At 43.6% G+C, this 144,179-nt stretch overlaps 2 protein-coding genes across 3 annotated transcripts; both read right to left on the bottom strand.

Moving 5' to 3' along the window:
* Nucleotides 1-42,108: 42,108 nt before the first annotated feature.
* LOC103757651 (neuronal acetylcholine receptor subunit alpha-7-like) lies at nt 42,109-100,473 on the bottom strand. Of its 2 annotated transcripts, none has more exons than XM_018085901.2 (10): nt 100,238-100,473; nt 81,072-81,211; nt 68,127-68,171; nt 66,395-66,504; nt 63,999-64,078; nt 62,683-62,850; nt 60,775-60,969; nt 59,388-59,474; nt 48,571-48,680; nt 42,109-43,120 (listed from the first exon to the last, which is right to left on the bottom strand). In XM_018085901.2, the coding sequence occupies exons 1-10, from the start codon at nt 100,362-100,364 to the stop codon at nt 42,599-42,601; spliced, it is 1,584 nt and encodes a 527-aa protein (XP_017941390.1). In that variant the 5' UTR covers nt 100,365-100,473; the 3' UTR covers nt 42,109-42,598. The 2 variants fall into 2 exon arrangements, with proteins under 2 accessions (XP_017941390.1, XP_008922059.2); XM_008923811.2 differs by lacking the exon at nt 100,238-100,473 and adding an exon at nt 97,875-98,407.
* A 15,569-nt stretch (nt 100,474-116,042) lies between these two features.
* SLC49A3 (solute carrier family 49 member 3) lies at nt 116,043-132,304 on the bottom strand. The gene is made up of 9 exons (XM_018086210.2): nt 132,086-132,304; nt 130,986-131,205; nt 125,098-125,174; nt 124,841-124,978; nt 124,181-124,297; nt 122,477-122,629; nt 120,490-120,647; nt 119,303-119,415; nt 116,043-117,979 (listed from the first exon to the last, which is right to left on the bottom strand). Exons 1-9 carry the CDS (start codon nt 132,302-132,304, stop codon nt 117,825-117,827), a joined length of 1,350 nt encoding a protein of 449 aa, XP_017941699.1. The 3' UTR covers nt 116,043-117,824.
* Between the last annotated feature and the right edge of the window lie 11,875 nt (nt 132,305-144,179).

Genomic DNA, 144,179 nt, shown 5'->3' with positions numbered 1-144,179 from the left:
CTTCTGTGCTTGTCAGGCCACATGAAACAACAATCTGTCTTGGGGACTTAATGTTTCTCAGGACTTTGGTGCTGTGCAAGCACCCCACCCATTCAGAAGAACTTCATCACTGAGTAGAGAACCCATATCCAGGCTCCTGTGATACATGCATGTACACAGGCTGCTTTCCCCACACTAGACTTGGGATGAACTGCTAGCTTCTTGAATGCCACACAGTGCTACTTGGCTTTCTGTAGCATTGTGTACTTTGTCTTGCAGCTTATGTTGCTCCCTATGGAACCAGAATATAATAATGACAATAGTGTTTTACAGAGGAAATTGTTCTCTAGAAGGTGACTTGGGACCAGTATCACTCTGGTGAAGTTTGCTCAATTAACAGAAATACAAGAAAATATGAAGTGTTTTTCAACAGAAATCACCAAACATTGCCCAGGATCTGTTCATATTTTGTTGAAGGACCACGGGCTGGTAGGAGAGCCTCTTCAAGCTTGCTCAAGCTTTTTCAAGCTTGGTGCTTGAGTTGTCTGGACGTGTGGAAGTTTAAACAGAATAAAAGTACTACACTCAGCTGAATTCACAGCATTGTTTATTTATTGATTATTGTGGCTGTAGTTGTCCATTATCTGCTCGGGAAGTAGAGCTGTAATGTTGGAGTTGTATTCTGTGGTAAGACTCAAATTTGAGGAAAATCAGTTGTGCTGAGAATTCTGAAAACATCACTTGTGGTTAACCCAAGAACTCAACAGCTATAAAGGAAATTAGGCAAGTAAAGCAGTTTTCAGAAGGGCTGACAACCACTGTCTCAACAGGTCATCACCTAGACAGCAGGAATGGAAACTCATAATCCCTGAAACATTTATGTGTACCACTGTGAACAAACACACAATAATTTGCCCAGGAATCATGATGTCAGTGATGAAATACAGTACAGAGATTGGTTTACAGCCCGAAAAAAAGACAAAAATACGCTTTCCAAAATTTCAGTGGCAGATGCTAATAAGAAACTGAATATTCTTCACATATCCAATGCTTTCCTGAATTTCTTATCTGTTTAATCTCAATAACTTCCTCTGGTGACGTGTTCAAGATCTATATGGAATATCCTGCACCTGAATTTCATCAAAACTCAAATTCGTTTTCAAATCTCTTCATGCTTGCAATTTGGCCACTGCATTTCTTGATGCATTAGTTCTGATTTATTTTTTTTTAAATTCAGAGTAAGTGTGTTGTAGAACCTAATGTTTATGTCTGTTCTTTATGTGGAAAAACATAGTGCATTAGAAGTCTTAGTAGTACCTCTGCCTTGCTGCACATATCCTGCCAGACCTCTCTGGGGAATCTCTTACTGCATAACCCCTCATATCCAAAAGAACTAGAGTTCAATCCAGAGTTCAGTGACTGGTGGACTAGCAAATAAGGATGAAAGAGGTTTCAGTGAATTTTATATCCTCTGATATGATGAGGCCAGCCTTCAAATTGGGAGATCAAAAGGTGAGTTAAAATTTGGTCTTGAAATGCTTAGACACCCCTTAAGCAGTATTATAAGTGGTCATCCTCTCTAGCAGCTCCAGGTCCTGGGGGTTCCTCCTGCGTGGCAGCTGGAGCCTTGTCCAGGGACCCAGAGGTCTGTCTAGAGGCCTGGGTCTCAGACTGATGGATGTGGCTGCTGCTTTCCCACTTGAGAATCAACTGGTAGCAAAGCTGAGCATGTACCCCAGAGACAGACAGACAGACAGACAGGCAAATGCAGACAGAGGACACTGACACGGCCAGCCACACACATGAGGGGCTGCTCTCAACAGCACCCACATACAGGACTCACATAAAACATCAGCACAGACAGCAAAGTCCCCTCCTCCTCTTCAGCTGGTGAAGACATTCATTATCAAAGGATATGCACTCCTGCACTCCACCTCAATTCATAAGAACAGACACAGTCATGGCTTGTACTGGAATGGCCCACCCCTCTGTCTACCCACTACTCCCCCTTAGATCCTGAATCCTCTTCCAGGCTTCAGGTCTCCTACTCACTGTCTCATCCGGTTAACAGATCCAGAACCACACACTGAACTCAGGTCCCCTACACTCACAGGTCCCCTCAGTTATCATCTCTGCCCTTCTACCTGCTTAGCCTCTCTGCTCAGACCCAGCATCTCCGATTGCGGGCTGGTACCGCTTGTGGTTTGCAAGTGAAGTACACCCCACATCTGCACAGCAGGTTGGCAGAAGGTACAGACCCTCTTCTGCCCCACAACAACCAGCACAGCCACTGGTGCTGGGCACATGTGCCTGTGACTTGCAGTCCCAATTCAGCCAATGCAGCTGAGCCCCTCACCTGCTTTGTTCTCCCTCGCTGTTTTTCAGGATACTCACTATTGTCATATTGGCTGGTGGCTAAGACCATCATGCACTGTATTTAAGAAAAGATTTGATAAGAGGACAGGACCAACTTCAGTGATCAGGCATTGGGTGTATTCAGGCAAGTGTACTGACCAGGAAAACAGTTCCTTTTATACCGGTTCCTGTCTACTCCCTCTCTGTGTTCCTACCCAACCCATTCTGCTAAACATTCTTTTGTAAATTTTGGGTATTCCCTCAGACCCTGCCTTGAACATTTCAAATCCTCACAATCCTCTTTTCCCCCTTTATCAGTCACAAAGTCCAGGTGTCTATCTCCAAAGCTGGACCTGATAGTTTCCTTTAATCATCAGTTAGTAACTAGAAACTTTTAGTCCTTGGCATTGTGTCTCTTATCTGTTGTCCATCAGGTTTGTGTCTGTATGTGTTCTTGCTTGTCACTTCCCCTTTCATTTATTTTTCCCTTTGTCATGAAAAGATTCATTGATCAAATAACCTTAATTAGGCAGATGCTCTTACCTTTCACATAACAGCACAAGACATTTTCTAAGCAGAATGAAAAAAAGGCAAGTGATTTTTTCTTGTTGGCAACTTGGATTTATGTCACAGCAAGAGTACAGGCCAGGGAACAAAATATATCAAACTAACTCACACCTTAAAGCTTCCTTTGCTGAAACCAACTCCATGTTGCTAAACCCAAGAAGCAGAACTATAGCCCTGTCTTTGATAATCCAGCATGGAAGAAAAAACTGAAGGTGATACTATAAAGACAGGTAGCATGACACTTGAAGACATTTACTCATTTGCTCCTGATGCAGCGGTAGCCACCAGCACCTTGCACTAAGCCATGTGGAAGCCAATGACAGCATCTCAAGATGACTATTTTCAGCTTAATCGGAGCTTGTGAACCACATATGGCTTGCTGGAAGCATGGCTGCTGGCTGGCTCCCAGAGCAGATACAGGGGTAAGTCTCTCCAGGGACAGGGAGACTTCTGATCCTGTCAAAAAAAAGCTGAGGATTTTTCCCCAGCAGCTCATACAGCTATAGTTTGCCAAGCAAGCAATTGCTGCTTTGGTCTGAAGGCACTACATGAGCTGCACGTGGAATGGGTCTGCTGGAGACGGGTGTCTGTATATCTTGGACTCTGGGACCTGTAGGGCCATAACGACACGTTTTGTAGCCTGGGGAAATAATACCTGCTGAGCACATCCTACTTTCCCCCTCCACATCAATTTTTATCTTGGAAAAAAATGACAAGAAAAACAACAAACAACAATAATATCGTGTTCTTCTCCTAATTGTATACAGCACTGTGATGTAGAATTTGTGAATATGGTGTTTGGCCTGACCAGATTGTCGGACTTCAGCAGACAAGTGTTGTTAGTACAATGAGCTGCTGAGAGAACACATTCTAGTCTGGTAGTGAGACCTGGATAAATATTATGGAGTCAGCCTAGACAACAGATTTTCTTGAGCACTGGGGGACAGCTGGACTCATACAGTAAAATAAATAAATATCCTTTTCAGCCACATCTTGTGTCTGATTGTGATCTGGCTGTCACTAAAACTCTTCCAGGAAGTTTGTAGACATTTTCTGGTCCTAGGGCATTTCTGTCACACTATGGAAGAGAAACTGGGTCACATATGATGAGGGAGGAAAGGCTGAGAAAATGGGCTGAATGGTACCTAAGCAAATGGGGCAAAAGCTCCTGTGATAGCAGGAGGGTCTGAGTTGTGTTGACCTCTGCATACCATCATCTGGTGTCTTTGGAATGGTCTCCTCTGCAACACAACTTTCTCCCATTCTCCATCATCCTAAAAAGCATATCTGAAGCATGCAGATCATCTCGTATGATCTCTTCATTCCCTACTTGAAGCTCTGAGCACTCTCTATGCAGCAGCTTTTTCACATTCCTGATATTTAATCAAGTCTATTTCTATTCACTAATAGCCTTATTCTTCAGGGCAGTAATTCTCTTCCTCTCTGACAGGATCCACATATTTCTGGCTTTTTGAACTGTGGTTATCATCATAGATTGATACTGGAGAAAGAAACTCCTAATGCCTCCATGTAGTCTTTCTAGCAATTGCAGGTTAAGTAATGGTGGGATCTTTGTTATTCATTTTATCTGCTGCAACATAACATTATTCATGTGGATAAGAAACTTGTTTGTTACTAGGTCTAAATGGACACCAACAGAACTGCTCACTAACAGCATTCAGGCGTTGAGGAAAAAGGAAGAAAATACGTGATGTGTGACTTCTGTAGTAGTGCCTGCTTGATCTACGGGATACATCATCTTGACCTGAAGTAAGAAGAGTCGGTTCTCATAGAAACTCCTGATTTAGATGTTTGGCAGTTCACGGAGATGCTGGAATATGCAGTATCCCTCAGCTAACACTAGATGTTGCCCGTGTGCTTTAGAAGCTGATACTCAACACACGAAAGGGAACAGTTTGTTTGAGGCTTTAGAAAAGCTAACCTAGGTACAAGGCTATGTGCTTGCTATTTCAGAATTATTTCAGTCAGCAGTGCAAATACGTTTCTGCCTGACTTTATCTGACAGTTATTTCTTTTTTTCTCCCCACTCTTTAGGCCTGGCTAGTCCTATCTGAACGATAATTTGGAGGGAAACTCTTATCTGCCTTCTTAAAATTTCCACTGTTTTTTTGCTACCTCTGTAGGAAGCAGTGCTAGCCAGGGTGGAAATATGCATTCATTTCAAGTGAATATGGCAAAGTTGTTACTAAGCCTCTGAAACATCCTCACCAGTTTCTATACCATAGAGAGAATCTTTGTGCACTCTGTCTTGTTCTGTTTGCCATGACGTTCTCTCTTGAACAATTAAAAGTATATGGTTAAACCACTGAAGTGGGAGTTGCAGTACTTTGTTCAGATCCTTGTTCAGGTTGGCATTTTGGATGAGTAGTTTTGCTCTATTTGTGCCTTGCTCTCTCTTTTCTTAAGAAGGCACTTAGTGGTGCTTCCTTCCCATGTAGGGAGGATACATTCTTAAATATAAATCCAAGTGCTTGAGTGGCACTGATAAAATCATGTGGGAGAAAAGTACTCCTAGAGAATAGAATTAGAGTCATCATCTGTATTAAAGATGAGAAGTCTACCTCAAAATATTCAGCTCTCCAGAGTATTGTGTATTTGGGGGAATTAATGGCCAGTTTACAGTCCTAGCAGCCAATTCCTCTGAAACTCTGGCCAGACCACTGCTCTTGTTCTTTTGAGGGATACCTTGAAGTTTTAGCCATCTGTAATTCCTTCAACGTGCTTTAAGCATATCTCTTCCAGAGAAAATTAAACCACAGGAGCTCTGAATTCCATCCTCACAGTAAGTAAGCATCAGGCTGACTGTATACCTGTCACCCTGCTTTGAGAGGAGACCCCATGCTATTCCTACCTCTCCCCTTTTGAGAGAAAGCCACTTTCACTCCCAGCCCTACTGCTCTTGAAGAAAATCACTTTCTTTCTGGTGCGCCGACAAAAAGTGTCAACTGTGTTTCTTCGGTTTTACTGCTCTTCTCCTTGGATTTTATATCACTCCTGGTTTTTATATCATTTATTCTCCCAGTGGAATCATACGCTGCATCTTGATTCTTTATGTTATGCAGCATTTCAAACACAGGCATGTCTGGATGATAAATCCATGTACCCTGTCAGAAATGCTCAAAGTCTGAATGGCTGGCAATTAACAAGCAAAACATGCCTGCAAAAGTGCATGTCCTTCTGTATGATGCTTTCTTTCTGATTGGTGTGCCTTCTCTGGGCCCTTTAAATTTCAGAGCTCTGGGACCCAGAGGAGTTCTGCCTTCCAGATACGGGGTTAAAAATTTTCCTCCATCTCAAAGCAAAAGGCAAGGATCAACTATTTGAGTGCACAAATACCACCTTCAGCACACTTCTGATAGGCCCACATTAGCTACCCTGAAGCCACTGAAGGTGAAAAGCTCTTTTCAGTTTTTAGAATCTTTCTTTACCTTTAAATCCCCACCAGCTTACTATTTTGATTCACATTGCCCACAGAAAGAGGTCCTTAGGAAAGTAAAGGCATATTTATCAAGGACCTCTGACTTCACAGAAATCTTTCCAGGTCATTCTGTTCCTCTGGATTGGGCTGTGAGGGGCTTCTCTGTAGTCAGAAGAGACCAAATTAGAAAAATCTAGAGCATAAACTTCATTTGCTTGAAGAGAGAAAACAGAAGATTTGCCATTTAACTGCTGCAAAATTAAACAGCAGAAGTATTTGTCTTGTTGTGGGTTAGTCCTGGCAGGGAGCTCAGCCAGACAGCCACTTGCTCAGTCCCCCACAGGGGGATGAGGGAGAGAGTTGGAAAGGTAAAAGTGACAAAACTTGTGGGTTGACATAAAGACAGTTTGAGAGGCAAAGCAAAAACTGTATACGCAAACAAAGCATCACCAGGCAGATGTTCAACCCTCCCCGGGAAAGCAGGGCTTCATCACATGTAATGATTACTTGGGAAGACAAATGCTCTAGGTCCAAGTGCCCCTGCCCCTTCTCTTTTTTTTTCTGTTCAGCTTTATCTGCTGAGCATGATGCCAAACAGTATGGAATATTGCTTTGGTCAGCTGGGGTTGGCTGTCCAGCCGCATCCCCTCCCAACCTTTTGTGGACTCCCTTCCTGCTCACTTGCATGAGAAACAGAGTAGGGCTTGATGTTGTTCAAGCACTGCTCAGCAGTAACTAAAACACATATATGTCATCAAGTCTATTTTCAGCACAGATCCAAAACACAGAACCATACAAGCTACCATGAGGAAAATTAATGCTATTGGGCAAAACCCAGTACCACAATGGAGTAAGGTACTATACAGATATTTAAAGTTTTACAGATTAGATTTGAAGTTACCAAATCTTCATTATTTTTTCTTTAACAAATAATGTATATTTCATTTGTAAATAATTATATAATGTCTAAGAAGTCAACTAATGCCTAAGAAGCTCTCTCTGGCAACCTTCTGTGAGTAAGAACAGCATAAGTTATAGATACTCAAATAAGGAGCTACATAGTACTGTCAATAATACTAGTAAGCCAGGGGAAGTTCTGGTTTATATGTTTTCCAAACACACAAACCCAGGTGCTTCAAGGTTTGTGCATAACACAGAACCACAAGACAGAACAAGGAAGGGATAGCAAGCTGTAAGTGTGGAAACCTTGAATTTTAAAAGTTCTAATATGGCTTCGAAGATATGCAGTTGGATCCACTTCATTTATAGACTGAAAAGTTTAGGACAAATGTTGTCCAAATGGTTCTATTAAAACAGCTAATGATTCACTTGAGGAATATTCCCTGTCATGGCCTGAGTGCCGATGACCTGGTGCTGCCTGCTGGGAGCTTTTCTGTAGTTGCTACCATAGGTCAGATGATTAAAGATCTGGAGCATCTCTGTTACAAGGAAAGGCTGAGAGAGCTGGGCCTGTTCAGTCTCAGCAGGACCTCATCAGTGAGGGGACCTCATCAATGTGTACAAGTATCTAAAGGGAGGGTGACAAGATGATGGATGAGACCATCTCCTCAGTGATGCTGAGCAATAGGACAAGAGGCAATGGGCAGAAACTGATGCACAGGAAGTCGCACCTGAACATGAGGAAGAACTTGTTTACTGTGCAAGTGGTGGAGCGCTGGAACAGGTTGTCCAAAGAGGTTGTGGAGTCTCCCTCACTGGAGATACTCAAGAACCATCTGGATGCAATCCTGTGCCATGTGTTCTAGGATGACCTGTGTGAGCAGGGAGGTTGGACCAGATGACCCACTGTGGTCTCTTGCAACCTGACCCATTCTGTGATTCTGTGATTCTGTATATAATTACAGTGTTCAGAACTGGAAATCTCAGTTCCCAAAGTAGTTCTCTCTGGAGCAGAGACTTATACAATAATTGAGCATATTCTTTTTATTATGAGAGTTATTATGAATAATTAAAAGTCTGCAATACTGTAGACCCCCTCCAGGGTCTATTTCTTGCTGCTGACACCTTGAACTTTTTTATCTGTGTTCAGGGATTGAGTGGATAGAGCAACCTGCTTGGAAATTTGCAGCACCTGCCTGTGTGTAGGGCACTGAAGGGGAAATATCACCAAAGTACTGTGTAAGAAGTAGAAAGGACAGGAAACAGACTGTTCTGCTCTTGTTATCCTTATGTGGTGCAGACACCTGGAAAACTTCTGCAGCTAGTCCCAAAGCTGCTCTTATGGTAAGGACATTGAACACACAGAAGCACAGGGCAGGCCTGAGTTTGTATACTTTCTCAGCTGCCAGCAGTTCTTGGCTTGGGCACTTTTTTCTGAACCAGATGTCACTTCAGTGTACTTAGCAACCTCTTACAGATTTGTCTTTCGTAAACTTGTTCAATTGCCCCTTGAACCCATTTAATGTCAGCATCTGCAATATGTTTTGGCAATTTTTTTCTGCAGATTTACTTGTTCCTATGTGAAGAACTATATCCTCATTCCTTTTCAACCAGGCTCTTGCTAACTTTGTATGTCCTTGGTAATAGCTGAACTGTTTTCAAATGAAAATTTTCCCGAGTAGTATCACCTTGGGCAAGGACATAATGCAGTATGTGTTCCGGCAGCAATATATTGTATCAGCTTTGGAAACATTTGAACATAGGCTTCTTCATCCTGTTCTAAAAACACATATTTCTAGCAGTGTAGCTTTATCACGATAAATTGTACTTATTGACTGGCAGCCCTTCTAACTAGCACGGCTTGACATTTGAAACATGTGATACCAAATCGGTGACATGAGATTTTGTCACGTTGCAAAAGGTTACATATGCAACTTGGAGGAACGGGGAGGTTCCCAGCTCAGGCAGATGGAGGAGGTAATTGGTTGTCACTGTCTCGAAGCTCTGGCATTTTCTCTTTGTTCTGCTAGAGTTTTGGTATCACAGTTCTTAGTTTCAGTACTGCTTTCATGTCACAGTCTACCTACTTGAATCCAGAGAGCTTGCAAAAGAGTTGGAAGGGATCCACCTGCAGTTCTTGAAGAACCCCAGACCAGAGCAGGTGGATGCCCTAATCAGTCTGTAGCTCCTTGGGAAGGCCATGCTGGATGGCAAGAGTTTGAGAGTGCATCTTCTCCAGCAGCAATGATGTCTGAACATGTCCCAGCTTCCTGTCAGCTCCAAGTTATTCTGACATATACCAGTTCTTCCTTAGTACCTGTTTGTGGAGCTGCACAGTAAGCTTGTTCAGCCCTTTCCCATGAAAACAATAACAAAAAACCATAAAGATTCCCAATTTTTCCATCTTTTGGTGTTTTGTTTTTTTCAAATTTGCTTGTTTCTCGATTCGGTTCCTAACACGGTGCACAAAAAATCTTGAGGGTAGGAAGGAGGGAGGGCAAGACTGGGGAACATCACAAATTGAACTAAAATGCTGACATGGCAATACTGCCTGCCCACCCACAGCCTAAGGATGTAAAAGAGGAAGAGTTTACAGCAGAAGGTCATGACTTCTGTTACATCAGTTAGTGTTCTGCTTAAAACCCACAGATACACTTCTGGACATGCAGGCAAAGCCCAAAATCAGATTCCTACCCCTGAAAGCTTGCTGATTTTTTCAATTTCATTTTTTTTCTTTTAATATTGTTTTTCCTTATGGTGCTTTACTGGTGACTAGAGAAGTGCTGAGATACTGAAAAAGGCACAATTTACATCTTAATTATAGAATAGATTTATTCCCCCTTCAGTAAGGTTTCTTGGATGGACAAGTAATGTCCCAGGGTAGTTCAAGACTTAGCAGATATACATGGATGATTTCTATAAGAGGGAGCACTAATTATACTTTCTGTCTCTTTGCATATCCCATAGGAGGGTAAATTACACACAACATTTTGATCATTCAACTCCAAGGGAACAAACAGGAAAGGAATCAGTCACTGACACCACTTGTTTTACACTAGAGATAGACTCCAGCCCTGAAAGAATTTTTTTTAAAAGTCAACTTCTGCAAAACAATTATGCTGAAAAAGAATTTAAGGAATAAAAAGGAATTTAAGATAGATAATTGTCATTACTAGATAAGGTCACGTAACTATTTATCAGAGGAGGTTTCAGAGACAACCTTTCACAAAAGTAAGTGTTTCTACAGTTTTCTTTTCTCTGTAGAGGTGAAGGTTTTATTTTGCTTTGTTTGACTGCTGTAAGTGGAAACTCAGGAATTCCTTTCTACCTAGACCCAGAAAATACCTCATTATAGAGGTAGTCAGTTAGGAAGAATTAATTTGGCATGCAAGTAAGGATGTATAGGTACGAGCTAAGAGGCACAATAGCTGAAATATTTCAGCTGTATTGTGAGAGTGATTTGACTGAAAAAGAGGTATGAAACACAATTTAATTGCAATTGGAGTGAGTTGATTTCTTATATTAGCCTATATTGAAAGATCTGGAGATAATGGTGTAAACACACTGGAAAAAATAAGCATGTATTTTAATCATGAGGTTTTGGCACAAAAAAATTATCATATTTGTAAGTGTGTTGCTGTATTTCCAGTTTTGAAAATGTGAACCGGTAAACTGTGGAATGTTTTGGCACTGTGCTTCTTTATATAGTTTTTTTCACAGTTTTGTTTTGTTTTATTCAGGCAATTTACACTCAGTTTGGAACAGAAAAAGCTGGTAGACTTTATGAAGTTCTGGCTGACACCAAAACAAACAAATGATGCTAGTCCTGACACTGAAGATAACCTGTGGTAACCTAGAATTGAAGGAGACTGCTGTGCTTCTCTGAAAACAGTAACATCCCACACTGAGCTCTGGGATCAAGAGCTGAAGCAGCTCTACAGGCAGCCACTGGACAGCTTGACTTGGATGCAACTGCAGCCTAAGCGTGGATGATGCCTAGCTGTGTATCCACGGCTTGCAATGCAGAGCACACATCCTTCCCAGGAGCTGTGCTTTGTTAAAAAAAACCCAAAACCAAAACAGCAACGGCAAACTTACCCATACAATTATTTTTATACCGTTCAGTTATCTGTGGTGATTGTTTGTATCAAAGTCAGTAGGTTTTTTTCAGCTTCTCTACTCTTTCGTACAATCAGCAATGTTTTAGTGACCATCCTTCTATTCGAGTCTTTTGGAATTTCTTTTCACTTTCAGTCTAATTTTCCTCTGAAGGCCATTTTAAAGCTCCCACATCTTTCTGTCTTTGGCTTCTATCAGTATTTTTGCATGCTGGAGGTGATTAATGAACAATACTCTCTTAATATGAAAGCTACATTAAGAGTCTTTCTGACTCTGTGATTTATGGACATGAAAACAAAACTGTGAAGAATGTGTTTGGGGTTTCTTTGTGGCTTTGGATGGGTGATGTTTGGGGTTTTTTAATCCCTTTTAATAGTACAAAATGCCTTTCAAAATATTTTTTTAATTTATCTGCCATAGGTTTTATAATGTGAGTATTTATGCCATTAATACTAATTTTTGTGACCAGTGTCAGTTTCAATTGTTGCAAGTGGTAATCAAATGTATTTACAATCTTGACTGTGGATAGCAATAGAAGAGTTCTTGAAAGATATAAACATTCTTCATTCTGTGAAATTTCCTAATATACTTAAAAAGGATGACTTAGATGGGCAGCTGTAAAGAAAAAGAAATAAAAATTCCCATTTGGATTTTAGCAGACAGCATTTTGCACAGAAATCAAGATACTTATTTTGAAGGAAGGAAGGGTAAAATTCTAATAATTTTGCTTTTATTAATCTTTTATTTATCTTATTTGAACAGAGGAGGATATTATTTTTGCTCTATAACCAAAAAGATCACTGTCTAGGATTTTTGATGAATAGGGCGATCTGTCAGGTCTGAACAAAATATTTATATCCTGCTTTTAGTGAGAGTTCAGCAGGTAAATAAGTAGTATTTCATGAAGGTCACCTAGGTTTATGGTCAAAATTGAATTATTTTCTGGCATCATCAAAGGAATGATGGCTAGTCAGTTGGAAAGTCTGAAATTTAATGGTGCAGCCTGTTTAACTTGCTCTACCTTGTAAAAACCAGTGTACTGGTTCTTCTAAAGAAGAAAAAGGAACAGTAAGGTCCAAGTATGCACCTCTTCACACGTCAGTTCACAAAGGGATAAAATGAAAAATAAAGACAAAAAATCAAAGAAGTGCCCTTAAAATCAAGATACGTTTTTATACATCTGTGTGTACATTTTTATATATATGTGTTTATGTGTATATATGTGAGTGCATGTGTATATAAATGTAGGCAAATTAAGAATGCACAGACAAAACAAGCTGCTGTTTAGGTGAGCAATGTGTCATTCAAAACAGAAAGAATACTGAAACTAGAAAGTCATGATCTTGATCCCTAATGCACTATAGCCAATGTTTTACTTTTTTAATGATTCTTCTCCAGGGCCTAATCTTGCGAGAGAACAGCATAGGTCTCATCCTTAAAATGCTCTAAATTCTTAAAAAATACTGGCTACTGTCAACAGCTTAACCAAATGTGAAGTTCAGGGACTTTCAAGCTTTTCTCAGTGGCACTCTGGGAACAAACTGTACTAGTCACACATAGTGTAACAGACGATTTCGATGTGCTTTAGTCATCACTGAATGACCAGAGATGCTACGTAAAAAAGTTGGAGAGAAAAAAAACCCAAAAACTGATAACTGCTTTTCACACAGAACAGCTCCCAGCTGGTGAGATAATGTGAAACGAGGAACTCAGGAAAATTATCTCTGTCTAATAAACATAAAGAGAATGTTCACTTTACTAATCCAGAACATATATCTTGATTTTCTGGACCCAAAATTGCGACTTGCGGAATATGCTTTATTTTAGAAATAAAGAATCTGAAAGACTTACACATGACTTATAAGACAAGCATCTACAGAAAGGTCCAATACTGAAGGGAAAATACAGATTAAGGGCCTTATCAACATGGAGGTAGCTGCCACCTGAAGCAACAAAATAAGCAGCAGGGAAGGGTACTGGGAAAAAAGCCCAAAGACTGCTACTTTATCAAACATATAATGGGGTAATCATGAGAAAACGACAGAGCTTAGAACTGTGATTCCAGAAACTGTCTTGGTGGAAGGAGATTAGTTTTAAGATAACACAGCAGTGAAGTATGTTTTTAATTACTGATGGAAACCAACAGAGGCAAGACTAGGGTGAGAGAAAAAGTTGATAAAGACTCTTGAAACATTCTGAGAAGGACAAAGAGGCAGAGAAAGAGAAACTACAGAAGTTAAAGGTATGAGAGCCAAAGAAAGAAAAACTTGTGGAAGAAGTAGCAAGGGAACTGACTGTATTTGGTGAGAAACAGTATACGATGGTCCCCCTTCCCTGGTGTTGTTTATTGGACAGGCTGCAGAAAATTCATGCTCTTTCCTTGCCTGCCCAGCAGGTGGCATCGGGTAGACACAAATCGCATCCTCCTTTCTTTTCGATTTCTGATTTCTTTTTCTAAACCGTAACTAAGAAACTGCTTCTTCTGTTCTTTGTCTTCACCTACTCGCCCGGGCAGAGATGAAAACCGTCTTGTAACTGAACCTTTTGACTGTCTACTGTGTGACATCGCCCTGTATACCACAGCAGTCATCAAGAAGAAAAACAGAAAAAAATGCTCTCTGGACTAAGACTGGCACTGTATAAATGAGCATTCTAACCGAGTAACTTGAACTGATGAAGGTGTAGCGGTATAGCAGAAAAGCACTTCCTCCTAAAACATTGTCGGTGTCAAAAATGTAGAGTATTCCCCAGAGACTTCAAATGCATCATAAATGGTGTAGGGTGCGAGAAGACTTTGTTATGGTCACCCAGGATAATTCATCTTTCCTGTCCAAGTAGAGTCCCAAGCACCTGTTTTCTTGTTGTTACGGTAGCCTGGGACAGTACATTTCTTTGCATCTCCAGTTTGAGTTTGTAGAGTCCCAAGCATGTTTTGTCTCGTCGCCTTGGCAAACCAGGAAAGTTCACCCCCCTATCTGCACGTGCCTTTGCACAGGTGTTGGAGGTCAGCTGTGGATCTGGGAACCTGGACAGCAGCACCTGCACTACGTCAGCCAGTTCCATAGTGAGCAAAACAGGACACTGCATACACATCATATGTGAACCAGCACAAGTTTTATCATCCACTCCTGCTGTGCTTTCCCCCCAGCTTCCCTCCCCACCAGCTCCTCATTTGATCAGCACTGGTGTCCCAGGGCTTGCACTGTGGTGACATTTGGCTTTCATGAAAGCCAAAACTGTCACTTGCTCGGTGCAGATCCCTCAATCTTGCTTCATCCCTGAGGGATCTGCACCTGCTCTTCACTCGTAACAAATGGCCACACAGTTTTTGTCCTTTTCCTGTAATTGCCCTGTGAACTGACAAATTTTAAATCAGCAGGAAATAATTTGTATACTCAGAGGAATTTCTCTTTGGTAATTACTAACTTTTTAATGAAGACATGCAGTTTGTAACAATGCGTGTATTTGCCGTTTCAGAAACTAGAGTGGAATTATGTCCCAGTGAAGATTAACCAACTACTTTAAATTATCTATATATCTAATCATAGAATCAGCTGGGCTGGAAGGGACCTTCAAGATCATCAAGTCCAACCCTTGATCCACTACTGCAGGGGAGAAAACAGGTTCAGCAAAATGAAAGTAAATAAGTTTGTTGAAAATAATAAAATTTCAAAAGAATAATTTCTGTTCCTTTGGAAACATGTCAGAAAGTTCTAAGTCAACCAGGCTATTGATGTTTCATTAGGTAATTTCAGTACATAAGTATCATGATTCCCTATTTACTCCATTAAATTTCTTTTACTCAGAAAATTAAAACCTACTGGAAAGCAGTTTCTGTCTTAAGGTCTTAAGAACTCTTTGAAGTTCTTTCTGTGTGAAGATTTAAAGCCCATTTATGTCTAACCATTGTCCATAAATCACCTGTTATTTTCTAACTCTGAGAAATGTTGCACATTGGTTGCTCATATGCCATTGCTATAAATGATTCTCAGTGGAATTATAATAACTTTTTAATTTTTCTGCTAATGCTGTGTCATTTTTAGTAAAACTGACATATATTTTGTATGCATGTGGAGGATGTAGTTCACAGAAGTGCTGCTTGCCAGGCCATTGTTTAGTTGAGATACTTTATACAAATGGTGGTAAGAGAGGCCAGCCAACAGAGAAAGAGCTGAGAGGCAGCCAGCAAACATGGAACTTTGCACAGCAGGCTGTACAAAACGGGGGTCAGCAACTTGGCTTAGAAAAGCACACGTGTCCTTAGCAATGGTACCACTGCACCACACACCAAGGCCCTCAAGAGCTGCTGGACCAACTGTCCCGGCAGCCTCTGAGCTGCCATCCAGTCAGAGCTCGGGAGGGTGGATGCTGCCTAGCAGGAGAGGCCTTTTGCTGGGACTGGGGCAGTGTGGGAAGGCTTCCTGTGCTGCAGGAAGTGTGCCTGTGTTGAAAAATGGTGTTGCCAAATAAAGAAGCTGTGGGAAGACTGTGCAGCAGCAGAGATGATGGAAAAGATGTTGAATAGGTCTTCTCCAAGACTCTGGCTTCAAGAACTTGAACCTAAAAGCACTGAATGCAGTGCAGGTAGTCTGTACTTACAGGTTTGGAAGACATTGTGGCAAGGTTTGGATGTTTATGAGTTCAGGCATCAGGGGGATGGCTTCTGCTCCATCTGTAGAATTGGTCATAGCAAGTAGGTGCAGTGCTTTTTTAGCTGTCAAGCGTTGCTAGCTCTGTCAAATGAAACCTCTCACTGGGCTGAGCTTGAATCCTGCAGCAGCCCCAGGATGAAGCAGCAAGTTACAGAGGTGTGAGACTCCCTGCTGTGATACCTTTAAGACACTTAAGAGGTGCATAAAGAGAAAAGAATTTGTTTTAGTTTCATTGGGGAAAAGTGAGAATTGCTGGAGCTCTGAACTGAAGAAAAGGGAAGCAAGGATCACAAGTGTCAGAGCAGCCAACAGAAATACAAATCTTCCCTAATGATGTTGTGCATCTGTAGAAACCAGAGCCTGAAGATCAAAGAACTGAAATCATTGTGTGCACCAATGCTGACAAAAAAAAAAAAAAAAAGGACAAAAATCAAGGCCATTGAAGACAAAATTCTCAGAAAAATTCTTGGGGAAACACTCTGGGCAATGAAGAACTCATCAATCCACTGCAGCAATCAAGCGCAGGAGACATGCTTGCAGTTCCTGGACAGAAATCAGAATAAATGACTGATGTGCTGATATTTGATTTAATGTTTCTCCTGGGTAGGATTATTTATACAGAGGAAGTGTTACCCTCTTTTCTGTTCCATGGACCTGCTGGAGTGGATGGAGCTCTTCCCAGGGATGGATGAGGAACCAACTGAGAGCATATGGATCCAGAATAAAGGGAAGGCAGGGACACGTGACAATTACAGCGGAGGTCTGCTACAGTCTGCCTGACCAGGAAGACCAAAGAGATGATTCTGGCTACAAGCAGACAGGAGCAGCCTCACATTCCCAAGTCCTGGTCCTCATGAGAGGCTCCAACCACCCCGATAGCTGTTGGAGGGAAAACACAGCAGGGCATAAGCACCTGGAGGTTCCTGGAATACATTTATGATAATTTCCTTCTCCAAGTGATAAAGAAGCCAACAAGGACAGGTGCTATAAAGGATCTCATTCTCACCAATAAGGAAAGGCTGGAACCCAAGAGCAGCATGGGCTGCAGTGACCATGAAATGGTGCAGTTCTAGACCCTTAGGGGAGCGAGGAAGGTGTACAGTAAGCTCACTACCCTCGGCTTCAGGAGACCAGACCTGCTTGTTTTAGTACCATGGGATAAATCTCTGCAGGGAAGAGGGCCAGAGGAAGATGGTTGATACTCAAAGATCACCTTCTCCAAACTCAGGAGTGATACATCCCAGCAAAGAGGAAGTCAGGCAAAAATGCCAGGAGGCCTTCATGGATGAACAAGGAACCCCTGGAAAAACTCAAACACAGCAAGGGTGCACACAGAGTGGAAACAATGACAGGTAACCTGGGGGGCATACAAAGGTACTCTCCGAGCAACCATCTCTAAGTTAGGAAAGCCAAAGCCCTGATATAATTAATTCTGGCCAAGGGCATGAAAGGCAACAAGAAAATGTTCTACAGGCACATTGGTGATTAAAGGAAGACTTGGGAAAATATGGACCCTCTCTGGAAGGAAACAGTACACCTGATTACCAGGAACATGGAGAAGGCTGAGGTACTCAGTGCCTTTTTTTCCCCAGTCTTCACCATTGAGCGCTCCAGCCACAATGCCTGAGTTGAAGTTGCAGAAGGCAAAGTCAGGGACTGGAAGAATGAAGAACCACCCACTGTAGAAGAAGATCAGTTTTAATCTAAGGTACATGAAAGGTGTACAAGTCCAGGAGACATGAGGAGTTACATCCTTGGGTCCTGAAGGAACTGGCAGGGGAAATAACTAAGCACTATCCAGCATATTTGAGAAACTGTGTCAGTCTGGTGATGCTCCAATGGACTGAAAAAGGAAAATATAATCCCCATTTTAGAAAAGGTACCTAAGGAAGAAATGGGGAACTACAGGCCAGGCAGTCTCACCTCTGTTTCTGGGTAGATCATGGATCAGATGCTCCTGGAAACTATGGAAATGTACAATGACATGATTGGTGATGGCCAAAGTGGCTTTACTGAAGGTGGACAAAATTGGTGGCCTTCTACAATGGGGTTACAGCATTATTTGATGAGGGAAGAGTGACTGACATCACCTACCCGGATTTGTGCAAAGCATTTACACTGTCCCACATGACATCTTGTCCTAAACTGAAGAGACATGGATTTGGCAGACAGACTGCTCGGTGGATAAAGAATTGGCTGGATGGTCACATTCAAAGAACTGTGATCGACAGTCCAAGTGAAGCCTAGTGACAAGTGGCATTCCTCAGAGTTGGTACTGGGACCAGTGCTGTTCATCATCTCTGTCAGTGACAGGGGCAGTGGGACCGAGGGCACCCTCACCAAGTCTGCTGACAACACCGAGCTGTGTGGGGCAGTTGATGTGCTGGAGGGAGGAGATGCCATCTGGAGGGACCTTGACAGGCTCAAAAGGTGGGCCTGTGCAAACCTCATGAAGTTCAACAAATCCAAGTGCAAGGTCCTACACCTGCATTGGGACAATCCCAAGCAGGGATTGGACAATTGGGACAATCCAGTCAGGCTAGATGGAGAATGCATTGAAAGCAACCGTGAGGAGAAGGATTTGGGAGTTTTAGTGGACGAGGAGCTTGATGTGACCTGTCAATGTGCACTTGCAACCTAGAAAGCCAAGTGCATCCTGGGCTGCATCCAAAGAAGTGTAGCCAGCAGGTTGAGGGAAGTCATTCTGCCCCTCTACTTGGCTCTTGTGAGACCCCATCTGGAGTTCTGCATCCAGATCTGCCCCCAAAATAAGAAGGATGTGAACCTGCTGGAGCGAGGCCACGAAGATGATCAGAGGGCTGCAGCACCTCTCTTATGGGGACAGGCTGCAAGGGCTGAGTTTGTTCAGTCTGGAGAAGAGAAGGCTCCGGGGAGACCTTAGAGCACCTTCCAATACCTGAATGAAGTCTACAGGAGAGCTGGAGAGGGACTTTTTACAAGGCCATGCTGCAACAGGGCAAGGAGTGATGACTTTAAACTGAAAGAGAGTGGATTTAGCTTAGATACTAGGAAGAAACTCTTTACTGTGAGGGTGGTGAGGCACTGACACAGGCTGCCTGGAGAAACTCTGGATGTCCCATCCCTGGAAGTTGCCCTCCCAAGGCCAGGTTGGATGGGGCTTTGGTCAGCCTGGTCTAGTGGAAGGTATTCCTGACCATGGCAGATGATTGGAACTAGATGATCTAACAGTCCCTTATAACCCAGGCCATTCTATGATCCTATAAATAAGGGTGCCTTAAGGAATGTTTCTCTTTCTCAGAAAATGGCTTACACTTGCACCTGGTTTAGTGTAGATTTCTCCATAGAAGGCATTTCTCAGCTTCTGTGATCTGGCATAATATAACAGACATATTTGAGAATTTAGGCTGTCCCTCCACAGTTAAAAAGAACTTGGAGATCTCCACACCACTGAGAAAACAGGGTTGAGAAGTTACTTTGCTTGAGTAAGTGTGATCAACTGATTACTTTTAAAACCTTCTGAATACATATTCTTTTGTCTTCTCATCAGAATTTTTGATCAGAAAGTCAGTTTTTGTGATCTACTGGCATAGCACCCGTGGAATAAATACTAACTATGCCCTTTTCTTGGTATTAACTCCTGCAGCTCTGAAGCCACAAAATTCTGCAGAGTCTTTTTGGGTTTAAGTTTACTTTGTTATTTTGTAATAGAAGTCCACCATGCCCAAGTCCACCATGAATATCCCTTCACCTTGAACTTCTGCCTGTGAACAGAGAAGGGAGAGAGAATTTTAGGTGGAGTGAGGTGTCCTTCAGCATGAGTTAACATTTACAGACCAGGTGTGCTCTGACGAGCTGTCCCTGTGACCAACACCAAGAGGAAAAATTTTTCTCCAGTATTTGGTTCCTAGTTACAAAAAACCTGCAAAAATACTGTGAAAAAATGTACTTCTTCTGCAGTACACCAGGGGCCACTACTGCAGGACCGCAAGAGGTAAAAGGAATGTAACAGAAAATAAGTGCTACCCATGAGAAATATTGGGTTGTCACTGCTCAAGGATCTGTCATGTGTTTTGTAATTGGAAGTCTACCAGAGACACTATGGTATCAGTTTTCCTTTGAAGTATTTTTAGCAGGTTATTTTAATGTATCTTATAAGAATATAGAAAATTTAAAATGCCTTAAAATAGTGTCTTATTAAATTGCACTAAAATTTACACACTTGCAAACTAGAATATTTGCAGAAAAATAGCTAAAAGTATTTCCCAAAAAATGGGATTAGTATGGATCTTAGGAATTTACACTAAAATGTAGGCCAAGCTTCTTTGTTCCATATCTCATGTGAGCATTCATTCTATTTGTCAGTATATCACAAGAAACTAATAAACCCATCTAAGTTATAAAAACGTTCATTCTTTATTCCAAGTGCAGAATCTGTATTGAGTCTCACTTTAGATGACAGATAGAAATTCCTTTATTTTCAAAGCATATTTATCTATCCATCTACCTGCAAATTACTTTTCAAGGTCAAGATGCTCAAAGTAATCTTAGAAAATGCTCTTGGACCTTGAGTGCCCATCCTTTCCTATTCCAAAGCTGAGCATGATATGCCTAGATCTCTCCCTACAGGCATTTACTTAAGCTGTTATTAGCAAACTTCACTGACAGAAATTCTCCAAGTTCCTCACGCCATCTCTTGTCGTGCCTGATTATTATTCATCACCTTTTGAAATCAGGTCATTTTACTGTCAGGTGGATGAATTTAAGCTAAGTATCAAGCAACATTTGACTAAAGCAACTTTCTTCAAGGTCACATAAGAACTGTCCAGAAAGGATCAGATTCTTCTGCTCCTGTTTTCCTCAATATTTCACTTTTTTTCTTCTCAGGTGGGGTAGTGATTTCTCACCATCAAAACACAAATAAGAACATGTAAACTTCCAGCTGTCCCCATTTTAAAACAAGCTTATTTTCTTATCTTGCCTCTCTAGTGAGCTTGTATGAATTTAGCATCTTCTAGGGAAAAAGTAATGGATTCACTACTGAGAACTGAGAACCTATGACATCTTTAGTTTAAACTGTGATCTAGCACATGAAATCAAGTAAGAAGAATGGTTTCAGATAGTCTAGTGAAAGACTCTAGGATCTGGCTATAATTAAGTTAGATAACTTAGATAACTCAAGTTATCTAAAACTAATCTGTTCTTCTTTCAGCTATTTAGTAAAACTGCTAAGACCTTTGAAAAAACCCCAGTAATCTGAAACAGCTTTTTCTAAAACAGCTTAGTCTGACTCTCCACAGAACTTACATCAGTGTTTCTTGAGGTCTTCTGAGCTTCTGACAAAGTCCTGTCTAGCTTTGTGCTGTACCTTAAAACCCCACAGCAAACAGAAGTTAGATGTATGGGAACGTGTTACAACCTGCCTCAGAAAGGAGGGGGTAACCCAGGTTCTTATTAATAAATCCCTTGGAGTGGATTAGAGTGAAATGACACTGAATAATCGGTGTTCAAAAACATATATGTGTGGGGTTTATTTTAGAACAATTTTGCTTCAAAGGTAAACAGGCACGTTAGCATTTTGGGTGTTATCATCTATATCTATCATCTATAGTAACATGGCATAAAGATAACCTTTAGGGAAAATGCATAAGGGAGAGAAAGGAAAACCAGGATGAGGGTAAGGGAGAGTAAGGGAAAGAAAAGATGAGAGTGGAAAAATATGTACAGTCACTGCCCATGGAGTCCAATGATGAAACTTGGTAGTTGCAGCTTCCATATCTGTCAGTTGAAATGATGGCCTCGATCTGTTTGGGATGAAGGAGGGAATTCCACACACTCAAAGAAGTTATGAGTTATTATATCCATGGATAGTGTCCCGGGCCATGCCACGAGCCTCCAGGGTCTCCTGGGCTTGCGCGGAGTTCCTGTGAGGGACCTGGTAAAAGGGTTTTTCCCTCCTTTCAGGATTGGCAGGGGAATGGGCTTTGACACGTTCAGCAGCACCAAAGCCTGCAAAAGTCTCCTGGCAATCCTAGAAAGTATAAATCATTAACCATTTCAGTCTCTGACAGAATGGAATTCTGCCTCCAGGGGCCTGCTGACTTGGGTTAGGATACCCTGCAACAGGCTTGGGTTAAAGACAACTGTTGGAGTGTAGTGATAGTTTTCAAGAGTTTAGCCTTAAAAATATTGATATGTAGGACCGCAACTAATATTTTTCCAAGATAAGGTATCCTCTAAGCCGTACGTGATTTTAAGCTTCTTGCCATTTGCTGACCTGAGTCCGGGAAGGTATGCTCAGATTAGTAGTTCAGCATGTGAGTGGAACCTAAGAACATATTTCTAGACATACTTAAATGGTATCTTCAGTTTTGCAGTTAATTTGAGAATGTATTTAAATCCCTTTTGGATATAGAATGTTGTTCATAATGCTGTTTGTTTTATAGACTTGTAGTTTGCCTATTGAAAGTCATACACTTCCAAACTTTTTCTTTGCTATTTCCTTTATTATATTTCACTGACTATTCTCTCTACTCAAGAGCAATGCCTCTGTTAAACTGGATGTGCCATGGCTTGAGGACATCATGTGATTTATGCGTGGTGTACAGGAATTCCCTTTTGTAAAGTGAAGTCAGGCCTCACAAATCAATTACAGGTCTTCGAAAGAGTTAAAGGTGCAAACCAGTTGGATTCTAGGACCCTTGACATTCAAAATATTCGGCAACACCTCCAAGGAAAGAGCGGTAAAGCAAATAATCTACCACTGAATAAGGACTGTCTGTAATTGGTTAAAAAACGGAAACCAAGGACAGAAATAATATTATTAATAGAGATGCAAGTAGTTGGCAAAATCGCATGAATCCCTCTGCTGAGATAACTTCTGTTCTTTATGTTTGCAGCTGCCCCGCAAAAGGGGGTGATCAACGAGGTGGTATCATCGAACACACACAGAGAAGTAAAAACAAAAGCAAACTGAAGAGCTGTTGAAGAATCTCATGCAGTAAAGTGGCCAATAAAGTGGCAGATGTACAGGTAAACTTAATGCATGTGGGAAAAATCCTAGCTCTGCCTATAGAGCAACCTGAGAACTTGTGACACACAGTTCTGTGAAGACTTAAGAGCACCAGCCAGGAAATGGAAAAGAAGACAATGGAAAATCATGGGGAGGAATAGATATTTATACCATGCCTCTGTATAGAGAGCATCAAATTAAGCCATTAGATAGCAAATTGAAAAAAAAACAAAAGAGTTCAGTGGTACTCTAGCTGAAAACTTACAGCAAAGGCTGAAAGCTTACATGGTTTCGAAAAGCAATTGGGCATATTTCCAGAGAAAAATGTCCATTTATAACTAAACTAAAAATAAAGAAAACAACCCTAACTTATGAAAACATGCACCAAAAATCAAGGGTACCTAGGGGAGGTTATGAGGAACAAACATTGTGTGATCTCTCTGGTTGTGTATTCTCTCTTCATACTTACTGAACTTGCTTACCTTTGCAATCCTCATGTTTTGAATCAAGATGCTGGCTCTCCTGCCTGGCCATTCTTTCTGCCGAGTAGGAGAGGCAACTGCTGCTTGAAAGTGGGATAATATGATAGTTAAACAAAAACATTAAATTGGAATAGTATGTACTCACTCAACTTTCAGCTAATTTATTGCATGGTTATACCCATTTCTGCAAGACCATTTATTTTACATCTTTTTCTGCTCTAAATCTTTTCCGTGTTTAAATTTCCCAAAATTTTAGTCCCACTTGTTATATAAGAAGCATGTTCATCCAACTAAAACTAAAACCTATTGTAGATAAATCTACTCCATTCAGAAAATGGGAGTTCAGTTTTGATATTGCTAGAGCCCCTCTGTTAACTTCACAGCACCGCTGTAAAAAACAGAAAGAAAGTTTAAAAACGTAGTTACTGCTTTTTCTTTTAATTCAGATAGCCAATGAACCTGCAAAAGGACTTCATGCAGACATAAGGTCAGCATTCACAGAAATGACAGCTACATTTTTTTAAGAAAATGTCTTTGGTGAAACATAGAGAAAAAAAACTTTTGGCATTTGGGGTTTTTTTCATGCTGTTAGCCAGGTATGTCTGAAAGTACTGAAGCACACAGGAAGAGGCAGTCACTAAAAAAGTTATTCTGCCTGTTTTACATATTTAGGATATTTTTAAGGAGTGTTTTACAATTGTAATAGCATTTTCTGCAGATTTTATATAGTCACTAGTTTAAAAGAATCAGTACAGTATTTATTTTGCTGCTATGAAGCCTCTCATCAATTGTATTAATTTTGATTGAACAGAAAGGTCCACACAAAGCTTGTTACTACTTGAAGCTAACTTATAAAAATACAACATGAAGGAAGAAAACACTAAGAACAAGTCATGTCTGTGTTTCCAAGCAGGTCAATTAATAACCACATATTTGAATTATAAGATCACAGATTGTGAGTGGAGATATGGATGTATTTGCTTTCATAGTTAGTCTCTTTTTATCCCTGTGAAAGTGTTTTTAAATAAGAATACTATAATGTTCCTTTACTGATTTTGCAGAAAGTCACTATTTTTAACATTTTCCACTAAAACCAGTAGGAATTTACTCATAAAATATCCAGTGTAATTTTATTAAGCTTCATCCCTAAAAGGACTTTCTCTCTTATTAATTCTCACAGTTACAAAATCATATTTTTTCCAGTGATACAATGAAAACTTGCCAAATTATGTGTTTTAAGACAGAAAATAGATACTAAAAAGTCCTTGGTTTCAGCTTATATCCTGATTTCAAAACATTTCCCATTGCTTATTTCACTGTGCACTAAAGGTTTCAGAAGCTGTGAGCAAAAACCTGCTTTCTTTTTAGATTTTTAAAGTATTTTCTGGAGAAAGTTGCTGCTGTAGTGTTATGAATGATCATTTTCATTCACCCCACCCAGGAAAAAAAAATCTTGAAGAATCTCTCTATTTTTTTTAAATATTATATATGTGTAAAGAAAATTTTCAGCAAAGACAATTAGAAAAAAAAAATTAAAACTCCAGAAAACTTATTTCAGGATGCCATCCAAGTGCTCAGTATTCCAGTAAGGGCTGAGGGGTTCCAGAGTTCCATGGGCCATTTAAACCAATTTTGTAGTGCTGAACTGATAGCTTCAGCTTTTTCAAGAATAAATGCGGTTGCAATTCAAAGGAGTTTTCCTGAACACTGATGTTTTCAGCCAAAGCACATAAAGAGATGATCAGATACACCTCTTTCTGCCTTAGGGGAAGAGGTGTGACACTTCGGCCGTTACACGTGTTTAGAGCTGCATGAAAACTGTTCCCCAGAATGACTTAATGCATTTTGCTTTAAACGTGGAACGAGAGGGAAAACATTTGCATCTCCTGTTTGGAACATCTGGCGTGAATCTAATGACGGTGACACTTAACTGAAACCTCGGTTGTCGGGGGCAGGAAGATGCCACGGGATAACCTCACTTAGATAACAAGCACAGCACTTGCACTGCGGTGTCCTGGCTGTCTGCTTCTGGCATTTCTCGGAAAAGAAGAGCTCTGCAGAAGGCAAGTTATGTAACGTGACCCAGAATCTGCATGACCAACTGGCTGCCAGCTGAAGCTGTAAAGCCAGTTGCAGAAGCCAAAGATTTTTATTTTTTTTTTTGTCTTCTGAACGTGGCTTGTCGTGGCAGTCTAAACGTTAGTTCCTGACAGGCAGGAGTACTTCACTTAAACGTGGGGAAAGCTGAGAGACCTATTCTCTGAGCTGTGCCTCTAGTATCCATGATAAAAGCAAGGAGAGGGATGTGAAGGGGGAAAGAAAGGTATTGTGTAGGCACAGTATAGTCCATCTGTTTAACATGTTTATTCCATCTGTTTTAGATATTCTTCCTGTTTTATTATGACCTTGGTGAAGTGCCCTTTTCACTCCATTGACTGGGGAAGATTCAAAATGGCAGGCTAACAGAAAGACACCATACTTTCTGAAGGCTAAAATTAGGTAAGCTGGATTCCACACACCCCCTAAAACTGAAGCCCTCAGTGAAACAAAGGATGTAGTAAGTGAAGTCTAGGGTCTGTGATCACTAGTGATCCCAGACTCATACATTATTGAGTAAAGATTGGGTACCTTTTAGAATACTCTTAATATCGCTGAAAGTTTTTGATTTTTTAAACCTCTTTTTCTCAGAAAGATGAAGAACTTTCTAAGTTAAAAACTCCACTGAATGTAGACATGTAGACCCTGTGCACAGAGCAGTTAAAGAGTCTTACATTCTGCTTATCAACTCAAAGGTAATCTTCTTGAAGTCTCCTATCCAAAAATAAGTATATAAAAAAATCAAGCTTCTGATATTAGGAGAGAGCATTTCTTCGTATTTTATTCCATACATCCCTTTTCCAAGATGAAAAACAAATTTCCAGTTTTTATCTTCTAACACAAAATGCAATGTCTTTTCTTCCTCACAGTAAGGAGCTTTCACAGCCACAGTCCATACTGCTGTCCTCTTTGAACTCTGCCATTATCTTGTCTATTGAGCGTGTTACCCATTACCCAGCTGATTATCTCCTTCTTGCTTGCACAGAAAGAGCCACCATAAGGAGAAACTTCTTGCAGAGCAGACAGTAGCCATATAACTCTCACCCTCTGCAGTTGGAGCAACCCACAATTGCTCGACTTCATACCTTCACTGCATTTGCAAAGAAATATTGTCTGATTATTTGTATGCCTGTGTCTGACCAAGCCTCTGTTCCATATATTGAGGGGGTCAATGAACAGATTGAGAAAATTTACTTCTGGCGGCACAAGTTACTGAAGAAGGCACTGACAGTACTGCAGTCACTTCTGCAAGGTTGTTATAGTTTTTGACTCTTACAAACACCCCTCTTACATTCTGCTCTAGAATTGGTGTTGTATTACTCACTTCAATAATCATAGTGTTCATGACTGTCACCACTGATGCTAAATTCAGGGTGCTCAAGACTGCGTCGTTACTGCTCAAAATTCGACTGAGTTCGTGGCTTCTGTGGTTAGGGAACCAAGATAACTGTGTGTACTATAACAGATAAAAAAGGCTGCAAAAGTAAGGCACAGTTTCTATTTGAATGTCTCCTCTATTTCTGTTAGATATGAAAGTGCTTAGTCTAGAACTACTTTGTTGTGGTTTATACGTATTTTTGTATAATCTCATCTTTATCAGAAGTCTGTGATTTGTCTGTATTTCCCTTGCACCAAAATAGCTTTTTTCAAACATCAAATACTTTAAAAGATAGATACCTAAATATGACACTTAAATTTCTATTTCTGTCCAGTCTTACATATTTTATATAGTTACCTTCCTCATATACTGAGACATACAAACCAAAACCAGACATACTGTTCTGAACTCTTTTGCAAACCTGAAGATAAAGACCCTTACATATCTGTTGAAATGAGAGTAGGCATTTTCAAACATCCCTTCTAAACATGATCCTTTTTGATCTGCCCACTGTAACCAAATATGAGTTGCAAAAGGTTTGTTCTTAGACACCAGATAGTAAATATTCATTTACAGATGACTGATTTTGTTTGGACATCAACACTACAATCTTATAATCACAGAGAGGTTTGAGTTGGAAGGGACTATAAAGATCATCTGTTTCCAACTCCCCCAGCACTAGTCAAGGACACTTTTTACTAGACCAGGTTGCTCAGAGCGCCATCCAACCTGGCCTTAAATGCTTACAGGGATGGGGCATCCACAGCTTACTGGGAAAACCTGTGCCAGTGCTTTGCCACCATCACAACAAGGATCTCTTCCTGATTTCTAGTCTAAACTGACCCTCTTTCAGTTCAAAGCCATCACTACATGTCACTGCATGTCTTGTAGGCCCCCTCTAGGTAGTGAAAGATGCTCTAAGGTCTTTCCAGAGCCTTCTATCTCAGCCTGGAACACCACAGGAGAGGTGCTCCAACCCTATGATCATCTTAGTAGATCTCCTGTGGATTTGCTCCAGCAGGTCCACATCCTTCCTCTGCTGGGGGCCCCAGAGCTGGACACAGCTCTCCAGGTAAGGTCTCACAAGAGCCAAGCAGAGGGGCAGAATGACTTCCCTCGACCTGCTGGCTACACTTCTTTGGATGCAGCCCAGGGTGCACTTGGCTTTCTGGGTTGCAAGTGCACACTGACAGGTCACATCAAGCTCCTCGTCCACCAAAACTCCCAAATCCTTCTCCTCATGGTTGCTTTCAATGCATTCTCCATCTAGCCTGATTTTGTGCTTGGGATTGTCCCAGTGCAGGTGCAGGACCTTGCACTTGGATTTGTTGAACTTCACAAGGTTTGCACAGGCCCACCTCTCAAGCCTGTTCTGGTTCCTCTGGATGGCATCCCTTCCTAAAGGCCACATTGTCTTTGAAAATATTTTTATTATGTTACAGAGAGCATATACATGATAATTCACCCTGCTCAAAAAATATAATTAGAAGAATAAAATAGTCTCCTTGGTTCAAATCCTAAAATATTGTTGGGGGGTTTTTTTGTTTTGTTTTGTTTCCTTTTATTTTGTCCCTTTCCCTTTTAAAATACGACAATCCAAGAGGATTATTTTGGTATTCTGTAGTACTGACTCCTAAACTAGCTTAGAGAAAAAAGATAGATTTTATTCCTAGGTTTTACCCAAGGATTTTAAAGAAAAAGGGCATCCATGAGAATATCAACTCTGTTAATCTGGTTTTTCATTAACCGCCATACCCTTAAAAATGGAAAATGATGGGGGGAAAAAGAAAGTGTGGAAAAGTAAAAAAAACAGGTAACGCAGAATTAAATTCTTAGAAGCAGATGTATCAGCCCTTGAGACAAACTCTGCAAAGCATCTGTGTGTTCATTCACTACAAACCATATATAAAGATTCCTATTTTCTTTCTGCTTCTAGCACTCGTCTTGAAAACAGTTTAATTCTATCAAATTTAGGAGATAAAACATTTCTTTAGGCTTCTCATATTCACTTCTTTATTAAACTTTACTTCTTGTTTACTGTATCAGAGATATTTTCCCCCTGAGATGAAAGTCAAAGCACATAATAAAACCTTTTTTCATTTTCCATGGTCCCTTGTTCTCACTTTTAATTTGACAAGCTAAATGAAAATACTTTCTGGTATCTTTGAGGGAGACTCTTTGTGTACACATATGCAATTAAACAGTGCTGATATAAACTAGTTTTAGAAGGTTTGCACATCTAGGAAGTTTTATTTATCTCTTATTAAGAAACTAGTATTTCCATTTAGAATTTGAAACCCTTGCAATCATTACCTGAAGTTAAGACGTAAGTAGTTCAAGAATGTTGATGATCACATTAAAGACCATAATTTGAAGTTGCAGGTGAAAAAAAGTGAAAACAAGTGTTTGTTTTGCACATGCACTGATTCTGTTTATATAGAAAATTGGGCACATATACAACTAGATTACCAAAATTAGTTGTTTGTTCTCGTGGGTAATGAGACAAAAAAAGTTATAAAGCATACATATCCAACTGCAGCAGTGACCATATTCAAATCAGGTATGCAATTTCTTCTGTATGATGTCAAATTTTCAATATTTACATCATTTTTATTGCTTGACACAGATATTTGCCTAGTACTACTAGTACTGATTTACACTTTAACAACCGAAACTGATTATGATATAAAAGCACTTCCACTTCCGTGTCCATGACATAAAAAAAAAAAATCTCTCCTTGATTCAATAAAGCAGAATATTCAGAGTATTTGAATATATAAAATAGTGTCTCTTTGTGCACAGTCTGTAAGTATAATGCATACAGTTCTGACACAACAGATAGGACAGCAGCCTGTGCTACTGGAGGACAGAGGAAAAAGGAAAAAATAAGCAATGACAGATGGCCAAGGAGGGAACTCCTTTATCTGGTAGACTGCTAAATATCATATCTTCTGAGCTCATGAAGTTATCCAGGATGTCTGAGATGGAACAGTTTTAGATCTTCCAGTATTTAGACAGGTTTCCTACACTTCCATATCCATCCCTCAGAAACTTCCCTATCCATCCCATACCTGCTGTATTTAGCTGATCTGAGGGCAAAGCAGAGGAATGATCAAGGTATATAAGCTGTTTTATTTTCTGTCAGGCTTTTGGCCCAACCAGACATTGGAAAGCTGTATTGTTTCTTATTTTGTGCTTGATTTCTTTTCATATCTTGCTCGCAGCTATTATTTCTACAATGTTCCATGAAGGAGCACTTTGGTGTTCTGTTCCAAAGTGAAAATTTAGGTAAGAAAATGTTCTGTTTTAGGATCTTTTTCCTTAAATCATAATACTTGTAAACATACCACATGTGAATGTTAAACTTTTTAGAATATTTTTTAAAATAGTTCTTATATTAGCTTGAGGAGGTCAAAAGCTGATATTGATCTATCTCTGCCTATGAAAATGTTTGCCATCCATGTGCAGTTGCAAGTGCCTTGCTACAGATACTTTCTTATGGTGAATTATATATATCTTCAGGTACTTGAAAGACAGTCCTTGGTTTATTTTGATAATATGTGATATGTGTAGCCTGACACTTAATTTTACCTATTTAAATCACAAGAAAATATTTTATAATGTATGTATCATATATATATATATTTATGTAAGTTTGTATTTCTGCAGCAAGAGTGTATTTTGCTCATGTGGATGGCAGTTTCCAAGACTTTAAGCAATGCATTGAAACCTTCTGACTGTTGATGCAGAATTCCTTAGAATGCATAGGAAGACCAATTTAATGTTTCGGGTTTGTAGGTTTTTCTTAAATACATTTTTAAACTACTTATGTTAAATGAATTATATTTTGTAGATTAAAGAGCAAATTTGATTTAACCATCACAGTTTGTTAAGCAGAAATAATAAGGAGGAATGGCTGTACTACTTGTTAGATCTTGTTTCTCTTACATAACAGAGGATTATTGGATATTCTCTTCAGCCCATTTCTTATCAACTCAAATTGTAATAAATTGTTTCTTGTTATTTATACATTTAATGTTCTATACTAGCATATATGTTATCTATGACTTTGCACAAATCAATCACTTTTCATGTGCTAGTGGTTTTATACTTTTTGATTTTAAAAAGGAACACTTTAATGGAATACTAAGAAGCTGTCCAGATCCGAATTCTCAATATTATATTTGTTAAATCTTATTCATTTTTCCTACGGGGACTCTAGTAATCCTCTAAAATCTGCTTAAGCAGGACATTTATAGCAGCTGAATCAAAGTAATATTATATGTTTAGAAACACTCAGGGTAAGAATTTTGAGACTTTATATACAAACTAACGGATGCATAAACAAGAAGGAAAAAAATGTCAGTTTATGCTTAAGGTTTTTGGGTAGAACTGAAGTGATTTTGTGCAGTTCTTGATTGTACCACAGATCCCCTGAGTATGTCTTTCCATATCTTTTTATCTTTCCCTCTGCTAATCAGAATAGATGATGAGATATACTTTCTTCCTATACCTGTTGTATTTAGTTTGAAAGCTCTCCATATTGATGGTAGACAGTCAAGCACATAAGAAACTAATTTTGACTGTTTTCTTGGAGTGCATCTGTGTCTTGATAATGGCCACCCCTGAGTTTAGAAACACTATTTCATTATCCCTGTGTCATTCAGAGTAACCTGACCTGCAAGTCATAGTTCTACCATGTATCTGCTGGTTTCTACAAGATTTCTAATTGTTTAAATTTCTATTCTAAATCCACTGTGCAGCCAAACACACACCAGCCTTTTTGCAAAGATGGTGTCAGCTTCAGCTTTTAGAAGGAGTTTTTGAACCAAATCAGTTTACTGGTCTCATAGCCCTCTATTCGGGGAAAAAAAAAGCGTCCCAGTGCATGTTCATAACAATATTAATTATAAAAGCTAGCATTAAGCTACAGCAATAAGCTGAAGTACTAGCAAAATAAAGGTGATCCCTTCCCGGAGAAAATAGGGAGGATAAATAACACAATATTTAATAAACTTTGTTCCTCTGGGCTTGCAAAAGGAATTTAATAACATCTAGTACTAAGGTAGTGAAGTAAAATCATTAAAATTTTGACTCATTTCCTCATTTTTAAGGTCTCATTCAGCAATAAACATAAGGAGTTTAATGGCAAAATTAGAAACACACTAAGAAGAATAAGCTTCTTTATGTAGAAATCAGTGAAAATTGTCTTTAGAACGATCAGCATGAAATATTAATAAACACTTTAATCTGATTTTAAGCATCTATTTTGAATTTAAATCGTATTCATAGTCTGCAATTCAGTGGAATAGCTACAACACAGAATTAAAAAAATATACTGTATATTCCTGGGAATGAAATTTAGGAAATATATTTTTCCAGTGTGGTTATTCTTTTACTGAGTAGCCCAGAGCAACTAGAAAGTTGGTGCAGAATAGGAGAACTAGATTTTGGATTGAGCCACATAAATAAGATGATAATCCCAAATATTCCATGGAAGTATTTCCAGTGAACAAAGAAAAAAAGAAGAAATACAGGATGAGGCTTATGAAAAGTACTCTGAAGGATGCATATTTTTCATTTTCTCCCCTCTATATGGTGTAAAGAGATAAATACCATAATTATATTAATCCTTGAAGTTGCAGCTGTGAACAACAACACAAGGATCAGGAAAACACAGGGATGAAATTGTTCATAGCACCACCTTGTCCAAACTTCCTGGTATGGCAGGTTCACTTTCATCCTTCTTGGTGCTGCTGTTCTATATTGTGAAGATTCTTGGCTAAAAAGAGTGAAAATTTGTTCTCTCTTTAAAAAACTCACTTCTAATAAAACTGCACTTGTGGTGAATCCAGTCTCAGTCTCACCTAATGAAATAGTAAGTATACATACAACATAAAAAGCCAAAGCTTCTAATACTCATGAATTTTTTTTTTTGTACTTCGAATGTGAAAAAGGGGGAGAAAAACCCTGATCATGATTCGTGGTTAACCCAGGGAAGTTGTTGTATAAAGTATTATTGAGCATCAAATTCTCATTTGTACTTTGAACATCTTCACAAAGGAATTTTGAACAGTGAATATAAAACACCTAAGATTAATCAAAACACTTTTTTTTTTTTCTTTTTAAGTGAAGTGTTCTTTTGCTTAGTAAGTGCAAACAAGTGCTACACGGCACAAACTTTTGGGAGTAATAACTCAAATACTTAAAGTAAGACTCCTAAGCAGTAATCATCGTTAAGAATGATGCTTAAAAACATACTACTGGGACAATTATAGTGTTTACAGCCTCTTTCAAGGTGCCCCATGCTGGCCAGTGCTGCAAACAGTGTATCTGGCTAGAGGTCAAAATACGTGGGTGGGATAAACCATTGCATTGGCTCCTGCTGCCCTTGCAGGCACAACAGGGAACGCCACGACCACAATTCAAAAACGCAGCAGGAGAGGATTTCAGTGCATGGTAAATTCGGTTTGTCAAGCACCCACTTTTAGGATTTCCTCAGTTTCCCAAATCAGAAAAAAAATTCTTGCATTTGAGAAGATGTTTCTTAGGAAAATGAAGTGTGGGAAAAAATGAGATTAACTTGGGTTCAATGCCTTCTTCACCTGCGCTCTTTCCATCTCTTCTGTTTTCCATAAGCTACTCTTTGATGGGCCCGTCAACTGTATGGAAAGAGGGAAGGGAGAACACATTCCTGGGGCCAGAGTAAGCACTGGACACCTTATGGTAAAATAGTGAAAAATCTCACTCCTGGACTGAGGCAAGCCAGTGGAACAATTCTCACCAAATTCTGTGAGACTGGATGCTGGCAAACACCAAGCCTTTTCTACACGTCAGTGTAAATCAAAGCAAGCAAAACATTTCACCAGCACAGTTTTCTTTTGTGAGTGATCACATAGATCACATAGTGTGAGATTTGTTCATTTTTGGTGACGTGAGTGTTAAAATTTTCTTTTAGGAAATGAATGACAATAACCTCTAAGGAATGTGCAATACAAGCTGTTTTCCAGAAAAAGTGATATTTTCTCTAGCGGAACAAAAGTTTCATATTGCTGCTACGATACCTCATCATGAAAATTTATTTGAGCAATAGAGATGATTTTTCTAATCACTTAAGACTTCCAAATCCATTTAGAAATACTGTTTATGTTCCCAGACAGGCACTGCAGTCAATATTTTGCAGTTGATACATAAGGAAAACTGATACAGTCACTCTCATGTTATGTTTTTGTCAAGAACACTTGCCCCTGTTTGCCTGTAAGAATACTATTGACTTTACCACAATTTTGAAGGCATTTAATTCATTTCTGTTTTGTAATATGTTTGAAAGAATGTAATCTAAACAGTTCAGTGTTCTCTGCTCAGGACATGATGAAAAGCGTTGCTTTTAGAAAACCTTGAGGAAACCTCCTTCAGGCTTATCTTTTATTTAGAGAATAAATTTTTAAAGCCTGTTCTCTCTTCACTGTGTAATTTGTGAAGTGTTATATGCAATTCAAGAGTGAATATAAATAAATTTGTATGACTGCATGAGTTTCTGTTTGGCTGGATACAGCATGAGAGATTTAGTTTGAGTGTTTTTTTGTCTTACTGAACATGATGTGAGGGAGATCAATATCTCTCAGCAGAGATTGTTCATCCCTGCAACAAGATAGCTTTTGACAACCACATCAGAAACATGTCCCTGCTGCATGCTGGGGTTCTGCACACAGATACTGAGCAGACATTCAGAGGCAGAGTGAGGCTGGGAGGTGGACAGCTTGGTGTTCCATCAGCTGTTCTCCTTGTGGGTTGGAAAGGAGGGTCCTGTGAGCTGCCAGCCACTGTGCTTGGGCACGAGGTGGATACAGCCACCAATCTACATGAAGTGTTAAAAGTACAGCAATCAAGTAGATTATTCTGCACTGGGTGACAGCTGCTATAGGTGTCATACCCTGGAGTTAAATCTGTAAATTCTGGGTTTGAATTGCAAATAATGATTATTAGATTGGATTATTCCCAGATACCCTTAATCATACAGTTAATAATTTTCATTAAATTCTTGTTTTAGAAATGTTTACTAGATTATAGCCAAAACCTGAATTGCCCTCAAGTGTATTATATTTTTTTTCCTTTAAGAGAAGTCTCTGAATATTTAGGACATCTTTTACTTTTACAATAGCTCTGAAAGAGCTGAAAAGCAAAACAGAAAATGGAAGTTACTTTTGTGTTACTCTGCCCTTACACAAATCTTTCTGCTGCTTGTAGTCATTAGAAATAATTATCTTAGCAACTTATATGGCCGTCATACATCAAGAGTAACGACAAAAGTATTTTTACATCAAAACCTGTCTAAACTGACAAAGTTATTGCTGTCTAATTATCAAGAGTGCCTCTGTTCCCATTTTCTAACAACAACTGAAGAAAAACATGGACAAGTGTACGGATGATTTTTTGTCTTAACCGATTTTGGAAGATCTGTTAGTCTTTATGTCTGATGTGCATCCCCAGGAACTGTCAAAAAGGCATTTCTCCTTACGAACAAGTCTCCCACACTCTCACTATTGAATTGCAAGTTCATAGGAATCTTCAGTGCTTTGCAGATGCTTATCGTCAGCCCTTAGTTTTCCAAAAGCCCTTTTTGACTGCTTTTTGATATTGACAAGCTCTCACAAGTACAAAAATATCAAAAGCTCAGTTGTTTTTTTTTAATAAAAAGCGCATTATTCTTACCCTATGGAGGCAACCATTACCAAAACACAGCTATGAACAAGGAGTAAGTGATTCAATTGTGATTTTTTGACAATGCTTTTAAGTTGTTTTTTTTAGAGCTCTATGGAAACCCTCAAAAAAGCTATTGCTGTTTTTTTGAGTATGTCAGAAGAAGTGGAGAACATCTACAGTAGATTTCTAAACAATCAGGTTCCTGCTCTGTAGGCCGGTGCAGCAAATTCTCTGAAGTCCTTAGGAAGCTTCGTGCAAGATCTTGTCCTCAAGGTAGCCATTACAGATGGTATAGGAATGTCATGATGAACTTGACCTTTCTCAGCTCTGAGACCTGTGCAGAGACATGAAATAAGAGGCTGGCCCAAAATTGCTGTGTAGCCCTTTCTCCAAAGGTAATTTGGAATTAAAATCTAAAACTCACATGGCTGATTGAAAAGTCTGTTAAGTCGAGTCTGTTTCTGGACACTTGATTGCAATCTGCAGCGTTTCTTCAAGACAAAGACTTCTGGGAAGAGGGAAGAATGTGCTGAAGCACAGCCCTTATGGATCTTGTGGTAGTCAGCACCTCCACAGCTTGAGCTTTCCAGGTCATTGCACTGCATCAATCTCTGAGATAGGGTCATTCCATTCATCTGTCTGATCTCTCTGGAGCTATTGCTTCCCATTTCACTTTGAATATCATGTGTTTAAGGCCACTTTCCCGGGTGTGTGGTCTAGGTGGTTTCTGGCAGCTGTATTCAATTTACACTGAGGACATTTTAAGATAATTAGAGAAAACTAAGTCTCTAGGTGTCCTCCTCATTACCACAAACACTGCTTGCCTTTCAAAAATCCCCTGCTCACAACCTGAAACTCTGGCAGTCTTTTCTGCTGATGTTAGGTCTGTTTGTGGGGGAGTGTGCTGGGTCACTTAGTCTCAGGGCATGTTCATTTTAAATTCAGCAGCCGCAGGAGTTTAGTGGAGAGATTTGCTAGACTGATAGCATGCAGTGGACACTTCTTCAAAGAACACCCAAGGGACTTTAACAAACAGGGCATGTCAAATGTTGTGTTTGGAGCTGGGGCTGGTGCTTGAGATTGTGTATGCTAAACAGTCCTAAATCTTTGACTTCTCCTGTTCAGAATCTTATCCACCCAATGACTAATGCAGAAACTTCCCTTTTGTCTTTCACCTCCTTCTGCTCATTCATAGCCTGTGCTGTGTAAGATTCACACACTTTTGCAATGGGAGTTTGACATTTGGTTGCACGTAATTATAAAATTGGAAACTTTCAGAACTGGCAAAAAACTTGGTGCTTCGAATTCCTTGTGAAGTCGAAGTGTCTTGTGATTCACAGTGCTGAGAAAGTGCATTACTAAAATACTCTGGTCATAGGCAGAGACGTTCACATTAATGATAAACATGTATCATATTCTCAGTTCTTCTCAACACATACCATGTGGCCTGTTAATTTATTGAGTGCTGTTAGCTGCAAAGATGTAGAAAACAACTTTCAAGCTAGGAAGGTGTAGTCAGATCATAGAAATTGTTGGTCCTCTTAGAAGCTGGATACTGGGATAGAAGGATCTGTCATCACCACACTGTGGATATTTTAAATGTGCTTCAGATGGGCTGAACTTAGCCATGGAGTTCTAAGTTTAGCAAGTACAATTTAAGTATCCAGTGTTAAACTTTGTGAATAACACTAACTAAAATACTCAGGGTTTGTAGTGTTCTGGTCAAAAAAAAAAATGTTTTCCAAAGTCTTCCTGTTCTGTGGTTTTTGTTTTCCATGAGGATTTTTGACAGGTAAAAAAACCCGACAACAGCAACAACTCAAAACAAAAATAAGGAAAAAACACCCCCCCCCAACAACAACAACAACAACAAAACCAAACCAAACCAACCAACAAACAGAATACCAAAGCTCTATGTGGAAATACATCTTTTTGCCACAGAGTTCTGAATCATGGATGATTGTTGCTCTTCTGTCAAGATGCCTCCTTTTCATTGCCCCTAGATAAGAGGGAAAAAAAAGGAGCTAGCTATCTGCAGTTTTGGATAGTCCTCATGGCCTGACCCTCCAGAGAGGTAAAGATTCTTATGCACCACTCTTCTATTGATTATAAAATGAAAAATCTTGGCTTTTGGATGGAAATTAGAGGAGCTTTTTCTCAGGAAAAATAGGCATCTGCAGCTTTTGGAGGTGCTTTTTGCACTTGTTAGCGGAGTTATCAAGCAGTAATTTTTCTTAATACAATGAAACTGACAGTGGAACTCAATTAAAAATGAATTCTTAATTATAGTTCATAAGCCTTCTTAATTGCTCACAAAAACTAGTGACAGTTTTTCACCAGAATTGTTTCTAACTAAAAGGAAATTCAGAATAATTTTGGTAAATCTATCTTTAAGAGCTCCTGTGACTTTGACTTTATCTTTTCGTTCATGAACTTCAGTACTTTATGCTGAGTGGATTTGGGGTTTCTTGGTTGTTGTGGTTTGTATTTTGGCTTTTTGGCTTTGGGTTTTTTTGTTTGTTGGTTTGGTTGGTTTGTTGTTGTTGTTTGGTTGGTTTGGTTTGGTTTGGTTTTGTGTGATACTGAATCAGCTAACAATCCTGACATTTTGCTTCAGAAGGTGTTTTTTGTAAGTGATGAGTCTACTAGATTCATTTATGTGCTAGAAATTAACAAGCAGTGATAAATACGTCAATACTAGGGAAACCAAATTCTCTGTTAATGGATGTTAAGATTAAACACCTGCTGAAAGCACTTGAGACACAACTGACTGCTCTTGCTCCCATACTGGACAGGTGAAAAATGATGTGAATTATTGGCATGATCCAGCAGACTTGACAAGGAGTTGGAGATCTGAAGACCATCTGAAATGGTGGTAGAGAACAGTTGTGATGAAGGGTCTAGTTTTAACAGCTGTGGTATCAAATATAAACCCAAGATGCACTTCTACTCTCACCTGTGTAAAGCTTGTATAAGTAGGCCCTAAGTATATTCTAGCTTATTCAAAAGGGAAGAAAAAGGATCCAGCTTTCTGAGCACATGCTTTCTTTACCTACATTGAAACTTGGAGTTTCCTGTGCTTCATGTCCTTTCTCCCTTAGTCTGATTGTCATAAAGAAAAAAAAAAAAGGCAAGAAACCATTGTTTTGCATATAATTCCAAACTGGATGTATAATTCTGGGAAGAGGAAGGAGGAAGTCTTTCAGCCGAATGATCATCGCTCAGCCCAATCCCTTAACCCGGAGGTAACCTCACCAAGAGTTTTACAGAGTTTCAAATTTTTCTTCCAAATACTGCCAAGAGGAGCCTCACAAAAGGAAAGGGATTTCAGCTGATTTTGGCTCTATTTATTTCTGTGGGCATTTCACAGTATGTGGGAATTTCACAGTATTTGACACTCTTATTGTCTAAAATCCCAGATTAGTCCTGTTCTTCATTAACATTCTTCTGATTTATACTACCCCCTTTTCCTAGGCACATGGTAATTTAGAATAATGGGTTTAGATCATGATCCTTTACTTCTTTGTTATAGTCAATACTGAAAAGTTAACATTGAATGAAAGAACTATGTAGCTTCACTGTAGTATGTCAATATTTTATATTCACTGTTAGAAGTTATACAGCTGTATCTCTCAGGCTGGCAGATAAAATAGCAAACGTTCAAGACAAAAATGTTCTAACAAAAACAAAGAATCCACATTGTCTTGGGAATATCCAGATACCAAAGTTAAGGTAACTCATGAGTAAAAGTTAAGATTATGTTTGATTGTATCTACAGTTCTTTATGTTTGATGAATAAACAAGGGTAGATTCTCATCTTCTTATGCTGAATAACTTCATAGCAGAAGTCTACCAAGCCTTCTGGGAAAAAGGCTCTCCTCAGCAAGAAAAAGTGAACAAGGACCTTTACTATCATGTTCCTCTGTTGCCGGTGGACAGTAAGATCAACACTCCTTGTGTAATGTTTCTGTAAGATCTTGGATTTTAAGGATATTACGGATTAGTTTCTTGCTGCCATTTAATCTTTGTAATAAGTTTGGGAGTTTTTCCTTCTTTTGGAAATAAGTACACCATGACACCAACTGGTGATGCCATGAAGAGCTGTGAATCAGGATGTACCAATATTTCCAAGTGTGCTGCATCTCTCAGGAAAATGTTACATTCATTCACACTTTATTCTGCAATGTTCTCTATGTACAGTAACCATTTTTCTGTGCTATTTTGCACTAGGTCATTCTACAAATTTTGTGGTTTATTATCTTTCAAAAGGCCAAGTGACAAGTGAATATCAAAAGTATCTGACTTATATGTGTAATCAGCGAGCAGTTTCAGTCCAGTGTAAAGAGCTGTAAAATGCATAGCACTCATACAATTTGAGTTTTAGGACATTTCTACTAGAGACAATCCAACCTTGGCAATCTAACACTAGGAGGTAGTAATCTATACATGGAATTTTTTTTATTTACATCAGCTTTTATGAATTAAAAAAGTGATTTCAATTGATTTTCCGCTGTCGTTTTCAAATAGTTTCCATCCTCCATCTGATCCTAAGATGTATGAATTCAGTTAAAAATATTCTTATACAAGAACTTCTTTTTTCATGCAAGGAAGCATGCTTTGCATTAGGAGGCTAAGTTATTGTGACTGTGTTCTTTAACATTAGCTTTTACCTTTTTATCCTGTCACTGGAGATTATTTTCAAAAATGCTTTTCAAGCAAAAATATTAGTGATCCTTGAACAAGTGCTCTAAAGTTCATTAACCACCCTGCAACACAAGTTGCAGAAGTAATTGGATATTTAGGCTTTTTATTGATTGGTTGTTCACATAACTAAAGGAATAAATGAAATGAGCATTTCAGCTGTTGTCCAAGAGAGAAGCCAGGTACAACTAATGCCCAGACTAATTCTGCTGTTCATTGAGATATTTCTATTAGGCAAAGCCCCCTTGAATTACATTTGGTACCTCAGCAAGGACAATTCTGTAAGCAGAAGCAACAAAATAGGCAGGAGAAACAATCATATATCATGAGAGTTTTCTCCTGCAGGCTTGGAAAGAGCTACTTAGAGCACTGATGCCCCTATGAAGAAAAAGATCTCTCTGAAACCTGGACAGAATTTTCAGTAGAGGCTTTTAGCATAAGCCATTTTTACCACAAGCCATTTTTACCACTTGGACCTGCACCTAAAATTGAACCATAAAAGTTAAGTGAAATATAAAACAGGTCACTGTAGTCAGGACCTTCTCAGGTAAACCTCCTTAGGTGCTTTTCTGAACATAACTCCAAGCAGTGCAACAAATTCACTGGTGTGATGATCTAATCTTACAGTTACAGAGGTAACATTCATTACGGTGAAGTCTCTGTTCCAGGTGAGTTGTCACCACCTAATGAAGGCCACAGAGGAAAAATTCAGGTACCTTATCCTTAAAGAAATAGTAGAAATAGAACTACCAGCTTCACCATCACCTTTTAGATGGAAGCACTCTCTTTGACTAATAGCATCATGATCTTCTTCTTTCCCTCTGACACTGACAGTGGGAAGGATCCCATCACGCAGAGAGGGGAAAAGTTAGTTCTTTACTGTAACACTGGGAGAATAGGAAGTTGAAAGGCAGACAGAGAAGACAACAGCTTGTTATTTTCTTCTAGTGAACATTCAGAGAAGTGCTGTGTTACCCCAAGAGGAAAGGTGTCTGCATCAGATCATGTACTTGTGCAGCTCTGCCGTGGTCAGTAGGGAAAATAAAATCACACCAACAGAGGTGTCATTCCCACCCACAGTAGTGAGTGGAAAGAAGCTGCTGCTGAGAATAGTGCTTTTTTTCTCCTTATATTCCAGGAAGTGGCATGATTCAATTATGTTTTATTAATATATGTATTATTATTAGAGAGTACCCAGGGACAGCAAATAGATAATAAAAATTGATACATTGTAGTTTAGGAAAATAAAATCAGTCTTTTATACACTCCTTTTAACAAAGTCTACCAACCAAATTGGAAAGGATACTGTACTAATAGAATTTTCAGAAAATACTACTTTGGTAGTGTAGACTCGATATGAAATCTGAGCCCAATTAAATCAGTGGGCAGTTTCCTACATATTATGCAGACCCAAGATTTTGCCCTAATTGCGCATAGGTAGTCAATATTAGGTTGCCAACTGTCTTCCAAGAGATCAGAGATATTTTAAATAAAGTAGAGTTTCAAGGTGAAACAAACAATTCAGCAGTGAGACAGCTAAGAAGGTACTGTTAATGATATAAATTATTGTCAGCATGGAGAACAAATTTTCTTTCCAATGTCTTTCCAACCAGTATTCCCTAATTAAAAAAAAAAAATGTTATTTTTTTGGGAAAGATACATTCTGCTAATGTTTTTACCAGGAAAACATTCCAGTCACTCTGCTAGGATGAGCTAATATGATGATGGTTTATTTTCATGTACAATATACAGCATCATGAGACAGTGGAGATAGGTCTTTCAAATCTGATAAGTGCATGTCACAACCACACCAAACAAAAATGATAAAACACGAATATCCTGAAAACAACAAAATTCTGCAAAACTTGTAGTCATCAATGAACATTTAAGTTAATTTAACGATATCTAAAAGTTCAAAAATTCATAGTAACACATTGATACGAGTGTTAGCTTGTAACAAATATATTGTAGATTTGAATTTTTGTCTACCACTTGTCACAGATCATGACATAATTATATGTGGCACTAATCTATGAAATGAGTAACAGAGTTCAATATGATTACTATTCAGTAACTACAATCACTAACATCAGGAATAATTATGTCCTGAAATTATTTTCATCCCCTTCAGTGTATTTTAGCACATATAAGTACACTTCTCTATTTGATTTAAATTATCGAGCAAAATTACTGGCAATATTCGCTTTCAAATTATCACGCTCATCTTTGAAAACCTTATGCAAAATCCTTTGAAACAGCCTCTATAAAATTTGGAGCGGACATGAGTATTGTAAATGTGCAAATGATGGCGAAAAGGGTAAATGCAACCAGGCACAACCTGTCTATCACGGCCGCTGCAAACTTCCACTCGCTGCAGATCTCCTCACCCTCGTCCTGTTTCCTGAATCGCGTTGCTATGAACTGAACTTCCTCCAGGATCTTCACGATCACCGGGATAGTATCCATTAGAGCTTTCTTTTGAATGAGCTCGATGTCTTCTGCTGAGGGGCAAGTAATCTTGCCGGTCTTGCTGCCGAGGTCGTTCTTCTGGGGGCAGCACGGGCTGTCCATCGCGTGGTAGCTGTAGATGGAGTTGCCATTGCTGGACTGGTGCCCGGGCAGGACGTTCACCTCCATGCTGTTCACACTCAGGTTGTGCTTGGAATAGCTGTATTTGCAAGAGAGGGGCTTTATGTTTTCCCCGGGTTTTTTCATTCGTAGAAACCAAGCACACCAGTTCAGCAGGACGACACGGACCTGAAAGAGAGTTACCAGGGCAGAAACACAGGGGACTTTTCAGCATTTTAGAAGTTTTCAAAACATTTTGTGACTATCATGGCTAGTCTGTACTGTCTTTTAGAAACACTGATGGATTTCTGCTGTTTTTTGAGGGTCTAGCTTCTTACCAAGGATGGCCTTTTTCTGGATCTGTTTTGAGCATAGAGGTGTTCAACACCCAATTACATTATAGAGTAAGAGAGATGTAAAATCTTACTTTACAGAATGGTTCTTGAAGTCTCATCTTTAGCAAACAATCCCAGATCTCTGCAATTGAGCAGCGAGTACAAAATTGGCTGTATAGTTTTGAAGCATTTCTCAGATTGTAAGGAAAGAGATACACTTAAATATTTTGGGGGGCCAATATTTAGATTCTGCTGAAAAAAAATTCCTTTACAGCAGAGTAACAACTAATTCTAGCACATTCACTGCCCCCATTTCTGTTGTTTATTCTAAATAAAAAAGCTTTGATTGGCTTTTGTTTTTATTTTTGTTTTTGTTTTTTTTTGGGGGGGAGAAAGCCATTTATACCCCTTTGAAGAGTTCAACCACGTAATACAGGAGGTGTTTTTAAAAAAGAGTAAGAGTAAATCAATTAAATTTAGCAGTTCCAAATCTGAATGCTGCTGTTAATTTCTGTCATTTCCCTGTGCACTGGTGCATCACGAGACTGCCCTAACCTGTACATGGCAGATTGTGCCTCATATGTTTCTTGTCAAGGTCATCAAACGAGCTAACTCTGGAGAGTGCATCCAGAATTTTTTCCCAGTGAAATGATCTTCAGGTGTTTTGTCTGAAATCTAAGCCCGCTAGAATTCCCGTTGGTAACATTGTTAACTGTGAAAGGCAGTAAAAAGGATGTGGAACCAGTAACACCTTATGTGAAGAGCAACAAACTAAATCTGCAAAATCTTGTAATTAGAAAGTCCTCCTGGTGTTATGTGTACAACGTGGACATTTGCAATGTGCTTGTGAAAGACCCTCCATGCAGCCAGGCCTCTTTAATGACTTTATCATCCTGGTTGCAAGTCAAATAATCTGATGTCCAGGAGAGAACAGAAGTGGTCTCTGGTTTCACTTCAGAGCCTTGGCCCAGGACTCCCTGTGTAATCCTGCTCCAGTTACTTTGGTCATATTTGACCTGGGACCACAATTTGCCTCCGAAATCGTTGGACATGCAGGATAAGATGACTCCTACGTTTTCACAGTACAGACACAGGAATGGGAAAATTAGAGTTAGCACTTTCAGTTGCTGCTGTGATGACAAGCATAATTTCAGAAAGGAGGAAGCATTAATAAACACAAATGGGAAAAATAATAGTAGCAAAAGCCAAAACCAATGACTGGTGGAAGGCAGTTACACCTTTTTTTTTTTTTAATTCTGCAGTGCGAGCTGTTCTGTGTCACAGCCCTGTGCCATTCCCTGTGAACCATTCTGCTCGTCTCCCTCTAATGAATCTTTTATTCTTCATCGCTATCCTCGTTTTGGCTGGAATAGAATTAATTTTTTTCCTAGTAACTGGTACAATGTCGTGTTTTGAATTCAGTATGAGAATAATGTTGATAGCACACCGATATTTTAGTTGTTGGTGAGTAGTGCTTAGCCTGAGTCAAGGACTTTTCAGTTTCCTGTGTTCTGCCAGTGAGCAGATGCACATGATGCCATGAGGGAGCAATGGCTTGGACTGCTGACCTGAACCAACCAAAGGGATATTCCAAAGGGATATGAACTGTGGGAAGTTGGTTGGGAGCTGTTGATTGCTGCTCAGAGACAGGCTAGGCATCAGCCAGCAAGTGTTGAGCAATTGTATGGGGCATTTTATTACTCTCTTTCTCTTCCTTCCTTGATGTTTTCACTACTATTATTATTATTAGTAGTAGTAGTAGTAGTAATATCAGTAATATTATTACATCTTATTCTGTTTCAATTATTAAACTGTTCTTATCTCAACCCATGAAGTGTTGGTTTTTTCCCGATTTTCCTCCCCACCAGGAAGGGAAGGTGAAGTATGAGCAAGTGGCTGCGTGGTACTTAGTTGCCGGCTGGGTTCAAACTACGACAGTCCTGAAAGACTATTTTCCTGTTATTCATATTATTTTGTTTTCACTGAGGTCTTTAAATAGTTTATTATTTCCTCTGTAGTCACCACTGACAAATAGAAACCTATAGTGTTGCAGCTTAAAAAAGCTGATCCTGCGTTTAACTGAACTTACCTAATTACAATGTACTCTGACTACTCATGGAAACAAAACGGGACAAAATGGAACAAGATAAAGGTCTTAATTGCTAGCAATATGTCAGCAGTGCCAGTGCCAAAGGGAAGAGAGAAATTAATTCTCCAGGACTGTGTAATTCCAAAATACAATGTCAGACAACTTTCTTATTAGAAAATGTGAATGTGTCTGCCTTAGCTCTGGAAGGAGATATGAGCTGAAAAAAAGAATTCCTCTGATACAGGAATACTGCTTTTTCTTCAGAGTTTTTACTCCTTAGGGAAATTACATTTATAACTACAGTCAAACACATTTTCCACAGAAAAATAAATACTCAGAAGACAGCAACACAGCTTTTAATATGCTTGGATTTTCAAATGCTCTATTTCCTTGAAAACAGACATTTAGGCACAATCTGTTCTTGTCGTACCAATTAACTGAGGAGACAGCTGCAGCACACGGGTTGCTGGAGAACAGACTGGATATGATGATATGAATTTATACTCTCACCTGCACTGTCATATCTGGGTTTCTATGAAGGAAGGACACAGATACAGCTGCCTTCAGGGGTCAGCAGCCTAACAGGGCTGTAAGCTTCTCCACTACAGTCCTCCTTTAACCAAAATACAGATGCACTGGTGGTTCCCATCAGTCACCTTCCTGGCCTGGTCCAGAGGAGACAGTCTCCAATTAAAGCTCTCTTGATAAGGGATATCAGCACCTCAACAAACCTGAACATGTCCAGGTTTGAAGCATATCAAAAGGAAAGTCCAAAGCCTAGTGAACCTGACTTAGGCACAGCAAAGAGCCAGAGTGCTCTTGCTTTTTCCCTCAAAACTCGTTCTTCTCTCAGTTCTTGGTCTCTCCATCTCTCTTTCCTATGCAACAGTCTTGGTTGTCAGCAGAGGAAGGTCAGTTGGGCTGATGTTATTCACTTCCAAACTGCTCAGTAGCTGGGCCTTCTTCAGTGCTCTTTTCCATGTTATCTCAGCAGACATTCTCAAAAGTGTCAATCGGCCAGCAGCTCTCACTTCTCAGCTGAGTGGCCAACAAATGCCTTGACTGAACACCTTGGATTTGAACTCCTGTCTTGGAAAAAGCTGGTTTTAGTAAGTCACCAAAAATTAATAGAAAGGAAGGCACAATTCTCAGCAGCAAAATAAGGGAAGAAGTGAACACCTACAGGGAGGCTAAACACTAACAGGCACTCTCCTCCCTCTTCTGGTGCAAAGGCCAAGCACAGAGACCTTGAAAGGCGGGCAGGGAAAAGAAGATGCTCAACTGTAAATACTTTAGAAAGCGGGTGTTTAGGTAACTTGTCCAGTCAAATCTTCTGGGTCTGCAGCTTCTCCCACGAAAGCCCAAAGATCCAATGCCTTCTCTTGCAACTTACTCCAGTAGCTAAATCCATTTAAGCAGCAGGTGAGAACAATCTTGTAACAATATCCAATTAATCAGGGTTAGAGTTTTGCCATAAGCTGGTGTTTGGCTCTGTCAGGATGAGGATATTGTGGGGAGTACATAGATGGTAAAGATAGCTGCTGGTACTGAAAATGGAGAAAACAGGTTTTACGTAAAAAATTTTCTTTTTTCTGAAGTTGGCTATCTTAGATTCCTGGGTTTTATGAGGCAAAAGTCTTTCAAGGTGTCTCTGTAAGAAACACCTTACACAGGCAGATGGGGGAAACTAAAAAGGAAAAAAAAGGAGACTTTGCCATGAATCCCAACGACTGAGCCTTGTCTGTATCTCACAGAGGACAAATACCTACTGTTGTGGGGTCAGCCTCTTCCCTACACACTTGGAATTCACCCTTTTCTTCTTGAGATCCCTCAGTCCTGTCAACTTGTCTGGTCTACAGCTTTTACAGTCTATCATCTGTGCTTCCCAGTAATGCTTTCCACAGTCTTGGCTTCCTGATGGCATGTTTTGTAATGTGTGCCAGTTCAGCTGTGAGGCCACTGAACAAGGTTCCTCCAGAGTGAGAATTTGTTGTACGCTGTGTTTCAAGGTGAGAAACTAAGAAACTGGTAGAGAGAAGGAGCTGACTTGCAGGGCCTGTGAGACACATGAGCCATTGTGTCTACGTTCTTCAAAAAGCAGACAAACCAAAAAAATTTTCTATGGGGGCTCTTACACTGCTGCATACCCTGAACATTTAGACATCTGAAGCATGTTTGCCCAGATTTGTGCCCTCAGATTTTGCTTACATGCAGGTTCTTCCAGAATTCACACGCTCTGATGTCTTGAAACTAAAGAGGATTTTAAATAATACAGCACTTTGAGAAATAATTGTGAGCATGCTTCATTGTTATTGGACTTTAAAAAAAATGCATTGAAGCAACAGTTTATTTTAAGAGAGGCTAAATTAGAAAGCTGTTCTGTGCTTGGACCGACATTGGTAACCATGTGATGCTCATCATCATGTCAGGATAATTGTCTAGCATGACAAATGTGGTGAATGAGATACCAGAGGATGCTGTACAACCAGACCTCAGTGAAACCAGGGTGGTAGATAGCTGACTGTGACTCTACTTTCATTCTTTTACATTTTATAATTACAAAGCACAACTTGCCTATTCTAAAATCAATTAGGAAAAGAAGAGGGGAGAAAAAAAGCATCATTTTCCTCTAACTTGAAAATCTGAAGGAAACATTCCTTTTGAAAGCCAGCTGGTGTTGGTGCCAGACCTCACTGGGCTAACAAAGTCTGCTGCTGTCTGTAGAGAAGTCTGTAGAGAAAAGAGGGTCCACATGCTAATGCACTGAGAGTGGATCAGATGGCAGCAGACAAACTGCCCAGTAGAGACTGGTGTTTGTTTAGCACGTTGAAATGTCACATTTTTTGTCAGTACTGGATATTTCTTATCCAGTGTCTGCTGGATAAGAAATCAAAGGTGGTGCCCACGGGATTAGCACTTGCAAAGTGGGTGCTGAGCAAAATTACTTTGTCACGACTCAACCACTATGTTGTAAATGTAAACAGAAAACCCAAATAAGAAAGACTGGTTTTAATGGAAAAGTAAATTTAGTACGTTTTTGTTCTTTAACTCCATTAGGAAACGTAAGTATCAAATATGCTTTCTATAGCTTACTGTTCATATTAGTGGAGAACAAATGCCGTCCCTCACCTATAAAAAATTTACTACAGCTTTTAGATTTTATTTTTTTTCTTTCAGTAAGAGCCTGTTGAATATTTACCACCAAAGCTGCTTACCCATTTGGGCATCTTTCCCGCCTGGGGGTCGTGATGGTGAAACTGCAGAACCAGCACTGTTACCACCACAGACAGACCAACGATGACCATGATGCTAGCAAAATACTGAGCTGCAAGGAAAAGGAGGACCTGGTTAAGGAGAGAAAAATCCAAGCAAAGAGCAAATAGCATTCCTTGGCCATGCCTTGAGATCTATATTTAAGAAGCGCTGCATCACGTCCGAACACCCACCCTCTTCTCTGAACTGCTACACTGGAGCATTTGAGGCCTTTGAGGTTTCCAGTGTATCTGCTCAGCTCCCTCCTCTCCAGGGAGGGAAGAGGGAAAACTACTTGGTTTTTGCCCCATGCCTGCTGCTGAGGCAGTGAGAATTTTAGCTGACAACACCTCCTGAACAGCAGCATTCCCAGTCCTGGATCTCCCATTCTACAAGCAGAGGTGCTGGAGGGAGATGCTGTCCTCGTGGTGCCACTGGATCCCTTCAGAAGGTGTCACCAGTTCTCCACCTTTGTCCCACTACTATTCACAAGTGGTTAGGCATATTTTTCGTTACTCCTCTTTGCCCTCAAGACCACTTCTTCTGGTTCCTATGAAAGCACACCACACCTTTCTTGAGCACTAAATTCAAATTTGCTCTGCAGGAAAGAAATCAGGATCTTGAATGCCAGAACTGAGACTTGAAGCCATGTCTCCTAAGTGGCAGTACGGCTTTGTTGTGCCAGGAGTGAGGTTGATGTACTGGAGTGTAAAGAAGAATTACCCACAGGGAAAATGACATTTGAAGGTTTCAGTGGCAAAATACCAGGGAGCATTACTGTTGGCTGATAGGATGGTACATTGTGGGAGAGAATGTCACACTGCCCCAGACTACAGCCTCTTCCCACTCCCAGCCCTCCCTTCTGAAGTTTGCAGGAAAAGTCAAACATTCAGTACAAGCTCCAAGGCAAGTTTTGTTCTGTCTGTATTTCTGAATACCAAATCTCACTGCTTCAGCAGCAAAAAGCTTGTTCATAATAATGACGTTCTCGGGCCTTCCTGAAACCAATGCTGCAATTGCTTCAAGAGGAAGACATGGCTTTTCCATGGCAAAATGAATTATGTATCTAGATTAGAAGAATACTCCCAAGGGTGAGTTGAATTTAAAGGTCTCTGTTGCGCTTATTCATGAGAGAAGAGAGTCAACAAGCAGGCAGAAGCAGAGCAGAGCAGGAACTCAGGTTTCAGGGAAGCTATTACATGCCCCATGCAACAGAAACACAGTAGTGTTGATATCATTGGTTTAATTACTGCTGTGAGTCACTAAATAACTTCCTTATACTCTATGCATTTTGATGCCACCAGACTTCAATGGCCTGAAGTGGTCCGTTTAAAATGTCTTTGGCTAGGATTTTTCACATGTCCTTGGAAAATTAGTCACCTGGTTAAACTTGGAAACAACCTGTTATCTGACTCAAGATCCCAGCCAATGATCAGCAGAGGAATTGACACTCCTGTTTGGTTTTTTTTTTATGCTGTAAACCTAGGAGCAGAGGTCAGTGAACTGCTGTGTAGACCCACTAGTAAATGGAAAACAGTTCTCTGAGGAATAGAGTGGGAACCACAGGGGAGCTGTGGACCCATAAAGAAAGATGTGTTATGTTTTTGCCTGGTAATAATCAAGAGTCTGGGTGTGCATCATGTGCATTTTGAGGGGGTGAGGTGGGGTGCTTCTCCTCAAGGTGCAGTGAAGTTTTCAGTTGGAAAGTAAGGATGGAGGACATAGGGCATAGTAATTCAGCCCTGTATGTTACTGTCAGGCAATCAAATGTCACGAGATATCTGTGAAATCCAGCAGAAAGATTTATGGCCACCAAGTAAGTGCAGGTGCTGTATTCATTTCAGAGAGACAAATCACAACGTCCTGGAAATGCCCAGGCCTACTCTAAGACTGGATTTTGCCAGCCCTGAAGAACCAACAGGGAAAGGGGAGGAAGAAGGTAGCAATGACAGGCAGAGTTGTTAGTCTTTCACATCTCTGGCTGGAGATACAATGAAGGCTGTTGTCTTCTTTTCTGTGACAAGAGGATGTAGACCAAATCGCCTTTGGTCAAAAAGGAATTGCTAAGTCATGTGTCCATGGGTCTCTGATTGAAAACATAACTGTCCTTAGAACATACAGCCAGGTAGGGATGATCAAGACCCTGAGTCTGGACTCAGTGGCTGTTCCCTTGTAAGGAAAGGAAAGGCCCCAGAACTGAGGGGGTATGTCCACCAGGCAAAATGTTCCTGGCTCTGAAATGGTATCCATACCTACTCAGCATTTTCTGATCTTTTCTTTCAGGGTTTAATCCTACATCCTTTCTTTCCTGGGAGCACGAAAACATGGTCTTCCTGCAGCAGTGAGGAGAACTGCTGAGGAAGACTCCTGTGCTGTCTTCCATGCACCTAAAATCATGGGTTAATCTTTCTCCACTCTGCTGGCTTGGCATCTCTGTTCCTGGCAGTCTCTAGCCCCCACACCAGCAAGGTCAAACTCATCACCTGGTGACAGCTAAAAGGGCTGCTGCCCCTGTTCACCTCTAGCACCCCCTCCGATATGACCATGACCCAAACTTCTCCAGCAACCCTGTGAGCAGAGAAATCCTGCTGCTGAAAGGATCAAGCTGGAATGTTCACGGATAACACTCCTCCTTGGAGCCAAAGGACTGCACTCTTCACTCACTCTGCCCTAGCACCCCACAGCCATGAATTAATGAACTCTATTTCTGGGTCTCCCCTGATGTTGCTGAGCAAAGAAATAGAATGCTATCCTGTTAGATGTTGCAAGGGGAGATAAGTAATAGAGGAAAAGCTGTGCTTAGGTCTCCCAAGCAGCAGCTCTTGCCTAGTCACCAGACTTTTATTGACAGTATTTTAGAGTCCATCGTAAGTCCTATAGCACTTATCCATTTGGGGCTTTGAAGTCGTTGTTCTCAAAAAATCCTATCCCCATGTGCGTCTGTTGGCAGGGATAAATGCAAATCTGATTTTGCAAAGAAGCCGTTTCATTTAAACTGCAGGGGGGAAATGGTCAGCAACTCTCACTAACAATGTCTCTGCGTCCTACTTGTTGCTCCTGGTTACTGGGTCAACTTGGAGTCTTTAACAAATTATTTCACTCTGGGAAGTGTGTCAGGAACAGCCATGCTGGACTGGAGTGCATTTGAAAGACCAGGGACCTGGCTACTGTTAAGTCAGATGCTCTGAGGTACAGCTGGCAAGTGATGGACACATTCTGGAGGGGAAGTAGCTCATTTGCACTCTGCCTTAGAAAGCTTCCAGAGGCCAGGAAAATGGACCAGAAGACCTGTGTTTGAAGCCCCTTGATATCCCTGACTTACACAGCACCATTCCTCAGGGATACTGAAGTGTGTACTGGTCACTTCTAGCTGCTCTTCATTTGTTTTAAAATGTGTTTGATGCTTTCTTCAGCAGTTGTACATGAACAGAAAAGCTGTTTTGGATGCTTGATTCATCTCCTTAAAACAGTATGAAATATTTGCTCTTTCACAATTGATCTTCTTCCCTTTATTTGGCAAAGGAGGAATGATATAAGATAATATATGGACAGCTGTTTAACATTTGGGAGTTGTCAGCCTCTGTCTCAGCACTATCATAAGATGATACTGTTGTCTTAGCAAATATAGATTTAATACAAGCACAGATAATCAGTAAGGTCTTCTAAAAAGTCAGCAAGAACAGCTATTTGTTCTTGCAGGCATATTCTGACGTCACCTATATCAAAAGGATAACAATGACTCGCAATTTATACCTTGAAGGGCATTCAGCACCATTCTTTGATGTTTTTGAAGACACACTGCTGAAGTGGAACTGGATTAACTTCAAGGACTAATTAGGAACAAGGTAAATAAAACAGAATCTTGAGGAGGGGCAAGATGATTCCAGATGGATGCTTTGCCTTGTTGATTTTATCACTGAACACTAACTGAGAAATCAGTTATCATATCCTTGTGAACGTCGACCACAGGAAAGGCAGAGCATCTCCACTGTGACCAGTTGCAGTCTTGTTCCTGGGAAATAGCAGGGGAAGGAGGAGAGTGTTGTGTGCAGTTATCCACATTGCTCAAGTTGGACTCCTCCCACTGGTGTTCTTGTTTCCATCCTGTCTTTGCAGGAAATGCCAGGTATTGCCTGTGAAATGATGGACTAGTTTAGAGCTGCACTAAGTCAAGTAATTTCAGCCTTTCCGAGTGCTTTGTGCTTCTTGTGACCTCAGAACGAAATATTCATTGCTCTTCCTTCTGGAAACGGTCCAGGTTAATGAACTGAAGCCTGTGGAGGATACTGGGGGGCTTCCAAGTACTCTTCTGTGCTCCTATGGCAGGGATCAGGCCTGGTGCTGGGCAGCTGCTGTGGCAGTCTACAATTGGCAATGGCAGAGTTACTCAGAGACCAAGAAAGTTAAAAGATAGAGGACAAATTCTGTTGTGGAGTTACTGTTGTACACAAACAGCAAAGAATGACAGAGGAGAACATAGGCAGGAAAACAATTTCCTGCATTGTTGAGATTAGTTGTGGCAGACACACCTTGTGCCCCATGAGCTCCCTACGACAGGAGAAAGTGAAAAGCATCATCCCAGTCTAGATGGTCCCTCATGAGATGTCTTAAAAGAGTGAGAGATTTCAGGATTGGACTCTGTGTCTGCCTGTTGATTATGGTACTTGTAGAGGGAACAGAGGCAGTGTTTTCACAGTGTTTTCAAACTCTCCTCCTCCCATATGTTTTCAAAGAATAGAACTGTGTATTTGAAAAGTAAAACTCTTCTTTTTTCCTTTCCTTCCCCCCCTACCGCCCCCCCTCCCTCCCCCCTAATTAAAAAGGCATCCAAAATTCTTGGCTTTGGGAAAAGCACCACTGATCATGGGACATGAAACTGTAAGAGCTGCTGAGAATGAGAATTTGTGTTTTGTGGAAGAGATTGAGCAGGGTCCTGACACCAGCAAGGTACCAGGCAGAACCATGTAAGGGAGGGGAGGGGAAATATTCCAAAAACTCAAAAAGAGACAGGGTAAAGTGAAATGGCATCAGCTGAGAACATATAGGAAGATGACAGAAAGTGTAACAGGAGATTAATTTAATTTTCTCTCTCTAGTTAGAACCACTAATGCCTTATGTTTGTAACTTAAAACAATCTGTGACTCCTGGAGGTGGCAAAGCACCCCATTGTTTCCCTGTTTCAGTAATTTGCAATCTCATTTGCTGTATGACTAAATGCGAGAAATCACCTGAAGCATCTGCTGCCAACTTGGTTATTCACAGTGTAAAACCTTCAAGCTTATTGAAATAATGTAGGCACGATGAGGAATGGCAAGGAGAGGATACAGCTGAAAAATGTCATCATAACAAAGCCCTAAGCAGCAAGTAAATGTTGTGTCTTTTAAAGACGCAAGCAGAAGAGCTCAGCAAAATAAGACAGAGAGAAATGCAGTTTCTTTAAGTGGAGATGAAGATATTATTGTGCATTATTTGATATGTCCTGCCAAAACGTCAAGCATCGTGTGGATGTTAATCATAGGAAGTGACAGCTCCTCATATTCATGAGCCTCATGTTCCCCTTTCAAACACTATCCAGGACCATCTTCCAGGTGTTCCACACTTTCTGCCATCAACTCCTCTTAAAGCAAAATACAGATTTTTGATCCCAAACCAGTGGTGTTATTTTGGAAAGAGCTGGTAGGAAATAAAGATTTGCAGCACTTTGAAGTTATTTAGGTGTGGAAACCAATCAGAAATTATTAACCAATTCTCCTGTGGAAGGGGATGCCTTGAATTGACAGATGGGAAGAGTGTTTATGGAAGAAACAAATCATCTGACTGGCCTGAGAGGTCTGAGTATTTCATGTCAAGATTTGACTTTTAAGCATAAGTATGCCCTATCTACTTTGACAAAGTATTTTGAAAGTGATACCTCTTCAGAGCACTGGCTAGGATGGATGAAGAGCAGCCAGTTCGGAGCCTATTGCAGCCTCGGTCTCAAGCTCAAGGAGTCCTGCTGTAGGTGCTCCTGGTTGTTTCTGTGTGTGACTGTACTTTGTGCTGCCTGGGGCCTGAACTCAAAGTCTGCAGAGTTTTGGACCAATACAAGTGTAAAGACCTGGGTGGGATGTTCAAAGCAAGTATTTTAGGGTCTGTGACTACATGCTGTCACTCTGTTCCCACAGCGGTGGGACTGCAGCACAGTAAACCAGAGGTGAAAGCAAAGATGGACATGGGTGGGTGAAGGAGGTTCCCCACAGCCTGTATCTCACTGCAGAATGGAACAAGTGGGGCTTACTAGTGGGGGCTGATGTTTTCTTAAAAACAAAACACCTGGTGCTGGAAGAAGGCAGGATCACAGCAGGATGGGGAAGTATGGACAGCTACAAACTTTACTGCGCCATGTGGCCCCAAAGGTTTTCCCCTTCTGGAAGTGCTACTGCAAGCAGGTAGAAAGAAGATGTGTTGGTTAGGCTCCTAACTAGGTTCATCTCAATATTCCAAAGCAATGGGGTTTGGCCATGTCTGACTTTAACATGGGCTGTGGATTGTTCTGTCTTTCTGAAAAACTGGCTGGTTTTGGTAGGAACTAAACATGACATTAGGAGATGAATTTTTTTAAGTTTATGAGCCCAAACTAGCAGCTTATCCTGAGACAGTTTTTAAGACATTACTACAGCAGTGCATGATAAATTTGATTCTGTTCACTGCTCTATTTGGTGCCACTGAATGTGGGACCACAGGATCACCAACTGTGCAATCTTAAGCAGGCTCCTGTCAAAGGATAGTCATGAATAGGAAAAGTTATAGATAGGAATCTCTATTGACTTAGGGGAATTTGTTCCTTAGTAACTTCTTAATGCATGATTTCCTTGCCGTAACTACAAGGTTGCTTTTCAACAGAAAACAAAGTTTAATGAAAAAGATCAGGGATATGAAGACTTCAAAGGAATTCAGGCGTATGTCTTTTGCCTAAGGAAGGAATTCATCCTTTCTCCAGAGATGGTCACATAACCATTACCAAACCCAGATCTGATTATCCACAGCTATTTACATAGAATCATAGAATCATTTAGGTTTGAAAATACCTCTAACATCATTGAGTTCAATCGTTCACCTAACATGGATCACATCGTCTTCATAGAAATAAAATAGTCCTTACAGTTCAGATCTAAATGCCTCGAATGTAGTTCTCAGATGAATTACCTAAGCCTTTAGTTTCAAGGGGCAGGGCCTGAGTTTGCACAAAAGCTCTAATAAAAATAACAGTATTTGTTAATAACAGTATTCGTTTAATTTTGGTTTGGTCATTGAAGCAGGAAATCAACACAGTGGGACACGGATATCCTTTCTTACGTAATGCACTGGACTGGGTGCAATAGTGGGGATGGGAAGGTGCATGAAATTCCTGTGAAATTACTGGTATGTACAGTACAAGAAAAAATTGTGCATAATTGCATAGGTTTTTAGAAACAGAAAAAATGATTGTCATACACCTGAGCTGTGTCACACAGATTTCACGATTTTACCCAGTGATTAGTGCACTCAGACCAGTAATTAAGGTGTGTATCACATCTGGAGTTCTCTGTATTTCTGCGTATACTTTCCTCAAGTAATGAACTCCAGCTGTCTACTTACATAGACTCTTGGTAAAAGTAATTTTAAAGAGAAAAATTAGAAGTGAGTAAAATTACAAGTGCGTTCCCGTGAGGCATGATTAAGCTATAGTAGGAAGGGTAAGTTTAGGACACAGCTGCTGCTATGTAGCCATGTTCTGAAAGTCTTTTAGGAGCTACACTGGAGTTTTTAAGTGCTAGGAGGGACTTCCAGGATGCTTTAGAGAAAGAAGCCTTATTCATAAAATTGACTTCTGAATTCTGTGTTGGACTCTGACTAAAATGTTCTGTTTGCAGATTTCATAGGACCTTAATGCTTTTGATTCAAATGGTTGAGCTGACTGCTGTGCTATGGGATGGTTAATGTTTTAAACAGAAACAGAAGCATTTTTCTCTGGTTCAACCTTCTCCTTTCTTTGGCATCTCTGCAAAAGGGTAGGATTTGACTTTTGAAATATTGTGGTGCCCTGCTTCACATAGATATGTGCTGTTGAAAACATCTTTCAAAATATCTAGTTTCCCAAAAAGAGAGGATGTGCTGAAGAAGGATGGGAGCAGACACACGCTGCTGGGCAAGGAGCAGCTACCTGCTGATGCAAATGCAAATCCCAAAAAGCTGAGTGAGAACGAGGGGTCAGCCTGTCCAGCTGGAGCATTTCTTGGCACAGAAAGTGGGTGGCTAAACTAGTCTGAGAGGTGCTTCCTTTATTGTTAACGTAATTTGAGGCCAGGGGAGAGTGGCCTTGACTAAGATGAACTGAGGGGTGATTTCCACATTTCTTTGTAAAAATGTTCCAAAGTGCAGAAGCTGGTACTTTTTTTAAGTATTGTATTAGACCAGTTCTCCTTTGCTCCCTCAAAGACACTCCAAACAGCAGCTGTGAGAATTTCCCGTGCTATTACAGTTCAGTAGTTAAAGCTAGGGTCAGAAGGAGGAGAAAATAAGAAGTACAACCTGTTAGGCATTAGTGGTTTTGAAATAGCAAAGGCTGCAGGGGTTCATGCAGGTTCAGGTAGGTGTGGATGCTTGTTTATTGTTAAAAATTCAGATCCTAAGAATATAACGCAGATTAATTTTAAAGTGTGTTTTCAAAGTATCTCTGCTCCCACAGTCACGAAGACAAGCAACAGTGACTTTTCTGGTGACCAGCAATGAATCTTTCTACTTCAAGATCAAATTACCTGCATTCTTCACTAACTACATGCTGTAGAAGATTTGTTTATTCCTGTGACCTCCTGCTAGGCATACTGATTCTCCAAAAATTGAATGAGCTGTCCAAATGTACTCCTTTTCCTCACGTTAATTTCTGGGGAGATAACACTGGAAAACTGTGATCATGACCTGATATATTCAGTTCAGCAGCTAAAATATCCCATTTGGGAATACCTGTAAGATCACTGTGGAGAGATTATGCTATATCATCCTGTTAGAGTAAGGATGAGGTTTTCAGAACTCGAGATCATGTAAAACCACACAGCCCAGCTTTGAGCACTGGCTGAACAAGGGCTGTTTGGGTGCAGTGGATGAGGGAGTCAGGGATTTATTGTAAGATCTGAACATGCCCAAATCCACAAGATCACACAGGTGTCACCAAGAGTCCTAACAGTATCACTGCAAGACAATGGAGATGGGGTAAGTTCCCTGATAACTGGAGAAAGATAGATGTTACGTCCATCTCCAAAAAGCCCAAAAGGACAATCCAGAGAACTACAGCTCTGTCATTGTAACTTCTGTCCCTGGGTAAATCAGGGAGCAAGTCCTTAAGGAACATTTCTAGGCATTTAACAAGGATAAATCTTGTCTGACCAACATGATTGCCTTTTATAATAAATTACAATATTTGCATATATGAGAGAGCAGTGGATGTCATTTACATCCACTTTAGCAATGCTATAATAAATAGAAATTGGTCTGTTATTACAGCATCAAAGTCTGTAATAATACATAACTGTTCATAGCTTTTTTGGTTTAAATCGTACATTCTTTGATAGCAGACTGTATTAATAGAAACTGTTCTGGTTAAAGCTAGTGGACTGGGCATAGGCAAGTGTACTTGTTTATTAATTCTAAATGGTTTTTGTTAGGTATTACACAAAACAAAAATACATGAACAGTGGTTCAAGACGCCTTGTGTCTCCCCACTACACACAAAGTTTCTCTTAGAATTGTATCTGTCTCCATTGTGCCATAGGTATATGTTCAGAAGGGTGTTTTGTTAGTCTTTTGGAAGCTCCTGTATGACTCAGAGTCAAGAGTCCTGCTGATTTTCTCTAAGATGTGTAATTTATTTGGAGGTTTTCAGAAACCCTTGCCTATGGGTGTCATTGTCCTAACTGTGGCACGCTCATCCTCCTTCCCCAAAGTTAGGTCTAGATTTAAATCCTTGAAGAGAGATAATAAGCTTGGCTGAGTAAATGCTCTTTCATACTATTCATGTTATAACTTCTGTGAGGCTTTCATTGTACAATGGTGAGGCCCATCTTCCATCAGCACCCAGATGTATTGTTGAGTATTGTGTTAATTTCTGCTGTCCGAAATGTGTACTTGAGTCATGATTTGTACTCACAGGTTTTCCTGTGGTGTTCATTCATCTTTATTTTGTAAAATAGAACAGGTTTATTTTCTCTACCCTGCAATGGTTCCTCAAGTTCTCTTCTCAGCTGAGAAACTGAGGCCCCATGAGATCAAGGGAAAGGGATAATCCTATAAAAACAGAGGATGCAATAATGCCTATCTGGCCCATGTTCCCAAGATGATGATCTGTCCCATTGTTTTCAGTATATATGAAAAATGTTCCAGCAATATATTTGAATTTTGACTATTGTATTCTGAGTTGCTCTTCGGATAGAGAGAAGAGGAGGAGAAGGGGGAAGGTGGGGAAGAGTTGCATAACAGCAGGGAGGCAGGGCAATGCAGAAGGAGAAAGATGAATTTTCCCCAGAGTTGTTTCTGTGTTCTCTCAATCCTTGCAGTTAGCAGCTTATCTGATATTTCCAGTGCCCTTTTGTGTCCCTCGTGTAGGTTCTTTTCATACATGAGAAATGATAAAGTCCAGACTGACATTCAGTCCTGGCATTGCTGAATGCAAAACCAGAGTAACAGAAAGAGTCAGTCCTCAAATTGGCTTTGAACTGCTCTTGAGAGGCATCATACACTATGCACAAAGCAGAGAAAATCAACTTACCTATTAGTGGGACTGAGTCAGAAGTTGCAGGCATGATCTCAGCCACAAGCAGCATGAATACAGTCAAGGAAAGAAGGACAGTGATACCTGCAGGGAATGAACATGTTGGGGAAGAATGAGGCACATGAACTCTGCAGCTGCTCCTCTGAGGTCTTTGCTGTTAAATATAGCTTTGTCCTGATCTACAGAAAAGCCAAACCCACGACTTCACGCCTGTCAGTGCAGATGAGAACTTCCACAAAGTGAGAGAATTTTTGGATGCAACTCTATCTGCTGTCTTTTTGCTTTTTCCTAATACACACAAACCCTTACTCCTCTTAAAGTAATGGAGAAATCTTTCCTGCTGAGAGAAACGAAGCTTGCAGAACTGCTGAACTACATTGCTTTTCCAAAACATAGCACAAACAAAGGCCAGATGGTTGTTAAGGGCTGGGAGAGGCTTGCACAGACAGAAGTCTAGGTTTTGCTATTGCATATTATATAACATCCCCCAAAGAGATACAGCCTGTTTTAAAAGAAGAACTTTATTCTATCTGGAAAGGCTGTTGCTAAAGCTAACTGTCCTGGTACTGAGAAATCACAAGGTCAGTGCATGAACATTAGATCCTATTTTTGTGTCAACATTCTACTTCAGCTCAGATTAGTCTTTTCTTTGTCTCCATCCTGTATTTCATAGATAGCAATTGTAGCATCCATAGCCTGTGTTTTACCTCTTGTAAGACAGGCTGCTCAGATACTTCTTTTTCTTACTAACTCTAAGGATACTTCATATGATCTAAAAGGCTCTGCCCTGAAACAGAATCATGCACAATTAACCCTTAAGGTCTCATCTGTTGTATTTCCAGCTCTCCTCTGTCTTGTCTTGGAAGAACTCTTCCTGTTTTTATCAACACAAACACAACAGTAAATATAATTTATCCCTTTCTTGGCTGTCACTGCTTTGCATTCAAAGGGGATTCGTGGCTAGTTGGTTTGGGAGCTGAACTTTAAAGGCAAAAAACCAGTGCCCAGCTGCTGCTGCTCAAAACCCTTCAATCTTTGTATCTTGGTAGGTCCTGTCTGAAAAACAAAGTTAATCAACTACGAAATGCATTGAGATGTAGTAAAGAACATAACAATGAGCATGACAGAATACCATCACTTCTGCCTGTGCCAACAGCTTATTTTTCAGCCTTCTCCCATGTTAAAGTCCAAAAGATTTTAGGATTGTTTAGAACGGGAAGTGTGAATACCATACAGAAAGCTGTTGTCCCTTTTCTGCAGCCAAACAAGTACTTCTATTGCTCTCCTAGTGAAAATTTAATCCATCAAGCACCACATCACCATGAGGTATTTATTTTCTGTTTTATAGGATGCTTATGAAATAAATGAATACTTTAGCACTCACCTAAAGAGATCTTCTCCCCTGAATCAGCTGGCAAAAGGAATACGAGCAGTGCCAAGCCAGATATGAGAACACAAGGAATGAGTAGATTCAAGCCATAGTAGAGGGTGCGTCGGCGCATGGTGATCGTGTACGTCACGTCTGGGTATGGTTCTTTGCAGCATTCATAGTACATCTCGTTCCTCTTTCCTGGGACACCTACAGAGAGGGAGATAAGAGCAGTGGGGAGAGGTGCAAGACTCCTAGTTATCCCCCTGGACTGGGCCAGGAGCTGATGGTTTATGAGCCAATGTGTGTCACCTCCATCTGCTGTTCCCAGTCTTCCTTTTGTGTTTTCTAGGCTTTCTGAGTCACTTGAATCCAGCTTAGCCAAGAGAGCTCATCTGGGCCAGAGCAAAACAGTGCTGAGCATCCCAACATCAACATGAAAAATGTGCATTCTGCCTTCCTACATTCTGTGAGTGTTGACATACTGCTGATGTCATATTCACTAGCACACACAGCAGATTTTCTGTGTGACAAGTGCCACTGCTTCTTATTTTTCTGTCACTCTTTGATACACATTTGCTTTTTTTGTCAAGAAAAACACACAGGATATGGGTTAATTTTCAAAAAAGGATGTTATGTTAAGTTTAAAGCCTGTGATACCTGAAGGTTAAGAGACATAGTTTTCCAATATAGCTGTGCTGCAGGGTTGGCCATGGTGACCCTGCTGCAGTAGATTGCCTGACATGCTGCATGATGGGGACTACAGCAGCACAGAGAATGTCAGGGGAGCTGGAAGACTTCAGCACCTTGTATCTTTCATGCCAAAAATTTCTCACTTTTTTCGTTTCTGTGGACAGGACAGAAGATGTGATGATGTGCATATTTTGGCAGGAGCCTAGCAAAGTCTTCACAAAGGATATGGCTGTGGCTTGCCTGAGGTGCTACTTACTGCTTTTACTGTACGAGCTAGATAAGTCCCTGTTTTGTTCTCCCCTGTTCAGGGTTGAAGGCAGATAAACCACAGACTCTTAATCGGACATGCAAAGTTATTGGACAGAAATAAGCACTATAAAGGAACACTAGATAGTCAGGAGTGCTCTGAAATAAGCACTAAGTTGCACTTTATGAGGACTTCACTATGGAGTCCTCTGGCTTCTCATCAAGCTGAATATAATTTTTCAGAATCCCTGAACAGTAAAACTAATGCATGCAGTTGGTCAGGGCAGTTATTTCCTTGTCTATATAGCAAGACTGGAAGATAAAATGTCTTCTTTGCAGCCTCTCCTTAGAGTTGTCAAGTTCCATCAATTTCCGTAGCGTTGCTTCTGACTTATAACTGCACAAATGAGTTCAAAATAACCCACTAGAAACTCACACTGAATGCCTGGTTCTTATTTTGAAAATGCAGGTGTCTTCCAAAGCACAGAAGAGAAGAGAGACATACTAATCTGCAGTTATTATGAACACTTCTGTACACTGGTACACACTTCGATCGTTTTCTGGGTAAGAGACATTCATTTATGTAAAAGTTTTGCTGAAGTATTTTTTGCTGAAGTATTTTTTACACTGATCAGTTTTGCTGATGTGTTAGAATAAATGTGACAGTAGTGTTCCGTGCACCTACATGAGGCACATCCAAGTTTGGTACTGACAAACTGCTCAGATGCATCAAGACTAGTAGCTTTCATTTATATACTCAGTGGCAGGCACTTGCATCAGAACACAGTGTTTTCAGACACAGTTCAATGAATGTGGCTGAAAGGCTGCCTCTGATCTGATTTTTTTTTCTCCCTTTTTGCTTCTTCCTACATATAAATTTTTAATATCTGTATTTCATGTCCCAGTGTGATTGATCATTTCTATATATTCGGGGGTTGCCTTTGAAAATTAGGCCATTGAAAATTTTCAGGCTGGCCAATTTACCCACTAAATCCCATTCTCCATTTGAGATGTAGTTGGACATATCAGCCTCGAGCATCTGCAGGTCAATCAACCAGCCACTGTGAGTCCAGGAGCCAAACTTCAGATCACACTTCTGCACATCAAAGGGGAACCAGCGGACATCAATATAACAGGTGCTCTTCAAAATGCCTGTGGATAGAAATCAGTCACGATCAAGCATGTGCAGGATGCATTTAATCTCACCCTTATCTGCCTGATTGATTGTGAGCAAGTTTCCTCTCCAGAAAGTATGTGTGATACAGTCATGGGGTAACGAAACAAGTATTGAGGTGGAAGGTGCTGACACGAGTGGAATAACCTCCCTTCTTCTGCCAGTGAAGACCCACCTCTCACTGCATCCTTGAGGTAGTTTGCCCAGGAGCAGCCCAGCCTGTCTCCCAGTGCTGGCTGGCCTCAGCAGACTACAGGTAGTGCTGACAGGACAGAGTACACAAATGTGCACTAACAGAGGCTGTAGTTCCTGTAGGAACTACTTCTGAAAGGAGTTCCTAGTTAGGCTCTGTCCTAGACCCACCATACCATGAAAACACATTATGATGCTAAACCTTGCTCAGTGCTGGCCTTTATACACTTGTGTTAACCTGAGCCTTGAATTTTACTCTGGGTGTGTCTAGTCCAGTTTAAGGGGTCTCAGAGGTAGGGAACAACAGTGGACCAGCCATCAGGGAAGTCCCTGTTGGGCCCTGTGGACATGCCTGGGGGCTATACTGTGCTATGACACAAAGTTTGGGCGTTTTTTTGTCCACCACAGCGAGCAACTGTGAAACAGCCCGTGTGTTTGCTGGTGGGTCCTGGCTGCTGGACCCTGCAGGCATGGAATCAGCAGTACAGATGGAAAAGAGGCTGAGACTTGGGTCCAGCTGGCTGAGACCAATCCCAGTTTGTCTTTTCACTTGGACTTGTAGCCTCAGCCTGGCAGGAGGACTTCAATGCAGAGTGAATGCTGCTCTCAGGACCTCATCTGGTCACACACCTCCCCGCTCAACAAAGACCTAACTGGACTGCATATGTGATGGTGCACACCACCTTGCTTTGGATCACATCTCAGGTGGGCCTCTGGAAGTTCTAAGCAAACTGCTCAGGAGAATGTTTTATTGATTTGTGAAGTGGAAATACACTACTGATAATGGATGTAAATTATCTCAGTGGGTCTGTCCCATAACTACCCAGCTTGCAAAATTTCCACAGACTGCTTTAAAACATCTTGGTTTCATTCATGAAGGAAAACTGCTTGTATTAATTTGATTTAAAGCAAACAGACGTTCTCTGTGTCCTACCTGGAGGAATATACTGGCAGGATCCAGAGTAATTCACCAGCACATTTGTGTGAAATGTCGCATCAAACCTTTCATCTGCACTGTAACACAATATAAACAAAACATAACAAAACAGAAAAAGAGCAAGCTGATGTTTGAGAACAGTGTAGCAACTGTCAACATGGAAATAATATTTTGTCTGAATTGAACCCACAGAAAGTCTAATATTAGTTCCTACACCTGGGCGAAGAGTCTACCCTTGACCTGCATTTCAGTTTCTCATAGACACTGTTGGCCTGCACCTGGGCAGGTTGGTTGTATGCTGTTATGTCATCAAAGAAGTGAAAGGCAGAGCACTGGATGTCTCAGAGTACAGGTAGAAGGGAAAGGATCAAAAGTGTCATATTAGCTGTATCCAAAAACCGGGCAGTTGGTACAGTGAGGTTTTTCTAGGGCAGCTGTCAGAATGAGGCAGCTCACTGTATAAATCAAGTTATCTGCTACCCAAATATCTGTTGTAACAGCAATGATGGCCTGACTTAGCAATTCTGCAGTCTCTTGGGATGCAGAGGGCTGAGGGTTTGCTTCTAATATTGGAGGAAGGCACTGGGGAGAAGCTGTTTTAGGGGCCTTGTACGAGGAGATTCATTGAGACTCTAAGAGCAAACACCAGGTGGAAGGGACCAAGAAAATAGAATTTCCTTACTGTTCCAAGCAATTCAGTGAAAATGAAGGGAGTAATGAGCCAGACCATGACGAGAATTGTCCAAAGGAGCAAGGTCTGGGAGCTTCTTCCGGAAGGTCTCTTGGGAACAGATTAACCACAGAGGATTCCCTGGGCTTGTGGAGCCTTGCCTGTGGTGGCTGTGTGCAGGTCTATATTACATCACTACACCACCTTACATACCCTATCTCTCAACCAGGTGTAGAAAATTCAGGCCCTCCATTCCTCTTCTGATCTGCTCTATATCCATGTCTTGAGTCCTCAGTTCTCATTATTGCCCCCAGAACCAAACAAGGCAGATAAAACTGAAAAGGCTAGCTGCGGAATGAGTGGTAATTATCAAAGACATAAAAGGCGACAAGAAAGAGCTTTATAAATACAAGCAAACAAGGAGAAGACAAAGATAGATTCATCACTTGCTGTGAAAGGAAAGAAAACCACAGGATGCAGAGAGTTCCAGTATCCTGCACCCTCTGAGCTTCACTCTTTACAATTAATTCTCGCACAGTGGCAGGAGTTCATGGCAGAATACGGGAGGAACAGGTTAAAGAAGTGTAGATAAGACAGATTCTACTCAGCAGAGCTGATGAAATTTACTCTTGAGAACTGAAAGGACTGGCCGAAATACCCTCTGAAGCATTAACAATTATCTGTGAGGACTTGTGGAGAACAGGGAACGGCACAGTGAATTAGGAAGATCAAAGAAAATTCTGACATTTTTTAAAGGTGAAATTATAGACACATCATTCTAACTTCAAAGAAAATGAGGTGAAAACAGCTGGCACAGAATTGTGAAGAGCCAACTGCATCAAATCAATCTAATTTTCTTACTGACTAAAAGGAGGTAGGTGATATATCTGAACTTCAGCATGTTCTTATAAAGTACAGTAATATGGACCAGGCTGTATGCTTCCTTTTTTAGAGACTGACAAGGAATAAAGAGACAATAAGGACCAAAGTTGGAGTAAAGAAGAACACTGAAACAATCCAGGTGTCTCCAAGCATCCTTTGGATATTTTGCTGTGAGTGCTTGGAATGGAAGATGAGTCTTGGTGAACTAGGGAAACTAGCAGAATTAATTTAATCTGGATAATTAGAAAGTATTACCCTGAAAACTCTCAGAGAAAGACATAGCAGGGCTGAGATGCAACATCTGTGGTTTGCAGTACATCGAAAAATAAGTCCAAAACTAAGATGCAAACTCAAAGCCCTCTCCTCCTGGAAAGCATTAAGGAAACAGCTGTCTAGAGAGCTTCCACTCCATTCAGGAAGAGGTACTGGCTAGAGAGCTAGATTCAGCTCTGGAGGAGGAAAAACAGACTAGAGAGTGTTCAGAGTGGAAGAGGAATGACGGAAAGATTTATGAAATATATGATGAGTAAAGTGAGAAGAAAATCTATTTGTTTACTTCAATCAGGAATACTATGATAGATACATGATAGTATGAAGAGAGTATGGGTAGTTTTCACTCTGCGTTCACTGAGAAGAAGTTAAAGAAGACATCTGCAGAAGTACAGCAAGGAAGACTTAGATATTAGAAAAATCTGTTAGCTGGTGCTTGTTTGGTTTTGTGACTCTTTCAAGCGTAAGAACCAAACCCACATATGGCAAAAGGCCGAGAATATCAGTGAAGCACAGCTGATTTTCAGCACCCAGTTCTATTCTCCCACCAGCCATTGCACATCTTGCTTACCTGTTATACAGCAGAATGTCTGGTACCCAAATCTGGTCAGCGGGAAATCGCAAGTTCTGCACCCCTGGATATTCATATTGATCCCAAGACAGGTAAACATCAACCCAAGACTGTTGGCAAACACATACATCAGATTATATGAGCTTGTAAAACTCTTCTAAGTTGTCTGGAGTATTATGGGAACAGAATGGATTTTGCCAGCAGCAATAGCAAGAGTATGATAACAGTTTAATGCTCGGCTTTAATTATTAAGAAAGGTTGGCATAAATACATAGGAAATAACAGTCTGACTAATGAAGCTGTGAGCCATACATTAGTGTCTAGTTCTGCACTCTGTGGCCTGAAGCCAGGCATCCCAAACCTTTCCTGGTGGGCTGGCAGGCACACTGGTTCTGAGGTGAGGTGGTTTAAATGATTTGGGTACTGTCACTGGTAGGTGGACCATGGTTGGGTGACTCTTTCAATAACAAATTGCTATGAGAGGTAGGCAAGTGAACTTTGTATGCCAAGGGTTGTTTCTGATTTCCACCTCAACACAAGCAGTTAATTCAAGAAAGGAACAACTTTTGGGCTGAACCTTGTGACTTAAAGCAAACCTCAGTGGTGGGGCTGCAAGGGAAAGGGAAACCCTTATCGGTGCTGATATCTTTATAACTATATATCCATATATCTAAATAGATATAGACATACTGTTGCAAGGGACAGGACACCCAGGGGTCTGTCCTAACAATTCTGTACTCGGATAGGTTTGTCTGGGTTTGTTTTTGCGATGGAAAACCACTCACTCCTGCTGCAAATCCCAGCAGGTAACTGAGGAAGAAACAGCCTGTTCCGTTGAGCACATTAATATGAGATAGCGTTTGGCTGCGGAAATCAAAAACGAATTAGTTCAATCATTCATGTCTCCCACTGGTTTTTTCCTCAAGAACTGCAACTTTATTGAGCACAAGCTGTTAAGGAGATCTGTTTATGCACCATAAAAACACTGTATCCCTCACCATAGGCAGCCGGCAGCAGACCAGATGGGAAACTCCCTTCCCCAAAGTCCTGAGTGAAGATCGATTTTGCTTATCCTACATGACCTGTGGAGGTCAATCCTCAGCTGGAGCAGGTTGCAGAATGGGGAGAAGGAATGTTTATGGATGAGGTTTGTAAAGCACAAGGGAAGGCAATGTTCCCAGTGATGTGCCAGGGCACTGCCAGCAGTGCAGCAGGGAGCTGTCTGTGGTCCCCGGCCATCCCACCACCCAGTCGGAGCACTCTGCATGTAGTCCAGTGTGGCTGGGTCACTTTTGTGATCAGAGGAAAGGGATGGGAATTTCGTGACTTGGCTCTCTCTTTCAGATAGGGGTGGGGACTTTCCCAGAAGTAGCAAGTACAGGGAGCCTGCGTCATACAGGTGTCTGGCTGCTTCCCGAGTCCCCATCACTGGTTATGAAGAGGGCCTTCAGACCCTTGAAGAAACTCTTCTTAGTCATAATGGGACCCTAACACTGGGCTCTTTGTCACTAGATCCCTACATCCACTGGCCTAACAATACAGTTGGTTTCATTCTCCAAGGGTCAACAGGTGTCCCCAAAGGGTTATGTTGACTCCTGAATTTAATTTTCAAAGCTGAAAGGAGCACTAGGGAAATTTTAAAGGACTTAAAATGCCTACTTTTATCACATTATAGACAAGTTAATAGATAGCAATCTTGCTTTTCAACTAAGAAATCACACAGGCTACTCACCATCTGCAGCCAAGCATTTGTGATCAACACCTGATTCTTCTCATCCTTTGAACAAAAGCGGGAAGGAAAGAGAAAAGAAGAGAAAAAAGGATGATACTCAAAGTACAGTTTGATTACAGGTGGAAGAGTTTCTAATTCTTTTAGAAAACCCAGACTCTCGGGGTACATAAGCCAAACTTTATGGAGTAGATTGTGAGCTCAGTTGAAAACCACTGAAATGCATTATTTGGTCCAGACAATAGTGATTCTTTGCTATCCTTTAAACCTACAGACCTCCTGTGTTTATCAGAACTAATCACCAACAGAAGAGAAAATAATAGATTATTTTTCTTATTTTCCTGGGGACAAGCAAACTCCTTACCAAAAGTAACACTTTTGCCTTTTAGCTACTTTGTCAAAACAAGATGATTTCCAGTACCACACAGCATGAAAGTAAGTAGTCAGAGAGATTTTATATTGTATTTGCTGTCACTGCAAAACAATGGTGAAATAGTGCTGGAAGTGCTGTTCTTTTGGAGGGTCAGCACTGCGTAGCTCAGCTCAGGCTGAAAGGAAAGGAAGGGCTGGCCTTGGGAAGAAGCTAGCATGTGGCAAAAAGGACACAAGTGCTGCCTGAGAGGGAGCTTTCATGGCATCTGCACAGAGTAGCAGTCTGTAAATGCAGAGGCCGTGGGGAAGCAGCTGTGACTCACAACAGAAGCAAAGATGCCCCTACCACTGAGTTGGAGCCCAAATGCTTTGAGACACACAAGGTGCCCAGCTTGCTGCAGCTAGCCTTCAGGTGCAGGACCCTGCAGTGCTGCTGCCACAGTGTCCCATGCAGGAATTGCAGACTCCCAAACTAATGCATGAAGGAAAACTGCTCAGAGAAGCCTCCTTATTATTGATTCCCCAGCACATAGGACACTGGGCCACTGGTACCGCTGAATTCCTTAGCATGAACCCTGTCTGTGTCATGATCTACTCTCTTCACTCATTTGGGTTGTTGAAGCTGCTGAAACACCACAACCTAGAAAGGGAGACATCATTGATCTGGACGATTCCTGTTGTTTTGGCACTGCGGCCCCAGTTACCTGCTGCACTCAGGCTCCTGTCCCCACAAAAAGTGCATTTCAAGTATGAAACAGGTCTTTGCCATAGTGATCCATGCAAAACTGTCTATCACACTACCTGCTCTTGAGTCCCCTTGCAACCTGCCTAAACTGCTTCTGCTGCTGTGATATGGCACTCAAAATTCAGATGCGATTTTACATCATTATACTGTTCATGTTTTTCCCTTTCTCCTCTCTGCTGCTCCCGAAATTGTGACAGAAAATGTGTGCCTCTCTGTGCAAACCACAACCTGCCTCCAGAGGCCCTGTCCATCTGCTGCTCCTTTTGTTCCCTGGGTTGCTATGGCTGAAGTAATTGTAAGTCAGTCCACAGAAAAACAAGAAAAGAAAAATCCCACACAGGACTAAACCTGTTAAGACACATTTTTTAGATGCTGAAGCATTCAAAGGAATAAACACTAACTTTGAAAAATATAAAATCCTAAAGTGAAAAAAAAAAAACCCAGAGCTGGTAATTGACAGGGTCATCAGAGCTAACTGTATCCCCTGGTGTGGGAAATGAAAGTAACACAGGTTGTGTGTCCCAAGGATCCTCAGAGGCCAGCCATCACCCATCTGACTGATGCATTCCTAGCCACCAGTGACTCCTAACGTCTCTTTTAAGGATGGCAAGCATGATGCTTGTCTGTATTGCACATCAAATCCTAGCAATATTTTGTGTTGCTATCCAATCCATAAATTCTTTACGCTTATAAGCTGCACGTGTTCTTCTTACAAAGACTTTCCGTGTACTGCTAAAGAAACCTGAACACCATGACTAAATTGAGGGTCAGCAACAGTCAGCCCATGCTTTTCCTGTGCAAAATTAAGGGTTGTCCCCATCTACATTGAACCCTATAGGGAAGGGGAGGAGGGGAATCTTCCTCATTTTGCTGGCTACCTGAGTAAGCCACAGGGAGATGCACTGAAGTGCAGTGTAGATCTGGGAGGTTATGGGTTTCCAGCATGTGGAGCTGCCTTCCCCCAGGAGCCTTTCATATTTGGCTCTGGATTTACAAGGAAATCCTTTTTGCCTAGCATAGTAAGTTTATACTCAGCAGCTTGCAAAGGATGACATCTCAGGCTGACTTCGGTATTTCACAAAACGGTCTGTTGCCCTAACCTGTTTCTCTGTTGCACCATTGTGTGTCAGATATTAATGACCTGGCTAATCAGATCTGACTACAAACAATTCATCAGCCATGTATTTTATTTAGCATTACATTTACTGTCTTGGGCATGATTTGCCTCCTTTTCACAGGGCTAGTCCGCTCGCCATGTTTGTCCTCCTTCTTAGATTTGCTTTTTAGTCAAAGGAAAACTTGTCTTTTAGAGTTCTCACAACTTTATCTACAGATTAAGCATGGTCTTCCTTGTCTTGTGTTTTTGGTAGCACCAGTCTGCAAAAGCACAAAGTCTAAACAGAGCTTTGGACTGCTTATGTCTCAGCTTGAGTGAAAAAAAATGTCATTTCAGGATGTTTTCATGGCCATTCAGAGTCTGTTCTTGCCCTTGCCTTCAGGCTGCTGAGCTTTCAAATGGTGTTTGGCTTTCTGAACAGCAAAAGACAGAAAATGTTGTTTCAACATTCAGCACTGATCAACAAACGCAGTCCGATGGGTCCTTCTTGTTGCAGGACAGAACAGAATATTTTCCGAACAAGGATGGGAGTTTGCCAGAAGTGCCTCATTTGCAGAAGCAGCAAAGCTTGTTTTACACTGGGCAGGCACTCGTCCATGTGTAGCTCTCTTGCTAAGCCCCTTCTAGAGAAGGACCCTGAGGCACCTGGCCAAGGAAAAAGTGCCTGCTGGGGCTGCCCAGGAAATGAGGACTGTGGGAATCTTGAGTCTGAATCCATTCCCTGTTAGAGCAAGAAGCATTTAAGAGCTATTTATGGAACTTTCCATCTGTGCAGATGTGGTGGTTTACTGAGCCACGTAGCTTTGCATCCTCTAAAGAAATCATTTGGCCTTTGGAGTGGGCTGGTTGCCTTGCCTTTCTAGAGTTGAAGAATTACAGCTCCTGCCGTCTTTATCATGACCTCTGTATACATTGACACAGGAGGGACCTATTTTTCTGTTACAAAGATACTTACAACCAACCATGAGAGTGTGTGTACTTTACTCTGTCTCAAGAGATCACTGGTCACCTAGATCTGCCTAAGTAAAAGCTAATTATGGAGCTTAGGGAGTGCTGGAGACGGTTCCTTCGCTATGTGTCATTAGTTTGTGCAGAGTGGTTGAAGATTAGTTGAGAGGATGCCTTCCCTCCCAGGAGAAAACTTGCATAATCCATCATACTGCTTTTCCTGTGCAAGATTTCTGTCTCACTTGGCACTGGCAGCCTTGGCAATGACTTTCCCTCTGCATTGGGTAGGCTCTCAGCTCCCATCTCTCCCTGCAGCAAGGCACCCAAAGCAGCCCTGCAAAGATCCCGGATGAGGTTGGAGATGACTAGATCCCAGAGGTGCTTCTCCATCATTCCCCTGTCAGTTCTTCTGGTTTGAAAATATTCAGCTCAGAAAAATCACTTTGCTTCTGGTATTCAAAAATGCTGGAAAAGCTGTGGTCACTAGCTAGTGCAACAGTTGTTCTCTAAATCCTTCCTGTCGTTATCTGGGTCACTTTCTCCCCTTTATATCTCCAGCCTGACGCCAGTTAATCCTCTGCCCTCGATATCTGCTTATTCCTACAGCCACCTTTGACCCATGGAGAGTGACAGAATTAGTTTGGTTTGTTCTAGTGCACATGCTGCAGCATGTGAATATTTTAGTTTGGTTTTCTTTTCCTTGCTCTCAATCCAAACGTTGTATGTACATCTGCCTGTGTTGTGCACCCCTGCCTGTCAGCAGATCCTCCCTTGTCAGCTCAACGTCTGTAGCTGCCCTCAGTAACATAATTACCTGAATCATATCACATGGACAGAAAAAGGCAAAGCCTTTCCTGGTTCAGTAGCCACATCATATGGCAACGTGTTATCTCTGTAGCAAGGCACTTGTTACCAGGTGGCTGGTAGGAGTCATTAATCTCCTTGCCCTCTCACAGAGCCACAACACTGGGAGTCGAATCAGCCATCGATTTACTGCAAGACAGTGATCAGAAATATCCCAGACTGAACAGGTGACTCTCAGAGGTCATGTGTGACTACTTTGGTACTATGGTTAATTTTTAGAGTTCTTTTTTCCCCACTGTTTTTGTGCCTGGAGACCTGAAGACAAAGAGGGAAGTGGTCAAGTGACTTGGAGACATTGACAGTGAGACCTGGAAAATTTAGTTAACAGAGGCATTGGTCTTTGCGTGGGATTTTATTAAAAATATCCAAAGGAATTGGTGAGGTTTTCAAGGGCTTGTATGCTCACTCTGTGACAGCAGCAGGCACTCCTTTCCATTGATAAACCACCTACCTGCCCCCAATCTTTAGCTGATTAACCAAAACTCAGCTTAGATGCATTGAATGGTTGAAGGCTCATAAATCCAGTCATTCTGAGAAATGCAGAGGTTGCCTTGGCAACATTCCAGTAAATATCACTAGACAGCCTTTATATTTCAGTGGTCTCATTAAAAAGCTGGAATAAATGTTGCCATGGTAACATCAACTTTGTAGAGATACCTGAAGTTTGAGTACTTCATCCCAATCCCTTTAAGAAAACACCCTCAGAAGGAAAATGGGAATCAGAGGGGAGGGCCCAGAGTAAAGGTGAAAGACTGAGAGAGAGACAGAAATACAAAGGAAAAGCAAAATTTGAACAAACATCCACAAACACATGCTGAGTATTTTGTTGCCCATCAGGATGAAGATGTGTCTAGGCCAGTGTTGTCAAGCCAAAGAAGATATAGCTAAGAACTTATAGTTGAACACCTTTGCTGCATGAGCTTTTTCTCCTATGAATAGTTTGAGGTGTTTTTCATCTGAGGTTGAACCACATTTTCATCTGATGCCGCTGGCTTCTTCTTGAGGTTATGCCTTTCTTGATCCCCTGCCTGTCTTGGAGAGGTGTGTGCTCTTTCACTGTGGGTAAGAAGTGCAATTTGCTTTGGGTCTTTCCATTGTGTAGCAGCTTCTACACAGGCAGTGCAGTAGCCTGTGTAGGCTGTGTGGTCACACTGCCTTTAACCACCTGCACTCTTCTGTCCCCAGAAGGGCAGTCTGGGGGGAATATGATTTCATCTGTATCTGCTGCTTACAGCAGTCCTATGCACACTTGCTTTCAAGACAGGAACTTTATATATTGGAGGTTTTAGCCTCTGTCAGATCACACTCCTCTCCTTGCAAACCACTGAGTCAGGAGCAACCACTTGCCATGAGAGTGGAGAGTTTAAGAGAACCTTGTACTGGGAGGAGCACAGCAGTCAGAGGGACTGTGCCACAACAGCCTGCAAGTGCAGGGATGCCAGCTGTATTTCTCAGGCTGCATAATGTATGGCCAACAAAGTCCTCAAAAAGGTATTCCTCGTGAAAAGCTTGTCTCCCCAAGCTCTGTTATGTCAGAGACCAAACAGTTGCTTTAACATGGATGTTAAATGTGAAGGCCTGGATGCAAAAGCTACTGCAGCAAGTACTGAATCTGTGATTTCCTCAAAGGTGAGAGTGGGAGGAAGAAATAAGGGAAAAAAGGCCAGTTTCTGCTGCCAGTCACGGTGTCAGAGTAGGCAGCCCTCCCACTCACTCACATAACTGGTGACTGAGAGTCTCCCAAGCCTACATGATCTGTAGGCCTTACTTGCCTTTTCCCCCCACACTTTCCAATTTACACTGCCATTGTGGTGGAAAAGGCAGAGTTGTTCTTGCCCTGCACATGTGGCATGACTTCTAACTATTGCCTGGGGCTCTAGGTACTTGCCTTAGGAAACTAATTTTGCTCTCATAAGTTGCAGCTTTTGCAAGCTGTAGCTTTTGCACTAGTGCCTGAAGATCAGGACTCCAGTGAACTGTGACAGAATGTAGACTCCAGCGCTGGTCTTGAGACTGTTTCCACAAACGCTTGCAAATTGCAGAGACTCTGTGTCCCCACACTTCTATAGGATCCTAGGGAGAGCCGTTTTGTCCCACTGTTTCAAAGATGCGTCTCATGGAAACCCCAGAATCTGGGTCAGAAGGCTTTCCAGCCTTCTCACATGGCTTTCCAGCACAGTGCTGCTCTCTGACTGCTTGGATAAACTGACATACATGCTTAGTTCCTGGGGGAAAGGATGTTATGTCACCATCCAAAAGCAGTCAGTCCTGCATTAAAATCCCTAATCATCCACACATAACATGTAGGTGGTTTTTATATTCTCCAGGGTAGATACCTTACCCTGAAATAGCCCTCCATGGGTTTTGTGCACAGTTGGCAGGTGTTTCAATAAACAGGACTAGACACAAATCATCATTTCAAGCTATTAATTATTCATTGTTTTTTTTCAGCATTTGAGATCATAAGGAAAAGAGTGGGAGGATTATTGAGAAAGGTCTCAAACAGGCCAACCCTGAGTGCTTAACAGAGACTCATGCTCAGGCTATTTGCAAGACTGCCTTTGGTTTTTCTTCCTATATTTGCATGCTGCTGTCACAGCAAGAAATAAGGGGATGTAGGAGTGTTCCAAAACTCAAATGAGCTCTTAAAGCTTGCGATCAGGGATAGAAAAGGGGGGAAAGGTTTTTGCTGATGAGTCAAAGTCAGTGTCTCTTAGGACTTACTCTCAGACAATACAGAGAACCTGAGAAATACTAGGTTCAAGGCCACTTCAACAGCTTTGGCTTAACTGCTTTATTGCAAGTCCTTGATGCCTCAAATTAGTAACCCAAGATTAAGGATACCCATGGGCTCAAGATTCATATTCCTCCATTTACAGAGTGCAGACTTTTCACCAGGCAGAGAGAAAATTGTTTAATTATTGCTAAATGCCCAAGCAGGATGACCACCATAGAAAAGCTCAGAAGGAAATCAGCCATTCTTTTGTTGGTGCCACTGCCACTAAATACGGCTTAGGGAACCACGCTGAAAGAAAACAAACTTTGGAATTGCTGCTCACTAAGTGAGCTGCCTCCACTCTTTGTGCCGAGTGGGGCAGAAGCCAAATTAAAAATAGCTGCCAGTAAAATTCAGGTAATTAAGGCTCCATCATAAGGTTTCATGCAAGCATGTGCGAGTAGTATCGGACAGGAAGCCGTAATACCCGTGGCGCTTTACTTCATTGTGTTAGCAAATTCACACGTTACATGTTTAACTGGTTTAGTGAGACTGATATTTTGATAATGCCTGGCACGTAGAAGACAGCCAAAATAATAATACGTGGCTCAATCAGCCCTGAATTCCTCACTTTTCAAGATCCTCCCATTCTAATGAAGAGGGCAACGTATTTACTTTTTCTTCGCAGAGTTGAACATCGGTCACGCTGCTCTGGTCTCATTGAATTGGCCCTTGCAAGATGAGAGAGAAAAGAAACCTCCCAGAAAGATACGTCTTTTAAGGAGAAACAGAGTAAACATGGCTCACAAAGGCTGTACAGGAAGCTCCCAAATAAATGCAAAGGCATTATTAAGAGAGAAAAAAAAGATACTTTAATCTAGAAGGGCTGAAAGAGTCAGTTGAGCGGTCAAGCTTACGTTGTTGAAGTTATCTGTCTGTAAAAGATTTGTAGGGGATGTACTATAAGGCTTATGGTTTAATCTACTGAATTCTGATACTATATTGGGAATAACATATGAACAGGTGCTTATGTGCACTGCATGTTTTTATTCGTTTCCTCAAACCACTTGTCTGTTGATCCGGGTTTGCTGCATAACACTCAGCATAGATTTTTGTACATTTTGTGCTGGAATGAAAGGTAGAAGGGATGACCTAGCTGCTCTAAGGTCAGTTTAAGAAGAAAGAGGTGAATTAGAGCTAGGAAATAAACCCTTGAACTTTCTGGCCTTTCAATTCACCTGCAGAATTGCATAGCCTGGGAAGCTTATGAAACAAAATCATTCAAGAGTAAGGAAATCAACTGTTAAAAGTTGATTCAGATCAATGTTAAAAGTCATTCAGATCTGACAGAGATTTTGTGAAAAAGCCAACTGTATCAGGGCTGTGTCAAACAGGAGGTATACAGGGCTAGGCATTGCCTTGCTCCTGCCTTCTCACCTTTACTTTATGGTACAGTATACTGACAGGTAGCCTTCAGCTTTGGCATCTCTCACTCAAATAAAGAATTCTCCAGCAAAGAGGTCATTGCACAACATCTCCTGTGGACTGAATTTGACCATCCTATTATTTGAGGAGCAGATCACCCGGGAACTGAGCAGCCTGGTGAGGGCATCTCCAATGTCAAGAGCAGCTTACACTAAATGCTGTTCTCTTACCAAATATTTCCTCAAAAAAAAAATCAAAAAGCAAACCAACCCAAACCAAAAAACTCCCAGTTCCTTCAGGGCTGCAGTCTCTGATTTAAGGGAAACTAGTGCAAGCTTAAGTTTGAATCCAACATTTTGATAAGTCCCTGGTAGAGAAGACAAAAACAAGTATGCTGCTAACCTAGTATGCTGCTTATAGCTGTAGTGAATGCATCTGAGTGCTCAGGGAATGTATGTGAGGATTTTTTCTCTTGCTTTCCCTGCACAGCAAGGCACAGACACAGTTTTCAGAAACAAAACCCAAATTGAATATTTGTTCCTTGTTATCTTACTAAACTCTTCCGTTGACCTATCTTCCTGCTTTGCAAACATGTCAGGAGCTTTGACACACCATAGCAACAATATCTGAAGTTTAAAAGTGAGATTGTTTGCAAGCATGTGATCAGGTTTGAGAGGAACCTGCAGTCCCTAGGATGTACAATCATTTTACACACTATTCAGTTGAATCAGAACAGTCCATAATAAATATTTCCAGATAGAGCATTCGTTTTGGGTTTTCAGCCCAAAATACAGTAAAAGATGTTTTTGGTTTTTTTTCTTCTGAAAGTGTGAAATGACTCATGTATGGCTGGTGATTTTTTGTATTTTTATGGCTTCCCATTGGTCACTCGCAGCCCCTTTTTCTAGTCATTATGGCCTCTGAAACAGGAGGAAATTTCCAGAAAAGCACCTGAACAATCACTTGGCATTATGTACTTGGGCAACCTGTAATCTGCTGAGTTGATTTTCTGGGTCACTGGCAGCTGGAAGGGTGAACATGGAAGAGAAAAATACTGCAGAACTTCACCATATGCAGGGAGCAGAGCACTAGTTTTTTGTTTGTTTGTTTGTTTTAAGTAACTCAACAGTGCTGCAACATGTACACACCCCTTCAGATAAGGTCTCCTGCAAATGCCAACAGGAGCAATGAAAACCATCATTCATGATGACAAATGGTTTCTACTTAGCAGGTTCCTTTCACATGGTGCCAAAGGAAAATGCTTGCATTTCCTCTGCTGTGGAAAATGTCATGCCTCATTTCTTAATTGCTCTAGCCTGACCAACTGGCTGGGCTCTTAGACGAAGAGAATTCTTGTTCCAAGTACTCTTGGGTGTCTACCCATGCTTGGGCTGGCAGGGGTTGGCAGTGCCATCTCTCTGTGGGAGAGATCACCAGCCAAATGCCCTTCTGATGCACAGGGAGTGACTGGAGGGCAGGCTCCTGGCAAGAGTGACCCTCAGAAACTGCATACAGAGGAGATAGCTCAGCATGAAGTTGTCCTCACACATAGAGGACAAGACAAACAGCACTGAACACTGCTGCTAAACAGGGGCTGCAACTGTCCCTCATTCTGCTCATCTGTTTCCTGGGTGTAAGAGGCCTGTGGTGGCTGTAGCTGTGAATTCATGTAATTTTGGGGAAAATCCGAACTGTACAGTACTTCATTTGCATTTGTCTACCACAGCTGTGACAAGCAGAGAACATGTTCTTCACAGCTTTGAGTGTGATGCCTGGCTTTGATTGCTAAAAACCACAGATATCCTGTGTAGGCAAATACACACAGGTAGAAGCAGAAAACCTAATCCAAAGTAGTCATGCTTTGAAATTTTCTTTGAATGGATGTAAGAAGAAGAGGTGAGATTTTAAATAGTCACTTGTCACTACTGTTTGGAAAACCTCAGTGACAAGCAGTCAAAACCTCCAAGCAGTCTTTACTCTCTGTGTAGCAAAGTGAAATTATATTGTCACCAATGTTGTTCTCAGCAGGCTGGCTGCAGAAAATGAATTTAGGATTCATTACATTGTAATACAGTATGTGTAGGAAACAGACTTATAGAGGTATGTCATGGAACCTGTCCTAGATCAAAGTGTATTAGACGTGATGCCAGGTCTTGGCATCTGTAAGGCCTGAGTTTCTCTGAGTATCAGTGGCAGACTCTTTCTTATTTTCATGCAAAAATAAAACAGGAGACTTTTTTTGTCTTCTCTATATTGTTTTCTCCTGCAGGAAAACCAGAACAGGGTCCACAGTCTCATGCCCATAGCAGTGACTACTTGCAAAGCACCTCAGTGAGTCTAACAATACTGTAGTATTTCTTGGCACACCACACTCCCCTGACTGTGGAGTGCTTGTTTGCTCCCCAGTGACCATGGTGTATGAAGTGCACTCAGCCTGGGACCTTGCCTAACACCCTACTGTTTTAAGAGACACACAAGTCCTCAGAAAGTGCAGCTTTTCACTTTGTTAGTGCATACACCTTTGCCAAGGCTGTGATGCTGTTTATCCCATTCCTGTGTCCTATTCCTGTTCCCCCGAGTGAAGAACTGTGCACCAGCTGCTTTGTCTGGTGCCAGGCAGGGCAGCTGAGGAGACAGAGTTTACTCACCCCCTCCCCACCATCTGAGCGAACAGTGAGTTTTCCACTTGGTTTGCTTTATGGCGTCACAGCTAATAGAGATTACCTCTCCTCTGTAGCTTGCCTGCTGCTCTTTACATCACTGTGGCTATAACGAGTCTCCTTTAGAACAGACATTTACCTTAGCAGCTGGGGCACACACATGCTGCAATCTGTCCAGCCAGCAATGGAGGCTCACAAGTACAATGCTTGTTGCTGGCATATTCCTGCATTGATTCCTGATGTAGGAACCCATGGGATCAGTATTTTGTGCATTTTCAGGCTGGCTGGTCTAGGCATTTGTTGATGGCACCTTTTTACTACAGGGACTCCACTGCCAAGTGATTTTCTGTGTCTTCACAGAGGAGACAAGAACCTTTTTACATCATCCAAGATTAATACTTCAGGTGACTCTGGATGTTTTTTAAAACATCATGAGTGCAGTTTGCAAGACCATGAGCCTAGAACAGGCCATTAATTCTCTGAACTGATTAACATCTAGCTTCTGTACTGTGTGCAGAGATCTAAGGAAGAAAAGCTTTTTTTCTGATAGGAATGAACATTTAGAATACTACTTTTCTATCGTGGACAATCAAAAGAGAAGACTGGAACTAAATTTTTTGTAATGGAAATTGATATAATGTAGATAAAGTACTTTAAAAATGCCAATTTCCTGAATTTCACATTCATATGTAAAAATGAAACCCAAATGAAAAATGGTTTTATATAACTCCTCATGACTGACTGACTTTGAATATGTACAGTCACAGCCATAAGGCTAGAGAGTCCCCTTTATCACCCCCAACCTTCAAAATGCTGAAAGAAAATACCATCAGAAAAAGAAGGGCTGAAGCAAGATCTTTGGAGCTGAGACACCTCAGCTAAACCCAGAATTGCTTCCTGAAATTTATTTGAAATTAGCTGCAGGAAATCTCTGCTCTTTCATTCGTGTAGAGGACTTTGAGAATATTGATCTCCTTCCAGTTCAATGAAGTTGGTAACATTTCAAAACAGAAAGCTGCTTAGCCTGTCTGAGTGGCTGCTGCCTGCTTGCAGGAGCATCACAACTGACTGGACATGCCACTTGTATGGCATGAGCTGAGGGATCACACTTTCAGGATCCTACTTACCTCTACAGGGAGAGCACCTACTACTACAAATACTACATATTTTCAGAAAGATTGTGAGAGATTTAAAAGCTTTGAGCATTTGAGGTCTCTGTCAAATTACTTTGCAACTGCACAAATGTTTCCACCTCTCTCTCTCTCTCTGTCATTCCCTGCATGACAGTGACAGTGTATCAGAAACCAGCCCATAATATGGTTTATGGAAAAGGTAGGATGAAGAAAGGTGTACATGTGTGTTTACCTGTTTGCTGTGTTGACGGGGGGAAGGTGGTCAAATTTTTCTCCTGGCTTGTTTTTACCATGTAGATGAAAGAAATCCTGTCTATATATATATCATGGTTTATCATAGAGAATCCTCCTCATGATGAAAAAAAGGATTTGGATTATTGTGTTAAAATTTTCCATGGGTCAAATCTCCAATTCTATAAAAGCATGTTGCAGTCAAGACAATTAGAGGTCTGTGCCTCCAGGTTTTGCTTTTATGTATTTCTAAGCTCATCTCAGGCAGACTCTTTCAACTGCAGTGCATGGTAAAAATATGATGGGAGAAAAGGCCAATGCCATTATAATTTCTAATGAAAAAGTGTAAGTGCAGTGATGGTAGCTTTGAATGCTGCACATGGTCTTGAGTTATCACAAACCACATAGCTCTGAGAAGAATGTATCATTAATAATTTGTAGTAACACATGGCTTCTAATTGATTGAATTCTTTTTTCTGTTTAAAACAAATGTGAAAAAAATACATAATTAATCTCCTTGCAGCTCATGTTGTGTCAGAGATGGCTGTGCTTTTAGGAGGATATTCACTCCTCCAAAGTGTCAAAGCATGTTCTCCTGTAAGGAGGATGCTTAGCCCTAGACAGACTGCTTTCATCTCTGATAGCCTGATTAAGAGGAAAAGCATGTCTCCTAGATGAGAGATCAGATTTGTTATGCTGAATGGGTGCCAAAGAGAAGAGGACAGCAGGTAACTTACCACGTCAATTATCTGCAGCAAAGAAAGCTGGAGCTCAACTACCAGGGGCTGGGAGTCGTTCACTACCGGTCGTTCCAGGCGATTGTAGTTCCTCAGCAGCTCTCTGTACAAGCGTCTCTGGCCTTCACCCTGCTGAGAGACTAGAGGAAAACAAAGAAGGTTGGTCACACTGTCACAATGGTTTTTCTGTTTTGTTGAAAAACCTCTCTTAATAGCCTTGCAATTTGAAAGCAGTTCCTAAAAATACGCCCTGAATTCTGCACATGGATGTGACGTATGCTTTGCTGCACATGTGAATGATGAACTCTTAAAAAAATTAACTACTAACACTCTAACTTGTCACTAACATTCAGAAACTACTGAACAAAATTTGGGGCAGTGAGTGAATGTCTCCTTTCCTTGGAATCCCTCCTGCTGGTGGTCAGTAAAATTGTGGCTCCAAAACCACTAGATAATATTTTGCTTTTATTTGCTTGTTCTTTTTTCCTAGAGAAATAAGAAGCCAGTATAAGCCAGCACTGATATTACTTAGACATACTGTGCATTTACCCAGCAGGTGTAACAGGTGTTCTTATTTCTTGGAGCTGATGTATCAGGCCTTTTTTGATGCTCAAGAGACAGTAACAACCCTCCTTCAAACCCCTTTCAGTTCTGTGTAGCAGTCTTTCCAGGCTTTGGAAACCAGTCTTTCCCTTGGCTATTTTCCTTCTGATGGCAGCACACTTTGTTAACATCTAAGGAGGTGGGGGTATGAAGGCTAGAGTATTTGATGGCTGTGTACAGTGACACTGAATTTCTGGTACTACACGCTTAACTCAGTTTCCACCGGGAACAGACTCAACACAGAAGCTGTCATACAAACACCTGAGCATGTTAAAGACTAGCAGAATTGCAGTCTATACTTTAATTCCAAGATGCTCTTGTTCCCCAGCTGGAACTCTTGTTCCAGAGTGGATGTGGAGAGCACCCATCTAGCCTGCATGACCAGGACGTAGATGGTGAAGGTTTGGATGTCTTCCCTTAGGAAGGAAAGCGGTTTGCTGCAACATGCTGCTCAGGACCCTGGTTCCCCCAGAACTGTGTAGGTGTTGGTGCTACGGCTAGTAGCAGCCTGAGCTCTACCTAAGAGCTGCACATAGCAGAATGAGGGTCATGGACTGCAGGTTCCCTGCAGTCAAACCAGTCCTGTCAGCATGAATGCTTCTTCCCTGAACTATACAGATTCAATCTCTGGCAGAGAATCTGCATTCTAAATCATTATTACTTTGGACTGAAGCATTTTTTATCCACTGCAGCTCCCGGTCTCTGTGTGTGACTTTTTTTAACTCTTGAGCAAAGCTCTGCACATTGAGAACATAACTTCTCTAACAGAGGTTATGATGATTATCTTCTTGATGACGCAAAAACCCCATAACAACCAGTTCTGCCTTTCCCAGACTCTTACTGTGCTCACCAAACCTTGCAAGACTGAAACAAGCTGCCCTCCAACACAGCACCCATGTCTTTTAAAGCTAGTAATAAATTCAATTTAAAAACACTTCATAAGTCTGTTTCACTTGTGTTCTCTTCAGTTTTCCTGATACTCAAGGAAGCCTTGTGGCAATGCTCAGTAAAGAAGGAAGAAGAGGATTTTTGTTTACTTTGGTAAGATACACCAACACATCAACTTCCTGAGCCCTCTCTCCTCTTTTGTCATTTACTACATGATCATGGGCATCCAGAGGAGCAGATACTGTAAACACTGTCTCAAGAGCCCTTGCTGGCACATCAGTATTGTATGCTATGTTTTCACCAATGGCAAAGACAAGCTCTGGGCACAGTATCTCTCCTTCAGCACCTAAAGTAAGCTTCCCTCCTTACTTAAATAGTGACTTAATTACTCTGTTATGGCCTTAATACTTTCCTCAGCAGGCCTGGACTCCACTATAAGAGCTGTCTGTGGAAAGGAAACCCATGAAAATCTCTGCACATGGTTCTTGGAAAAGAGGTTCTGTGTTTGGAGCAAATTTGATGTCTTTTCACTCACATACCCACCCATGTTCCTGTGCTTTAGGGAAGAAATGTCTTCCTGAACTATTGCTCTCGTCTTCAGTACTTACATAATATGTGCCTTTAACCTTCCTTTTAAACTGGCTGTCTCAGCTTTTACAAGGGAAAAATACCCTTCACCAGTCTCTGGACTCAACTGGGCTGCTAGAGTGCCCTGATACTGTCGCTGTCATGGTGCATTGAAGCAGCCTCCCAAGGGAGGTCTGACTTGGAGAAATCTGTGCATAACCCTTTGCTGTATGCTTTGGAAAGCTGTCTTTGCACTGTGTGCTTCAGTCACCCCTTTTCCTGTTATACTTGGTGAGGCAAAGTAGCCCAGAACTGAATCTGGTTTTCCATCCTTTCTTCAACTCTCCCCTCTGTAATGTGATCCTAATACTTCTAAATCTCTTGTATGCAGCATTGTTAACATTGTCTTAGCTGATCTATCCTAAGCCTGCTGAATTGGCATTGGTGACCACATAATAGTGTGCTGTATGGTTTTGCTTACAAAATGACATAGATTCAGAAGCAATGGAGCCTTGGGGTGTCCTGGCAAATAGCCATAGCAGCTGTTGGTACCACAAAGACCTGGCTTGTGTAATAACTGCCATCTCTGTGCTACAGCTGCTCTGGAGAAGGAACCGAGGTGGAGGTCTATTCTGACTTGTATGTTCATAGACTTTTTCTTTAAACTGCGATCTTCAAATACTTAGTGTTTCATACTCCAGAGAGATTTCTGCTTTTTTTCCCCTATAATGCTTGTGCTAATGCATTGTGACACAACATCTCTGTGTGCTAAATGGAGTGTTTGCTGGTGATGGGGAAGTCTGAATCTCTCAGGAATAGTGGTAGAATAAGCTTTACCACTGACTACCCCTTAGTCACAGAAATTTAACCATAAGCAATGGCACTGTTTTAAGGCTAGAAGATGGATGCCAATGTTCAAGGTTGCCAAGATAGTCTCCCAAAACCAATGCCAGACTTACTTGCCTATGTGTGCTACTGGGAAGTAAAAGTAACTGGCAAAGGGCATGATGCTTTCTAGATAAGGGATCTTTGAGCAACAGAGAGCCTTTATGTCCCACTGCCTCAGACAGTGTCCCCCTGTTTCTGAAATACCTTTGAAGCAGTAGGAAAACATAGAATCTCATTAAAACATGAGGGAAAAGCAGTGTATGATGTTTACCTCAAGTTTAGCAGGACTTTTGACACTGTCTCTGAAAAATCCTCATAGATGTTTGTCTGTGCCTTACAGGCTCAATGAGTGAGCAGTGAGGAGGACAGAAAAGTGGCTGAACTGTCAGGGTTAGAGGGTTGCAGGCAGTAGTACAAAGTTCAGCTGAAGGCCAGCCAGTGGTAGAGTACTCCAGGGGTGGATATTGGGGCCTATGCTATTTAACATCGTTACAAATAAGGGGACAGAGTACACCCTCAGCTAGTTTTCAGAGAGCACGAAGCTGGAAGGAGTGGCTGATGCAGCACATTGTTTTGCTGCCACTCAGAAGGATCTTAAAAAACTGAAGAAATGGTTGACAGGAACCTCACGAATATCAATGAAATAAAGTGTAAACTCCTGCACCTGAGGAGGAGTAACCCCAGGTACCAGAATAGGCTGGGGGCTCAGTGGCTACCGAGCAGGTTAGCAGAAAAGCCCTGAGGAACCTTATAGATACCAAGTTGACCATAAGCCAGCAATGCACCCTTGTAGCAAAGGTCATCAGCATCCTGAATTGCAACAGGAAAATCCACACAAGCAAGTAAAGAGAGGTGATCCTTTCTCTCTACTCAGCACCAGGGAGAAACACCTGGAGTGCTGGGCCCAGTGCTGGGCTCATCAGTACAAACAAGACATGGAATTACTAGACAAAGGGCTGGATTGTGTCTCAAGATTTGTTCTCTAAATAACCTGAAATGGCTCCCTAAACTGCTCCTGGAGTTTGCAGACAACTGGGAGGCACAAGCCAACCAAGTCCCTGACGGTTCTGTGAAGAGCTCTATGGGAAACAGTTATTCATGGAGCACATTAAACTTTTAAACACCTTTCTGAATTCCCTCTTGTGCTTCTGCATGTGCAAAGAAGTATGTAAGAAGCCCACTGTTTGAATGACATGACCTATAAACTGTTACCAGTCTTTTGGGAATACATGCTATAGTTGCATTTCATCCTTCTTTCCAGGACACAATTGCTTAGAATTGTACAGCAAGGGAACCTGCAGCTAGGTTCTGGCCAGATTACCCATATGGCATCCCCAGGAAGCACAGATGCTCTCTCCTTTCTTAGGAGCTCTGCTGTCATGCCTGGTCTTAGCTGGTTGATGCTCCTTCTTTGCTTTGCATGCCAAGGTCCCTGAGCTATGAGGCAAGAGTCCAGCCCTTCCAGTTCCCCAGGCCAGATCAAAAAGTGGTCAGCTCCCTGACTGAGAATCCCTGGTGCCGGACACATTCTGGCTTGCTGTGCACAGTTAAGAATAAATAATGAAATATTAACAAGAGGACAGGTGGAATAACATGGATTTTCATTAGATTTTGAGCAACGGTACCTCTCTTAATCAACCATTCCACCTCTGTTTCATACTGTTCCCTGGTACTCTTTTCATAATCTTCCAACTATTTTGTGGGGGGCAGCTGCTAGTTGTTTCCTAGGTGTTGCTCATCTCTTTTGGCAGAGACCTGAGCCTTACACATAAGTTGTTATTTTATTCATACAAGACTATTGTCACCTAAAGGACCTGTGGTTTTCAGGTGAAATATCATATTCTTCCTGTATCATTTTATATTTATATATATGCATGCCAACATGTCTATGAATTAGAAATTGTCTCTGTTTTTTTCTTCCCTTCTCAAAAACAGTTCTAGAATAATTTTCATATATACAATCCTTTTGCAGAACGTAGTAAGTTACAATCACAGTATATTCCTTGTCCATCTGTGGTGGGGGAAAAAATGTTTTCCCCCTGATGTTACAAAATGGTAACCCCCCAGGGGGTGGTGACCCTTGGGGTTGAGCCAATGAGCACTTCTGCAAAATATAAACATATTACCCAGACTGGAAAAGGAGAGTTGTTGTTGTAGTTGTTGTGGGAGAGGTGGCCATGTTCTAAGCCACGAGAAAGGGGCGCAGAGCTGGGAGGCTACAGGGACTTGGAACAGTGCTAGTCTGGGCTAAGTATCTGTAGCTGAGAAGCTGGGAGTTTTTCTCCACCGTGAGCAGCAGCAGGAGCAGCGTACGGAGAACAGTGGTAGAGAGCCAAGAGATAAGAACTGAAGAAGCAGCAAAGCAAGCACACAGCTAATCAGAGAGACACAGAGTTGTCTGAAGAGAGAGAGAGTTTGGGTAAGAACTGAAACAAACTCCCCAAACTCCTCTGAGACCTCCTAGAGAGGAGGAGGAGGATGGACTCTTACTTGAGAAGAGTCTTGGAGTGCTACAGCACTGCAGAGAGGAGCTGAGAAGCTCAAGGCATCCCAGAGCTGGACCGGGATGGCCAAAGGAATGCAGAGGAGGGCTTTGCTCCCCGCTGCTGCCAGGCTAAGCTAGCAGTCTGAGGTCAGAGCACAGAAGCTCTGTAAGGGAATTTGAATCCCCTGAAGATGGGGACCGTCACGAGGCCCCCTGCACTTTGCGATATGACGTGGTGAAGTGACCCTTGTCCCGGTGAACACAGTCCATGGAAGAGAAAGACCCTCGCCAGGAGTCAAAGGGCCGAGAGGGGCTTGGAAATCTCCCTCGTGTGTAATGACAAGTGATCCAGCTACAGCTGGAGATAGAGAGATAGACTGCTACCCTGGAGAGACTGCTGCTCTGAGAGTGAAAAGGATCTCTTCCTTCTTCGCTCCTAGACTTTTATTTGGAGGAAGAAGATATTTGATCCATTGCAAATACTGCTTTATCATGGTAGAGGTAGTAGAGATTGTATGTGTATTTATTTGTACAGTCATTGTAATATAATCCTTTCCCCCCATTTTGAGTCTTGTGTGGTGTCTGGAAAGCCCATCTCACACTGAGTTGTGGGAGGGGGCCTTGGACTCGAGAACTGGATTTTGAGCCTCTCAAGCCATGACACCATCACATTGTTACTTTTAAATATTTTGTCCCCCAATACTTCATAAAAGGTCTAAACTGCAGTAATACTGTGGCTGTGGCATTTATTCACTCCCCTTGTACCTTCTGGTGGTATTTCACTGCACCTATGTAAGTTTTTTCTCTCTGCACTGTTACTTTGAAACTTTCCCTTTGTTTTGGTTTATTTGTTTGTTTTACAGTTTCCTAAAAGAAATTGAGTTAAGTTCTGGCCTTTTTTTAAAAAAATAACAGTGTCATTATACTGTGAGGTATTGTTATATTTTGTTAGGTAATGATTGTATACAATTCTGTTATAACTGGAATACTTACAGAGAAAAAATCCATTAAAACTTATGGGTATCAAAGATCTAAATCCTAGAACTTCCGATTATTTTCCTAGCAACCTTCAGACTTCTCTGCCACAGCTCATCTTCTATTATTTATTTTCTTTTTAGTTTGTCACTGTACTTTTACAGGGATTTTTAGCTATTGCTTTCAGGATCCAAATAGAATGATCATGGGAAGACATACGCACACACACCTTATGCACTTATGAATTATGGGGGAAGTAACAGAAACCTTATGCACTTATGAATTATGGGGGAAGTAACAGAAGTAGTATCAGAAAAAAAGCAGGTTATTTCATAGACAACTTCCTTGGTATAAAGAATTGCAAAGGCAACAGCACTTACAAAATGTGGCATGTTCTAATGATTTGGTAGCTATAAAAAACACCTTATTTTGAATATTTTGCAGATTTTTGAGAATGTAAAGCATCTCACTGCCACATGTCATTTAATCCCCAGAGACACAGATGAATCCCATCTGCTTTTGTTCTTATGTGCAGCATTGTTACTTTTATCTGTGGCTGCAAATGCATTATTCCTTTCAATGCCCTTTGATTTAAAATGCATGCCATCACGCCTTCGGGGAAGACTACTCACACAAGAAACAATGGAATCACATCAGCTACCTCCACTCTGTGTGTATGTGTCTGTGTGTGTCTGTGTGTGTTTGCGTGTTGTGTATTTGAATATCTCTTTCATTTAAAACCTCTTTTTAATCTACTTCCCTTCTGGGTAATCTTTGACTCTAATCTTTATTTCTCGCTATGCAGATTGTTTCTGCCTCTTCAACACAAAACTTATTAGATACCCAGAGGAATGTGAGAAATGACATGATTTCCTAGGCAAAAAGGACCTAATATTCCTGAAACTGGTCATTTCTGTTCTTTCATAGCAGATAAAGAGCTCCCAGCAGTGATGGGTATTAAAAAGGTGTGCTAGGAAAGGTTTCATCTCAAAGACTCCAGCTACATGACAATATATTAAAAAGAGAATATAGGCCACTATATAACGAAAGATGGGATTATATTTTTGGTCCTACTGGTTTGGTGTAGATGTTTTAAAGGCTGAGATATGTGTCTAAGGTGGAGAGACACACATTAAGGTATTAACAGTGGGATACCTCTCCAATGTATTATAGTTATCTAAACTGCCTCATTACTCAGGTTAGAAACATAACTGGCTACAGCCAGAAAAGTAAAAAAAGAGTGGTTTTAGTGTAATGGTAGTTTACATTAAGTCTGTGCAATATAACTGTAATTACTACATCACTAGATGAAGAGGGAACACAGGAGGAAGAAGTTGGAGCAGTGATGAAGAGAGGGACTTGCCTTGCAGAATGCTGTCTGAAGGTGACTCTTGTCAGCTATCCTGGTGTTTGTGGAGAGGTGTAGTAGCGGAAGCCAAAGGAATTATGACATATGAAAGAACCATATGACAAAAGTGAGATATCAGTGATATATGGTCATCAGTTTACTGGAGCAGACTTCTGGACTCCCTGCTCCCACTGTCTCACAGAGCATCTTGAGAAAGCACTACAAACTCCATCAACTCATTGCCATCAATGAGGCAGCTGTGGCAATATGTAAAGCATTCACAGATGGCTCTGAAAGGGTTGAGTCAATCTGCACCTCCCCATCAAAAACCCACTCTACACATGTGCAGAGCTCAGATCTGGAAAAGTCATAAGTGAACTGACAGATGCAATGATGTTTTCAGTGGAAACAGATAGGCAAGTCTGACTAATGTTGAGAAGACGACAGGTAGGAAGAGTTCTTTTTGCCTAAACGCAGTGCAGACAATAGCAGTGATAGAGCCTGCAATGACATTGTGGTTTAACCTCAGACTGCAACTTAGTACCATGCAGCTGCTTGCTCACAACCTTCCTTTCCCCAGTGGGATGGAGAGGAGAATTAGAAAAAGATTGTAATAATAACAATAATGAAAAATATTAATAATAATAATGAAAATGGAGACAACAAAAAGAGAGAGAAATAAAACACAAGAAAGAGAAGTGACGCACAGTAGAATTGCTCACCACCCACTGATCAGTTCCCAGCCCGTCCCCAAGCAGCAATCGGCTCCTTCTGGTCAGTTCCCACCAGTTTATATACTCAGATACATTAACTTCACAGGAAGAGGGAGAGAAGTCATTTTGCCTCAAGACATGAAGTGTGCAAAGATTCCAAGAGCTTTTCCTTAGCCAAAGCCATGCCTTTACCAGGTGAAAAAAGCTTGTTCTTTTTTTATAGTTCGAAGGTGAGGGGGGAATCTTGCCTCTGAACCATTGTCTCACTGTGCTGTAATGTTAATGGTGGTAATATTGTTTAACTTCTCTGGGCAATGCAGAAGACAGGCTGGAGTGGGCATTATACAGACAGTAATATCGTGAAAATGAACCTCCCGGTGTGCTCAAAGATGTTGCAGCGATTCTTTCCCTTTTTCCTTCTACAGTGCTCATCAGCTGGTTATGACCCCAGAGACGGCTAGTTTCCCAAACAATGAACTTTTGCCTTGCCAGTCTGCCACCTGCACTTGCACAGCAAAGCAGTAAATGCAATACACAAGGCTAGAGAAGTCTCTTCCTGCCTTTTTTCCCCTCATCACTCAAGCCTCAGCTGTTGCCCATGAACAAAGCGTGTCCTTCACTGGCCGCAAGGCAAAGGCAGAGCACAAACGCCCAAAGTGAACATGGATCTCAGAATGCAAAGGGAGTTCCAAGTTTGTCTTTACAATAGCAGAAAATCAAAAGCTGGATGACATGAAACATGGTGTTAGAGCCCTGTGAAAGGGGTGAGGGCTAGCCTGATGAAAATTTTGACTGCACCATGAATGGCTGCTAAATTGTTCAGTGCTTAGTACATGAACTGGGAAATAAGGAGACACATTTTTCTAAATATGAAATATTTTCTCGCTTGGGAAGCAAAACTTAAGTAAGACACACATAGACAAGACTTAGCCCTGTTTTAAGCAGCATCAATAAGCTTTCACTAGGTCAGACTAAACTTTCTGCCTGTCTATGTGAAAGATGTTGTGCTGCCAACCAGCTGGTGATAGTTTGGAGGTTTTGGCAGCAGAATTGGCTCCTATCAAGAGATGTTTTTAAAGGAAAGGAAGTCTGAGGCTTTGGTGGTGGAGGCCTTCAAAGATAAAGGGAACTGTAAATAGGGGAATGAAAATTCTTGGCAGGACGTCTGAATTTATTTCACGTTTAAGAGAAAAGCTGCTTCTAATACTCTTGATGAGTAAATGACTGGCTCTGAGCAAATTAGACTTGTGAGCAATCAAACAAGGTTTGTGGAGATCTGACATAGGACACTTGGAATTTTAAGTGCTATGCTTTGTCTGATTCAGCCCAGATTTGCTTATGTGCATATAAAGTGGCTTAGCATGGTCTGTATGATAAAGTTTACATATGTTTTGTTGTTGTTGTTTTCTTTCCCCCGACTCTAAAAGTAATAGGATCTCAGTGACAGCTGAGTGTTCGTTAGCCATGATCTGATTTTAGAATGCTAAATGCTGTTGTCTTTTCCTCAGGTGTAGGCCTCAGGTCCTGGTTTTGTTGGGATCAGTGGGGACATGAAACATTCGTCTCTTCCTGTTGCACTCTGCCGGGCAAACCTGCATTGACTGAGTCACTTATCCTGACTAAGAGCAGAAATTAACTACAGTGAAAATGAGGTACTTCCAGACAATGATGATCTGGGGAGCATGATTTTGTCTTTCTTTTACTTCGTTGACTTAATGCTTTGGTAACTTCAGTCTAATGCTCCTGCATTAGGTCAGTGCAGACCAAAAAAAGTTAAAACAAAGCTGGTGCCCCGTGAGTCCAGAAGGAGCATGACTGTCATCTTGTGATACAGTAGCAGTGTTTGCAGGTGCAGGAGGCTTGGTTCTGAGGGAGACCACAACTAGCCTGAAAATCAGATAGTGACCATGCGCTGTCTGTGCTGCCCTCTTCTATTCCCCAGTGCAGATTTCCTGAGCCTGCTGAACCATTTTGATCCAAAGGCTAAGTGATTTGCCCATTTGGCAGAGACTTCCTCTGGAGAAGGATGTGTTCTCTCCTCACCCACAGACCTGTTTCCATTAGATCTATCCTTTCTCTACCCTCCTGCCCTCTCTTTGACATCATCAGGCAACACATAAGTAGATCTGATGATGTCAAGAGTGCTGAACTGCTTGGGCTGAGATACTGATACCATAAATTTGAATTATAAAGTAAATGGAAACTGGTGACCCTAATATCTTTGCAAAGTACACTAGAAGGCTTAGATCTTGAACAAAACACTACTGCAGAGAGTATGCTGCAAGATAGGTGTTTGGTTGTATTAGAAAGCTATTTGGTTATATTAGAAAGGCAAATCTTTTGCTTACAGCTCTTGGAGCTGCCCAGTTGCCTTTTATGAATTGTGTGTGAAGCCTGAACAAGAATGAGTCCAATTTTAAGTTGCTTCCCATTTGCCACTTGAAGTAGTGACAATTGCAAACTATCTAACAACTTTTTACTTAATTTGTGATTTCCTCTTCCCATTGCTACAGCTGCTCAGTCTGGATTTCAGTTGCTGACTCAGTTGCTTTCTAAAATGACACAATATTAAAGGGAAAGCACTCCATCATTTGTCATGACCTGCTCTGCCACTTTTTTTGACCCTTCAAAAAAAGCACAAGATGGCTAAGAACTAAGAAATGTACTTTCTGCACCATTATACGCCCTCCTACTTTTGTTATTTCCCCAAACCTACTGACTCAGAGGTGATGAGGACACTAAGCATCATCCTCCTCAACAGCCAGCCCATGCTGAACATCAGTGAAACCCACTGTATGACACACAGTTAGATCTGTGTCATAAAGCCTCCCCAGGGCAGCATAAGACATACACTGACCCTGTGGAGTGAGTTGAGTGGAGGCCACTGAGACAACAGGGTGCTGGAGCACAGCATGGTCACAAGAGACAAGGAGATATGCCTTTGGTCAGCTTGGAGATGAGAAAGCAAGGCGGAGTTCTCTTGGCTGCCTTCAGCTTCCATGAGAAAGGGCACCAGGATCCAGAAGCCAGGGTCTTCTGGAAGGTGCACGGGGACAGCACTGGTAAGATAAAATTGCATGATGGGGCATTGGCACCATATTAGGGGAGCCTTTTTTTTCCTCTCAAATAGTAACTATAGCAGACACCAGCTCCCAGACTGACTGTCCAGATAGTAACCTAATAGAGCTACCCCTGCTCTGAGAAGAAGGGTTGGAGGGGGCTACCTCTGGAGGTCCCTTCCAGACAAATTATTCTGCCAGACCATGAATCTGTATAGATAAGACTCTCCCTCAACTCAGCTGACACAGACACATCTTTTCCAATTTACAACTTAATTTTCTCTCTTGGCATGGTGTGGAACTAAGTGACCAGAAAGGCTTTTCCACATAACCACAGCTGAGCTTCAGGGAACACAGTGTGCAATCTTGCCAGCCCAATCTGCAAACTGACTTTAGGCTGTTTGAGTTCTCAGGGTGAAATGAAAGCCTGCCTCTTTCTTCTAAGTAATTTTTCTGCTGAAATCTATGTTGCACTAAGGACAGAAACGAGGAATGTGGCTTCTTCTGCAACATTCTGGAATGCAATGAGGGCTGAAAATATCCATTTCTGAATGGTGATAAGGTTTGTAGACATCTATTTCAGCACTCCAGAGCAAAACCAATTCACAGTAAGGCAGGATGGAGGCACCTGCACCTTGCTATTGACATGTATAAGTACTCAGCCTGACTAGAGGTTCTCTTTCCACTGCAATTTGCCTACATAATTGCAAGCCCCCAGTGGAAAGACTCTTATTCCAAACACATCGTCTGGTTATGGTCTCAGCCTTCTTACCAGCTGCTTTGCTCAATGTGGAAAGTACTTAATAAGCAAAACTCTTTCTTCAGGTGGTATTTTCTCAGGAGTTGTTCTAAAACAGCAATAAACTCCTGTCTACCTTTTTCATTCCTTGGGGGTGATACTGACTGCCAGTCTCTACCTGTCTCAGTCAGATTTATTAGATTGTGCAGGATCTCTAGGCAGTAGGCATCCTCAAACAACCACGTCAAGAGTGACGCAATGGGTTTTGATCTACTTTAATCACACCCTAGAACTGGAGAGACTTTATATCTCCCTCCTTGCTTGTAGCGCACAAATGAAATTGTACATGCTACCACCATCACTAGCTCATGTTCTCCTCCACATGTCTTAGGAGAATAAACCAGAGAGAGCAAAAAGTGTGTTCAGGCCATGAATCCTGTGCCTGGAATGGAAACTCTGGCTCTGAGACCACCAGAAAGCCCTCTGAGTTAGAGCAAGGCTGAAGATTCCCAAGGTGCTACCTGGTGTCATCCCAAAGACCAGATGGGTGCTATTTTCTCATGCACTGCGTCTGCTTCTAGACCTCTCCCCACATACAGAGTGGTATACCAATAGGTGTATATAACAGGTGTATATACTGTTATATAGCAGGTACTGGTGATATCAGGGCTCAGGTGCTTTTTCTGGACCTTCCCACTTTTTCCAGTGAGATTTGAGAGAAGTTAACACCCCAAGATTTAGCCCAGATCACTATCAGCAAATGTGCATAGAAATACCTCCAACTTTCCTGGAGCCTGGCGACTTCTCAGAAGCTTGGGCCAGCTCCACAGTTGCAGCTGTTCCTACAACAATATAGATCACCCTTAGAGCTGTGCCAGGGAACACACAGAGAAAATTAGTGACTGAACGTGAAGTCTGGTTCATTGAACTGAAAAGTCAACCTCAAGAGGCAAGCATGTGCAGCAAGCTACTGTAGCACACAGTAATTCACAGGAAATACAGGTTTGCCTAGGACTCTGCCTGCCTCCCTTAAATGTATTGATATATATCAATGGCACTAGTGCTCTTGATCACAGAGCAGTGTCACCTATAAACATGCTTGTGCCATGACAAGTGCATTCCATCCTGTCTAACCCCACGCACATGCGAGGCCTCAGCATGGTCTCAGCATTCAGAGTGAGCAGATCCTGGTGTGTGAACCACCTAAATAATCAACAGCATTATATTGTACTCTATGAAGGCACAGGAATCCTCACAGCTGTTCAACAGTAGCTATTTGGAGTCAACCAGTTTGTATAACACAAATCACCGCAGTTCCATCAGTCCCACACAGCTGAGGCCTGAAATTTAGACTCCTTATATAGGTATTTAAGTAACACCCTTGCTTCTTCCTGCTGCACAGATCTCGTCAGTCTAACTGCTACACATTAGAGAGATTGTAGCTTGGCAGCAGAATCTGGCCTTTTGAGGCTTTCTTGCCAATGTTTCTGTTGCTGCAGAAATGGCACCTGCTTGCATGGAAGTGAACCAAGACATTTGTGAGGATTTGCTCTTAGAGATCACCAGTTCTGTTCTGATGTGATCACTAGAGCTCATCTAAATCAGCAAAGCTGTGAGAAAGCATGAAATGAGCGTAGCATAGCAATTCAGCTCTGTATTGTGAGTTAGCCAAAGAAAAGCTGCTTTGCACCAGCTGGGAGTCAGGCTGAGTTACTTTATCATTTACGTCTTTAAGCTGGTTAGCTCACTTGCAGTGCACCCTGGATGTGGTGGATTTGTCCCATACAGCTGAGCACTTATATTCCCACCAGACTGCAGAGGAAGGACTCTGTCCTCAGTTTGCCTTTGCCTTTGTTGGCCTTTCCAAAGCCATATGGCCAGAGTAAGACCCTGATGCCAAGCTGTAAAGAGCAAAGAAATTAAGAGGTCTGACTATGCTCCGTGTGGCATATGGGCACTGTAGTGGTCTCACTTAAAAAAAATAAGAAAGAAAAAGTATATAAAAGCAGAGTAATTAGAATGCATGGGTTGTCTGGAGTAGCAAAGTGCATGTTTAACTTCCCTAGGTATTCAAACCCAGCAGGTGCCTGTGCCCAGATCTGAAGGTAGCACTCCTCAAAGAGCCAAGGTGCCCTTGTGGTCACTGCGACATGTTCTCGGAGAACTTCCTTGCAGGGTTGTCTGCACCCTGGCTCTCAGAGTGCACTATGTTCAGAGAAAGGAGTAGGAATGGGTCTGATCCCTCCCTTCCAATCTTCCTCAGGGTTTTTAAGCCACTCCATCCAAGGTTGTTATGTAGCTGCTAGGATGCACGAGGTCCTTCTACCCTCTGTGCGCTCCTTCAAGGATTCCCCCTGGCCTAAAAGAGATGTCTGGCTCTAAGAGATATCATCTGGGATCTAGGGAGGCTGAGAACCTGTTTCCTGGTTTTTCATATAGCCCATGTCCAAAGAAAGCACCACTAGCTCTTCAGGAAGGAGGGCTGCAACGACCTAACATGAATGATGTGACTACCTGCAGTGTAGCAAGTTGAAGTCAGGTTGAAGCAGAAAGTTGCAGAAAGAATTGGAAAAAAATTATTGAGTTCTTCATATGCTGTTTTGGTTTGGTATTTACCTACTTCTTGTCACAGATTTCCTGATGAACAGCCCTACAGGAGTTTTCAGCAGCTGATGAATTATTATGAACTCTCTTGAAACAACCCAGCACTACGTGAGAGTGATGTTAGTTATGATGTATTTGCTGTGACTTCCATGTCAGTGCACTAGGAAATCCTGCAGGAGTTCATTTGGAGTTAGTGTTAAAATGCTCTGCTACTGATAACATGCTAAGATCATCTTGACTTTTCTCTCTTCTGCCCCAACCACCCAATTCCCAGGTCCTTCCTTTTCTTTTTTTTTCTTTTTCTTCCTCTTTTTTTTTAATTAAAAAAAAAATCCACAAAGAAGAGGTCAAATACAGACCAGCTTAATCAGAAATTCATTTTATCTGCTTTAGCAGTTGTCTGTAAAATTGCATACTTGTAAACTGTTGGCAAAAGCATCTAACAAAAAATCCTCTGTATTATTTATAACAGCAGTTTGCCTTCATGTGCTGCTCAGAGAAACTAAGCATCCCCCTAATGAATTAGTGATTACTCAAGGCAGTATTTACATGATACACAACTTCTCGATTATAGCTAGCTGCCATCACCTCCCTGTTAGTTCAGCTTCTCAAGTAGCACGGAAGTGTCTTAAGGAGAGCAAGGTTCTTAATTCAGCAAGGTGGGGCAACATTTTTCTGCAATACCATTGCTACATTAGGCAGCTGAAATGTGGATCTGTAATAATGAAATGCACAGATGTTTTGCAGGTTGAACTAATGAGGAATTATCTCTGTGACACGAATAGTCCAGTGCAACATCACATATATGTAAGTTTCCTGTGCCCCTGCACTTCTGAAATAGGTGGACCACTATCTCTGCTTTAAAAAGACAATCCTGCTTTGTGCATAAATTGTGAGAAACATGACATGGTCCTTCACACCTGGAATACTCAGTCTTAGGACTTACAGTTGCTGCAGACTTGTATGTTTCAGCTGTAAGGGAACAACAAAAGCACATTTTGTGTAGAATACCGAACATCTTTCAGGACTGTGGTTATTTCAACTTTATCACATAAAAACATGTTATTGCTAGCCTTGTAATCCTCCAGATCTTGGAATAATCACACAGTTCTTATTTTTGTTTGTACCATGATGAAACTTCAAAAGACAGCTTGGTCAGAAGACTACAGAAACCCATTATTATTTGTGTTAGATGTTTCCAACTTATATCCATCACTGTGTGGAAGGTTTCTTACTAAACATACTAAGAGTGTGTCTAATAAAAACAAACCAAAATACTAAATCTATGTACTTATAGAGATATAAGTCTTTCAAAATGATGCACAGAAAGTAAACACTTAAAAATTTTCTTCTGGTCATTTTTCTTTGTAGAACACCATTTCACTCTCACACCTACAGGGCTATTACAGTCATCCTGCCCAGTGTGAAGTTACAATTTCCTATTCTCAAAAAAGACATGGATATGTTAAATTTTTTAAGAAAGCGTGAATATATTTCTTTTGAAACATTTCAATCAATTTCTGAAAGTTAAAATTACTCACTTTTAATTTAAAAAAACACAAACAAACAAATAAAAAAAAAAAAAAAAAAAAAAAAAAACAAACAAAAAAAACAAAAAAAAAAAAAAAAAAAAAAAAAAAAAAAAAAACAAACAAAAAAAACCCAAGCAAAATCCCACACCTTCTCCTTCTTAAAAAATGTGCCCAGCACTGTAAGGTCCACAAACTTACCCAAACTGATTACAAAACTCAGTTAGACCAGCACAGAACTCTAACAAAGTTCAAAATACAAGCAGATATAAATTCTTCTGAAAATAAGAGTTGAGGTAGGATGTGACTAGCATTTAGGAAAAAAAAATAAAAACAATAACAGCAAACAAAACAAACCACAACAAAAAGAAGTAAAACACTGCACAACCAGAGAGATGAGCTTACCTTTAAAGAAAGAGAGGAACAAGGATGACCAGAGACATAGTGCAGAATAAACAAATCCCAAGCACTTTTCTGCGAGCATTGTCAAAATAGGCTGGCTATTCTTCCTGAGCAGAGGGTAAAGGAGGATGAGGTCTTGAAGACAGCCTGCAATGACTGACGGATTTGGCAATTACGGTAATAAGGCATCAAACCAGCTTCCCACCAGGGGAGAGAAGTGCATTTGCTCATGTGCTTCTCCAGTCCCCAGGAGCCAGATCAGCTGAGTGCTTGGTCACCAAATCCAAACAAAAAGGTTACATTCCTTTGGACTCACACTGACAGACACACGGGCTCTTTCCTTGGTCAGGAGCAAATGCTATTGATCCCTGCACACAGCTGTGTGTGTACTGCGAAAAGGGGGAGTGTGCTGCCTCGGAGATGCTTTTCACATCCCCACAGATTGTACCTAACTCGAGACAGCACGTCTGCAGTGCTTCCAGTGCTTGCACTCGAGTGCCTCTAGAGCTGTTTCCCAGAGAAATGAGTTTGTGTCCCTCTCTACTCTCTCCCAGCTGCCAGGGCAACTGGCAGCAAGCACCTGTGGCATGGATCCTCTGCCACACACCTGCCCTTTCTCCCAGCAGAGGTGGCTGGGGAGATTCCATCATGCGAAAGATTGGAAAGATGAAAACAGCCAGTCTCCTGTCCTTTTTGATACAGCTCTTCCTGCAATCACTTCCATCAGATGCAGGGAACTGCTCTGAGTGACCTCTTCCTCAGCTGCCCACTGCTGCTGGCTCCCCACTGTAGGAATTCCCACATAACCTGGATCCCCTTCCTCCTCAATCCCCACAATTTTATTCACTAGCCAAGAAAAAGCAAGGAAAGACAAAGTCTCGAATAAATGATATTAATCATTTGGGCCTTTCTTTACTACTTTGAGTGCTCTGCACACTCACCTACTTCTCTTTCCCTGCAAAGGGGCAGGATTTGCACTTCCCTTGTTGAACTTCTGAGGTTCCTGCCTCGGCAGGGTACAACCTTGGGCTTCAGGGAGCAGCACCAAGTCCTGATTCCAGGCAGAAGGAGGGATTGGGTGCTGCTGTAGCAAGGCTGCACTGGGCAGTGCAGGCTGATAGGAGAGAAGGACCCTGGGATGTGAGGCACAGGGTGTGCTGAGGAGGAGAAGTCTGGAGGAGAAGTCTGGAGGGACGAGTGCTGGGGCACTGGCTGGCCCTGGAGACCTCTGGCTGGAAACATCTGCCCTGGGATCAGTGGCAGAAATGCAAATCTTGTTATCTTGTGAAAGGATCTGCCAGCATCAACATCCCACCTCTTCTGGCTAGGGTCTGCATCGATGCCCCCCCTCTCTCCCAAAAGTGATCCAAGGGGCCATAATGCCCAGGGCACAAGCCAGGAAATGGTAGCCAAAGCACCAGAAAAAGGGTAGAAAAGCAGCACAGCTGGGCAGAGCAACTCTACTGGCATTGTTAGTGATACTGAGAGGTTTTCTGCAGTTTTCATGCTCTCCTTTTCCTTTATTAAATGCTAAATAGACCTGGGGCCTAGGACCACAAGGGGCTGGTGTGGGCCTCAGCTGCAGCCTGGCACAGGTTTAGCTGGCTCCTGATACACCCTCCGATGGTGGGGTGGCTTCCTGGGGGCCTGGGATGGGTCCTCAGTGCTGCTGGCCCTCCTTTTCAGGGCTGGCTGAGGCCTCCCAGGTGAGCATCCACTGCCTCAGCTCCATGTGGAGGGCCCAGGCGCAGCCTCCCCTTTTTGCTCCACGCAGATGGAGGGGAAGAGGGAGGGGCAGAATGGGGACTGCTGGGAGCCCCAGGAAGGGCTGGCCTTGGGAGACACCCTTTGGAAGCACAAGGGCTAGAGGCAGTAGCGGAGCTGTCCTCCCACCCCCCAGATGAAAGGCTGTCCCCCCAAAGGACCACTCGATGTTGGGCCTCCCCCCGAGCCCATGTGTGATGGTGTCACGGAGTTGCTGGGCAAAGCTCCTTGTGTGTGTGTGTGTCCTGCAGCAGCTGGAACAGAGCCCCCTCATCCAGGCCAGAGTAATGCAGGCTGCGTGGGACGAGTTGCTGCTCTGCTGCTGCTTCCTGGCATCCTCAGAGAGCTGCCCCAGCTCCTGATGCAGCCACAACAGCAGGAAATGGAGGATAGCTATGTAAACACAGAAGAGGGACACCCAAATGTGCTTGTGGGAGACACTCACTGGACTCCAGGGCAGTGGCCCCAAGGCTGATGGCAGGGCTATTGCAGGGCTATGGAGACTGGGGGCAGCTGGGTTTCCAGGAGCTCCTGCTCTCAGGTGGAACACATCCAGTGGTGCCCCACGGGGTGGAATGACATGCTCCAAAAAGTTGTCATACCCCTGCATAGGATGGAGGTCACCCTCCTCTTCCAGAAAGGACACTCATGTTTGCTCTCAGTCCACTGCAGGGTGCACGCTGAGCAGAAGCAGTGGAGGCCTGGCGGTGTGGAGCTGGCCTCCTCCATGCTGTCCCAGCAGGTGGGAAGCAGTTGTCCGGCTCTGTGGCCTTGCTCTCCACGTGCTGCAGTGGGCTGGGGGCAGCTGGGGATATTGAGCTTCTTCACTCCCTCTCAGTGATGCTGCAGCAGTGAATGTCATGCTAGAAAAGTGAGGCCACAATTGTTGTCTGGCCTTGGGAGGGATGGAAGGAATACCCAAGTCTCTCATGAAGGAAACCCTCACAGCTCCCTAGGGTGAGTTTTCTCCTTACAGATCACCTCTGCTGTCAGGAGAGCATCTCCTGAGTATCACCTTGGCTGCCTAAACCTAGGCAGAGCCTGGACATCATGCCTTGTGCACAAGGCTGTCCTCATGACAGGCTTGGAAACCACTTTTCCTCTCCCGGAGATGGAGAGTTCCACTGGAAACAGACTTAGAGGGGTTCAGGCTGAATGTCATCGGTCTTGCAAGAATGGCAAATGCATTTACATTATGGCTCCCTGCAGTCACAAGATCTGGTGCTATAATTTCCCACTTTAAACCTGCAAATGCAGACAGCTGGAATCCAGGGTTTTTGCAGTCCAGCTGTTTTCTGCACTCCTCAGCTCTTAATCATATTCCAAAATTACACAAGTGAATTCTTGGAACTGCCTGGGTTGCTTTGTTCCACAGCCATTTAACCATGTCCTGTGGCAAAAATGAGCATGTCTTACTACCAAATATACACCCTGGAGTCTAGGAAATCATACTGGAAAATCACCATTTCTGACTGTGGTATTGGAGGCAGTGGTGGAGAGATACCTATGGATGCTTTTTGTATCACAAGCTTGGAGCAAGGGAAACTGGGGTCCAGCTGTAGTGCCAAGGAGTTGGGCTGCAAGCAGTGATGGGGACTGAGGATACCCCACAAACAAGTTTTCTCCCTCAGAAATCATGAGAAGGCACTGGCACTACAAGGCAGACCACATAAGTTACTGCACTCCTGATCTGGAACCAGGCTCGTTGCTGGGCTCACTGCTCACATGGCCTGCAGGTGTGGTTCCCTGCTCACAGGCCTGACAAGAAAGAAAACAGCAAGAGCAAGATCATTGTGCAAGTCTGTGTGGCACTTCCTCTCTCTCTCTCATGTTCATTTGAGAGTTTTGCCACTGCAAAAGGCTTTCACAGAGATGATAAAACCAGGCCCTTTTGGCTGAGATCGTGCAGGAAGGATGCATACCTGCCCCTCAGCTCTGGGTTCATTGCTCAGCCTCCCTCTCCTACAGAAGCAGGTAACATGAACACAGAAACCAAGCTTCTTCACCAAAGAGTTGCGAGATAGACATTTTCTTTCACTGCCATTTCCCACTGTGAAAAGCTGGGATGGACTACTGAAGGCTGAGGCTTACAGAGAATGTCTGTATCAAAGCTCTACCTACCAGTTCAGGCGGTGCTCTGACCATATGAAGTTATGTGACTTGTTCCTCCTCTTCTTGGGATTGCTTCTTCTGTTGATCACAGCACTAAAACTCTGCAAGTTCGGAGCTGGGCATCCCTCCTCTATGGCTGGGTGTGCCTGCAGGTGGGCTACCTCTGCTTTTTCCACCACTTCTCCCAAAGCTTGCTGCTGAGTTTGCCCAGTCAGCCCTTCCAGCACTGGGATGACTTTCAAGCCAAACTCCAGAACCTCAGGATGGAAGCCAACACCGATAAAGGACAGTTGGCCACAGTCACACTTTACAGCTGAGCAAGGAGAAAAAAGGATAAAGAAAGCCCTTATTCTGCAGGTAGCACTGCAAAGTGCTTTGCCCCAGGATTAGCTTAAATAAGTCAAAAGTGATCTGGAGAAGTCTCAAGCAAAGGTGTCAAGTGCTGGAGTGGATATGCTCTGCAGGGTTTCCCCATGCATGTCAAGCTGTGGAGACCACTCATCAGGTTCAGCTCCTCTCCAAGGAACGTGGATGGCAGAGCTGTGCTAAGATCCCTCTGATACAACAGGTTACACACACAGAGGCCAAGTGACCTTCCTGGTGGGGCTGGGGATGCTGGAGGACAAGGCACTGCAGGATGTGAACACCTGGCTGGCTAAGCAGGGAGCTAGCTGGGGTGATCCCAATGCTGCTGGGTGCTGGGATGGGGAAGCTGGGGAAGTGAGCTGTGGAGGGGTCCCCTCTGGTGCAAAGGGAGGCAGATGGTGGCAGGAGGGTCTGCATGAACTGGGGATCTTATGGTTCCTCATTCCTGCAGGCAGCAGAGGCCCCATGGATGGGTGAGGTGGAAATGGAGCTGCACCTGAGTTCTGAATACTCCAAAGGCACACAGAATAGAGCTGCACAACAAAAGCAATATGTGAGGAGCTACAGCAGTGCCAGTGGCCCTTTGTATCCAAGGGTTGAGGCTCTGACACTTCAGTCCCTGCTCTGTCCTTTCCCCACATAGGAGGAAGAGATGCAAGAGGTGCAGGGCAGCATACCAGAGCTCACCTGGGAGGGAGATTTTCCCTCCTCAGCCTATGTGCAATGGCCAGGGCAGTGACTGGAGCTGACCCGTCTCTGGCTCATCTGCATGGGCCCGAGGAGTGCATGTGGCAGTGGGGAGCACCCCTAATGTTGGAGATACTCATTCAACCAAGCCCTGTGGACTGCAGCAAGCAGCAGATGGAGCAGGAAGCTGCAGTGCTGGGGTCTGGCAGAAGCTCAGCTGGTGAGAGAGCACTGGCAGGGGTTTGCTGGGGACAGAGGTCTGTGCAGTGCCCAGCCAAGAGTGCATCTGTGCTCGTGTGCAGCACTCCTGGAGTCAGCCCTGGCCATCCTGACCACTTGAGAAGGCTCAAAAAGCATCCCTGCTCTCTATTGACCTGTGGGTGACTGACATGCTGTCTGAGATGCAGCATCACTTTGTGTCATGGCCATGCTGGCCCCAAACTCCATTCCTCCCTTCTGGCCTTGCCTGCCAAGGGCAGCTGGAGAGACAGCTTCTCCTGATGGCTCTGTGGGGTGGTGAAGAGACAAATGAGTCCTTCCCCTAGTTTGAAGGAGAATCACAGAATAAAAGAATTGTTAGGATTGGAAGGCACCTCTGGAGATCATCTAATCCAAACCCTCTGCTGAGGGGAGGGTCACCTAGAGCAGGAACATGTCCAGGTGGATTTTGAATGTCTCCAGAGAGTCAGACTATGAAACAGCTGGTGAATCCCAGGACAGAGCCCTGAAGCATGTGCTCCAGAGGGACATGAGGACTGGGGATCTCCATCTCTGTGCCTGTTCTCCATCTCTACATTTCTTTCTCCATCTCAGTGTCCATTTCCCTCTGTCCCTTTGTCTTTCCTGCTCTCCATCCCTTTGCTTCTGTTTCTGTCCCACTTCCCGGTTTTCTCACTCGGCCACTCCGTTCTGGTCACGTCCCGATTCCTCTCTCTCCCTCTGTCAGGCCCTCAGACTTTCTTTTCCCCCCTTTTTTTTTTTTTCCACCTTCTTAACGCCTTTCTTTTCCTGCCCCCACACCTCTTTCTCTACCCCCGCCTCCCTTGTGCTCTCCCCACCTCCTCCTCCCTTCCTTTTCCCTGTTTCGTTCCCTCTGCACCAAGTTTTGCCTCACCCTTTTCCTCTCCCGGTCCCTCCCTTCCCCTCCCGGCCGCAGCGTCCCCGCTGCCGCGTCCCCCCGCCCCTCTCCCCGTCCCTCACAGCCGCGCTCTCCCCCCGCCCTCTCCCCGTCCCTCACAGCCGCCGGGTGTTTCTCCCGCCCTGCGCCGCCCCCCTGGAGCCCGCAGCGCCCACCGAGCCGCGGCCGCAGCCCCTGCGCTCCGTGCCGCCGCCCCGGCCCAGCGGGCCGCCCTCGCCTCTGCCCGCCGCCTCCCCGCGCCTCGGCAGAGCACCGCACTGCCCGGCCCGGCCGCCTCTGCGCGCCCCTCCCGAGGCCGGCGCCGCCCGGAGCCGCTCCCGGCGCCCTCGCTCCACCGCTGCCGTCCGCCGGCGCCGGGCCGGGCAGGCCGGCGGGCCGGGCGGAGACGACGCCTCCCGCCGCGGGAGGTGCGCCCGCCTGAGGTGGCGCCGGGGGTCCCAGTGCGCGGCGGGAGCGGGCTGAGGCTGAGGGCTGAGGGCTGAGGCTGAGGAGGTGGCGGGATGCGCTCTGCCGGCGGGAGCTGGGGGAGCGGCACAGCCACCCCCGCGGGCATGTCCCGGCAGCAGGGAGCCAGCCCAGCCCTGCGCCTGAGCGCTCGGTTTAAAAAAGGTTCCCCCCACACTAGCTCGGGGTGCTTGGTGATCCCCGGGCGCACCCAAACTGAGGTCCTGCTGCCTCCAGAGAAGTCCGAACCAATCTCAGTGCCTGTTTGAGACCCCCGAAGACTCAGCTTCACGGAATCACAGAATGTTCTGAGTTGGAAGGGGACACACAAGGATCGTGGAGTCCCACTCTTAGCCCTGCACAGGACACCCCAAGAGTCAGACCATGTGCCTGAGAGCATTGTCCAAACATTTCTTGAGGCTTGGTGCTGTGACCACTGCCCTGGAGAGCCTGTTCCAGTGCCCAACCACCCTCTGGGGGAAGAACCTTTTCTCAGTATCTAACCTAAACCTCCTCTAACACAGCTTCGTGCTGTTCCCTCGGGTCCTTACTCGTTGCCAGAGAGAGCAGAGCCTGCCCATTTGTTACCAAACAAGTTATATTTCTTTAGAAAAGGAGCCTATGCAGCAGTGGGGGAAAATATTAGGACCTAGTCAACAAGAAGGGATATTTAATCCATTAAACAGATAGCAGATAACAAGCAATCTCTAAGTGATGTCCATGTGTTAGAAAAACAAATGAAAGTTTAGGGGTCTCAGTCCTGGGGGAGGAAGTTAGCTTGCCTTGGGAAGAAGGATAATGAACAGGAAAGAATGCAGCACTTACAGGCAACCAGGACATCTGACAGATCTATCAAGATAAGGAAGAAACTAATAAAACCAACTCAGTAATTGTGCTGAAATCAGCCCCAAGTGGGTGAAAGGTAATTTTGGTAGGGGGAGCTGTCACCACTGACCCACAGACCACCAACCCAAGAAACCCCCCAACCCAAAAGAAGAGAAGAACTGAACACACAGAATAATTAGCGTGAGAAGTGAAAGAATCCTTAACCCATGGAAGACAGAGTACTAATTAATGAGAACTAAAATAATTTGTAACCAACGAACACTAATTCCTTTGTTTCGCTGCTGTCGCAGGTGCAGATCTGGCAGGTTCTGTTTTCCACAAATGCTGTATATTGTGTCTACATCCTGTATGCAGCTCCCAGTATAAATGTCTTCTTCTCCTTGCCCACAGGTGAGTAGTACAGTTGCTGCTATCAACAGCAGTAACTGAGAATCCACGAAGCTGAACATGTCTAAATGTTAGATCGATGTACATTTTAGCAAACAAAGAACTACCAGAACTACCTTTTATCCACTTGGAGCTGATTTCAGTGCTATTACTGAGTTGGTTTTATTAGTTTCTTCCTTATTTTGATAGACTTGTCAGATGTCCTGGTTGCTTGTAAATTCTGCATTCTTTCCTGTTCATTCTCAAAGGTACCTCCTTCTTCCCAAGGCAAGCTAACTTCCTCCCCCAGGACTGAGACCCCTAAACTTTCATTTGTTTTTCTAACACATGGGCATCACTTAGAGATTGCTTGTTATCTGCTATCTACTTAACAGTTTAAACATCCTTTCTTGTTGACTAAAAGTCCTAACATTTTTTCCTACTGCTGCCTAGACTCCTTTTCTAAAGAAGTATAACTCATTCAGTAACATCGCCACCTCCCCTCACGAGGAGGTTGTAACTGCAATGAGGTCTTTCCTCAGTCTCCTCCAGGCTGAACATCCCTCCTGCTGCTCCTCACACGGCTTCCCCTCAAGGCCCTTCACCATCTTCGTAGGCCTCCCTTGAATGCAAAAGCTTCAGGGCCACAACTCCCTACCTGACTAAACCTAAAGCCCCCCAGGTTTCCCCATGGACCCAAAACACCCCCAACGCTGCTTTGGCCCCACCCCAAACCTTCCTCAACGGCTTCCCCTCACCTCCCCACTTAAGAAGGGCTTAAGTGCCCCCCAAACAGCCCCATTCCTGTGCCAGCAGCCAAAACCCTCCAAGTCCTGCTCCAGGGTGCACCCATTTATCTCCACATCCTGCCTGTTATCCCCAGTATGCTCCAATCCTGCCACAGTACACTCCCAAAACCTGCTTCGAGGCCTCCAAATACCTCCAAATTGTCCTCTGAGAGTGTAACTAAGATGCCACAAATACCGACAAACCCTTCCCAAGTACCCCCAAAAGCCCCCAAACCTGTCCCACAGCCCACAGAAATTCCAACCCCTGTTTCTGAATCCCTGAAAGCTGTCATCCAAAGAGCCAAAAACTCTAATTTTCCATGAACACCCCACAAACCTTCCTGTAGGCCACAAAACATCCACAAATCCCTTCTACAAGCCACCAAACAACCCCAAACTTGTCCATGGTCCCCAAAAGTTGCCAAACTCTGCCTCCAGGTCCCCAAAGGCTTCCACCAAACACCTTGCTCTTGGGCCAGGCATACATATCAAATCAAATCCAAGTGCTCCCAAAGACTCATATAAATGGACCAAACAACCTAAACCCTGCTCCCAGGCTTTCTCAGACCTCTCCCAGGCCATGCCAAAGGCTTCAAACCCCAAGTAGGTCCAACCCCCAAGTCCCAAATATGCCATACTTCATACTGGCTCGAAGAGATTTCAAATCCTGCCCGATTTTATTCAAAGAACCCAAAATTTGTCCATGAGCTTCAAGCAAACCTTGACATACTTCAAGACAGTCAGAAACCTCCTCAAAATCCTAACCTAAGACCCCGAATCCTGCCACAAAATCTCCTAAAAATGATGGAAGTACCACACCATCCCCAGTGACACTAAAGACTCCAAACTTGCTTCATGCTCCAAAACCCCTGTAGTGTGTCCCAGGAACCTGAAAATGCTTTCAGTTGACACTCCTCCTCCTGAAACCCATGAGCAGGTTTACTGAAGACCCTCCAAACCTGCCTTATGGCTCCCAAATGCCTGAAAGCCTGTTTCAGGTCCTTCAGAGATGTTTTCCAACCCCCGAATCCTGTTCTAGGGTCCTGCAAAGCCTGCCAAAATGCCCGAAGGACCTAAAACCTACCTGGTGCTGGGAAAAAAATCCAATGTACAATAACGCCCCCCCTAAAAAACAGAAAAACCCCAGTTTCACAAGCTACTGAGATTTCCCCCAAACACCCCTGAACTCTGTCCCAGCATCCCCAGTCCCCCAAGACTTTGTGGAAGATCTCATAGACACCCCTGCACTCTGCTTAAGGTCACTGTAAGACTTCTCCAAAATCTGACCAAACTGTGCTTCAAGTACCCCATTTACTCCACACAGTGCCCAAATATTCCCAGTGTCCCAGAGTCCTGCCCAAGAGCTCCAAATCACCGCCAAAACCTGCTTCAGGATAATCAAATACCTGAAACCCTGTCTCAGAGCTGACACTGGACCACAGACACTGCCAATGGCATGCCCCCACAACTCTCAAAAACCTACTCCCAAGGCAACAACAGAAGCCCTGCTTCCAAGCTTGCCTACCCCCAAGACTCCCAGACTTTGCACCAGAGTTCCAAAGCCCCCACGATGCTGGTCCAAGTGCCCCAAATACTTCCAGACCCTGCTTCAGGTCCTTTAAAGCCTTCCTTCAAGCTGACACATAGTCTGCCCCAGTGTTCCCAAAGAGGCCCACACAAATTGCCCAAGTACCTATGTCCCAATCTGGCATCAAGGTCCTGAAACACCTCAATAACTTGCTTCAGGACGCTCCATGTTATCAGTCCCTAGACTCTGCCCAACTGTCATCAGTAGGGTCCAAACCCTTCTCCAGGCCCCCTAAACACTGGAAAACCTTTTCCAAGAAACACCAAATACTCCCAAATCTGTTCCTAAACCCCAGAACACCCAACCCTGCTTAATGCCCCCTGGAGACTTCCCTCAAACCCATCCAAATCATATCCCAGGCCCTGCAAAGATCCCAAACAGTGCTCAAATGTCTCCAGAGACGTCCAACCCTGCCACTGGTCACCAAAACCTGTCCCAGTACCTCTCCCCATATCACCCAAAACACTAGACTCCAGGGCAGTGGCCCCAAGGCTGATGGCAGGGCTATTGCAGGGCTGTGGAGACTGGGGACAGCAGGAGTTCCTACTCTCAAGTGGAACACATCTGATAGTGTTGCAGGGCAATGGAGATGGGGGCAGCTGAGTGCTTACTAGATCACATATCAAATTTTCCATAAATATGATACATTTTCACATCTCCCTGCAGGGGAGACTACTTGGGCAGAGCCCACCAGGCCATAGCAGCAATGCATGTTCCTGCAGTCAGTTGTGCTGACTGGGGAGCAGCTGTATCAAAACATCTTCTCCTCCTTTTCTACTTCCATCACGTCCCCACAGTAGAACTACACTGAGATTAGCTCAGTGAGTTAGAGCATATTGAAAATAACACCTGTGTTGTGGGTCTCATACTCATATGGGCCATTCATGTAGGAGTTGGACTTGATGATCCTTCTGGGTCCTTTCCAACTCAGATTGTTCTGTAATTCTGACTCAACATGGACGGTAGTTTTGGCCACTATTTTTGTTTTAGATTTGGGGTTTTTTTCAAAATTCCTTTAAAAATGAAGGCATTCACCAGTGAGTACAGCTTCAGAGAGATGAGTTCAGGTAGCTGTACTCACCTTCAGCCACTGGAGGTGGCTGTCCTACCACTGATGGCCAGGCTGCTGCAAGGCTGTGGAGACTGGGGGTAGCTGGGTGTCCTGGAGCTCCTGCTTTCAGGTGGAACGAACACATCCAGTGGTGCCCCACAGGATGGAATGACATGCTCCAAAAAGTTGTCATCCCCCTGCACTGAGTGCAGTATGGAGGGCACCCTCCTCTTCCAGAAGGGACACTCATGTTTGCTCTCAGTCCACTGCAGGGTGCACACTGAGCAGAAGCAGTGGAGGCCTGGCAGTGTGGAGCTGGCCTCCTCCCTGCTGTCCAGGGAGTGGGACAGCAGTTTTCCAGCTCTGTGGCTTTGCTCTCCACGTGCTGCAGTGGGCTGGGGGCAGCTGGGGATGTTGAGCTGCTCTGTCACTGGTGCTGCAGCAGTGAATGTCACGCTAGGAAAGGGAAAGGGAGAGAAGCCACAATTGTTGTCTGGCCCTGAGAGGGGTGAAAGAAATGCCCAGGTCCCTCATGAAGGAAACCATCCCAGCTTCCCAGGGTGAATTGTCCCTGTGCAGATCACCTCTCCTGCTGCAAGAGTGACTCCTGGGTGCCCTGGCTGGGGAAAACCTCCAGTGGCTCTGGGGCTGGGCATGGAGACCTGCACCAAGCGAGCTCTCTGAGCACGACACCAGAAACTAACAACAGCCTTGCACAACACTCCTTTCTGGCTGTGGCAGTAATGCTTTTTACTTAATAAAAGCCTTTGGGAAGCTCTGTCTGGCCCACAGGAAGTGCAACTACCAAAGGATCTGTGGAGTGATAAAATGATAGGCTTAGGCAAGGGATGCTTATGCTACAACTGTTTGATTGTCCAGTGTGTAAGTTGCTCAGTTTTATTTAAGTCTTTTCTTTCTCCTCCAAGCAAGGTGATATAGCACTCATTGTGGGGGAGGCCAAGGGATAAGCTCCCTGAGCTGCATTAGCATGCCCCATCCCTGCCACATCTGGAGGATCAGTGGGATTGTGCCAGAGGTGCATAATCTCTGTTCTTGGTGCAAACAGTAGGCACCAAGTCAGAACATGCTGAAAATGCCACCTTCCTTCGCTCTGGGCAAGGAGGGGCCATGGTGATGAAGAGTGCTGGGCAAGGCAGGAAGGGGAGAGGCAAAGTAGTGTGCATGCAAGGGCTACCCATCCAAATGGAAAGGCTGCTGCTTGGGCCACAGGAGCCTTGACCACTGTGGAGGAGTGGTCTGGGGAGCTCTGGAAGATCTGGGGACCATCAGCAGATGAACAGCTTTAGGTTGCCTCCTCAGCTCCCTTGCAGGCTTGCTGGTGGGACTGGTCAGGAAGCCAAAGTCCCTGGAAACACCTTCAAGACACCTGCAAGCTCCTGCAATACTGCAAAGCCACCATCTCAGGAATGAAGATCTCCTTGGGGAGCAAAGCCCCTTTGCCCTCTGCCCTGCTGTGGGGTGGGCAGCCCACCCATCCATGGATGGCACTGGGAGATCAAGGCCTGCCTCTCTCAAGGTCCAGCCAACTTAAGCAGCCCCAGCCTGAATGCTTTTGGCTTATCAGTGCTGACACTAGGTAGTGCCCGACAGCAACCTTTCCTCAGCCCCTCCATGTCTCTCCTTTGTATAGCGCATGCTTCCAGAAACAGCAGCCTCTTAGTGGGACCTCCCCTTTTCCCCTCACAACTTGTTTGACAAGGAAAAAGCAGGCTAAGATGAGCTTGCACAATGGGTACAGCGGCACCTCTCACGGCTTCTTTTCCTCTCAGTGCAGGCTGTCAGCTTTCTCAAAGTTTTCTGAGAGCATGACCTGCAGCAACCTCCACAGGGAAGTGGCACAGAGACCTGTGAAGGCAGGCTTGGAGTCAGCGGAGCAACCCAAAACAGGACTGATGTCTGAATACATGTTTATTTATCTATCAGTTGGGGAACTGAAGATTAACAACACAGTTCTTGCTAATGATTCATCCTTGCATGATACTCATCATATCTCCATTTCCCACGCTGGGGGTATGCAGCTCAATAAATTTCCAGTACCAGGAAACAGATGTCACTTATTTAGCTGGCTATGGTCCTTAGTGGCTTACAGTCATAGAGGTGATGGTGATGAGATCCAAAAGCTCTTTGAAAAGAGAAGTTAAAATAAGCTTGTCTTAAGTCTTCTGATTTTCCTCTATTGTGCCTGACTTTTTTTATGCTGCCTCTCTCCCCAGATTGGGTGGAGGGCTCCTCTGTTCCTCACACTGTTTATCTTGATTTTGCTTTTGCTACTGTGTCGTGTATTCAGGATGTCTCTTGCTTGCTCGTCTTGTGGCAAGATTTAGCTACTTGAAAGCCTTTATTCTGAACCTGCACCTAACTTTGCCCCTTTGTAGATTACACGGTTCACATACTTAACCACAAAGAGTGTCTGGCTGTGCCATCACAGTATTACAAAGTTACTGGATACTGTTTGCAGTACAGTAGTTGAGTATGCTTATACATGTGTTTAAGAAACGATGATATTAGTTACATCCTGCTCAGTGCATTTATAATTCATGGGTAACTCAAACTTTTGCTTTGGTTATACAATTCCCTAACTGTGTTACAATGTGAACCTCGAGATGCCATGGACGGTGTGACGCATGAGGACTCTTGAAGGATGCAACTATAGACCCAAAACTCAACTCCAACCAATCTAAAGATGTTCTAGAAAGTTTCATACCTCATGGTGGGGAAGGTGCAACCAGATATCCTCCACAGACCACGTGGTATGTCAGCCACTGGAACCTCATGGCATCATTTGGAAGCTGTAAAGAGAGATCCTAGAAGTCTGAGTCCCACGGTGCTTGAGTTACGAGAGGGGATTTGAGGTACAGACTCACGGTGAGTTAACCACACGTTTATCTTCTTCAACTGAGTGTGGACTCACAGATGTGTTTCTGACAGGGCATTTTCAGTCCAGTCTCCTTCTCACAGCAGGGCCATCCCCAGCAGTAGGTCTGTCACCATGCCTTTGCCAATGCCATTGTTCCTTGACAGTGATTCATACTGCCTGGATTCAGTAAGAAATGGAAGAAGAAAGAAGAAAAGAAAAAGAAAGAGAAAATATTTTGAAAAGTGGGGAGCATTAGTGGTGGTACTAGGTGGTAGTAGTAGTAAAGTGGAACTTTGCTGATTGAAAGTGGGTCTACCTAGATTTCTCCGTACAAGGAAGCACACCAAAAGTTCCAAAGGGAATTTTTAGCTCAAAAGAGTAGCTTTCAAGCAGGGAGCAGGGAGAGGTGATTTTTGTGGGGAGCAGAAAGTAGAGAGAGTCACTTTTTAAACAAAGTGATAAGGCAGAATGGAGAGGAGGAAGCAGAGCCAAGACTCTGCAGTTTCTTCCTCCAGGCATGCTTTGTTATTGCCTCTCTTTCCAGGGTGATACACTTGATTAAATTACTCTCTTCTATTAAAAGAGCATAATGTAGCAAACTAAATAATGCCTAAATCCATCATATGTTAATAAAGCCTAAAGTTCCTGATGTAGCATCACAGAAGGTGTACATGAGGGAAACATATCTAGACAGAAAGTACTATAATAGATATTTCAGCTAGTTAATATTTCTCCTCTTATCCTTCTGGACTCCTTTTCCATGAAGCCTCACAAGAAAGCTAGTTTTGATCTGGTTCTGCATCACATGGTTCTGCATCACATGGTTCCAGGATGTATTTTCTTCCATCCCAATCCACCACCTGACTCAAGTCAAAATTATTGAGGGAACTACCTGCAAAGCAGGCACAAATGTAAAAATACTGCAGCTGTGAGAAGGACCACTTGTTTTAAACGTGTGATAAGAATTCCTTAGGGAGTTTTAAAGCACTAGTTGCTTCTACTTACTTAAAAAGAGAGCACCAATGTTACTTTTGTTGGTTTTGGGGTAGTTTACACTGTAGGCAGCCTCCATCCTAACTCCAGCCAGGGTGATCCAATCCTGTAGAAGCAGACCTTTCTGTGTTGGTATGTAAATAGCTGTAGAGGTAATGTGGAATTTGCTGGCATGTCCGCTGTCCCTCTATGAGAGGTGCAGCATGGGAGGAGTACTGGACACTGGCAACTCATCCTATTGCAGAACAAAGGACCTCACCTGAGTCTCTCTGCAGGTCTCTAATGAGGTGGATGTACCCATAGGAGCATCCTTGGGGCTGCTTTTCTCCAGTACAACAGCAGGCCTTGTCCTGCCTCTTTTGCCGTCCTAGCACCAACAGCCAAGTCTACCCAGACACGGTGCACAGGAACTGCTTGGTCTTCAGAAGGCAGCGTACCTCACCCCCAGGCTCACGTGAACTTGAGCCAGCCCCATGCAGTCCCTGGGGGAGGCTACAGAAGGAGAGCAGAGAGAGCTGGCTGTTCTAAGGGGATGCAGGAAGCCAACACCCTTGTGTTATCAAGCAGAGTTGCTCTAGGGTCAAATGGTGTAAGTGTCCTGCAGAAAGCTCTTGGATTGTGCTGCTCCAGGGGCTTCAAAACTAGCTGCTGTGCAAGAGGAACAACCTTTCTTCCAACGGAAGTATTGTCTGGGCATCCACTGCGTGCTGGATGGCAAGAATCATTGAATCGTTTGGTTTAGAAAAGACCTTAAAGATCATCTAATTCCAATGCTCCTGCCCATATCCCCTACCATGGTCAGGGACACCTTCAAAGGGACCAGGTTACTCAGAGCCCCATCAAACTTGGCTTTGAATACTTCCAGGGCACCCACAGATTCTCTATGCAACCTATTCCAGTGCCTCACCACCCTCACAATAAGGAATTTCTACCCAATATCTATTCTAAACCTGCACTCTTACAGTTTAAAGTCATTCCCTCTTGTAAGAAGTCCCTCTCCAGCTCTCTTGTAGGCTCCATTCAGGTACTGGATGGTGGTCTAAGGTCTCCCTGGAATGTTCTCTTCTCCAGGCTGAACAGCCCCAACTCTCTCAGACTTTCCTCATCCTTCTGATGGCCTTCCTCTGGACTCCCTCCAACAGGTACACGTCATTCTTAAGCTGGGGAACCCAAAGCTGGAAGCAGTGCTTCAGGGGTAGTCTCACAAGAGCTGAGTAGAGGGGGAGAATTCCCTCCCTCGACCTGCTGGCCACTCTGCTTTTGGTGCAGCCCAGGATTCCATTGGCTTTCTGGACTGCCAGGGCACATTTCTGGCTCATGTTGAGTTTTTCATCAACCATCACCCCAAGTTCTTCTCTGCAGGGCTGCTCTCAGTCACTTCTCTACCCAACCTGTGGGTGTGCTGGGATTGCTGGGGACCAGGTGTAGGATGTTGCACTTGACCTTGTTGAACTTCATGAGGTTTGCACTGGCCCACCTCTCAGGCCTATCAAGGTCCCTCTGGATGGAATCCCTTCCCTCCAGCATTTCCACTGCCCCACACAGCTTGGTGTGTCAGCAAACTTGCTGAGGGTGCCCTCAATGCCACTGTCTGTGTCACTGACAGAGATGTTGAACAGCACCAGTCCCAGCACCAACCCCTGAGGGTCACCACTGATCACTGGCTTCTAAGTGAACATCAAGCAATCAACTGCAGCTCTTTGAGTGTGACTGTCCAGCCAATTCTTTATACATCAAGTGGTCCATCCATCAGATCCATGTCTCTCTGGTTTGGATACAAGGTTGGCATCTGGGACAGTGTCAAATGCTTTGCACAAACAGGTAGATGATGTCAGTCACTCTTCCCCATTTTTGGATGTTTGACTTCAGCTATGGGGCCACTGCAGGCTGCAGTTGCAACCAGCTATCTAACTCCTTCTCTGTCTCCCTGATGTTATGCAGTCTTCTCACCACCCCATGCAGCTCAGCCACCTGCTGCAGGAGGTGCATCATGCGGACACACATTTTTCAAGCAGGTTTGCTGCCTCTCCCTACAGCAGTTCTGTCTAGGTGGAGGCAGCAGGGAAGATGGTGCAGACCCTTCAGGCACAACAAGATTGTTCATCCCTACCTGTTTCAGAGGGATCCTCTTTGATCCACTGCTGTGATGGGACTAGTTGACCTTTATGTCCCTCTCCTTCGACTTTACAGAAACAGAAGGGCTCTGGTGAGACCAGACCACAGCCAGGACAATTCACCTTTGCAGCAGGCTTTCTGCACTTTTCCAGTGACCCCTACAGGTTCTAGAGGCCTCTGCTGGGGTTATTGGGGTCACAGAAGGCTTAAGGCAGATAGACCACTTCTTTGGCAGGGAGAGGACACAGGTCCAACCCCCCAGCACATCTGGTCCATGCCTTAAAATCAAAATCCCTCTGTTCTCCTAAGATTTCGGGTTCACATTTTCCATAGGCTTTCTAGGAAAAGACACACCAAAAACTGAGGCGTGAGAGACAGATGAGTTGTGCAGCCTTGAAGAGAGGACTGTACAGAATAAAGTTGATTTCTGCTATGGTGGTAATTACAGACTAGCCCAGACATTTGAGCCTCTTTTGTTCTAAACATAAAATGTGAAGTTAGCTGGCCCAGCAGGAACAGCTGATGGTGCAAGGCAGGAATCTGCATGAGCTACCTGGTCTCACTGTTAGCAGTGCCATAATGCCTTTATGGGATGCTGTCAGGGTATGACAGACCATATAGCAAAGGAGCAAGTTGCTCCAGTGCACATTAGGAATTCTGAAATAGCCTCACACACCTGAATGTCTGATGTCTGATTAGTAGAGAGAAAAATCTCTCCTTTCAAATCTCTTTTATATGCTTCCATAAAGGTAAGTGTCTTAGCTGGTGCAAAGACTCTCTGCCCAGGGCAATAGATTTTGGAGACATTTGCTAGCAGTATTTCTTTACTCCCTTAACCTATCATTCAAAATGGAGCTAATTTCACACTGTCATTTTGAAGATCCTCACACATCCTCAGTTTGAGCGCAAGTTATTGCACATCAGGCAGATACAGAGGCTTTTAGCTTGTGCTGCATAGCAGATCTGATGCACCCTTGCATCTATAACATACTTTTTAGGGATTGATATAGTGAGAAAAGTTTAATCTTTTCTTAAACCACCCTTTATTAAAAAACATAAACATTTGTAAATATATAAAATTATAAAGTACCAAGTGCTTCTTGCTTCCCAGTACAGTAGAACTCAGAAGTGGCAGGTAAATTTGGTGTTGATGTGTTTGGCTTGTTAGTTGCAGGAGTGCAGCTAGTTTTGCAAAAGACAGCTAATCTCATTCCTCTGAGAGGTTTAAACAATTTTGTTTCACTTCGGTTTCAGAATTCCTTCCTTCTCCTTTTGGAAAACATCAGTGCTTACTGGTGAGATCAAGGCTGGAGCTGTAGGAACGAGCAGGCTCCCTAGTAGGATGCAGATTGCAGATGGGTGTTTCACAAAGGGAGAGCTTTCCAGTTTCTAATGGGGAAGAGAATTCAGGCACTGAGACATCTCCTTTGTACAGTGCTTCTCAGGGAAAGTGCATCCTTGGCATTGGGATCATCCTTTAGCTGGACTGAACAAAGCTAGTCACAGATCCAATTTGCATCAAGATCCCTTAATCAGCAAGTACTGATATTCCTTTGCAATGCGCATGGTATGAAGCACTATGAAATCCCAACTATCTAAATTTTTTTACCACCTAAATGTTATAAGGAAAAAATTTCTCAGGTTGTACACGTAGACCTGAACACCAAAACAGGACACCAGACTGCAGTGGAAGTACTGTAAGAGGAAAAATCCAGTTTTACCCATAGTAATTGCTAGCGTAACTGAACTCCAAATGGGATCTTTTGTGTTACTCCCCATCTCTTATAACACTGATGAACACTTGTCAGTTGCAGAGAGAACTGGAAGGTGTTTGTTGATGTTGTTTCTCACTTGGTCTTCCCTCCAGAGCCCCTAATACCTGTAGAAACTTATGACAAGTCCCTGCACTCTCTAAGAGGTCACCTTTGCCAGTTCTTCTGCCAGTTTTCACCACAGCAGGCCCTGTTGTGTCATTGCCCTAACAGTGAGCTGCCCTCTCAGTTTTCCTCCATAGGACAGTGTCACACTACCCTAATATTACACCAGCAGGTAGGTTTGTCTTCTTGTGGAAAACTTGAACCACTGAAATTGCAGGAGAGGAGGAGAAACAGAAGCCCAAGTGAAACAAGCTTAACCTGAATGTCTCAGCACCTGGCAGGGAACCAGATGGGTGAGGAATGTTGCCATATTTAACTCCTGCTGCTTGCTGGTATTTTCTTTTACAGGCACCACTGCAGGCAAGGCTTTTCTTCTCCTGTCTGTAGGATAAGACAAAGTGGCTCATTGTAACAGACTTGTATTACAGATCACATACTTTCACTTCCCTGCTGAAACGAAAGGATGCTCTGGCTCCTACTGTCTTTTAGCTGAGACACGATCAGATCCAACCTCAGAGTAGAAGAGTTGTTATGCTGCACAAGAACCACAGTCCTTAAACAGAAGTTTTCCACTGGGTTTGTGGTAGGCACAGCTCCCATCCCTCTGAAACCTTCACCCTTGATCCAAGTATATGAAAACAAAAAAGTGGCTGAAATATGATGCTCCCCTCCTCTGCAACATTTCTTTAGCTTGAATCAAGTCAGATAAAAATTTCAGTTACATGCATAGTTGTCCAGTCCCACTTTGACCTTTCTGTCAGGACAGCATTTCTTTCAGCCCAGATCCCCAAATAAATGCAAGATTGAGGGGTGCACAGCAAAGGTGCCCTTTGCTCTAGTCTTGCTTGTTGTGCAACAGATATCCCAGTGTGCCAGATGAGCATTGGTCCATGCCCACAGGTCCAAGCCCTTGGTCCTCAGCATCCCCTTTTTGGCCTGCTTAGGATTCAGGAACATCTGCTGTTGCTGTATCTTCTGCCTTGACCAAATCACCACCGATCGTTTCAGCATGGAGTCGCTTGTAGTCCGTGTGGAAGAAGATGACGTAGCAACAAGCCATAGCACTGCAGAGGCCAGCCAGCACCAGCACCGGAGCTGCAGGAAAGGTACACTTTTAGGCAGTGAATCCACAACTCCCCGTGGGTGCAGAAGCCTAGAGGTCAGCTCCCAGAAACTGCACAGTCTGTCTGACTGCCTCCCAAGGGCTACCCCTGAGCACAGGGTGCAGACCACAGGGGGCAATGCCACTCTGGTAACAGGCAAACCTTGCTTCGCCTAACACTGGCATAGGAGGAGTATTTGGGAGGAATGTGGAAGGTTTCTAGGACTCCAAATCCTGCGTGACCCCACACGTTAGAGTCCTTACACCAGTGCACACAGTGTGTTTGTGGGAGTGCATGTTTCTGTGTAAATGTACACAGAAAAACATTACAAAAAAGACTGAATCGAAACACTTGAGTTTCATAAGAGAACAGGTCCTCAAAGGTAGTGCTTCTTTTTATATCATCTGAAAGCAGGTGTAGAAAAAGTTCACTAACTCTTATCTAAGAAAAATTTGTGTCAAAAGAAACTTTTCTGAAGAAAAAAAACAGACTATGGAACAAGGCCTGAAAGTAGTTCTCATTCCAGCAGTGTTTCAAACACACACCTCCATGCCTTTCTCCACAGATGTTTCTGCATGTATCAGATCACAAAATGAGTAGGAATGGGTGCCTGTTATGAAGCTTTGATCTCTGATACCTAGTGGAGCTTGTTCTGGGGAGTTTCTGCTCAGCCAAGCAGGATATATTTAAAAGATGATGATCAGCCTTTGTTTACAGTGTCCCCAGGACTTGAGGTCAATATTACATAAATATGAACCAGCTGAGAGATCAAGGCCAGGATTTAGCCTGCAATGAAAACACATTTGTGCTCTCATCTCAGTTGCTGTCTCTTTTTTTGACCAGCTAGGAAAGGAAGGGAAATCTGGAGTAAGTCAGAACAAAGCTGTACCAGTATGTTAAAAACACAGGCAGGTGTTTGTGCAAAAGCAAGAGGTCACTTTCAGTCAATGCAGTTGTATTCTTGGCCTCCCACACTGCAAAGCAGTTGTGCTACATGGACTGTGTCTTCCTCTTAGAATAGCTGCTTTCTAGCTTGGTAAGCTCCAGTCTCTGCAGGGTGACCATAAGGGTAATTTTAACCCAGAGCCAGCAGTGGCATTCATGGCACCTTAGAGTTTTCCTGTTTTCAATCTTGTAGGATTGGTTTAGCAGGAACTCCTTGGTAGCAAGGAGTGCACCATCATAAAGGTGGGTAGGAAATACACTATAGCAGGAATCAGCATTGCAGGGTCCCTCACAGTGAGACCTGGAGGAGGGTGGGGGCTACACAGGATGCAACCGAATGTCCGGCATCATTTCCCATGGACGTACTTACTTGTCCAGTCCAAGGCTCCATCCTGGTCAAGGGCACAGGTGGAGAAGGGATCCTCAGAAACACGGACAGTGAGGGCTTGTAGCAGAATCATCAAAATCACACCTTCAACCTGGCTGTGGGGAGAAGCCAACATGCAGTTATGGCACCTGCCTGACTTATCAGTGCTGCAGACAATCCCAGCTTCCCCAGTCAGAAGGGAGTGAGGCTTCTTTCTGGAGCAGGTTCCTTCTAGCAGAGAAAGCTACTGCTGGATTCCACTGGCCCAGGCACTTGGTTAACTGGCCCTGGCTCACAGGGTGTCCAGGTCAGCCTTTCTGCACACCTCCAGACACAGGGCCAGTGTGGCAGAATCACTATACACTCCCTCTGAAGGCAAGCAGGTGTTGAACTACATCTCTCAAAGAGCTGAGGCTTATTCACTGGGCAGAGACTTGGAAACACCTCTCACTCCAGGACTGAGGATGGAAAAAAATCATGCTATGACTTCAGCCTCCTCCTTACTCACAGCTGGCTGGCAGCAGCAACAAAGTCCACAACCAGTGAGAGGCAATAGCCTTCAAAGGCAGTGTCTAATGCCCCTCACTCACTGATGTTTCTTGCTGCTGGAGCTCCACCTGACACAAAAGGTGGCACCAGGTTATTTGTATCACTGATTAGAGCTCCAACAAGTCATTCCTGCTGAATTCCAGAGCAAGCCCTAGGCAGGTAAACTGATAACTGGAAGGACAGTCAGTCCCATCTGTTGTGACCAGGTGCCCTGGGGCTGATGAGCCCCATCTCTCTCAGCAGAGCACTGAGACCTGACAAGTGCCTGTACTGTGATGGGAATGGGTGTGTCTCTCAGGCACACAGCCCCCATGTGCTCCAAAGGTGGGTGATGCTGGACATGGTTAAATCACGCTTCATGCCAAGCAAGGGAGAACTTCATCTTCCTTCTTGCTTTTCTTGTACCACTTCCACATAATCCTCCTTGCTTTAAAACATTTAGCTCTTCAGCTCTATTGATCAGCCAACCAGCTCCCCTCTTGCCATGGTCACGTTCACAAACACCAGAGAGAAGTTCAGCAGGGTGGCAAGCACTGATGTCCATGCTCTCTTCTCTTACCTGCACCCACACCCCTGTGTGTGTGTATGTGTGTGTTTGAACCCCAGCTCAGCTCTTAATTGGATTTAAGCTGCCTGCTTACCTTGCAACAAAAATCAGGCCTGTAGACGTGCCCTCTCCCACGGGGTAGGAGCACTCCACAGCCAGCTCCATGGCAATGGGGTAGATGGCAAAACCGAAGAAGCCAAAGAGTGAGCTGGTGATGGCCAACATGACGGCCTGATGTCTGAACCGAGAAGCCTGCAGGAAAAAGACACAATAGTCTCAGTGTCAGCACTGTTGCACAGAAAGTCTCTGAACCCATAACCTGCAGGAAGCTCCAAGGCCTCACTGTCTCACCACTACCTTCCCTATCTGTTCCTGAAATCAATTTTTTACCTCCAGGTCTCTAGAGTCAACTAATGGCTACACAGCGGAGAGTTATTTGTTGAATTGAAGCAAGGGGAGGGAGGATTCAGCAGAATTACCTGAAAAGCATTGGTGTGGTTGGACTACTTTAACTTGACATCCTATATAGTAACTTACCAGGCATGTGTTCAGTATACCTCTAGTCACAAGTGAAACACACACCTTTCTCCCAGTGCAAAGTAACATTTTGGAGGAGCTGTTTGCATTGGGTTACATGTGAGAATTCACTGGATTGCTGCAGCTCAGTGATAAGGAAAATTAGTCAGACTCATGTTTGTAAAACTGGGCTTTTAACATAAACAAAAATACCCCAAAAATCCACAAACCAAAAAGCAAACAAAAAAACCACAAAACATCTACAAAACGTGGAGATTAGTTTAGTGTCTAGAACAGCCTTGTCCCTAACTCTGGAGGAAAGAGCATGGCCTTGTCCAGCCAATGCTGATAAAGATGAAGTACTTTGCAGCCACACTGCTGGTACCTCCTTCCTTACTGATGTAATAAATTCCCACAGAGGAACATGAGGTGTCTGTCCTGGCATAGCTGCAGGCCTGGCCCAGCTAAACTGGTAAAGTCAAGAAAAACTCTGTTTGAAATCTGAGTTTGAAGCGGATTTGAATGGGTTATTTTTGTTCTAATACTTTGAACTAACAGTTCATCTGTATGGAATGAAGGTGAAGAAAGGAAGGGGAGGAGGGAAGGGTTTGCTTGTTACTCCTAACACTGCCTCCTATCTACTCAGTGCTTTATCTGAGTCCAGGCAATCTGACTTGTATACAGATCATCCTCAAAAAAAATGCTAGAGTACTAAAGAGATTGAAAATGCAAGGCTTGCTTGAGGCACCTTGGCCTACAGTGACAAAGGCATTGCATTTGTCTATCTCTTCCAAATGGAGCTACCATCACTGGGATCTTGGGGCAGGGGAAGGTGGGATCACAGTGTACTGAAAGTCTTGATTTTTTCAACACACAAGAGAAATGCACAGCATAAGCCTGCAGAGAAAGCAGAAAGCTGCACCATTTTGGGTCCTCTGCAGTGCTAGGAGTCCCCTGTGTCATGATCAGATTCTTGCTGTATGAAGGCTCCCACTGGCAATGGTTATGCTTGAGTGCAGTACTTGCACTCTAGCCCCATGGGCATAAAGTCTCCAGGTTTTGCATTCCTCTCCTGGCTGAATCCAAGTGTTCTACTTTTTTGCCTCTCTTGTCTTGTCCTCCTCAAGGAACTACTTAAGAACAAGGCACGTAACTAGGTCCTTTCTGCTAATGTTACACTCCCGACACCCACCCCTGTTAAAGGCAGGCGTTGGGAAAACAGGGCATTCTTGTTCATTTTTGTAAGATGGATATTTAGCAGTTCCGTTTCCTTTCTGAAAAAATGGCCTTGGGAGTCAGGAAGCAAACATGGTGATCCAGTGTAGGGAAGCAAAACTATGCCAATTTATTTATATCCTGAATCAGTCTCTTTCGGGCTCCACAGTGACTGTGAAATTCTCAGTAAAGGGTTTTCCTTTAAAACATTCCTAGCCCAGAGAGATAATTCCAAAGCGTAACACATGGCTTAATATGTGACATCAAATGACCTTGGTTTAAGCTGATGATTTATCAGATGGCAACAGAAATAAGCCCACGGATACGGTGTAATGCAAGGGAGAACTCACCACTGCAAACACAATGCTGGCAAGTGCACTCAGACAGAAACAGATCTTGGTGGACTCTATGAACTTCCTTGTCCGGTCAACATACATGCCTAGTAGGAAAGCACCCAACAAACCACACACTGTGAACAGGGCACCAGTCAGGCCAGCAAAATTCTGGAGGGCAGAAGAACAAGTAATGAGAAACTAGAGCAGCTAGAAAAGAGATTTTAATGTCGCTGACCCATTTGCCAAATGCCAGGGGATCACTTACTAAGGTAGGAAAAGCGTCCTTGCCCGCTGCAAGTAGTTGAGGCATTCACAGGGTGCTGAGTAGCAAGTAACAGGGGCCAGGTGCTTCTATCAGTGTGTGGGGACAGCAAGGTGGCAGCACTGCCAAGGGATGACCAATCTCTGCACACTTGTCAAGGGAGGCTGGGTGCAGAGCAACAGCAGTTCCTGGCATTAAAAATTCCAGCCTGGAGCCACTGGGCTCTTTCAGGGGCAATCGGGTGCTTTGTCCACACTGGAGCTAACAGGTCCAGCTGCCTTGGGACCTGCTGCTGTTTATAATCATCCTCCTGGCCCTTTTCCTACCAGGGACCTGCACTGGCACACCCAACACGTGTTAGATGGGACACTCACCTGGCTGTGTCAAAGCCTAATTAGAGAGGCAGTGAGCAGTAGCTAGATAGGGTACATGCTCTGTTGCCTGCAGTGATTACCCTTTGTTTGCACTACTTCTTCAGCTCCATAAGAATTCAAATGCAGACAGCAATGCTGAAAGCAGAGCAGCTTTTAACAAATTTGGGTAAACATTTTTGAGAGCCTCAGGGGCAGACTAGAAGGAAAGGGTACATGGAATGGTTTCTGTGGGCTAAAGGGGTGGGACAAGCCAGTCACACAGACAAAACCATCATGAGGGACAGAAAGCAAGGCTGAAAAGTTTAAAAGGTTTCCAGTGAAAAGCCAATGGTGTTTGCAAACATGACCTGGCTATGGAGCCCTGAGCCAATTATTAGACCTGGGAGCTGAAGAGGGGGTGGACAGAGACCAGACATGTCAATGTGCATACATAACATCTGGAGAGGTGTTTTAAGAGGACCTCCATGGCAATACAAGCAGCAGGACTGAAGTGCAGCCTGCTGAGGGGAAATACATGAACTGGGACATCCTCCTGCTATTACAGGGAGAGAGCAGGAGGAGCCAGCTATGCACACACTGTGCTGAACCATAAAAGCAGCACCTGGGCAGTGTCATAGCAAGGATGGGGAAACAGCTGTCACACTACCTGGGACTTCCTCTGCTACCCTGGCTTTGTGTAAGACTGTGCAAAGAGGAAAAGCTGCTTGCCTTCAGCTTCACTTCAGGGCCTGCCTGGGCTCCATTCTACTCTGGGATAGGTGACAGAAGGCTGCACAGACATCAATGCTCTGGAGGAGCTTAGGAAAATGGCAACATTCTTTTTTCCTAAAAGAATTTTCACTTGCAAATGGGAGCCTGGTCATGGGCAGTAATGAAAATGCAGGTTATCCATTATGCTAAGAGGTTGGCTGTGCTCTGGATTAATGTACTGCTTAATCTATATTAGATAATATGAACAAATAAGATATGAGACTGCAGGATATTCAATTGTCTTCATTTTGCTCTGAATTCCTTATCAGGGAAAATCAATTTGATTGTATCATAGATGATTTGGACAATGGGGAGAAAAGGAGGAAGACTCACATTTGAATACCCCTTTTCACAAAGGATCTGTTCTAGCAGGGCTGAAAAGCAGGTGAACATCCCAATTCCTCCTCCAAAGCACACTGCCAGGATGATGTATGGCTTGTTTCTCAGGAGCTAAAAAAGGAAGTTAATGTAAATAAGTGGAGGGGGGAAAAGGGCCTGGCTGTGACAGTAGACTTGAGGGTGAGCAGGTGAAAATGCTGACAGGGAAACCCTGTGATTACTGACAAAGTAGGGCTCTGTCCTGTCAGTTCAGCGAGAGGACAAGTTAAAATGGGGACCATGTAGGGAGGAAAGATCTCTTCAGTGCCCAAATTCTTCCTTCGTGTTGCCATGTGCTGTCCTACCCCTTACCACATCTGTTCAGGGGGCTCAAATTGTGTGGTCCTCTTGGGTGAGCCCTGGTGTGCCTGTTTGAGGTATCTGAATGACAGCCAGCCCACAGCTGAATGCTCAGATAGCATCTCTTGCAGCTTTGCTGCACTCCTCCACTCCCAGAGGAAGGAAGGGATCCTGATCTCCTTCAGGGGGCTTTCCATGCAGGTTTGGGGAAGTGGCATTCTGAGTCTGCTTTGTAAGCGAATTCCCCAGCATATTCCTGTCTGGCAGGGCTGAATCCCTCACTCCACATGGCACTCTCTGTGCTATAGCACTTACCATTTTGAGCCCCGTGAAGAATGGCTGTGAGTTGGAGTTAGTGGCACTGGCTGAAGGAGGCGTGGGAGGAACCTTCTCGTGAATCCCCAGTGTTGCCAGGGCACAGGCAGTTACTGCTGGGACAGCATAAACACCCAGCTACACGACAAAAGGATAAGACAAGTTACCAGTCTTTCCAGGTCCACTGCCCCCAAACAAATAAATCAGCTGGACTCAAATTAGCCCAGCTAAAACTAATAAAAGCAGATTTCATTTACCATCAGTGGAATGTGCTTTCCTTCAGGAACTAGTGCAGGTGACAACAAGTTTGCTATAAGAATGCCTAAGGGATTGGCTGGAAGGAAATAAAAGAGAGACATTTTTTTTTCATGCAGGTAGTCAGAATTATGTGTCTGCCCCTATTGCCTGCCAGCACCAGAGCTGCCATGTGCAGCAGAGTAATAAGGACAGAACATGGCATATACAGGGAGAAACTAGTAGGGGAACATTTGGAGAAGCTGACTGTTTGGTCTTACTGTTGCCACATCTGTTCTCTCACCCCCATGAAGTCCATCCTATAAAACCATTTCCCTACAACTCCTAACCCCTCTAGACTGCTTTTCATCTGTGAATTATGATGTACTCACCTTCAGAAGCCTGCCTCGGTAAATGTCAAGCTAAAGGGACAAAATTAAGGTGGACGAATCCGTGTCATCTGTCCTGGTGTTATATGGCAGGAGTTACAAACAGAGATGTTTTCCATTCTTTGTTCCCCCGTGTCATCAGGGGGAATACACTATTGTGTGTAAGAACCCCCTGAGGCTTCTGGAGGGTGAACAGTGGCAGCTTGCTCAGCCTCAGCTGGCATCACAGATGCTCCATTCCCTTAACTGTCTTAGTGGCTCTTAACTGCACTTACACTAATATGTCCATGCCCTTCTAACATTGAAGGAATCAGATGTGGACAGGGGACCAACCTGCTGGCAATGCTCATTTTAAAAGTCACTAGGATGCCATTAGTTTCCTTTGTCAAAAGGGCACGAACAGCAGATAAGCCAAATGACAGCTCTCTAAAGTGACACTAGGTCATTCCTGACACTTTTCAAGCCTTTATACTTCCTCCGTAAAGCCCAAACAGGCTTAACAAGTTGATCTTTGCTATCAACTACAAAAATCACATGGCAGCAGAGAATCTCAGACACTGTACTGCGAGAGGGTGTTGCATTGTTATGGGGCTGGAGCTGAGCAGCATGTGAAGCAGGACTCCTGGGACTTAGCTTGGAAACACCTAAAATTGCAGGAGACGATTTTTGAACTTTAAGGCAACATTCTGCAAGTAGTCAAAGTAGAGTTGATTTTCTACTAGTGTGGAGGGATGAGGTTAGGAAAGCCAAAGCCAGCTTGGAACTGAGTCTGGTGAAGGGCAACGAGGGCATCTGCAAGGACTTTAGCAGCAAAAATAAAGTTAGGGAAAATGTGGTGCTGTTGCTGGATGGGGTGGGAGACTTGGTGAGAAAGCACACAGAAAATGCCAAGGTATTCAATGCCTTCTTCACTTCATTTGTTGTTGGTAAGACTGGTCTTCAGCCCCGAGACCAGAGGTAAAGTCAGGAGTAATGAAGATTTACCCTCAGTGGAGGAGGACTAGGTTAGAGAACATTGTATAGCCCAGACATACACAAATCCATGAGACTGATGGGATGCATCAGTACTGAAGGAGCAGATTGTTTGCATTGTAAGGCCATTCTTGGTTACTTTTAAAAGGCCATGGTAATTCCAAGAGGCTCCTGAAGACTGGAAGAAAGCATATGTCACACCCATCTTCAAGAAGGACAAGAAGGAGAATCCAGGGAACTTTCCAGGCCTTTCAGTTTCACTTTGATCCCTGGGAAGGTCATGAAACAACTAATGTTCTCCACCATTTCCAGGCACAGGAAGGACAATAAAGTGAAAAGGAAAAATGCCTAACTAATCTAGTAGCTTTTATACAGTAAAATGACTGGCTGGATGGATGAGTAAAGGGCAGCTGACACTGTCCCCATAACAATCTTGCAAAAAAACTGACAGAGTACTGGCTAGACTACTGGACAGTGAGATGAACTGAAAGCCAACTGAATGGCCAGGCCCAGAGGATTGTATTCACTGACAGGAAGACCAGCTGGATGCCAGTCACTAGTGATGCACCCCAGGGGCTGATACTGGGGCCAAAACAGTTTAACCTGGATGACAGGACAGACTGCACCCACAGCCAGTCTGCAGATGATGTGAACCTGGGAGGAGTGGCTGATAGAAGAGGTGGCCATGCTGCCATTCAGAGGCACTGCAACAGACTGAAGAAATGGGTGAAGGGGAATCTTGTGAAGCTCTGCTAGAGGAAATGTAATGTGCTGCACCTGGGGAAGAATGATGACACCCCCCCCCCCATCCACCAGTGCCCCTTGAGGCTCACCAACAGGAAAGCAGCTCTGCAGAGAAGGACCAGAGGGACGGGTGGACATCAACTTGACCATGAGGCAGCAACACAACCTCCTGATAAAGAGGCCACCAGCAGCCCGGGGTCTGCACTAGGCAGGGTGTTGTCAGTGGGAGGTGCTCCCTCCCCTCTACTCAGCACCTGTGAGTCCACATCTGGATTATTGTGTCCAGTTCTGGGGCCCCCAGTGTGAGGGAGACAGGAACTTACCGGTCCAGAAAACAGAAAACATGATTAAGGGACTGGAGCTTCTGTCATGGGAGGAGACATTAAGAGAGCTAGGACTGACCAGCCTGGAGAAGCTACTGGAAAGCAGTTTTGCAGAGAAGGACACGGGGTCCAGATGGATTGCAAGTTGACCACAAGCCAGCAATGCACCCTTGAAGAAAGGTGTCCAAGAGCATGCTGGGCTGCATTAGGAAGAGTATTTCCAGTAGCTGAAAGATCTTTACCCTCTACTAAGACCTGGTGAGAAATATAGAGAGGGCTGAGTCCAGTGCTGGGTTCCTCGATACGAGATACCAATTAATGGAGCAAGTCCAGACAAGGGCCAAAGACATGATTAAAGGAGTGGAACATCTCTCATACCTAAGGAGGCTGAGACAGCTGGGACTGTTTAGTCTGGAGAAAAGAACCTTGATCAGCAATTACAAAGATGGAACCAGGCTTTTCTCACACAAAGCATAACACAGGAATTTCTACCCAAACATAAACTTCTTTACTGTGATAGTGGTTTAGCACTGAAACAAGATGCTCAGATAAGCTGCAATACCTTCATCCTTGCAGACAGTCAAAACCCTGAACAGAGATAAACCTGGGCAACCTGGTCTAGCCAGGCCTGACTGAGCAGGGCATTGGACGAGATGATCCCAAGAGATGCCTTCCAACCTTATCTGTTCCACGGTTCTGCTGAGGTGTCATTAATAGTGCTATAGCTGTAGTCTTTCTGCTCTGTACTTGAGAAAGTACTAGCTTATGATGCTGGTGAAATGTTACCTGCTTCTAAGTACATGGACTCAATTAAACAACAGTTTCCAAGGAGAGGGATTAAATCTTCTCTGTTGGGGTAAAATGCAACTGGGCATTGTTGAGAACATTTGCAGGTTGCAGCCTGCAAAGTAGTCAGCTGTTTTCATGAACTATAGACATGTTGAAGCAGTTCCAGAAGGTATGGCTGAGGGTTGGAAATGTGAGCAGTGGGCTAAATTTTAATTTAAATTTTAAATTTTAATTTCAATTTAAAACACTGAGACTACTTGAGTAATTACAAGGTTTCAGCTGCCTTCTTTTCCTGGGAAGAGAAATTTTATGAGCCTAAACCTTCTGTGAATGGAAAGGAGATCACTGCAGTTAATCAACTGTACATTATGGTCCAAGAGTCCTGATGGATTAGGTTGCAGTACTCTGCAATGGACCTATGTGTTTTGTGGTCAGTGATGCTGATGCACTGAAACTCCTCAGGGTGCAGACCACAGTAAATGAAGAATCCTATGGATGAAGCAGGGGTCACTTCAGTGGAATCAGACAAGACTGTCTACTTCTGACACAGGAGAATTTCTCATGGTGTTCACAGGAGATCTGGCACTGCTTCTCTATGAGTAAGTCTCTAGAAGTGATGGGTAGGACCAGAATAAAATAAACACTCCAGAGCTGAGTCATTAATCACTCTGACAGCTGAGTCATAGTGATTTCAGCTGCTCAGCAGGATCCTGGGTGCAAGGTCCATATTTGTCACAAAAGCCTGGGGAAGACTACCCACTAATAGCAAGAGGCTGTAGGGTCAGTTTCTGTGTGCAGCACTGATACCAAACATACTGGAGTGCTGAGTGCTGCTCTGGCAATTACACAGGAAATGGGTATTGATAATTTGGAGCACGATGAGAGATAAAGCTCAAGTGAGCAACAGGAAGACATGGAGACAAGTGGGAAGAAGCAAAGGGAAATGAGGCTGTAAAGTTACTTTTTCCTAGACAAAAGAGAGAAGAGGTGATTCTGTCCATAACTACCTGACAAACAGGTGCAACAAGACTGAATAGCTGGGGGATAAGGAGCATCGAGATGAGAAGTAACAGGCTGACATTTGCCAGTGATGTAATTAACCACAGGAATAAATAACTGGGGCTGTGGTAGATCCTCGTTCTAGGCAATATTTAAATTTTCTTGAAATGAAATCCTGATTTCATACAGCAGACATTATGGGTGTAATCAGGCATTATAAATGGAAGCCCTCTGTGCAGCAATCTGCAGGTGTTGCTGCAGAAAATAATCACAGCCCATTCCATCCACACTCTGATGTCCCACAGTGGCAGAGACTAAACAGCTTCAGGTTTTAGGAATCTACGGTTTCTTGCTCTTCAGTTTTATTCTTACCATAGTTAGATCCGTTTGGTCCTGAAAAGACTAAGGAGCTATGTGAAAGAAATGCTCTTTGGCTGCTCTGTCTGCTCTCTTACTTAAAAAGGGCAAGTTGTCTGCAGGCTGGGGTCCTTCAGGGCTATGAACTTTATTTCAGTGCCCAGTGGTCCTTGGTGGTATTGTATGGTGCCACACTGACAAAAGAGCTCCTTCTCCAGCAGGGAAGATGAAGGTCTGTCTCAGCACTGGGAAACAAGGTGAGTCATCAAGTCCACCCTATTCTAGGAAAGGCAGCGCAAAAAGATTTTATTTGTTCCGACACCATAAATCCATTCTTGGTAAACAAGAGAGCCCATGCTCTAGGCTTGCAGAAAGCTGTATAGAGGTGCTTCTGTACTGCCCTTTTGCCCATGCCTATCCCTTCTTCACAACTCCAACACAACGGGGAGGGAAAGCAGCTGTTGGCTGTTTTGACAGAAGGACATACGGGGCTCCAACACACAAGTAGGCACTGTGAGATTTCCCAGCTGGAGCCAGCAAGCCAGCCCAGTTTCTGAAGCGTTCCTCAGGTCCTTGGAGAAAAGAGGAAGGGATTTCTTTGGCTGCTGGGTAAAAAGCCACATGAAGGGAGGAAACAGGTCTGTCAAGTGCAGTATCCTGTCTCTATCTGGGCCCAAAGGAGCCAAGAGAGGAACAAGATTAGAGCAAGCTTTTCTGGTGCCTCTCCTCCAGTTTCCCACCTTCCGGGCACTTAGCAAGGCAGGTGTGGTTTCTGTGTGGGTAGTCCCACCATTTAGCATCCCCAACATGTTTGTGTGGCCAGCTGAGGGTATTTTATTTGTGTATACATACACACCAATTAGGAATACATGCTCAGTCTTGCTACTGGATGAACTCGTGGACATCACTGCCACAGCAGCCCCAACTCTATCCAGTTACAGAATTTGGCAACTGTGACCATTGGCACTACATGCAATTTGGACACCTTCCTAAGAAGCTGCAAAATTAAGGCCACTGAAGACTTCGTACTTAGTAACATTAAGGGCTGTCCCTAACTTCTATGATATTTAGGCAAAGATGATAATCTCTTCATGGCAGAGAGGAAGAAGGTTAGAAGCCTGGGTGGCTTGCTCTGAACATAGCACCTAGATGTGGCTTAGACCCACTTCTTGCTCCTGTGTTTTGTTGCACGTGGCTACAAGACTCTTGGGTGGAGCTGCATTTGCAAGGGCAAATGGCTGCAGTACAGAACATTTCCTCTGGCTGCTGCCTCTGAAAAGCAAAAAAATGCTAGCAAGTTCTGGGAGACAGCAATACTGCTTCGGAGCTGTCACTTACCCATTGATGCAATCATATTTGCTGTCGCTCTCTGGTGGTCTGGGAACCACAGTGCTGCCAGCTTTGTTGGTGAAAAGATGATAAGAGGCTGCGCCAGTGCACAGAGGCATTGCCCAATAAACAGGTACCAGTAACTCCGGGAACCCAAGCTCAGGAACTTCAGGACGCTGAACATCCGGGTGATGCTACCCATCATGTTCAGCCATGCACTCAGGATCACCTGCAGCAAGCAGAAACAGGGCTTGTGTGCTGAAGTGTGAAGGGTAGAACTTAACAAAATAGATTAGCATGAGCAGAGTCTCATATGTACCACAGAAGACACTGGGTGCTATTAATACATGCCTGCAGATCATCCCCACCCCATTGGGCCACTGCAAGATGCTCCTCATCCAACTTGTCTCCTTAGGGAGCAATGTGGTTGTCTTGGCCCTGCATGAGAACCACGCCACAGTGTAGCTTGTGCAAGGGAGCAGACACTGGCATGGAATGGATGAGAAATAAAGTTCACTAATTACACCCTATTGGCAAGTTTGTGCCATCACCCATATTTTGCTGTGACAATCCAAAGATCATGGCAATGAATCATCCAGCATATGGATCCTGCAAATGCTCTTCTATACCACTAGCATGCTAGTGTTTCAGTGCCACATTCCACAACACAGTTTTGGGAAGACTGTGTAGAGATCCCAAGCTGGCTTAGCAGAGACCAAGCTCCGAGCTGACAGGGGTCTCTTGCTTGCATCCTGTCCTGCTGCTCCTTAAACTCATCCTGCAAATGAAATAGCTATGCTAATACTTTTCCACAGCAAATCCTACCCAATTACAGCTCTGTCTTCACAGAGTCAGCTCACAGCATCTATCCCTGTCATTTGGCTAAGATAACAAAAACTAAAGGAAAGTAGGGGTGCAACCTTATTCTGACTTTTCCCACTGTTCTTCACCTCAGAGGTGATGTGACAGCTGTTACTGAAACAGCTTTCAACATGCTCATCCTCTGCAGCATTTGGCAAGGCTCCCATCTAAAGCATGCACGTTAGTGCTTTCTGCATCTGCTGCCTCTAGGTGAAACCTCCTCAGGGAAACAGAACACTTCAACTCACAGCACACCGGAGCCCCACGCTGTCGAGAACCCACGTTGCCACCAGACCAAACGGGATGGAGATGAGGAGGTACACTATTGAGAGCCAGTTGACTGTCTCCAGGGAAATGTGGAAGTAGGCAGCTGTCTTATCAGCCACAGGAGCGAACGTCAGCCACAGCTGCAGAGTAGAGACCGAACACGCGTAAGCACAGAAACCTCCAGAACAGAAATTCAGCATCTCCTCAAACTGAGTTGCGAGGATGCTCACTATCTTAGTCTCTCCTTGAAATTAGGATTTTAAGGCTGGTGATAAAAATTCAAACCTCCAGTGTCTGCAGTTACTTACTCAGCCCAGAGCACCCCATCCATTTCACTGCCTCATCCCCAATCCCCTGGACCTGATGCTGGAGGCTGCCAAAAGCAGAGGCCAGTACCTTTTTCTGTCGCTACGTTGAACATGTTGGCCCCGATGCATGCACTTACCTGATGTAAAACACAAGCAATGCTTCTATACTAGCATAAACAAAATAGAGGCTGCTGCCTCCTCTCTGCAACTAAGAGCCTCTTAAACTCAGACTGCTATTTACAGTTCCACTGGTAACTCCTGGACATCTTGCAAGAACAACTTTGTTATGTGTCAGCCAAGAGAGACACATTATTCCATGCTTTCCTCTATAAACTCAACTGATAAAAAAGGGCCTAGAAATTTGCATTATTCAATGTATCAGGACATGTAGGATGGAAGGTACACACAAAAGTAGTACTTTAATAACTCTCCATATTTTTCTTCCAATGCCATATCTGAAAATATCTCCCTAAACCTTGTTTTAGGCACTGGTTTCACAGTTCCTGTCTGCTTCTGGTTTCTTATAAGAATGACAAGACTTGATTCTAAATTCAGGTCCTGAGATCACGCACACAAGAAAGAAATTTAAACCCAAATTTAAGGATGTTTCTGTAGATTTTTTGCAAAGACGCCTCCTGGTGCTTTTCAAAAAGATTGGCCTAACCTGAGAACAAGTTTCAATAATGTGGATGTTAAGCTACTACGGTGTTAGAAGATGATCTTGCTGCTGAATACTGAAGATAATAAAGTTTGCAGAAAGGTGAATAAAAACTTCAGCTATAGCTTTCTACAGAAGAACTCCAGCCACTGTTGCTTTCCAGGTACTCCTCCCCACCATCACAAGCTTCCTCTTCCCAGTCTGCATCCTGCAGACAGGATCATCTGCAGCATTAATGTGTAACTGAAAAAGGGCTCAGGTAACCTCAGAGGAAGGTGTGTCCCTACACTCTACTTGTTATTTCCAGTGTTCTAGTACTTTTCTTATGCACTAGGGACCATAAAAACTACCACATTAGACAGGAGCAGAAGGGGAGATGGACTTCTTTTCTTCCTAGTGTCACTGCGTGAGAACAGCCATGTGCAAATCGTTGTTTAGCTAGGCTTTTCTCCTAGTAGGGACGCAATGAGTAAATGGTAGTAAAAGAGAAGTTTTGAATGCATTATCAGTGTCCTTGCAAGGATGCCTAGCATCAGTCTTCTCTGGAAGGAGCTGACATACTGCTGTCTGCTGCATTCAACTCAAAGTTCACATCACCACACTGGGCTCAGACACACACGTGACATCAGTCAAAGGTCTGGCAGAGGGTGGATTTGGTATTTGCTCAGCTTCTTCAGTCAGGTGGATGACGATGCTGGGTGCTGAAGGAAATTGTACTCTTAGACAACACGGAGGGTATTCCAGATCACTTCCCAGACTTTCAGCAGACTGGGATAGGAATTTAAATGTTTAATGCTAATGTAACTGTTTAGATGCTACTAGCATCACTAAGGCATGAGCATTAGTTTGATTATGGGATGCTAAACTGCTGCTAAACAAATCCCAGCTGTGTATTTCCAGCAATAGCAGTTCTCAGTTCCTCACTGCCTCCCAGATGGGGGTGGTGGTGATGAAACACTGTACCAGGAAACAGTGTAATTAAAGAGATGATACATTTTGTAAGCCAGCTTCAGGTAAATTTGCATCCCTCCTGTTCCTCTACACATGACATCATTAGGAGAGTCATGGCACAAGCCAGAGCACAGCATTTTGTGTACAGTGTATGTGTCTACGCAAGCCAGGATTTTAAGTATTCTGACGCATTTCCATTAGACCGAGTAAAACCATTCCTTGCTGAAAACCAAGCACGTGGGCTGCACTGTACTCCTATCCTGAACAAGAACTCCACTTCTAGCACAAGTGTGTGAGAGCACAGAAGCTGGAAAGTTGCCACCTGTCCAAGCCTGAGGCCCGAGCTTGTTCCTCAAAATAGGAAGTGGGTTTCTTCAAGGGTCTGGAGAGAAAAAGTATGTTTCGTTGTTTACCATGTGTTGCTCTGTAACAGAGAAATTCAGAACTAGGCAATGGAGCTCAAGGTGTTTCTATAGTCAAAGAGGCCACCAAATGCCCCTGCAACAAAGAGATGGCACTGTGGAGTTTTGTCCAGCACAGGGAAATAGTGAGTGAGTATGCCACCTCCTGCTTTTGGTTTTTCCAGCTGTGATAATTTCATCCACAGTAGTTAGTAAGCTCTTCTGCTAGGAGCTGGAGCCCTTATCCTGCATGTTTTTCTGAAACTCTGCACTGCCAAGGCTGGTACTTACACAGAGATTGCTCTGATTCAAGTCCACTCATGCAGAACAGGTAAAGAAGATGCAGTTCTTTCTTGGCGAGGTCAAAGTCCTGTAACATCTAAAGATGCATAATACAGGCAGAGGGAGGTTCCACGCTCCTTCACTCTCCAAGGGCCATTGTCTTAACTCAGCTTTGGCCCACCAAAGCCACAGAATCACAGAATGACAGATATTCTGAGCTGGAAGGGACCCACAAGAATCACTGAGTCCAACTCCTGAATGAATAGCCTGTATCAAAGCTCAGGTGAGCTTTGATATCCACTGCAGGTCACAGGGACAGATGCAGGAGGAGAGAGAACATGAGAGGTCATAGGATGTCAGCTCCCAAAATCTGGTTGCTTCTGGGACAGAAAGGTGAAAAACAAACAGAGAGACAGATACCTCTGTGGAAATACACCCCTGTGGTCTGGTCAAGCTACGCTCAGCAACATTGTCTGAGAGGCCACACAGAACTACAGCCTCAGTGTGAGGTGCAGAAGGCATCAAGAGGAGCCTCTGTTATGCACTGTGCTGCTTCGTCCCTGTCCTCATGTGCTTCTCTGGAGGCAGCTCAACAGATGTCACAATGTCAGTTCCTGTTTGCGATGGTGACAAGCAATTTTCACTCACCTACTATAGCTCATGTGCCTTCAGAGCCGTGCCAGGGCTACAATTAACCAGAACCTTTCATCGCACTTCGACAAAATTCCCAACTTGGCAAAAGTTGGAGCGGATGATGATGGAGGTCAGCAGCAGTTCACACTTTGGGCCACGGCATGTTAGGTCAAGAGATTTACACAGAAGCCCACGCAGAGCTACTAAAGCACAGGAACTCTTTCCTTTGAAGACCAAACAGCTACAATGAGTCTGCGAGCCCAATCCCTTAATACTTGGCAAACCTCATTTCCCAGCATTACCTCACAGATTTTGCATTAGTTGTTCTCAAATGAAGCTTCTCCTGTACTACAGTCCAATGTCATTCGTAATGTTCACTCGTGTTGTAGACCACAGTATTTGCTCCTTCAGCATTTCGTATGGACCTTTCCCTCCTTTCAGATATGCATCTAGCAGGATGTTGGAATAGCTGCTGCAATAGCACATGCCATCTCTTCTCCAAATACACAAATTGAAGTTCCCACATTCCTCTCCTGAGTTCAAGCCTTAGAATCAGATTCATCTCACTGTGATTTCTGGGTTTAGGGACAGCAAAAGCTTCAGTGCATGCTAGTGTGGGCTGGAGTCCTACCTCAGCACACATTCTTTGCTATAAAAACTTGTGCTCTGCACAGCAGGCACAGCAGCTGAGGAAGTGGACAGAAGGTCCCCTGAAGACCTGTAAGCCTGTTCTGGTTGCAAGGGAGTACAGATGCAGCTCCCATTGGCACACAGCTGGCTGACTGGGGAGCCAGGCCCCATCACCAGAAGAAAAGGACAGAAATGTTTTCCACCTAGAGTCTACTTACATCCCTAATTACAGGGGGGCCCTCCACACTTTCTTTAACAATGTAGGACAACCAGGGAAAGCAAGGGCACTGACAGTCAAACTAGTTGATTGGTATGGATATTGGAGGGGTCCTGGCTCCACTTTCAGCTCTCCCTCCCTTTGCTTTAAGCTTCTTCTTCTAGCTTTTGCATTTAATCCTCCAGCACCTCCCAGGGACTGCCTGGTCCCTTCTTCATTAACTGAGGCTTAATGTCCTTTAAAGGGGGCTGACAAGAAAGATGGAGAGGAACTTTCACAAGGCACGTAGTGGTAGAACAAAGGGGAATGGCCCTAAAATGATTAAGGGTAGATTTAGATCAGAGATTAGGAAATTTACAGTAAGGTTGGTGAGGCACTGGCACAGGTTGCCTGGTGAGGTTGTGGACTCTGGAGTTGTTCAAGACCAGGCCTGGATGGGGTTCTGAGCAATCTCGTCTAGTAGAAAGTCCCTGCCCATGGCAGGGAGGTTGGAACCTAAAGATGATCTTTAAGGCCCCTTACAGCCAAAACAATTTTATGGTTCTATCACAATTGCAAGCCTTCATGGTCATTCCTGTAACCAAGAACAAGTTACAGCTGTTCTCATCCTGATTCCATTCCTGGTTTTCTGTTACATTTTCTGATACCCTCTTAAACCCTTAACTGATTCTCAAATATGGTTTCAGCCCTCTTCCTCCCAGAATCATCCAAACCCTCTCATTTTCCTCCTGCTTTCATTCCCCTTCCACCTCCATCTTCTCCGGGTTCAGTTCTTCCACCATATTGCTCTCACTGTTTCCACACCCATACAGACTCTCCAGGAACTATTTCACCCACAGGACCTAGTTTCCCTCCACGAATTCCAAGGCAGCCCACAGTCCCCAGCTTTGCCTACAGCAGTTCTCCCAGTCCCAGCATGCTTTCTCTCATGCACGGGGACACCGATTACAGGGCGATGGAGGATGTCTTTCTGCGGCACGGAGGCTGCCCCCTCACCCTCTGAGACCAGGCTGTGAAGCCCTTACATCACAGGCCTCATCTTCGAGGTTAAAAGGGCCACGTAGCCTGGAAGCAAACAGCCCCTGGCCTCAAACAAAGGCACCTGTGCTGACACAGGAGCCTGGGAAGTCAGGACAGAGGCTGCCAGGCGGCAGCAGCTGTGTGTGCATGCGTATCTACAGGGGCACTGCTGGAGCAGACTGGTGCGGGTGAGGAGCGTGTGCACCCTGCCCTGGAGCATGCCAGTCTCCACTTATGCAGCTCTCCTTCCTCTCCCAAGTACACTTAGAGGTGGTGTAAGTCCTCCAGCTGGTGAGTCAGGAACCACTTGGCCGAGCATGAGCCAGCTACAAACCGCTGCTCCTCCCCAGCTTGCTCCAGCTGACAAGCATAGAAAAGGACAGTAAACACACCTGGTTTCATTCTTCTGTATTCTTCTGTGCCCCCAGTGTGAGAAAATAAGAAAAAGTTCCTCCCCTGAAACGTAAATTTCCAACCTGCTTGGCTTCACAGGAAGGAGGCAAGAAGGAATGAATCATTTGCTTCAGCAGTTTACCACTATGGCAGCTGTGAGCACACCATGAATACTCTTAAACATTAAGTCTTTGGATGAAAAAACCCACGCTTAAAACACTGCACCAGTTTGGCAAAACAAACCCAGGTAGAAACCTCAGGCAGAGTTATGTCACACCTCACCAGCTGCAAGAGACAGCTGGGGATAAATCATCTAAGCTTAGCTGTGGCTAGAACATCTTCTCTGTCCAGAACTTCAGGTAGCAATGAATTATGCTGATGTCTATGGTGTTTATGGCCTTCTTAAGATAAGGTGGGGGTTTGTTTCTTACACTACATTGTCAGCAAGGAATTCACAGAACAGCCATATTTAGGAAATGAGAACCAAACCCTGCTAAGGCAGTACCCGCCCTGTACAGCAAGGAGAGACAAAGGCTTTCAACTAGAGGTACAAGTAAGGGGCTATTTATCATTTATCATAAGGGCCTCTGTTATAATATTAATCCCACTGTGCTCTGGTTAGTGAAGGAATTACACACAGTGATGTAGAGTAGGAGGATATAGGAAAGAGTGCCCCTTTCATCACCAGACGGTCTGTCCTGGTTTTGCTCAATCATACCCTAAACCAGACTGAACTAAGAAATACTCCTTTCTCAGCCTGCCCTTCCTGCATGACCAAGTGTCCCTTCCTGCAGTTAAGTTGCTTCTACCTTGTCTTCCTGACACTGACAGAGACCCCCTCTCAGGACTGTCTCCTGACTGTCACTTTTAGTGACACTCAAGGCCACTAATAGAAAACTGCCTGTATATGTGCAAGAGTGGGGAATACAAGCCATCATCCTGGAAGCTTGGTCCAGAAAACGAGGTCCAAGTCAGACAATTCAAAACTCATATGTTCTTATCATATGCATTCATAGATAGCCTGACACAGGACTACAGAGAACAAAGTGCTGCATGCAACATTTGCACGGGAATCGAGGACACATCTTAACTTGCATGGCAAATTTTCACACCACAGAACTGGTAAATTAATCTTTTCATCTGGAACTTTTAAACAGCAAACAAACACTTTGATTTCATGGACTTTCAACCACTCCCTCCATTTTAATGTGATTTTTATCAGGAACATTTCAGAGAAACTTTAGCATGGGTAAATGTTTGGTTACAACTTTATACATCAGCATACTTGCCATTCCAGACCTTTGCAATGGCTTAGAAACAGTATTTCCACTTCAGGATTAGGCACCCAGTTTTGAAGGGATAAAGTTCCGGTCTAATTTCATACTGTGGAAAAATAATACTGCAGATAGTCAGGAAGTTGTCTAGAGAACAAGGAAACAGACAACAGGTCAATCTCTCAGGGCTACAAAGTTTTCAGCAACATGACTCAAGACACAGTTAAACTTGCACATGCACTGAAAGGACCATTTTAAGTAACCCTCCAGTTTGTTTCACTGTTAAGATTTCAGCAAAGTCAGAATCTGACAAGACATCCTGAAAAGGCTTTGTACAGCTTCCTCCACCCCATGCTGTCACTGTCCACTTTTAACAGGGCGGGGGATTTTTTTGCCACATAATGTTCTTCCACTGTGCCAATGTAACCACAAGCAAGCAGTCGAGCTTTTCTGTAGGGCATTTTTTTGTACATTCTTAAAGGATGCACTATTGAGAAGGTGCATTTTCTTTTTTTCTCATATGGAGCCAAATTCTCACTATGATTTTCCATTTCTCTCCTCCAGCGCTCTTGCATCATGGAATACCTAATCGTCCTTCCAGCATTTAAATGTTTGCAGGTTACAGTGCCTGATCTTGTCTGCCAGACAGTCTGCATTCACAGCGTGGTAATCCTCAAGCACATGAATAATTCTATATCAATCTGATAATTATCAACAATGTCCTCAGTGACTTGATGAGCAAAGATCTGGGCTTCTATCTTGTGTAGTAAGCCTTGCTAAGTTTATGAGTTTATCTCAGTAATTACTGAACTTAATTTTAATCTGTTCAACAGGTGGCATGGGATCAAGCATCCCATTTTTTCCTGGTCTTTCAGAATAAGACAGTAAGAGTAGGCAGTAAGTTCACATAATCCTCTGTTTAGTGAAGAATCACTCCTATAGTGTTCTGTTTGTGCAACAGACCCTGAAAGGAAACCTAGTTGCTCCTTTTTGTGACCAGATAAATCTGCTGTCCTAGGCCAGCAATGAGGCCGAGCTAACTCGTGCTCCTCTCCCACGGCATTTCAACACTGCTCTGCTATTCTTAGGCTTGAAACATGTGACGCTCACAGACGCTGAATACTTTCTCTGCCTCCCCACGGCCTACGAAGTGGACTCGGCAACAACTTTTGCTGTGCTCCAGGACACATCTTGCTTCATCCCAGTCTGACTTGACGCTGCGGTACTTCCTGCTATGCTCTTGGAGATCACACACATCCTCCCGCCCCATCCTGCCCTTCCCCTGTCACCACCCCTCCATGCCCCGGTTCCCACCGCTCAGAAAGGGGAGCGTGCAGGCCGAGGTCGCAACGAGGGAAACAAAGATCAAAGGGAAAAGCCACTTATTCGGTCCCTACGGTACGGCCAGGCTGAGGCTTCTCTGAGCTGTGCACGTACAACCGAGTCCCGGTGCTCCGAGGATGAGGGGGTGGATCTGAGACAGGGCACTGGGGCAGAGCCCTGAGGATTGCCTGGCTGCTTCTAGGAAGAAACAGGAGGTGGTTTCGGCTCCAGAAAGCCATATCAGCCCGTCCTCCCTCCGCAGCATCAGCAGAAGGCAGAGCCTGCCCCGCAGAGCCCGCACACGCGGGCGGGCGGTGAGGGAGGGCCGTGCGACGCTGCCTGCGCTGCCTGCGCTGCCTGCCTTGCCTGCGCTGCCTCGCGCTGCCGCGCTGCCTGCGCTGCCTGGCGCTGGCCTGCGCTGCGCGCTCCGCCGGGCGGCCGCCCCCACCCACCACCCGCTCCCCGTCCGGCAGGAGGCGCTTCGCCGCCCCCCGGGCTCCCAGCCGCGCCGCGGGAGCGGGTCCCGGCGCGGGCGGTGCCGCCGCCGCACTCACCATGGCGTTGGAGCAGTTCAAGGCAGCACAAACGGCGGCAGCAGAACCACCGCCGCGGTACGTCTTGAAACTCGGGCCACCCTCCCCAGGCTGCGCTCCCCCAGCAGGCTCTCACGCCTCGCCTCCTCCATCGCGGATGCGGGCTCTGGCTCCGGCTCGGCACTGCCGCGTCCAGCCCGCCCCGCGCGCCCTCGCCGCCTCCCTGGGACGGCCCGGCCACCGCCCAGCCCCAGCACGGGCCCGCCACGGCACAGCACGGGCACGGCACAGCACAGCACAGCCCGGACACGCACAGCCCAGCACAAGCACAGCACGGCACAGCACAGCGCAGCACCAGCCGACACGGCACAGGCCGCACGGCACAGCACGGCACAGCCACAGCACAGCCACAGCCCGACACGGCACAGCCCAGCACGGCACGGCACGGCACGAGCACAGCCCAGCGCAGGCACAGCCCAGCACGGCCCGGCACAGCACAGCCAGCACAGCACAGCGCAGCCAAGTCAGCACAAGCCCAGCAACGGCACAGTATAGCACAGTCCGGCCCGGGGCTGCTTCGAGCTGGGCGCCAGCCCCTCCCCGGGGTCCGGCCGCCCTGCCCGCGGAGCTGGGTGTCCCCCCCACGCTCGGCAGCCGGGGAGAGCCCGGAGCTCCGAAACGGGGCTGCTGAGGTGCGCGGGAAGTGGGGAGCCTTGGCCAGGAGACGCCTCTCCCTGCCCCGTGTGTCTTTAAAACAACACCATCGCCAACATCCTCAAGCCCGTTGACGGCTCCGCGTTACCGTAGGAGTCACCGCTAGTCTTGCCTCCGGGCAGCACCGGAGCGGCAGCTTCAGCGGCTGAGGGTGCAGGTGGTGGCAGGAGAGAGAAGCCTTGTGAGAGCAGCGCTGTCCGAGGGTTGATCGCTCATTGGAGTAGAAAAAGGACTAGAGGAGAATAAAGGGAGAATGTTAAGACCCACAGGGGTCTATCAGCCACGGGATATATAGTTTGGCTATGAATTTATATGACTGGTTTTGTTGCAGGCAGCAGTATCTTCTTTCCCCAATGCAGAGACACCCACAGTAGCTGTTATCTCCTCAGAAACTCACCAAGGGCAAAAGCCAAAAGTGCAAAGGAAACCCTCACTCCTTCCTGTGACTTCAAGTTGGTCAAAGATTGATAGTGCCTGGATGTCTTTCCCCCAACTCTGAGATCTAATCACCTTCCCACATCCACCATACCCCCACCGCTCAGCCTCAGAAGTACTGAGCCAACAGGCTGATGGATTCCAGAAATGGGTCCAAAATGTTAAAACGTTTGAAATCCTTGAAATCCTTGTGCCATTCCTCATCACAACCTGCTAAGAGCACAGTACCTTCTCAGTCAGAGGCTGGGGTCACTTATTGTAAGAAAGACATTATTCCAGCTGCTTTGAGCATACTTGGAAGAGTGGATAGGGAAGGTTATCCTGCATGCAAGTATTCTCTCACGGACAATTTTAGCTGAAAATTTCTGACGGTGTGGAGGGAGCAGCAGGGAGTGGAGAGAGGGGAAGGAGTGAGAAAGAAACCATTTCTACCTCATGTCAAGCCTGCTGTCTCAGGGTAGAGAGAAGCATGGGATGTTTGTGCTAGTGAGCAAGAATTTACTGACTGATGGATTGTGCCTTCTAGTCTCCCTCACCTTGAATTGGGGGCTGACATTTCGCAATAGCAGTTGGCATTTTGTAATAGAAATTGGGAATATTAAGGTAATATTACTGATTGACGTGTTCCGCTGTCTACAAATGCCTGACCCAGTTTGCCTGGGCTGCTGATAAACGAGCACTGCTGTTTGTGTGCTGTAGGCCGATGCACAGAAACTTCTGCCCTGCTCTGAAAAGACATGCTGTGGCCTGGGTTGTGTGCACGAGCTAACTGCCCTCCTGACCCAGAAGTGCTGACACACGAGGAGAAACTTGTACAGCAACATGCTTAGAAAGAGGCTGAGGTGTATGGGACAGCAGAAAGACACAGCATCCAGTGCTCACCAGGAGAACCATCGTTCCCTTCTCTCTCTGGTCACTCCTGATGGCAGGCAGGGCCTGTATGAAAATGAACTTCACTGAGGCTCTGTCTGCATATGATCTCCACTGTGCTCACTCCTTTTTCGGGTTAAAATCTCCGTTATCAATAAAGATGTCTGAATAATTCTGTCAGAAATCAAGATCCCACGTGAAAGACCCTTACTGCTTCATTTTTTTAGTGAAGTACATTAGAAGTTCAAATTGCACATATTTGTAGGACAGATCAGAATCAAGGCTGCCCTGTTCATCCTCTTTCTGCATTATTTCTTATGTCAGGATAACATGGTGTGCTGTTTTCTACTTGAAATAGGGTCCCAGAGTGAGTTGTATCTGGACAATGAAGAAGTTGCTCTCTGTGAGAGCTCTGTCACTTTGAGTGCAGATATCAGAAGGCAAGTGTGAAACAGGGCCACAGAAAGGCAAAAAGACAGCTGCAGCAGGAGAGAACTGCTTTGCTGTTTGGAGCAGAACAATCAGCAGAACAGTTTACTCCTACAGCTGGGACTAAATTAAATCTTTTTCTTCCCTCATATATTCCCTAGATGTTGTTGTATTGCTGTATGTACCCTACAACGACTAGTCTGGGGTTGCAGGAAGGTAAGAGCACTGAGCAGCTCTGTGTACCTTCGTTCCTCTGCTCTATACCATATCTCCCAGGAACAGGGGCACCACCTGTTACTGGCAGCACACCAAGGACAGCAGTAGGATTTGTATTGAAGGAGAATGGCCCTATCTGCCCTGCACCTTCTCATTCTTTCCTGATGCTCTGCTTCTTCCTGATGTATCTCTGTCAATCCCTTTCTCCCCAGCATCACCTACTCTTTCTCACATCTCAGCACATCCTATAACCTATTTTCATCCTGGATCTTGTTTACAGAAACTGGAAGCATAAGCCAGGTGTCATAAGGGGTTCTCAGCTAAGAAGTTCCTTGTTTTGTAGGTACTTGTACTGAGGTATTGGTGGTCTCTGATGTGTTAGCGTATGTAAAATACACTGAACAGACCCAGCCATGCAACCTATACACTAAAAAGTCCCTGCTAAAAAAAAATAAATAAAAAACTCATGCTCTGCCCCCCCTCCCCTCCAAAAAAGTTTATTTTCTCTCAAGGAGATAAAAACTTATAGGTGTGGGAAAGACAGTTTTCAGCGATAGAGTAGTTGGAAAAATGGATGTGAAACAACTTTGTTTTGGGAGAGGATTCTGTGTCCATAGCACTTTTCCAGTATTGAGCCCCTGTGACAGCAATTACAGGATCATCCAGGTTGTAAGAAACCTCTAGTCCAACCTCCTGTTCAAACCAGAGTCAGCAATTGTGGTGTCCCACCCTTAAGGGGAAGGAAGCACCCACAATTCATAGATGCTCATGGCTGAAATAAATTACAA

This window comes from Manacus vitellinus, unplaced genomic scaffold (assembly GCF_001715985.3).
Source record: "Manacus vitellinus isolate BGI_N305 unplaced genomic scaffold, ASM171598v3 scaffold_9_pilon, whole genome shotgun sequence".
Taxonomy (NCBI): domain Eukaryota; kingdom Metazoa; phylum Chordata; class Aves; order Passeriformes; family Pipridae; genus Manacus; species Manacus vitellinus.
Note: the sequence above shows the minus strand (reverse complement) of the source record. Positions and strands in the feature narration are given on the sequence as shown.

What these genes read in the sequence shown, in the direction of transcription:
- SLC49A3 (XM_018086210.2), bottom strand. Translation starts at nt 132,304, where the DNA reads ATGCTGAATTTCTGTTCTGGAGGTTTCTGTGCTTACGCGTGTTCGGTC. An exon ending in GAAAGCACATTCCACTGATG is followed by an intron (nt 124,979 to 125,097) that starts GTAAATGAAATC and finishes TTTGTCGTGTAG; the next exon opens with CTGGGTGTTTATGCTGTCCC. An exon ending in TCTTCACGGGGCTCAAAATG is followed by an intron (nt 124,298 to 124,840) that starts GTAAGTGCTATA and finishes TTCCTTTTTTAG; the next exon opens with CTCCTGAGAAACAAGCCATA.
- LOC103757651 (XM_018085901.2), bottom strand. Translation starts at nt 100,364, where the DNA reads ATGGAGGAGGCCAGCTCCACACCGCCAGGCCTCCACTGCTTCTGCTCA. An exon ending in TGACTCAGTCCCACTAATAG is followed by an intron (nt 48,681 to 59,387) that starts GTAAGTTGATTT and finishes TTTTCCTTGCAG; the next exon opens with CTCAGTATTTTGCTAGCATC. An exon ending in CGGGAAAGATGCCCAAATGG is followed by an intron (nt 43,121 to 48,570) that starts GTAAGCAGCTTT and finishes ACTCTCTTTCAG; the next exon opens with GTCCGTGTCGTCCTGCTGAA.